A 143,128-nucleotide genomic window follows, 5' to 3' on the forward strand; every position below is an offset into this window, starting at 1 on the left:
GAGCTCCCCAATTCTTGGCTCCCCAATGGCCCCCCCACCCCTGCCCCTGGCCCAGGAGGGCCTGGGAGGCAGGGTGAGGATGTGACTGAGGCTCCCCCAGGTCTCTGGGCTGCATAGCTGTGACCAAGGCAGGTGACACACAGTCTGGGGCAGGTCACCCCTGGGCCAGGTGGTCTCGTTGGACACACTTTCCTCTTCCCCGTATAGTCTGGCTTGTGGTGCTTCCTGTACTGCCATTTCCTGGCTGTGCGACTCTGGGCAAGTCACTTCCCCTCTCTGCGCCTCAATTTCCTCTTCTGAAAGGGTACCCGCCCTGCTGGCTGTTAGGAGGGTTTACTCTGCCCCTGCCATACTGGCCCTTTGGCTGTGCCTCATGGCATTCTTCTACCTCAGGACCTTAGCATTGGCTGTTCCCTCTGCCTGGAACAACTGTCCCAAAGATAACTTGCTCTGACTCCTCCCTCAGGTCTCCGCTGAAAGGTCACAGCTTAGGGCCTCCCCGGTGGTGCAGCGGGTTGAGTGCAGAGCTGTGAAGCTGTCCACAGCCTCTGCAGCACCAGTTCGATTCCCGGCTGGCCAGGGAAAATCCCACATGGCGCGGCAGACCTCTCCTGCCTTGCCCGCTGCTTCCCTCAGCAGTGCTTTCAGTCCGTCTTCCTGTTCTGCTCCCCACTCTGTCTCTGCTGAATCCTCTCACCCTCCCATGACTCTGGCCTGTACCCCAGCTCTTGAATAAATAAAAATAAATCTTAAAAAAAAAAAAAGTCACAGCTTAGCAATGCCTCCCTGAGCCCTGACGCTCCCTTCCCTGCTTAATTTGTCTCTGTAGGTCTTATCGCTACCTGAGGTGTGGTGGTTTTTGCTTGTCTGTCTCCCCTCCCCAGGGTGGCAGTTCCATATTTATCTCTCCTGATCACTGTTCTGCTCTCAGCCCCCAACATAGCACTGGCACCAGAGGTGCACGCCAGGACTTGTCAGATGAATGAATGAATGCATTTCCTGCATGTACACATGCATCTAAAGTGCCTGGCCATGCCCTGCTACCCCCAGCAAGCATGTGACACACTCCTGCTTTCCACGCCTGCACAGTTCCCTGATGCCTGCATGGTCCGGTCCCTGGGTCAGGGTGACCTCTGGGGAGTCTCAGGCCTACAGGGCGGGCTCCCTCAGCTCTGCCTTTGGCTCCACTTCCACCCCCGGGGCAGAGGCTTCTGGGAAGCAGGCAGAGCAGCACTTTGAAGCTCCCCTGGGCCAGACCCACTGAGCTCCTAGGCCTTCCTTCCACTTTGCCTGAGGTGACCCTGTTATTGCAGGAATGAGGACAGTGAGATGAGGGGGGGTAGCCCCTCTGCCTCTAGCCTCTGCGGGCCTCTCAGGCAGCTTCCCAGATGCTGGCCCCTTTGTGGTTCCCTTGACAGTGTGGGGGCTCAGGTGCCTGTTTTCCAGGTGGCCAGACTGAACCCCACACAGCCTTTGGGACCAGATTGGAGTCTTATTCTGGCCTTGGGACCTGAGTGGTCACTCAGCTGCCCCAGGCCCGGTGCTCTGTGCTGCGGAATGGCACCCTGTTCGTGGGGTAGGGGTAAGACCAGCCATCCCACAAGCGACCAGGGTCTCCGCCTCTGCCCTGGGGGCCCTGGTGTCCCCTGGTCTCCCCGACTCCTGAAATCCTGGGCGCTGGCCATTCCTGGGCTTGGATCACTGCCTCACTGTGGGGGTAATTTACGGTCCCAGGCGGGTGTTGCTGCTGCTTTATTTTTTCCTTCCCTGACTTTTCCCCTCCTCATCCTGGCCTCCCTTCTCCAGAACCAGCTTGTTTTTGTTTTCTGTTTTTACGGCTCCATAAATGAGTCACGGCCTGATTTGATTTAATTTCGTTGTAATTGTTATCTTTTCAAGCTTGTTTTTTTCCACTCGGTTACTCACGAGACCACAAAACCTAAACAGGACGGGGCCTTCCCCAGCCCGCTGCCCGGCACCCATGCCCAGTCCTCTGGGGCTCAGGGCCAGGGGCAGCAGCTTCTGGAGGGCTGAGGGGGGCTGGGGGTGCTTCTGGGGGACACAGCGTTGTGTTCCGGGCCAGAGTCCCGTTCTGCATTCTGTGTGACCCTGTGAGAGTTTAAGTGATCTGGGTGCGATCCCAGTGTCCTCCTTGGCAAGGGAGTCAAAAACTCAGATACCTCAAGGCCAGGAGGTGACATGACGAGTGAGGTGGGCTGGGTGGTGACTGTGGCGAACAGGAGAGAACAGGCTCTTCTCAGGGGACGGCTGCCTCAGCTGGCCCACAGCCAGTCTTTCAGTTTATCAAGAGAAGTGAAAAATCTGAGGTTAAGTGTGAAAACTTCAGATTTTAAAATGTTGGTTAACGAATCAAAATCAATAAACAAAACTCAACTCGGGACACCTCTGGTTTAGAAGGTTCTAGAAGAGCAGGTCTGTGGACCCTTCTGGTATAGAAGGTTCTAGAAGAGCAACTTTGTGGATACCTCTGGTTTAGAAGGTTCTAGAAGAGCTGACCCTGCCCATATTCCAGGAGTCTGAAGTTCTTCTTCCCTCACACGTCTAACTGGGCCATCCCCTCTACCTGGAACCCTCAGCACAGTGTGGGGGTTGTTCTTTCAGCCCCACTGACAATGAGCTCAGGGGGGCAACGTCAGTCGGTCTTGTTCACCTTTGTGTCTTGGCATCAGGCGCCTTGTAGGTCCCCAAGTAGGTCTACTTTTGTTTTTCTGTTAGTTCCCTCATGGAGTCCTTGTCTCTTTATTTGAGACCACTTTCACAATGGGACAATTAGCCCCTTACTTGTTAAAAATCTGACAAAATACGTGTCCTGATATGTTATCTGTGTCTAAAAGGAGGGACAAGAATGCTTCAGTCACTTCAAACAGGAAGGTGCTGGGTCAGCCCCACCTCAGTTAGAAGGGGCTGTGAGGGTCAGTGAGAGGCTGAGGAGTGGGCTGGGGGGCGGGGGGAGCAGGGCCCGAGTTATGGGAAGCCGGGAAGCTTGTGCATGGCCGTGTGACCAGATTCCACCAATCTGGCGAATCCGTGCCTGTTTTATGAATCAGAATTTAAAATGATGGGGGAAGGGGCATGCTTAGCACAACCTCTTTACTTTTCCAGAGGCTGCAGTGGGCCAGTTCTGGGGGTGGTGACCAGGGCCCAGTGGTGGTCACAGTGCTCACTGGATACTTAGAAACGCTGAATTGGCCAAATGCAGTGAATAGGCTCTTGCGCTGTGCCTTCGTGCCATGTTGTATAAATATGCTTAAATATGTCAACACTTGCTTCACTTTGTTCGTCCTAAGAATTTGTGTAGTTGTATGATAATTATATCAGGTCAGACCAAATTGAAAACCAATTTATTTTCACTTCTTTTTTTTTGGTTGCTCTTTATCCTGAAGTTTTGGTCCTGGTTCTTGGTGAATTCACTGTGTGGATTTTTTCCTAGACCAGATCATCCACCTTTATTTTCTGAGCTCTAGTTTGAGGTTCACAGAACAGACGCCCCCAGGCACATCTGTTCTGGGGGTGGGGGCAGGGTCTCCAGTACTGGACGGCCCTGGGATCTCTTCTAAGCTAGGGCTTGTCACCTACTACCTGTCAGCCTCCCCAGCCTTCTGGCCCGGCCTCTGCCTTGTACTCTGGGATTTCTCTACGTCAGAACATGGGCAAGCCCCCTGGGTTGTGCTTGGGCCTGGTAGGTCAGTGGAGGCTTAAAATCATGGGGTCTGGGACGGTAGAATTGCTCCCTCCAGGACAAAGAAGGCTCTGGCTCTCTGTAGACTAGGCCCCTAGAGTTCTAAAAGTCTTTCTGGTAGACCTGGGCACATGCTCACTCAGCAACTCTTCATTGAGCATCTAATATGTGCCAAGCACTGGGGAAGCAGCAGCAGACAAAGGGCCAGACAGAAGGGCAAACTCCCTGCCTTCCCAGCAGGTGTGCAGTAGTGGAGGAGACAGACAGGCAAGAAACAGACAAGACAAAGATGGAGCATGCCAGATGGGGAGCTAACAGCCCAGGAGGTGAGGAGTGAGGGCTGCTGTCATAGAAGGGAAAGGAGGCCTCAGGGAAGCAGGGGCTGGTCCTGCAGATGTCTGCGGCAGAGTGTTCCAGATGGTGGGAACAGCAGATGCAAAGGCCCTGAGGTGGGAAAATCTTGCATTGCTGGGGAAAGATAAGGAGAGCAATCTGGAGGATGAGGAGATGAGGGAGAGAGGCCAGTAGGGCCCAGCTCCTGGAGCCCTGGGGGCTGTGGGAGGAGAAGATTGGATTTTATTGAGTAGGAGCCCTGGAGGGCTCTGAGAGTGTGTGTGTGGGTGGATAGGGTCTGACTTGAGTTCGAACACAGGGTTTCTCACCACAGTGGACATTTGGCCTGGACGATGGGGGGAGGGGGTGTCCTGTGCATTTTGGTAGATTGAGCAGTACCTCTGGCCTCTCCCCACTGGATGCCGGCAGCACCCCTTTGCCTAGTTGGGACAACTGGAAATATCTCCTGGACATTACCGAATGTGCCCCAGGGCACAGAACTGTCCCCAGCGAGGGGCTGCTGATCTAACAGGCTCCCTCTGGCTGCAGTGGGGAGAGCGGGTTGCAGGGATTCAATATGGGAGAGGGAGCGGAGCTGGGAGCAGTGGTTGGATTCTGGATCTATTTTGAAGGCAAAGTCAGCAGAATTTGTTGGACCAGATGTGGGGAGAGAATGCAGGGGTAGTGAAGGTGCTTTCTTTTACTGGTGGGGGGGACAGGTTCTGGGGGAGCATGTTAAGAGGTTTCTCCTTCCAAATGCCAATTTGTTAGTCTGGGGCAGAGTCCAGACCTGCAGGGGCCGCAGCTGGGTGAGAGCACCTTGTCCAAAGGGTGGGCACTACTCAGTTTTAGCCTGATGGCAGCCTGTGGAAGGCAGGACTTCCAGTTTTTTATGAGACACTGAAAATCGGGATTGATGTGTTAAATATTGCAGCAGATCAATAAAGACACAGTCAGATTTGGCCTAAGGACATGCACTGGCCCAGGGTCACGAGTCTGCAGCCTCTGTTCCACTCTAGCCCCTTTTGCAGGTGGGAAGCAGAGCTCAGAGAAGGCGGTTCCTGAGGGTGGCTGCAGGGAGGCCAGGGTGGAGCTTGGACGCAGTTCTGCAGAAGGGTCAGATTCGGACAAAAAGAGAAGAGAGGGCATTCCAGGAGGCGAGGGAGTGTGAGCAAGGGTGTGGAGGTGGGAATATGAGGGACGGAGATAAGAGAAGGAACCAGAGAGAGGGGTGCAGGAGAAGGGGTGCTGGGAAGGTCAGTACAGACCAAAAGCTGAACTGGAAAAAGCACGAAAGGATTTTAACGATATTAATAATTTTACTTCCGAAATTGCTTGGCAGCAGGCGCCGAATTTATTTTACACTGACTTTGGGTTCTTGGCAACCCCTGTGTACACTAGGGAGCCTTTACCCAACAAGGAACATTCTCCCTTGCAGATTGTTTTCAAACAACACAAACATTTTTGTAAATGCTAAATTATAATTTAATACTGAACTGTGAACTTTGAGAAGACTAATTAAAGATTTACTAATTTTGATTTAGTAGGTTTCTTAAAGTATTTTGGAGGTTCCCCCTCCCCAATCTCCCTTGTGCAAATTTTCCACCACATAGCAGCCAAATTTTGAGGTGACATGTGCAAAAATAACTGATGTGTAATGGTAGAAAGAGGTAAGTGAGGTTTACGGAATCCAGGGAGAGTTTGCTTTCAGGGGGAAGATCAGGGCAGTCTCCCTGGAGGAGGTGGTTTTGAACCTGTGTGACTAAAGGATGGGTAAAATAGAGACCAGGCAGATGGATTATTGCGAAGTTCCCCGCCCCCCCCTGTGCAAATGTGTGAAAGTGGGGATAATGAGGTGAGAATTTGGATCAAGGGGGCTGGGACAGGGTCAGGGGATGGTGGGGGCACCGCAAAAACTGGAGAGCAAAGAGGAGGTCAGGTCCAAGGGCAAGAGTATGAGGATTGGGGGGTTTACCTCAGTTGAAATTGCTTGTGGGTGCAGAAGAGCAGCAAAGAATGTAGATGCCTCATCTTTCCACCTGCAGCTGAGGGCCCCAGCTGAGGACCCCAGTGGAGCCAGGTGGGAGAACAAGTCCCTGTGTTGAGTTCCTGCAGAATGCCCAGCCCTGCACAGGGGGCTTTTTGGGTATCCCCTCATTTTTCCTTCCCTTCAGTTGTGTGAAGGAGGACATTTTGGAGGCCACTGAGGCCCAGAGAGGTTAAGCAACATGCCTAAGTTCACACAGCCAGGGAATAGCAGTGTAGGATTCGAACCTAGACTTGCCGGAGCTCAAAGTCCACGTCTAACCACTGCTCTGTGATGACACTCATGTGCTCTCACCAGGTCTGGCTCCCTACAACCCGAGGACCACATTGATCCCCACTTATCAGATGGGTAAACTGAGGCTTGAGAGGTGAAGTCACTTTTGTGATGAAGGATGAAGCCAGAAAATTTGAATCCTTGGGTCCATTTGACTTCAGAGCCTGTTCTCTCTTCACTAGATGACAAGCTACTTCCCCTCTCAAACTTCTTTTTCCTCATCTGATCAATGGGGTGAGGACAATGTCTACCTCATGGGGTTCATGATCAGAGGTGGTCATGTCAGACATCTAGCTCAGTGTCTGGCACATAGTAGGTGCTTTAAAAATGATAGCTGTGATTATTTATGTGAAGGTAGCTGCATATTACATGAATTAATGTAAGGCATTGAGAGCAGTGCCCTGCACATAGTAGGTACTCAAGAAAGGCTAGAAGCTGTTATTATTGTAGCACCGACCACAGGGACAGGCTGGTGTCCTTCCAAACCTACTTCCTTCTTTTCCTTGCCTCCCACTCGCTTCTGCTTTCATTCAACAAACTGGCCTTTCAGAATCTAGGTTATTAGGATTTGGGGGTCAGAAAATCTACAGCCTCTCCCCATCTGGCAGAGAGATGCTGAGAGCAACAGACGAGGAGTCCAGAATTCTGGGTTTGAAGCCTGGACCATGGGGTGACCTCTGCCAAGTGCCTCACCCTCTCAGAACCTGTTTCCCCTTCCTCTGCAGAGCCTCTGCCAGTCTGTCCCTGGAGATGCCAGCCCTGCACAGGGCTGAGGGCCGGTTTCTGTGCCCCCTTTGGCCACCCTTCCCCACCTCTTGCCTCCCGAGCTGCAGGTCCGCCCGCCCCGCTCAGCTGTGACGACCAACCAGCCAATCTGTTTACTGAACTGGCTGACCCCTTCCGGGAACTCAGCCCAAGCTTCCCAGAACTCGGGTATTAATGACCCGGAGCCACATGACGGAGCATGACACAGCACTTTTGGGCGCAAGGCAGGTCCCAGAGGGGTGCGTGGGGGCCACGGCCCAGCCCCCCAGTCGGGCTGGCTAGTGAGTCAACCCGGCCTCCTGCAGCTCCCAGCTTCCAGTCACTCCCACCCTCCCCCACCCCAGGACATTGTCACCCTGCCAGGGCCACCCCAGGACCTCTGACCTTTGCCCCAGTGACCTAGCAGAGGTCTTGGGTGTTCAAGGCTGCATTTCAGGGTTAGAGGGGGACTATGAGGCTCAGAAGGCTGGAGTAAATAACAGTGAGCACTTATTAAGCTCTTACTGCATGCGAATCACTGGACTAATATTTCATCCCAGTCTTGTAACAGCCCTAAGAAAAAACATATACCAGATGGGGAGACGGAGGCTCAGAGCGGGGAACCAGATTTCCCAGGGGTGTGCCGCAGCGCGAGACAGCATCGAATCCCAGCAGCATGTTCTACCTCAGATGAGCTTCCCAACAAGGGAGCTGGTTCGCAGCAGGGGAAACTGAGGCAGAGGGGCTGAGGAGCTGCCTAGCATCTCAGGACTAGTCTGCCCCCCGGAACCATGCTCTGGGCCTGGCACAGAGCTGGCACCCACATAGTTTCTCTGGGTGGCCCACACGGGCATTGGGCAGAGCCGGGTCAATGCAGCCGCTGCCTGTGTCTGTTCCTGGGTCGGGGGCACTGGCTGCAGCCTGCAGGGTGCAGTCTCCTCACCTGTGCCCTGCGGCGGCCCTGACCTTGCGGAGCAGCTGTGGGGGCTGTGTGCGGGGTGCTGAGCTGCACATGGACCCGCAGAAGTGCTCACAGCTGTGGACTTTTACCTTCAGCCTTTTCTCCCGGCCCAGGTCTCCTGTGGAGGCCAGTGGGGGTCAGCCTCTGGGCCCCGCCATTGTTTCCTTCAGCCTTTGCTGCTCAAGGGCAAAGTGAGGGCGGTAGTTTTTATGGGGCTGGGAACCAGACAGACTCCGGAGCTCAGAGGGGCACCTGCTGGCGGAGGGAGTGGGGCCTCCTGGTTCTCAGCCCCTGAACTTCGGACGGGGACGTGGGGGAGGCATGGACAGTGCTTTGATGATCTTCCCTTGATTCCACAACCGTTCGTATAGCAGACTCCAGGGGACACGGCAGCAGGCCAGGACGACGTGACTGCCTGAATTCTGCTGGAGGAGACAGATCCGTGTGCAATGCAGGAACAGAGCACTGGAGCTGGGCAGGAGCACTGCAGCAGAAATAAGCGGGGGTGTTAGGGAGCTGTGTGTGAGGGAAGAGGCCACATGGAGTGACATCTGCAGGAGAAGGGATTTCCAGCCCCTGGGGAATAGCAAAGACGAATGTCCTAGGGTGGGTTGGAGCTTGGAATGTTCCAGGAGAGCAAGGCCAGGTGACTGGAGGGGAGAGGAGGAGGGGAGCGTGGCAGGAGGGGGTGCTGGAGAGTTCACTGGGATTTGTGGGCTGCCTGTCGCTGGTGGGCTTTGAGCAGAGAGGGGACTGGTGGGATCTGCCCCACGGATGTGATGGACAGTAAACCTTCACTTGCTCACATTTTTCACCCATCTGACAGATGAGCTCATTGTGGCCCAGGCCAAGTTCACCCAGAAGGTCACTGTCAGGGTGGGGATAGACAGGCAGGCAGTTCAGGAAAACTACACAAGAAGAGGGAAGTGAGAACATGGGTTGAGGAGATGACCCACAGTTCAGCAGAGTGGGGGCCATGTGTCTCTCCCCCACTCCCCCGGCAGCCCCTGGGGCTGCGAGCTTCCTGGCAGTGGAGGTGTCCTCTGAGCTGAGATCTGGGGAGAGGTGCTGGAAGGGTGTCTTTGGTAGAGGGAATAGCATGGTGGGACGTCCTGAGGTGAGAGGGAGAGTAGGGTCTCTTTGGGAAGTTCATCTCTGCCCAGGAGTCAGGAGAGGGGAGAGCTATGGGTGATGCTGTGGGGATCCCCATCAGGGCAGGCCATGGAGCCAAGGGCAGGGGCTGGAATTTCATGGCCTGTGTGCAGGCCCTAACTGGACTGCAGGGTCACCAAGATAAGCATATGTTCTCCATGTTGGGGGCCCATGGTCCAGGGGTGGTGGCAGTCTGGAGTAGGGTCGGGGTGATGAGGGAGCAGCAGGGCAGAGGGACGTGAGCTCTTACCCTGGGTTTCACAAAGGACCCCAGGTTCAAATTCTCACGGTGTGACTCAGGGCAAGTCACCTCACCTCTCTGAGTCTTGGTCTCCATCTGGAAAGATACTGGCAGAACTAAGGGAGATTGTTCATTTACTCATTCATCCTTTAATTATTTTTTGAGGATCCAGTCACTGGTCGGGGTGCTGGGGGACACAGCAGTGCCCACACCTCATTCCTTGTGGGGCTGCTGGAAGAAGAGGTGTGGAGTAGCAAATAGTTAAGAGCATGGCCTCTGGAGCCAGGTGGCCTGGGTTCGTTCCCAGCCCACCACTTATCAACTGTGTGACTTTGAGTGAGTCTCTTTACCTCTCTGGGCCTTATCTATGAAATGGAATAATTATAGTACCCATCTCGTAGGGTACTGGTCATTATAAGGGCATATGAGTTAATACACATAATGTCTTTAACACAGAGCCTTGTATACAATAGGTGCTCAATAAATACTCTGCAGACAATAAGCAGACAATAAGCAATCAGATGACTGGTAAGTGGATGAGATAATGTCCAGAAGTGGGAAGTGACAGTACTAGCTCACAGCACCACGTGGGCATATAGTAGGTGCTCAATAAGTATTTCTCCTTTGTCTCCTTCCAACCCAGCTTGGACTGTTATAGGGCCTGAAGTTTGGGAATCTGTGTGGAAGACGAGAGGCCATCTTTGCTGATCCAGAAGCCCTGGGCTGAACTTTGGGGCCGGGGAGGGAGAGGCATCCCTACTACCCCCTCGACCCCCATACTAGCTGCATCCCATCCCCTGCATCATTTGCAGCCTGGGTGGCTGGGGCGAGCCAGGGCCTGCCCGGTAGGTCCCCAGTAATGACACTCATTACACAGGTGTCTGGCAGCTCAGGGGGGAGGCAAGAGCCTCAGGGGCCTCATTCACATGGCACCCCGCCAGCCTACCCCAGGCCCTTCCTCATCCTTTATGAGTCTGGTGCCCAGGGCAGGCAAACGGGTGGGGGGAGAGGAATTGGCATGGAGCCAGCTGGCACCCTGTGAAAGGAGGGAAAGTTGAGAAGTTTGGGTGCCAAGGACTGGTGTGGAGGACGGGTGGAGGGTGCCGGATGGTGGGGTGTATGTGTACGTGCTTGTGTGTAAGGGGGCGCTATGAATCTGTGTACTAACCTAGGCATCCCTCTGGCCTGTCTGTGGAGGTGAGAGGGTCTATGTGGATGAAGCTCGGACAACCCTCAGAGTGGGCTTAAAGTCGCCCACATCCATTCCATGTGCTCATTTATCTTACGCTACGAGATGGTGTCAGGTGGTGCCTGGCTGGTCCTGTTGATGTCATACCCAGCATCATCAATCCTGGGCCAGTCCAGGGAGAGACAGACACCAAATCAGGGAGCAAGGCATCCGGATGAAGGTGTTGATGGGGGAAAATAAGGCAGGATCATGAGAGAGAGCAACAGGAAGGGGCTGGGGAGGAGGGCCTCTCCAAGAAGGTGACTTTGGATTCTCAGGTCTGAAGGCTGAGTTGTCATGGCAAGATTTGGAGGAAGAGAGTTCTAGACAGGAGGAACAGCAAGTGCAAAGGTCCTGAGGCAGCACCAGCATGGCATATTTGTGGAGCATCAAGGAGGCCCCGTGAAGGGGAGTGAACAGGGGAGGGGTAGGAGGTGAGGTTAGGGAAGTGTAGGACCAGACCTCATGTGCCAGTGTCAGGTGTGTGGATCATACTCTGAGTACGGTGGGGAAACGCACAGATGGGGGCTCCTTTGGGGTGAATGGGTTTGAAAAAAGTGGGGGCCGGGCCCGCCGGGTGTGGGAAACCTCATCTTATAGAACTGCAGACAGGAACGTGGGCTGCTCAATTTGTGTTTGAACCTATTCTCCCGGGTTCAAACCCCCTGGCTCCTGGAGCCTGTTATTAAGCTGGCTGCACCCTGGGGCGCCGGCCTTTATCCCCAGACAGGGCCTGGCCCGCCTGGCCCGCCTGCCCCGAGGTCGACCCTGGCCCCCCAGATGGGAGTGGAAGGGCAGGCCTGGTGAAGCCTGTGCCCGCCCAGCCCCCCAGGCGCCTTGGCAGCCCCAAATCGGTTTCTAAGAGCTGGAAGGAGACTGTGGCTCAGGGGGCAGCTGCTGTGCACAGACAGGAGAACTGAAGCCCCGAGGAGGAAGGGTCTGCCCCCCAGCTGCATGGTTGGGAGCTGGCGGCAGCACCCAGGAAGTTTGTCATAACTCCTACTTCTTCCCACTTCCTGTGCTGTCCTTTGAGCTCCTCCCAGTCTCTGGCCCGGGAGCAGTTGGTGTTTGCACAGGGCTGAGGGAAGAGCTGGGTCCAATATGGGAGGCCTCTTTGAGTCGGCCCTACAGAAGACCTGCCCGGCAGTTGAGGCAGTGAGTTCTCCGTGGCTGGGGGCATGCGAGCTGACCCAGATAACAGTCCTTCATTTGCTTACAGGGTGGCCAGGGGTCTGGATGAATGACCAGCCACTTCCCTTTAAGCTTTGTGATCCCATTGGATGTGGGCCCAATCCTCTGTTGGGGCGTCTGTTTCCCAACAATACATTAAAAAAAAAAAGATTTATTTTTATTTATTTATGCATCACAAATATGCATAAATAAAAATGCAGACCAGAGGTATGGGGAGGGGTGGTGAGAGGATTCACCAGAGACAAAGTGGGGAACAGAACAGGCGGATCTACTGAAATCCACTGCTGAGGGGAGCAGCGGGGAGACAGGAGAGGTCTGCTGCACCATGTGGGTAGCTCCCTGGCTGGGGACTGAACTCAAGCTGCAGTGGCTGCTGATAGCTGAGTGCATAGACTTAACCCCTAGCGCCACCAGGGAGGCCCACATTATTTTTTTAAATATTCTGAGTGACCTTGATGAAAGAATAGACTTCATGATGAAACTCCCCAGCTTCCAGGCCTCCCTTGGTTCCCAGATCCTCAGGAGAGACTTCCAGTCCTCACCAGGGCCCAGCCATCACACAGCTCTGGCCCCGAGGCCTCTCCTCCCTTCCCTCTGCTGCAGCCAAGACTTTTCACCTACTTTCCAGGTCGATCTCACTTCCTGCAAGTCCCCTCAGGACTTTTGCAGTTGCTGTGCGTGACAGATCAGGTGCTTTCCGTAATTTAAACCTCCCGCCAGCTCTGTGAGATAAGTCCTATCATCGCATCCATTTTACAGCTGAGGAAACTGCATCTCCAAGAGGTCAAGTCTTCTGACCAAAGTCACACGCCCAGCCCGTAAACAGAGGCGTCAGGCAGGATTTGAATTCAGGCCACGTGGAACAGCACCGTCTTTTCTTCTTTCTCGATAAACTCATGTGCAACTTCCAAACTGGGCTCAATGGAAGCCTTCCCTGACTACACGCCCAGGCCCCCAGGCACCCCAGCACCCCCCTGCCCCCAGGCCTCCCTGAGTTTCCCCACTGCTCCACTGATCAAGCTGCCTCAGAATTGCCTTTCTTTTTTTGGTAACAGCTTTATTGAGGTATAACAGACGTACAGTAAATGACATGCATTCCAGTGTGCTCTTTGATGAGTTTTGACATATATAGGCAATCACCAACCACCAGCACCATCAAGGTGGTAAACACATCCATCACCTCCAGAGGTTTCCTTTTGTCCTTTTGTCATTCAACCCTCCTGTCTCCACTTCCACCCTCCCATTGCCAGGCAACCACTACCAATGGGCTTTTTGTTGCTGTAGATTAGTCCTTACTCGCTAGAATTTTTCCATAAATAGAATTATAGAGCCTCTTCTTTTTTGTCTGAATTTTTGGCTTTGCTTTAGTGTTGTGCTTTGGAGATTTGTCCATGTTACTGTGACCGTTATCTGTTTAGGTTTCTGCCCCCTTCCCCATCCCACTGCAGGTTCCACAGGGGCAAGGACTTTGTTTATTTATCTCTGTGACCCCAGCATTTAGCACAGGGCTGGGCACACAGGAAGTGCCTAATAAATATTCGCAGACTGACTGGAAGGAGGATGAGGTCGTGCCCAAAGTTGGGGAAGAGCAGGCTGCATGACAGAGAGGAACCCCAGGACCGGTGAAAAAACAGCGCCTGGAATGATCTGGAGGCCTCGTGGCCCCATCAGATAAGCACATCCGCTCATCCCTGTGGCCGTCTCTGTGGAACAAAGATCTGGATTGCACAAGAGCTGGACTGCAGCCGAGGAGGTGCTTAGCGACCCCTTTATCTGGCCTGGGCATCAGCCTTCGTTCTAGACCTGCAAGGCCCACACCTCCCAGCAGGCTGCGTGGTCGTGGTCGTGGCCTGGGCTCTGCAGCGTGGGCAGGTGGGCGGCGGGAAGGGGAAGTGGCTGCCCAGCCCTTCCCAAACCAGTTGGACTCCTTTGCAGAGGTTTCTGGAGGCTCTTGGGGAGCTGAGTAAGGGAGAACGGGAGGCCATGGTAAATGGAGGAGGCGGAGGACGAGGGAGGAATCATTTAATTAGCGAATATTATAGGGAATTTCCAGTTCATGCCCCATCAGGCTGGGCAGGAACGCCATAGGATTGCTCAGACGGTTTCCAGGTACCAGTCTCGGCCATGAAGCCTTGCGTGGCTCCGCGGCCCCCACGTCTCATTGCCAGCGGGGATGAGGAAGTGGCAGGGGTAGACAGAGCTGCCCCCCGAGACAGAGCCTCCAACCCAAGCCAAGTGGCAGCGCAACTTTCTGCATGGGTTCTGCAGGACGGTCTTGTTGCTCATTAGCAGACCGGAAAACTGAGGTCAGGAGCTGTGGCGTTGGCTGAGGTCATCCAGGGGTCATCTGGAAATGGGGAGAGCTTAAAAATGGGGGGTGATTTGCGAGGGAGTCCTTCAGCAGTAACAGCGTTCTTTTGGCAGATACGTCTTGAAGACCTCCTGTGCGCCCCTGCTGTGCTTAGCTCTGGGGATGAAAAAGAGAGTCCTGGGCTTCTATTGTGGGTTGCATCTCACCACCAGACAGAAAAAACATTTGAGCACAGAGGCTGTCTTGTAGAACTTTGTTTTCTTGTTTGGAGAAACAAGGAGTTTGGACTAATTTCTCACCTGGGGTTCTGAAGGACACGTTCTCTGGGATAGTAACAGGTGTGATGTGGAGGAAAGGGCTCCCCGATGCGATGAGTTTGGGGATTACTGGGTTTGCCGATGCTAATATTTGCTGCACGCCTTCTCAGAGACCCAGCGAGCATCAAGGCAATGGGTGCTGTGCGAGTCTCCTGCTGAGGACATGTTCCCTGTTTCTGTGTCTGTCTTTATGAGTCCTGGTTGGGCTGCACCTCCTCCAGGGAGCCTTCTCAGAATCCCCATGTGGACCTGAGTCTCCTCCTGCGCAGGTACCTTCCTGGAGCTTCCTTTGACCTCTTACTATTTTATATCCTGAGTTGTAACTATCTGTTCCCTTCACTAGACTGGGCATTTCCCAAGGGAGGCACCAACTGTGATTCATTTCTTGGTTCTGGTGCAGGGAACAAAATGAGTGGATGGAGAATTTAATGGGTGGAATGATGAGTGATGATTTGATGGAGGGTGGATGATCAAATAGATGATTTAGTGACTGGGTGCATGGGTGGATGGATGAGGGAACCGTTTATAGATGGGTGAAGAAGAGGTAAATGAAAGAATAGATGAATCAGTGAATGAAATGATGGAAAACTGAATGGATGGATAAATGGATAGGTGGATGCATGAAAGAGTAAAGGAATTAATGGATAGATGGATAGATGGATGATGAATGATTAAGTAAAGAAATAGATGATAGATGATAAATTATGATATGGCTAGTGCGGATGATTTCATGGTTGGATAGTGTGAATTATTGATGGATGAATGAATAGATAAACATAATGAAATGAGTAAATAGATCACTAAATGAAATGATGGATTAATTAATAGATGGTTAGATGAATAAACACATCAAGGGGTAAGTGGATAGATGGGTTGGTGATTCAATGAGTGCATGGAGGGACAGATGGATGGACAGGTGGGAGAGTGGATGGATGGATGGATAAGTGGATGAACAGAAGCTATGTGGATGGATGGGTTGATGGACTAATGGAAAGATCATGGATAAATGAATGGATGGGTGGGAGATGCATGGATGAGTCGATGGACGGATGGAAGAATGGATAGCTGGGTAGATGAATACATGCATGAAAGGGAGAATGTTTGGATGGACGAGTGGATGAATGGTTAGGTTAGCGGATGGATACATGAGCGAATACACGTAACATCTTAAGATCTGAACTGAGGTCAGGAGACTTCTCCATCTGTCCTGAGGTAACACTTTATCGAGATCTTAAAGATTGGAAGTTTAATGAAGACAATGAGCCATATCTCCAGAAAACCGCCCAGAGACAATTGTAAGAGGGTGGAAGTCGCTGATCCTAATAGCTACCTACAGACCCTACGTGAGGAGTCCCAGTGGAGCACACTTGAGTCCTGACCTTCCAGAGAAATCCAGGCCCAGAAGAATGAAGGCAGCTGAGTGGGGACAGCAGGGGCCCTCGAGGAAGGGGCACTTGTATATTCACTTGTTCACTGTCTAATATTTTTGTGATTTTTCTGGATGCCTGGGAGAAGATCCCTGTGAGAAGCCAAAGTTGCCATTGCTAGTGGCAAATATTTGCAGGTTGAAATCAGAAAGATTTATTTTTAATCTGGTCTCTAACACTTAGTGATTGGGTGACCTTAGGAAAATTATTTCACCTCTCTGGGCCTTGTTTTCAGGTGAAATAGGGATAGCAGTATTCCCTACCCCATTGGGTTGTAAACATATAAACAAGTGTCTATAGACCCGGGCACAGCTCATAGTAAATGCTCAATAAATGCTGTTGAGCTGGAGGTAGCCAAGGCCTCATCCTATCCCTTAAAGTGGTAGAAAAGACAGATGAATAGCGGACACATTCAGTGCAGGGGGATGGAGGCAGAGGTGGGGACTCTGCGATTGACTGATACTCAGTGTCCACGAGTGTCGCCGTCTAGCTGCAGGTTGCAGAGCTGGAAAGCTACAAGCCACATTTTCCAGCCTCTTTTGCAATTTGGGTTCATCCAATCTCTTTCCTGGGAGATCTGGAAAGTGGAGACCATGTGGAGGGTGGTCATGGGCTGTGTTCCTACAGCCACATGCCACTCCCAACTGCCAGTTTGAGGGATCTAGAAGTGGCGGCGTTATCCCCCTAGTCAACCACCAGGTCATGGCCGCGGTGGTGTGTTCTCAAAGCTAGCAGTTCCCTTGGTGGCCCACTGCTCCCCACCATCCTGGCTGGCAGAGAAGACAGCACCTCCGCTCCCACGGACCAGTTCTGCTGTTTTGGTCTGGAGACCCCCCCCCCCCCACCAAACGCACACCTTCCAGTGGCTTTGTGAGCACCAATTCCATTTTCGGTGCATTCTGCATAATAAATCTGCATTCTGCTCTGGTTCCTGGAGCTGTAATCTGACTTGTGGCTTTAGGGCCCCTTAGGCACCTGAACCAGACTTAGCGCGTTGGGGAAGGTTTATGAAATCCACGACGCCTAAGTCACGGCATATGTGGAATAGTCAGAGGAGAGATGGGAGAGGGTGAGAAGAACATGCAGTTGGAGGAACAGCCTGTGCAAAGGCTCAGAGGTGAAAGAACATAGCATTTTGGAGAAGCAAGCGTAGCTGACGTTGGCTGAAAGGTAATAGGCACAGGGAGAGGTCACTGGGCCAGGCAGGGGAGTTTTAAGGTTGAAGTGTTTGGACTTCCTTCTGAAGGTGACAGCTGCTGGAAATAGTAAATGTCACCCAGCTGCTCTTGGGAACAGGATTTGGGGACAAGGGAGAGCTGATGCGGGGTAAGCAGTGAGGAGGCAAATATAATTCCCTGGGAGGAGGTGATGAGGCTCAACTGGTGTGTCAGCCTTGAAAAAGCTGAGAAGCAGATGGACTTTGAGGATGAGATACCCTGGCTTTGGTGCCCGATTGGGTTGAAAGTATGGAGGGAGTGGCATTAGAGATGCTGCTTGGGCATCTAACTGACCATCAGGCTGGTGGTGAAGCCTTCCTTGAGAAGGGAAACAGAGGCAGAGAGCAGTTGTGGGGGAAGCTGCTGAGTTCACTTTGGGTGCACTGGCTTGGGGGATATCTGGGGGCCGTCTGGGAAGAGGCACCTGGGAAGCATGCAGGCTGGAGACATGAGAAACTAGGGTGGAGACGATGGATTGGATGTGGAGGGGGCCTTGACTTTGAAGAACATGAGATTCCCAGGGAGTGGGTAGAATATCCCTTTGCTAGTAATTTTTGAGTGCCCAGCACTTGGCCGAGGACCTGGCTGTTAAATAATTAGAATCAAGCACTGGGGCTGAGCCTGGGAGGCTCAGGTACTAGCAGAAGAGACGGGTACTGGACAGGGTACTAGCAGGAGAGATGGGGTGAAGGCCCTGAGGTCAAGCATGTGAGGCCTGGGTTTGAGCCCAGCTCCTCTGCATACTTGTTGTAGGGCCCTGGGCCAGTCATTTTCCCTCCCTGCGCCTCAGCTCCTTGTCTGAAAATCGGTCATAAAGAGAGATGGCTCGAAGTGAGGCTGTAGAAGCCTGTGTTGGGGTGGGTGGGGCAGGGGTGTGAACAGGCTGCTGAGGGCAGGGTTTTGGGGAATGGCCTGGGGTGCCGAAAGAGTTGCCTCCTTCCTGGTGCTGCAAGGACATTGGGGAACAGGAGAAATTAGGCTGCATCTGACAAACACATCCGCAGCTGTGTCCATGTGGAAAGGAGAGCTCAGTCCCCACCCAGGCCCCCTGTGACCTCACAGCCAGCTGGAACAGGTGTGTGTGTGTGTGGGGGGGAGTGGGCAATGTGCATCTCTGTGGGGTGGGGGAGGGGACCAGATGACAGGAATCTGCTCTGCAGTCCCTTGGAGCTGCTGGCATTGGGTCCTGGCCACCATCCCAGTCTTCAGAGCCTGACTCAGGGAATGCTCCTTCTCTGGCTGCTCCATTCTCCAGGCAGAGCTTGGAGTGGATGGAACCTGGACCCAGGTGGGCTGTGTTAGGCCCACACAGAATTTTTTAATGAATGGAGCCAACATTTGCAAGTTGGTAGATATTACATGAAAACCTGTGCTGCTGGCTCCCCTAGGAAAAACAGAGGAATGTCTCATCGCAAAGGATCCCCATTCCCAGGGGGCCACATTCAGCTTTAGGTGGGGCACGTGCCTCAGTCCCCACCACTCCCTCGTGTTCTCTCCAAAACGGAGGCCAAGGAATAGTACCACATTATTATCTTTATTACTCTGGCCTGCCTCATCATTGAAAAGCCCTGTCTCCCCCCAGTGCCCCTGATTTTTCAACCCCTGAGCCAGTTTCTTTTCCCTCCAACACCATCAAGGGCTTGGCCCTCCTGCCTGTGCTGAGTCTGCTCCCTGCACCCCCCCCCCCATCTCTGCCCAATGTGAATCCCTCAGGGCCATTGTTTGCCTCTCCCCCCACCCCACAAAGCCTAGCACCACGCCCTGGGGGTTGGGGGGTGGACTGAGACTTGGCTGGGGCCAGCTGGACCCGTGGGAGGCAGCCCCACATCTGCTCTGAGATGTGTCAGCTGGGCCTGGTCACACTCTCCTAGCTCATCCTTGAGGCATGTGGCCCAGCCAGGGTGGTGGGTGAGGCCAGGCCTGGGGACGTGGTATGTCAAGGCCGCAGGGAGCAGACCTGATGTTCTTTTTACCCCCTTCTTTTTCCAGTCCTGATAGTCCAGCTGCAAAGGCATTGGCTAGAGAGAGGAGGGGTGGAGGGGAGGAGAGAGTTGCTTTAGCAGACAGTGCCCAAAACAAGGAGGTAGAAAGACCTGGCTTTAGACCCTTCGTTGCTGTGTGACCTTGGGCAAGTCACTTCACCTCTCTGAAACCTCCAGCTTAAGGGAGAGCCAGGAAGAGGCCCTATCAGTGATAGTGTAGCTAATGTAGGGCCTACACCCCAGAGGGAGGCCTAGAAAGAAGAAAAAGGAATCCTAGGCTTTGGGGCTACTTGTGAGCTGGGTCACTCAGGGCAAGCCACTTCTCTGGATCCTGAGTGATGGTCAAAAGCTTTGTCCTAGCTGAACCCTCAGCAAATTATTCCAAGGGAAAGGAGAATTCATTCATTTAACAAATATTTATTGAACACTTCCTGTGTGTTGGGCGTCGGGGGACACAGCTGGACACAAGACAGTCGAAAGGCTCTGCCCCTATGGAGTTCACACTTTGGGGGTGAGCAGGCAATAAACAAGATCCATAAGTCATCCATTGATCTTGGAGAGAGCGGTGCTGTGGATATAAAGAAAGCTGGAAAGGAGACTGGGCACGATGGGGACTTGATGAGGTGGGCAGGGACAACCCCACGGAGCAGGTGACATCTGAGCAACTATCTGTAGGAAGTGAGGGTGGGAACAATGCGGGGGAAAGTTTTCCAGGATGTGGGAACAGCCAGTGCAAAGGCCCTGAGGTTGGGTGTGACTGGGCCAGTACGATGGAGTGCATGAGAGGGAGAACAGGAGGAGGTGAGGACCGTGGGGGATGGAACACTCAGGGCTCTTTGGGTCATTGTAAGGACTTTAAATGTTTCTCTCCATGAGGTGGGAGCCAGGGAAGGTTCCTGTCTGACTGGGGTTTCCATAGTACCCCTCTGCATGGAGAATGGACTTTAAAGGCCACGATGGACACAGGAAAAGCGGAGATGACTGCAATAGCCTGGCCTTTGTTTAGTGACCTTGGCTCCCATGGCCCTGGACAAAGCCCATCTCCTTACCCTGACATTCAAGGCTCCTGTTACCTGCCCCAGCCTCGCCACACTCCCCACTGAGCCCATCACTCTCCACCCCTAGCCTAACTAGAGAGTTTTCCTTCACCACTCCACGAGCTGTCCTGCCTCTGCTTGTGCTATTCCCAGGAATGCCCATTTGGCCTCACTGTGTGACCTAGCTCTTGTGCAGCTCCGCCCCACGTGAACTAGGGGTTAGTAAAGTGAGAGGGGCAGGAAGGGCCAGGCCTTATCTATTTCTTCCTTCAATACACCCCAGGAACTTTGCCAGCAGAACTGTAGCCAACATATGCCTGCTGTGTGACATTAGGCCCGTCACACACCCTCTCTGGGCCTTGTTTCTCCAGTTTTGTGAAATGGGGAGGATAGTGGACTTCCTGAGCGATGGTTTAGATGATGGTGTCTACAAATTGGGGACTGTGGCAGCCAGGGGAGAGATGGCATCCTGCCGAAGGTGTGACTACACAACTTTCCCCAGAGGTGCCAGGCCTGCATAGGGTGACCCAGCTGATGCCAGGCATACCTTGGGGAAGGGATGCCCTCATCAGCTCCCACTATCTCCAACCTGGTCACCCTTGAGTTACCTGAGCACCTACTGTGTGCCAGCCCCACCTCTGTGCCTCGGTAGTGACAGAGACCAGATGGCCTGAGTTCACATTCCAACTTTGTCACTTAATAGCTGTGCTATCTGCATAAATTACTGAATCCCTCTGGGCCTCAGTTTCCTTATCTGAGAAATAGGGAGAACCACACTATTACTTCCTACGTGATTAGTGAAGCCGATGAGATGCTAGGTGCATAATACTCTGTGTACGCAGGAGAACCTTCTCGGGCCAGCGGTGCTGTTATTACCACAATTTACAGCTGCATGGCCTCGGGTGTCCCTTTCCTTGTATGCCTCAGTTTCCACATCCAGGCAGTTTTCACGAGGATTCAGTCTAACATGTGTACATGGAGCTTGGAACAGTGACGTTTTGAAGATTTTAAATGTGGGATTTAATTCAACAGTCATTGCCGATCTATGAATAGTCCCTGTGAAATCCTTTTGTTGTCCCTCTAGTCAAACAAAAGCCCATTTGGTTTACACCAACTTAACACAATAAATGAGATGAGGAAGAAAATTCCCAGCCCCTGCACTTCCGTCACCCAGAGAGATACGTGTCCTTCTAATGACAGGCTGAGGGGAGCAGCGGACCGGGAACGGTTCGAGTCATTAGATGGTGCCGCTGGGCCACCTCGGGCAAGTCCCTTCCCTGCTAGGACCCTCGGTATCTTCTCTCGAAGCCGCCAATGGCGCGCTGCCTGCTCCGTCTAGCTGGGATTACGGTCTGGTTCAAGCCCATCACGGCTATGGCTTACTCAGGAGCTCCTGGGTGCAAAGTCAGGTTTGCCATCCCCAGCTCTGTCACCCCTCCCTCCTGGGAGGGAAGCTGATGTTGCCTGTTTTTCAGGAGGACAGTGAGGCTGGGAGGTGGTTGAGGATGCGGGTTGAGGGAGGGAAGGAAGTGGGGGGTTGGGCCAGCAGGGCTGACGCAGCTCTGATGTCAGAGCGAGCCTCAGGCGGTGTCCAGCTCAGGCTAAGGCTGTGCTCTCCACCTCCTGGGAGCGCCCCCCAACGCCCCCCTTAACCCCTTCCCGGCCTCTCTTTCCCAGACAGCCATCCCCCGGGCCTGGCCTTGCCCACAAGATTCCCAGATTTCACAACTGGGGCTGGCGCTGAATCATGTACAGTAAGTCAGGGGAGAGAAACTCCTGGCCGCCTGGCGTCCCTGACAGGACAGCGGCCAAGTCCGCCCTCCCTCAAGAAGCCTGCTGGCTGGGCTGAGCAGCTGCCAGGGAACCAGGGCTCGTCCCTCTGGGCCGCTGATGGGCTGGGGGTGGGGGCAGGGCATTGGGCCAGACACACCCTCTTTGGGCTGTGCCAGGAATGGAGGGGCTGGGGTCCTTTCTTGGGGACCTGGAGGCTCTGGAGGGAGGATGGGGGGTGGTCGCCCATGAGGGGGAGCCGGCCCTTCACCTCTTCATGCTCCACTTCCCTTATCTGGAAAAGGGGGCTGGGGATAGCACTGACCTCCTGGGTCCCTGAGAGGAACCGGCCCAGGCCCTGCACAGGAAGTGCCTGATACTTGTGATTGTTGCTGCCACGAGGTCTGCGCGCCCAGAGCTGGAGTTAAGCCCTGAGGAATTCTTCAGCCGTCTGGGTGATGTCTCCCCTGGAACACCCACCCCTCCCCTCGGGAGATGAATTGTTAACTTTTAAAAATGTGTCCACTCCATGGGCAAACACGCGGGGCACCACCGTGTCCTGGGCGCTGTACGGGGCCCTGGAGACGCGGCGGTCACCACAACAGAAACACCCCTCTGTTCTCACGGGTCTGGGTCGGTGGAGGGAACCGGAGATCTGAGCTCTTGTCAGGGAGTCATCAGGCCTCTGAAGGACAAGAAGCAGGGGGCGTGATGGAGGGGCTGGGGGCCCCTCTGAGGAGTGACATTTGAGCAGAGACCGAACAAGGGAGGTCAGGGCATGACCCTGGGTGACCCTGGGTGTACAGGTGCGATAGGTAGGGCATCTGTGGGCACACAGGCCAGGCGGTGGGATTCGGGCCTATGTAGGGAGCAGCTCGTGAGGCTAGACTGGGCCTATTTAGGGAGCGGCCTGTGAGGCTAGACTGGGGGGACTGAGGTGGCCAGGGAGGTGTGGTGAGCTCAGCATGGCGGGAGGGCCCAGTACCAGACCTATACCTGCAGGGCAGCACCGGATGAGGGCTTGAGCCCTGGAGACCCAGGGCCCTGGGCTGAGGCTGCAGCTGGGACTCAGATTTCCTCCCTGAGTTTGGGGTGAAGCGCAGAGGGTCTTGGGGCAGGTTGCCAATGGGGAAGCCGAAGGCCTGGGTCAGACCTGAGCTTAGGGCTTTGGCTTTTACCTCAGAGCCTTAGCGGCCACATCTGTGAAATGGGCACGCCGCTGCCTCATGGAGGGATTGAAAGGAAGAAGAGGGGGTCCCGGCTATAGTATCTGTCCTCACGTCTACCCCCACCGCTCTCCAGGCGTGACCCCAGAAAGACGTGAATCATCCAAGGGTTATCAGAGACCAGGCTGTGTGTTCACTACTGGACCAAGAGCTAGGGGAGTGTGTGTGTGTGTGTGTGTGTGTGTGTGTGTGTGTGGTGTATTTGAGGAGGGGGGTGGATGTGGGTAGATCAAGACCCAGGAGCCATGAGAGAGGGACGAGAAGGGGCGTTTCCAGGGCAGGGAGCAGTGGGAGTCTGGTTCTGGGGCCCAAGTCGGGGACGGAGCAACATAAATCATAATTGTTATCTGCAAGGGTGTTTAAAAAAAAACAAAACATTCAATTACTTGTAGAAAAGTCTTCAGCATTTCCCGCCAGGTGGTGTGACAGTGTGAGCGCCTGTGACTCACCACTTTTGCCCTCAAACGCAGGCAGCAGGTGAGATGAGATGCTCGAATCCCACAGTGTCTGTCCGTGAGAAGTAACCAGTGTCCTGTGGGACAGGCCACGCTCTTCCGCCCTTTGTGCAGATGAAGAAATGGAGGCCGGAGAGGGGCAGAACATTCCCCAGGCCTCCCTGGCAGGGAGCGGCAGAACCGGGACTGGATCCCGGCTATGTGCTTGCACCTGCTCACAGCCCAGCCTGCCTGGTCCTGGGGGGCCTCGGGAGGCCTGGATGATGGTCAAATGTTTATGGCAGATGTTTACGGCATGTTGGGCCCGTACGCATCTGGAAAGGAGCCGGCCAAGGGTTGAATCAGAACCAGGTGCCGACCCCTCTCCTTCCTCCCTGAGGCCGGGAGTAATTACCTGCCCGGTTAATAGCGCCCACTTCCCGCCACCTTTCATCAAGGCTGCCGGAATTGCCAGGCAGTAATTAACCCTCACAGCACCCCTCTGAAGTCGACACTGGAGGCAGACATGTTATTAAACCCATTTTTTTTACAGGTGGGTAAACTGAGGCAGAACCCATTGTGGCCTGGGAGGCTGTTGTACCCCCATGACTCAGCAGCTAAATCGGCCTCCACTTTCTTCCCACAGGAAGCAGAGGCCTTGCCCCCAGATGCCCCGCACCCTGAGGGCGAGCTGCAGGCCGGCTGGACACCCCTTGTTCTTGTGTTCTCACCTCCCAGAGGCACAGGAGCTTGGGCTTTGGGCCAGATGGAAAGCGCTAGGGGCTGGGGTCCAGCTCGGCTGTGTGATCTTGGGCAAATCACTGTGCTCCTTTGGGCCTCTGTTTCCTCCTCAGTGAAGTGGGGATGATTATCGCCACCTCTGGGTTTGTTCTAAGCAAAGTACAGAGCCTACTTCTTGGATCCATGTCCTCTCCCTCCGCTCGCTCCCTCTGTGCTGGCCCCCTCCCTCTGCCTTCAGTGCCCAAGCCACTTACCTCAGGGCCTTTGCACATGCAGTGCCATCTGCTTGGAATGTCCTGCAATCAGATTCCTCAGGGCTGCCTCCTTCTGACCTTTCTCAGCTCAAATGTCACCTCCTCACCTTGAGTGCCCGCCTCTCCCCCAGCCCACAACGCCCCACCCTGTTTTCTTTCCTGAAAGCACTTAAGAAGGCAACTCATTATTTACCTTGTTTGTTTCCTCATCAGCTCCATCAGGCTAAGGACTTTTGCCTGTTTTAGTCACACTTACTTCTACAGCTCAACCCAGTGTCAAGCACATAGTAGGTGCTTAGGAAACCATTGCTTTCTTCACCTTTGCCCTTATTGGCTCCAGGGTCAACAACTAACTGACTGTGCGATCCTGGGAACTTTCTCCCCAAAGGGATGGACTGGCACCATGCCCCTGAGGACTCAGGCCTCCTGTCTCCCCAGGTAGGGGTAATGGGGTTTGGAACAAGAAGGCAGGAGAGGGGAGACCAGCGCCCTCACCCGGTACAGGTACCCTCTTTCCTGCTGCTCTGTTCCCTCCCTGTTGCTTCTGGTTTATGGGCTCACTCTGGGCAGATCCCCATGACCAGCCACCCCCTCTCTTGGCACGTCTGTCAGCGCCCTTGGGGGAAGGAATTTGGAAAGGGGAGGAAGCAAAAGAAAAGAAAGCAGGGTGCGAGGGGACGGTTCCCACACCTGTGTAAATAATTTGTCATCTTAAAACTCGTCAAATATGCTTACCTTTAATGCCCGGCTCTCGGGCTTGTTTTCCTTGGCAAGGCCCCCACAGGAGTGGAATTTCGGCTGAAGGGAGCCCAACTGTCACCTTCTAAGCAAGTTCCCAGGCCAGGGGCTGGGGAGGGCTCTGGCTGAAGCTCCACTTCCGTCCCCAGAAGTACCGGAACGTTCCCGGGATTTAGGGAGCAGTCACCAGTTTTGGAAGTTGTCCCAGAATTCTGGAGAGCTGGAATTCAAACAGCCTTCTGCCCATTTTCTAGAGGGACAGGAGGCCCAGGGAAAGGGGCTGACTTGAGGTCCCACAGCATGCTGGAATGAGTAGAGTTTGCTAGAAGGTGGGAGGTTTATGGACAGGCCAGTATTTAACTCCCATTTTCAGGTAATATGCCCCACTTTCCTGCTGGAGAGTCTACTCATCCCATCTCAGTTCATGAGGTTTGGGTGGGGCGCCCCAGGGTGCTGTCTCCAGGGTTGGACGCATGACAAGGTCTTGTGCAGTGATTGGCCCAGGGATGGAAATGTGCCAAATCCTACCAGTGAAACTCCATCCTGGGACTTGGGATGCTGGGAATTACCTGTGAAAGGGACGCAGGCTTCCCACTGGATTGAGAATGAGCAAGTGAGAGCCTGGTGCGTTGGGGACCTCATAAGCCTGCCTGAGATGATCAGGGCGTTAAGAGATTGCTAAGAAAAAAAGAAGGCAAAAATTGAATCCTGCTCTTCCTGCCTTCTGGCCACTTCTGCCTTTGGAGCTGAGCCTTCACACCTTGGAACCCTCATCCCTGCCATGCCCCACCCCACCATGTTGCCTCAGACACACAAACATTCTCCCTAACTGGGGATGGGCACTAGTGGGGACACACAACGTCATTTTATAGGGCGTGCGGACAGAGCATCAAATCACACATAGTGAAAGTGTTCCCTTTGCAAATGTCTTGCAGTGCTTCTTGTACTTCAATGAGAATCTCCATTAGGTGCTAACCCGTCTCTAACACTGGATACTTGCTAATCTCCTTGTGAACAAGAGACAGCAGGCCTCAGGTGCCACACCTTTCCTAAGAAATTGTGTCTAGCTAGACTTTTTAAGAGTTTGTATTGAGCTATGGCCACAGGAAAGAAGTGTTGAACTTGGTGAATTCTATAGGTGTGTAATCAACACCCACATCAATAGGCAGAACGTTACCAACCCTTCTTTCTCCTCTGATGGCACCACTGGCTGGACTTCTATCTCCATAGGTCACTTTCACTTGTTTTTAAACTTGGCATCTGATCTGGTTTCTGTTTCTATCAATTTGCCTTTTCCAGAATGTCGTGTCAGTGAAATCCTATAGTGGGATGCCTCTTTAGTCTGGCTTTTTCTAACTTAGCATAATGCTTTTGAGATATATTCATTTCCTTGTGTATTATCAGTAGACTGTACCTTGTTATTGCTGAATAGTATTCCATTGAATGGATGTACCATGGCTTGTTTACCTAGTCACCTGCTGAGAGATATTTGGGCTGTTTCCAGTTTTCATTTATTATACATAAACTCTAAACAGGCTTTTCTGGTGTGTGAGTGTACATTTTTTGCTCACAAGCAGGTTTTTGTGAGAGCATAGGATTTTATTTATCTTGGGGAAATTTCTAGAAGTAGAATTTCTAGCTTATATGGTAAGTGAAGTTTTACTTTATGAGAAACTGCCCAATTGTTTTCCAAAGTGTCTGTAGCATTTGGCATTCCCACCACCAGTGTATGGACGCTTCAGTTGCTTCTCATCCTTGCCCTCACTTGCTAATGTTAGTTTTTTTTATTTTTTGTTTTTTTAAATTGTTGATATACTAATGGGTATATACTGGTATGTCATTATAGTGTTAATTTGTGTTTTCCTAGTGACTGATGATATCAAGCATCTTATTTGTTTTTATTTTCTATTGAAGTAACATTGCATTATAACATTATATAAATTTTGGGTTTGCATCATTGCAAATCAACATATGTTGATGTATGTTTTAATAATGAAATTTATATGATACAGCTAAACCTCCAATTCTATCCTTCACCAAACTATTGTTTCCTTTGTCCCGATTTAACCACCCTCACCTCTTCCCTTTCCCCTTCTGGTAACCATAAATTAGTCTTTGAACCCCAAAGTTTTATTTTTTGTTTTATAGTTCTTTTGTTTGTTTTCTCTATATATTGGAAATGAGTGAAATCATACAGTGTTTGTCTTTCTCTGTCTGAGTTATTTCAAAAGCGTACTTCCCTTTTGGTCCATCTATATTGTGTAAATGGCTGGACTTTATATTTTTTATAGCTGTATAGTATTCCATTGTGTGTGTGTATGCGTGTGTATATATATACATCTCACATCATCTTTTTTTATCCATTCATCCATTGATGGGTACTTAGGTTGTTGCCTATTGTAAATAATGCTGCAATAAACATACAGGTACAGATTTCTCTTCAGATTACTGTTTTTGTATTTTGGAGGTAAATATCCAGAAATGAGATATCTGGATCATATGCAATTTCTATTTTCATTTTTTTGAGGCATCTCCATACTGTTTTCCATAGTGACTACACCAATTTACCGTCCCACCAACAATGTACAAGGGTTCCTTTCTCTCCACAGTCTCTCCAACACTTGTTGTTTCTTGTTTTTTGGATAATAGCCATTCTCGCAGGTGTGAGGTGATACCTTGTTGCTGTTTTGATTTGCATTTTTCTACTAGTAAGAGCTGATGAACATCTACCGATGTGCCTGTTGGCCATCTGTGTGTCTTCTTTGGAGAAGTGTCTATTCAGATCCTCTGCCCATTTTTAAATCAGATTGTTTGCTTTTTATTGTTGAGTTTTATTCATTCTTTGTATATTTTGGATATTAACCCCTTGTTGGACTATGATATTGCAAATAACTTTGCCTGTTCAGTAGGATGTCTTTTTATTTTGATGCAAATTTCTTTCTCTGTGCAGAAACGTTTTAGTTGGATGTAGTCCCACTTGTCAATTTTTGCTTTTGTTTCCCTTGCCATTGGCGTTGAGTCCTCAAGCACATCTCCAAGACTGATATCAATGACTGTAAGGTCTATGTTTTCTTTTATGTATTTTATTGTTCCAGACCTTACATTCTAGTCTTTCACCCATTAACTTTGTATATGGTGCTACACTGTGGTTTCTAACTTCATTTTTATTTTTGCATGTGGCTGTCCAGTTTCTCCAATACCATTTATTGAAAAGACTTTCCTTGCTGAGCATCTTTTGATGTGCTTATTTGTCACATTATCTTTTAATTAATTAATTATTTTTATTTTTATTTTTTACATCATTGTTCATTTTTAAACAGTATTTGCTTCCCCCCACCCCCTCAGGTGTAGTCCCCAGAGTTTCCTTCACCAATGCACCCGTGCACCGTCACCTCAGTCCTCTGTGCTCCTCCCTCCCTCCCTCTGATCCCTCTCCCTCCTCCTCCCCTGCAGGATGGCTCTGATTTATAATTGTCTGTTTTTGCTTTGTTGTGTTTTATATTGTTATTATTTTTTTTACACTGATGTGTTATTTGTTTTCCCTATATTCCTGCTATAAGTGTCTTTTAAAACAGATTGTTTTTTATTCATGGGTTTGGAGTGTCCTTTATTAATTCTTTTTTTTTTTTAAGATTTTTTTATTATTTATTTATATAAAAACTGGGGTAAAGGCCAGATGTGCGGGAGGGTGAGAGGATTCACCAGAGATAGAGTGGGGAACAGAACAGGCAGATTGACTGAAATACACTGCTGAGGGGAACAGCGGGCGAGACAGGAGAGGTCTGCCGCACCATGAGTGTTGCTCCACGACTAGCGGGGATCGAACTGGCATTGCAGAGGCTGCGGACAGCCTCACAGCACTGCGCCCAACCACCTGCACCACCAGAGAGGCCCCTGTCTTTATAAATTCTAAGTGCAAGTCAGTCGTTTGTCAGCTATGTGATGTGCAAATATTTTCTCCTAGGAGGTGGTTAACAATTTTTAGCAATAAGGCATGTTTAAATGAAGGTATGTACGTTGCTCTTTTAGACATGATGCTACTGCACTGAATAGACTACAGTCTAGTGTAAACAGAACTTTGATATGCCCCAGGAAACCAAAAGTCCATGTGACTGGCTTTATGGTGATATTTGCTTTTTTGCTGTGCTTTGGAATCCCACCCATGTATCTCGGAGTTTACTAGATGGACAGCGAGTGCTTAAGTTGGATTCCCAGAGGAGCAGATTCCTAAAAGAATCACTGGAAGACAAGTAGTTTGTTTGGGAGGCAACCCTAGAAAACCCTGGTGAGGATGTGGGACTAGGGAGGAAAGGCAGCAAGGGCAGAGGGTGTTGTCCAGCAAGTAACCTAGGACCAAGTGGCCATGGAATCTGGGAAATTTGCAGAAGGTGCCCTGTTATCCATCTGCAGGTGTGAGGGAGCTGAGGTATGTGTATATCCATTCTGCCAGTGGAGGGTTGAGGGTGGCTCCCCAGAGTGTTGATTCTTGGCATTCTAGCCACATCAGGTGGCAGAGTCCACAGGTAAAGAGGGGCAGGTGCTGGTGATGGGAATTGATCTGTATTCTTGAAAAGTCAGCAGGAAGGGAGATGGTGGGGACTCACCCTTGATGCTGGCTTCTCATTTAAACCGGGGATAAAACATTTCCTTTAAAATGAAATTTAAATAAGAAAGTAAAAAATGAGTTCAAGAAAAAGTGCATAAATACAGGGGAAAGGTGAGTGGGTTAAATGTTGCTAGTTTGAGGGCATTCAGATTCTTTAACAGGATGGGTGTGTTGGGTGGTAAATCCATCCCCTTCTTCCAACATACCTGCCTCATATCACTCCCGTACAGTCCCAATTTCTGGGAGTCTTGGAAATAGGCCATGAAGTTCAAAGCCCTTTTTTTCTTGGGAGTCTGTCAATGAACATCTGTAGTTAAAAGGGTATGTTCTGGAGTCACATGAAAGAATAAATGTGCTAAGATAGCCAAGACAATTCTGCAAAAGAAGAATTGAGTGGGAGGGCTTCTTCATCCAGATACTGGAATATATGGGCAAGGTACAGACAATAAAACAGTATGGCATTGGCACACAAGTGTACTAATGTGTCTAGGAAAGAGTCCAGAAATTCACCCACACAATAGCTTCCCTGCCTACATGAATGCATACAAAAGGAAAAGGGAGGGCATCAGTCCGCATGGGATTCTCTGGGTCATGTCAGGGTTGCTGCAGTGGCTTCCCAAGAAACTGCATCTTTGGTCCTTCCTTGTGATCCACTTGCAGAGGCACTGGGGAGATTCACTGACGTGGACCATGTGCATCCTGCATCTATCCTGGACATCACAGGCACTTCAAGGCGAGTAAGTTAGATAACAGTGTTCCTCCCTTTGTAGCCCTCTTTGACTCTTCTGATTAACCCAAGGAGAAACCCCATTGGGTGTTGGCAGGTTTTCCTTTCCAAAGCTTGCTCGTTGCCTTTATGAGGAGAACAGGCCTCTGCCTAGAGCCTAGAGCAGGCCAGTGAATCCACCTAGGATTTAATCTATTGTTTTGTGATCATTATTTTTAAGGTTCCTCCCCATCTGTAGATACTTGTTTTCTCTTTCTGATAATAATACACTTTCCCCTTTAATAATAATTTGTCTGTCACATGCCACAATGACGAACCTCTAAGTGTGACGCTAAATGAAAAAGTCAGACAGAGAGGGTCTTACACTGTATGGTTCTGTGCCATGAAATAGCCATGAGAGGTAAATCCAGAGAGAGAGAGAGAGCCTATTTGTGGCTTTTTAAAGGAATGGCAGAGTCTTTTTAAAAGAATTTGGTATAATGGTGGTGGATATAGTGAAAGTGTACCCCCAAAATATACACAGTGTTGTAAACCATTCCCTTGATAAACATAATTTTTAAAAAGTTAATTATAATGTATCCTAAAAAAAGATAAGAAGAAAGAAACCAGATGGAAGGCTGCTGGGGGCTGGAAGGGGCCTGGGGACTGGGGAGCAAGGGCCTCATGGGTACAGGGTCTCCTTTGGGGGTGATGAAAATGTTTTGCAACTACTTGAGGTGCTGGTTGCACAACATCATGAACGCCACTGAATTGTTCGCTTTAAAATGGTTAATTTGATGTTATGTGAAATTCACCTCAGTTAATTATTTTTAAAGCCAAACAAACAAAATCAATTTACTTAATAAAAAGTATGAATGGCTTTAAAGACAACTTTTAAGTGAGGTTGGGAAGACTGGCTAGGAGGGTCAGCCTCACCTCCAGGCCTTGGCACAGGCCTGGGATGCCCTCTCTGCTCACTGATGGGATCCTGCTCATCCTTGGGAGGCTGGGCCTTGCAGCACCTCTGCAGGAAGTCCCCCCTGATTACATCAGCCCATGGGGTGACCAGCACAGTGAGGGGGGTTAGTCCTGCAGCCCTTCAGCTGGGAATTCCAACCCAGCTTCTAGGCACGGGCAGTATCTTAACTTGGGCCAAGTTGCTTAACCTCCCAAGAGGGCCTTAGTTTCCTCATCTGCAGAATGGGGGTTCATGATGGTCCTGCTCTCACAGAGCGAGTTACTACATAGACAGTCTGAGGGTGAGACCCAGAGCCTTGATTCATTCTTGGCATTGACCACACCATGCTGTGTGCTGTCTCCTGTTTCATGAAGGGATCTGCCTTCATAATCTCTGCTCCCACTCACTACCTACCTGTGGTAGGTGTGGAGAAGCCAAAGTTGACTGAATTCTCAGAATCCCGCCTCTTCTCTCCACCTCCCTTGTCTGGTCCCCTTCATTGCCCACCTGAAGTGTTGCTGTCGCCTCCTCCCTGGCTTCTGTCCTGTACCCCACCCTTCAACTACTCCCCATCAGTAACCAGAGGGCTTACATTTGGACCTAAGTCAGGTCCTTGGCCTCCCCTGCTTGGAACCTTCCTGGGACTGCCACCATGCCCAGAGTAAAAGGTGAAGTCCTCCCGTGGTCCATACATCCCCCACATAACCTGTCTGCCCTCACCTCCCCCCTACTCTTTTCCTCCAGCCTCCTGGCTGTTGGTCTAAAACTCTAGACGTCTACCTCAGGGCCTTTGCACCTGCTATTTGCCCAGGCCACCCCCCAGATGTCACCCACTGCTCTCTTCCTTACCACAGGCCTGTGTTGAAATATCCCCCGTTTAAGGAGCTTTTCCAGATTTCCTGGACTCCAAACCTCCTTTCTTCCCCTAGGACAGGCCCGTGGTTGGCGTCCTGGACCCCGCCCAACACCACAGGCAGAGGAGAGGCTCCCAGGCAGTATCTGGGGCCCGCTCCCTCACCTTGGCAGGCAGCTCGCTCTGCTCACACAGGCATCAGGCGTGCAGATGGGAAAACCCCAGCCATTTCCACGTACCTGACTGGACTGACTCAGACCCTCACCCCTGGCTAGAGGGAGCCACTGCCGCCCCACCCTGCCCCTGATGGGAAACAGCGCTGGGCCTGGCGGGGCCAAACTGTGACTCACCTGGCCCTGCCTGCCGACACCACCATCGGGAGTCCCACCTCCCTCTGGCCCCAGAGCTCCAGCCCTTCATTCCCAGAGAGCCTTCCTCTGTGCCTTGCCAAGCCGTGCGGTGGCTGGTGCCCTTCTGCCAGAGCCTTCTGCTCCTTCAAGGCCCAGCATGAGGGTCTTCTTGGGAAAGGCCAGTGCTTCCTCTGGTCATCTGGGTGCAGCGCTAGTGGGAGAAGGCCTCCGCTCCTTCTTCCCCCTCCTTTCTCTCTCCCCCTCCTGCTTTTGCAGGAGTAGCAGCAGGTAGCCTTGCTTCCTGTGTGCCACGCACCACCCTACACCCCTTAGAGTATTAACTCTTCAACCAAGGACCTTCCAGCAGCCCCGTGCAGTGGGGACAGTTACACAGCCATTCTGCAGAAGAGGAGACTAAGGATTTGCTCACGGGCACAGAGCTAGGATGTGTCAGAGGTCGAATTCAAACCCAGGATTGTTCTGACACTGCCAGGCTGGGATCCCTTCCACTGGTGTGAAATAGCATCTCTATGAAGAAGAGGGCAGGACTCAGTCAGAAGAGCCTGGAATTTCACATCACCTTCTCCCCCTGGCATTTTACTAACCTCCACCCACCCACCTGTCCATCCATCCTTCCAACTACCCACCTGCTCATCCACGCTCTTTCCCCTTCTATCTATCCATCCTTTCATTCATCCACCTCTCTATCATTTTAAACCCCATCCATCCATCTACCCACCCTCCCACCCATCGGCTCTCTGTCCGTCCCTCTATGTATCCCCGCATCCATACATCCCGCAAATGTTTATTTAACTGATGGCTGCTGTGCCCCGGCCTTCAGATCGCTGTGCCTTGAGCCAGGAGAAACACGCCTAATTAGGTTTCTGTTTATTTGTTGTTCCAGGAAGGCTAATTGTGGGGTTTGTAAACAGCCCTTTGATGGCTGGGGAGTTACTTAAGAGGACAGTTAAATAAACAACCGCTGGGTGGAAACAGCCAGGGCTGATGCACAGCGGGTCCCAGCGGTGACCTGCCCGGCACAGCAGGAGAAGGCTGAGTTCCAGACAGTGTGGAGGCTTCAGGGTCAGAGAGGAAGTCAGATTCATGGGGAGGGTAGCTGTAACAGATCACATCTGTTGAGCACCTACTGTATGCCAGAGACTGTGCTATAGCAACTCCAGGTAGGATAAACCTTAGGATCCCATTTATGGATGGGGAGGCTGAGGTTCGGGAGGGAAGCCATAAGCTCAAGGCCAAGTAGCGGAGAAGTAGCACCAAACTCTGTAGAGCAAGGATGATAAAATAGCAAATCATTACTTCTCACCCACTGTGTGCCAGGTACCGTTTTAAAGGTCTTTACCATGTTTACTTACCTCATCCTCTTTACCATGTAACCCTAGGAAGTGGGTACTATCCTCAACCCCATTTTACAGATGAGAAAGTTGCGGTTAAGAGGCTTGAAGTCACTTGCTAAGATAACTCAGCAGCGGGCTGTCTACTTGACTCAGTGTCTGGACCCAAAGTCCTACTCTTCACCACGCACCTCACCTACCCTGAGTGTAGAAGGATTCAGCCACACGTGCTTGGCCAAACATTAAAAAATACATATTTACTATATCTTGGTGTGAAGAAGATGAATTCCCAGGGCCCTATATCTAAAATTTATTATTTACTAGATCTAAAAATAGCATAATGATTGTCACTTTTTTATTATTTAGTGCAGGGATCTGTAATCTTTTTGTGCAAAGAACCAGATAATAAATGCTTTTGGCTTTGCAGGTTATACGGTCCTTCTTGCGACTACTCAGCTTAGCTGTGGTAGATGGAAAGTGACCCAGACCAGAAACCAACGGGTCTGGCTGTGTGACAATAAAACTTTATTTACAAACAGTTGGTGGGCCGGATTTGGCCCCAAGGGTGCATTAAACATGTATTGGCGGACCCCTGACTTTGTGCATTAAACATGTATCTGTATTCACTTAACTATCTTCTTTTGCCCTTTTATGGGCACAGAAGGGACATTTAAGGATAATTTCAACCACTGCTGAGTTTTATCTCCAGGCCATTTGCTCACTACACATCACTCACCCACTATTGGCAGCTTCTGAAGGAATTTGCAAAATCCTATAATTAATCTAATTCCTTTATTCACAAGGGCAATAAATGAATGATACACAAGGAGGGCTCAGCCTGGCTTCCTCACCACCATGGATCCTGAGAGGGCTCAGGCCCTGGGAATTCTTCACACCAAGTTCTATATCTGTCTTACTTGACGACAAAGTGTAACATGAAAATTAAAAAGTCCCATGGCTGGGCCCCTTGTCTTTTCTACTGGTGACAAGAACAAGGAAATGAAAGGATGACTGGTAGAGAGATTGCAAAATGTATTGCGGGCTGGTGGGAACAAAATGGGGTGAGGTCGGAAGGTCCCCTTTCCCCTTTGTCCCCACCCCTTCCCCTCAATGTCTATTTCCCAGCTTTAAAAATGTGAGCTTGGGGGAACAGCATGTGGTCACTCCAAAGTTAAAAGGCAAATGACAACCTGAGTAAAAAATATCTGCAACATAAATGTAGACAAATGACTTATTTCCATAATATATAAAGAGTTCTGCAGAACAATGACAAAAAAACCCAACCCAACCCATTAGAAAAAGGGGGGTAGTAGACGGGAGCCATCAACTCAGAATGTGAAGCAGCTGACGGCAAATAAACATGCAAGGTGTTCAGCCTTGCTGGTAATCAGGCAAATGCAAATGCAAAAAAAAAAAAAAAGCGATTAGATAACATTTCCATCCCTCAGATTGACAAGGAAACTGTGGGGAAAGATCACACTCACACTGCTGGTGCCTCTCCGGAGGACAATTTTACAGTACCCAGTAAAACTGCTGAGTCACATTTTCTAGGACTTTACAATTCCATTGTTTGGCTTCTCTCTTAGAGAAACATCCACACCAGGTGTAAGGAGTACGTGCCAAGGTGATAATTGGAAGCGACTTAAATATCCATTGGTTGGGGGAGGGCTCAATACCTGTCCTGGTCTAGGGATTCCACATCTTTTGCAGCAGAGACTGGCTGCTTCCACTCCTGATGATGAACCCCTTGGAAGCTTACTCTTTCCAGCCTCCTTTGCAGCTAGAGCCTGGTCAGGCTGCACCAATCAGATGTGCCTGCCCAGACTTGGAAATAAGGATCAGTCAGTGGTTGGAGAGATGTCTTACCTGACCCAGTCACCTGGTGCATCTTGGGTACTGTCCTTGCTGACCTTGAAACCCTCTTAGGTCGCCCCTCTCTGCTATTTTAATATGACATTTACATTTCTTACACTTAAACACATGGTACAGAAAAACACACAGGTCATAAGTGAAAACTTGATGTATCTTTCTAAGTGAGCACAGGTGTGAGTCAGCCTCACATCAAGAAAAAGAACGTGCCTGTCCTTGTGCCCTCCTCTGGCCCTAGTCTTGAGGTGGTAGCCCTTTTTCTCCAAGAAACCTCAGTTTTTGCTTTCAAGACCTTCAACTGATTGGATCAGGCACACCCACATCATGGGTGTGATAATTTCCTTTACTTATCACCAACGGGTTGGAGATGTCAATCACATCACAGTGACATCTAGATGGCTGCTTGATCAAGTGACTGGGCAGGTTGACACATAAAACACAACCATCCCAACAATTCAGTTGTTTATGTTGCTTGTAACTGAGTCCAATCTGATCCACCATTTATAAGCATGCACACACACACACACACACACACAAAATCAACCACACTGTAATATATTTATATGTGTATAAGTTTACAGAAATAAGTCTGGAAGGATGCAAACCCAGCTTGTTACACGCCACCCTGGGGAGTATCCATTTTAACTATAAGCTGTCCCAGTGACACACAAAAAATGCAAGAGCATAATGTGTTCATTCTGCCATTTTTTAAGAAAACCTTTTGAAAGAAAAGAATTCATTCATCAAATGTTTACTGAGCACCTGCTGTGTACTAGTTGCTAAAGAGGCAGAGGATATGGCAGATCCTCTCCCTATGTGAAGCTGACAGTCTAATGGAAGAGTCAGGCAGTAAATAAGTAAACAAAGAAAGGAGCAGATAATTTTAGAGTGTTAGGGAGCATTTGAAGATAAGTGAACCAGGTGTATAGGCAAAGAGTGAATGGGACAAGGAGTTATGTTGGGTTGTATTGTCAGGGAAAGCCTCTCTGAGGTGACATTTGAACTGAGTCGTGAAGGAGAAGAAAGAACATACCAGGTGACTGACTTTGCAAGTGCAAAGGCCCTGAGGCCCAGATGGATCATGTGAACTTCACTGAGAACCCTGAGAAGATTTCTGCCTTGGGAACTGAGGCCTAGAAAGGGAAAATAATAACTCTGGGCCTTAGCAATGGACATGATAGAGCCAGCAGGGGACCTTTGAGACCTGCTCCAAGCTGAGCCTTATGCTGGTGTTGAACTGCCGGCCTAGGGTGGAGGGCTTGGAGCTGACTGAGGGATTTAGCCATACTCTTCTCCAGTTATCCCCTTGTGATTAGAACTGAGCACTGGACCCAAGTCTGCAGGCTTGTGCCAGCCTCACCCTGCCAGCCAAGGCCATACGTACTGCAGAAAGGCATCTGAGAGGTTCTTACTCTCCCCTCTCTGAGTTGGAGGGTCAGTAAAATTGACCATCACTGTCTTACCTAATTATAATATAACACCGGCTCAGGAAGGTGCCTGGAGTAGATACTTTCCCTGCTGCAACCGTTGACTCCTTCCTGGCCTTTGAAGGGTGTTATTATCCCCATTTTATGGCTGGGAAAATTGAAGCTCAGAGAGATTAAATGCCTTGACTCCAGAGCCTGTGTTCTTCACATTGGCACTCTAGACCATCCCCTCTAGATCCCAAGGCAAGAACAAGCCCATCTTTTTGAAATGACAGAGCCCTGATGATGGGAATGATGGGAAAGGATAAACCTACTACAGATGGGAACTCCAAGGTCTGGAGAGGAAAAGGAACCATTTCCTGATGATTGAGATGGAGTTGGAACCAGGTCTCCCTGCAACCAGAGCCCTTCCAGCTCTGCCCCCCTATTCACCACCTCCATCCCCCTACTTCCCTTGCTTCATGATGGCTTGACTGGCATCTAAGCTGCTGCTCCAATCTATCAATCTCAATTCTGCCTCAGGGCCTTTGCACTTGCTGTTCCCCCCACCAGATTTGGTCCATCACTTCCTTGACCACTCCACTGACAGTAGCCTACCCCTGTATTCATTTTTCCCATCTTGATTTATTTTTTTGCCTAACATTTCTCACCCTTGGTCATTACTTTAAATATTTATATGGTTGTTCATTATCTACCCTCCTGTTCAGAGCATCAACCCATGAGAGCAGGGGCTTTATTCACAGCTATTCCCCTAATGCCTGACCCACGACTTGGCCTTCTATAATGTTGAATATGCGCTGTGGGACAGATAGATGGGTGATAGATGAAGGAAAGGCTGGGTGATGGGTGAATGAATGGATGGGTGGACGGATGGATGAGTGGACGGATGGATGGATGGATGGGTGGATGGATGGATGGATGGGTGGACGGATGGATGGATGAGTGGACGGATGGATGGGTGGACGGATGGATGGATGGGTGGATGGATGGATGGATGGACATTTCTTCCAGTATCCCTTCCCAACCCTGGTCTCTGGGTCTCCTCCTTGGCTGTTCTGACTTGTCTTCTCTGGCTCCAAACCTGAGCAGGCAGCTCTGGGGGGCACCCACAGGATAAGGCAGGAGTTACTGTTGCTCGTCCTCAGAGGAGGTTAGGCAAACAAAGACCTTTGCTCTCCATTCCTTGCCTGGCCCCTAACAGCCCAGGCAAGTCAGCCACCTAACTTTGCTACAACTTAACTTTGAGGCTTAACATGTCAAGCTGGGCCTGGGGGCTTCTGTGGTCCACAGTGGAGCTGGGCATGGTGGGGTGTGGCGGGGGCATGTGGCGAAGGCACAGGCCAAGGTTTCCTACCTGGAGTAGGCCCCAGCGTCTCCCAGAGAGATTGGGTTTTTGAAAGGTGAGGAAAGAAGTGCGAGATAAGTTGGCTCTGGACTCTGTGACAGTAGGGGACAGTGTTTCTTCTTGTGCCACCGTCATCCCCACAGGGCGAGGGTGCTTATGGCAGCCCTATGAGGGCAGAGCCATCATGATCCCCATCCCACAAAGGAGGAAACTGGGGCCAGTGGGACTAGTTGGCACACTCAGCATCACCCAGCTGGGGCAGAAAGGCAGGCTTTGTCCAGGTAGCTTGGCTTATGGGTAAAGCTTCCATGTCCCCTGTGTCCCTAACCACACGCAGCATGAAATCACTAGTTCTTCCCTGGCACTTCCTTGATGCATGAACTTGGATAAGCCTCTTTCCCCTTCTGTGAAACGGAAGGCTTAGCTGGGCTCTGAGTTAGATATTGCAGGATCTCACCCCCTGGCCTGTGGCCCGACCCCAGGTCCCCTCAGCCCATTAGACAGAGCAGCACACTGAGGCCTGCACAAGCACACTCATTTCCCCCAGCCTCCCGAGTGCTGATGCTTCACCAGAGCCCAGCCTTGAGCTCCCAGTGTGCAGCAGGGCATGGCTTGGGGGAGGAGGGATGAGAAAGAGCGAAACTTTGGGCCGATGCTACTGACCATTCAATGGGGGTGGGGAGGGTGCCCAGGGATGGAGACTGCGGGACTGGGACGCCTCTCTTTTCGGGGGTGGGAGCCTCCTTGCCAGACTGGATGGGCAGCCACTTCCCGACTGGACTGTTTTTGCCAATCAAAGACAGTGGCCTCTTGCCAATTTCCTTCTGGCCCTTGTCCAGGTCAGAATTGGAGCTTATTCAAATAAACTCCAAGGCTGGCTGATCACTGAAGCAACGATTGGAGAGTTTGGCCTCCTCAACCCTGCCAACCTCCCCAGAACATCCTTGAGGAATCTGAATAATCAGCTCATTTCTTGGGCAGAGAATGTGGGAGGAGCAAGGCCGGTGGCCACTCCCTGCCGTGTCTCTGGACTCTTGAGCCTTCGCTCCACTTTTCACTCTGCTCTGAGTTCTTAACAATTTTCTGCAGATGTGTGTGGTTTCCTGCATCTGCTTTTGCCCAGGCTGCTTTTGCTCTTCCACCAAAGATGCTGTCTTGGCCCAAGTTCTCCCAGAAACAGACCCTGAGACTAGGATTCAAGAGCAGGGAGACTACTTAGAAGTGACTCCAGGAGGCCCCCACAGCGGGGTGGGTGAGACAGAGAGGGAAGCCGACGAAACACATGTTATCAAATCAGTCACCACTGTGTGCAACCGGACCCCAGTCTCCCTGGGAAAGTCTGGGAGCCAGTGCAGAACACGCGCCTCAGAGTTATACAACCAAGGGGTGTGAGGAAACCGGCTCCAACTCCCCATCAGTTGTCAGCAGGGGACTAATTCCAGGGGCATCAACTCTTTGGAAATTCTGGCTATGTGCATACCCACAGATGGACCAAAGTTCCCAAGCAGAGGGCGGCGAGCATTTGTTGTGAGCTGGCAAGGGGTGTTTGGGGATATGGGTGGGCACCTACAACATGTGCTACAAATGTTTACTGGTTCCTCGCTCTAGCAGACTCCTCTTCATCCCTCAAAACCCATCCTTTACCACCTCCCTCCTCCCCCGGCTGAGAACCATGGAACACAGGATTATGATGACCTCAGTTCTTATCCTGAAGGGGTGATTGACCCAGTGATGTTAAAATGGCAAACAAGAGTTGAGGGCCTACTATGTGCCAGGCAGTGTGCTAAGACCTGCATTGCTTCATTTTGGTCTCACCTAGCCCTAGGTGGTATGGTAGTTGCTTTTATTACCCTCATTTTCATAGATGGGGAAACTGAGGCCATAGAGTGCTAAAGCCAATCATTGAAGATTTGTGGCTGTTCAGTGGCTTAACAGGCCTGTATGGGGTCTGTGTGTCTGACACCAGAGCCTTGGCCTCCCCTCTCCTGCCTCCTCAAAGTTGCTTTTTCTGATGTCCTTTGACCCACTCAATTCAGCAACCACAAGGAATTGACCCAGTCAGTTCTGCAAGGATTTATTGTTGTTGATGTTTTTTTCCCATAAATCCCTCGTGGTATTATTTTCCCTTTAACCTCAACACACAGACAAACCCCACATCATAAAGGCTGAGCGGCTTCTGGAGGCGAGAACTCATTCCAGGGGTCACAGCTGCATGAGCCATGTTTATTAAGCTTATTTTAAAGTTAGCTCCCCCACCACCCATGAAAGGCGGGAAGTCTTAAAATTATTTCTGCCCCAAACCAGCATTCAGTGGCGCCACCCTGCCCCGGAAGCTCTCTGACCTGCCTCATAAGGAATTATGATGATTTGTTTTTATAATCGTCCACTTGAAGTCTTGGATGACACATGCTCAGACCTGTCTATCCTTCAAAAGAAGAAATCAAAGCCTCGTGGAAATCAGTTATACTTAACTAGTGGAATCACTTGGACTCAGCCCTGGATTTGCTGTGTGACCTTGAGCAGATTCCTTCCTCTCTGGGCCTCTGTCTCTCTAGTTGTAAAAAGAGTATTGATGAACATATAACACTGGGTTTAAAATATACTTTTTCCTGGGCCTCCCTGGTGGCGTAAATGGTGAGGACACAACCTATGAAGCAATCCGCAGCCACTGCAGCACAAGTTCGATTCCCCGGCTGGCCAGGGAGCAACCCGCATGGTGCAGCAGACCTTCCTGACTTGCCCACTGCTCCCCTCAGCAGTGTATTTCAGTCAATCTGCCTGTTCTGTTCCCCACTCTGTCTCTGGTGAATCCTCTCACCCCTCACACCTCTGGCCTGTACTCCAGTTCTTGTATGCATAAATAAATCTTTAAAATATATATATATTTATCCAAACTGTGACTACCCCAGGGGTGTGGAAAATGGTTTTAAGTTGTACATGGATTGATATTTATAAATTGCCTGTTAAATTTTAGCTGTTAAAATAAAACAGAGCTAGATCATTTCATGTACAGATGTAGATTTTTTTTTTTGTCTTGTCATTGGGACGGTCACAGGAGAAGACGCTTTGCCTTACTGGACACTCAGTGACCAGCGGGGCTCATTGATCTTCAATAGGCAGCTTTTAAGATCTCCTGGGACCAACATTCAGCCAGAGAAAAGGGGAGATGTAGGGAAGACTCCCATCAGCCCAGAGGGACACACATACATGAATTTCACCTCATATTCCACTGGCCAGAATGAGTCACATGGTTCCACCCAGGTGCAAAGGCACTTGGGAAGTTGAGTCCCCTGGCTGGGCAGCACCTTACCTGCAGCGCCACACTTCATAGGAGGAGCACGAATCTTCGGGAGACCCTTGGCCATAGCCGCCGTCATCGAGACGGTGTGGTGCTGGCAAAGAGGCAGATACCCCGATATACGGAGCAGAATAGAGAACCCAGAAATAGACTCATAAAAATATACCCAGCTGATTTTTGACAAAGGTGTAAAAGCAATTCAATGGAAGAAATACAACCTTATCAATAAATAGCGCTGGAGCAGTTAGACATCCACAGGCAAAACAAAACAAAACAAAAAACACAAACAAAAGCAACCTTGACCCAAGCCACAACTTACACAAATATTAACTTGACATGGGTCAGGGATTTAAATGTAAAACATAAAATTATAAAACATTTATTTAAAAAAAAATAGGAGGAAATCAGTCTTCAGGACCTAAGCTGGGCAAAGAGTCTTTAGATTGGAACACTCACCCGGAGCATGATTCACAGAAGGAAACCAATGGATAACAGTAAAACCTTGTGTGCTGTTAAGAGCGTGAAAAGACAAGCTGCAGACTGGGAGAAATCACACACATTTATATGACAAAGGAGTAGTTTCTAGAATGCATCTAGTATCCTGAATTCTCAAAACTCAGCAGTGGAAAAAAAAAAAAAACCACTTAAAAAATGAGCAAGTGACAGGAACAGACATTTCACTGAAGAGGATACACAGATGCAAATAAACACATCAAAAGATGTTCGATGTCTTTAGTCATTGAGGAAACGCATATTAAGACCTCAGCGAGATAGGACTGCACGGCTCTCAGGATGAGTAAGATGAAAATGAGAACACCTCATGTTGGCGAGGATGGGAGAGACTGGATCATTCGCGGAATGTAACATGGAACATTCCAGAAAACAGTTTGCCAATTTCTTAAAAACTACCGTAGGATCTAAAAGCTGCACCCCTAAAACTGCATTTATGCTCAAGGAAAAACCTGTCCACAGGTGTTCAGAGCAGTTTTACTTATAAAACTGGAAGCACCAGATGCCCTTGATGGTTCAGGGTTCAAGAAATCGTGGCACATGCAGGTCACAGAGTGCTATCGGCCAGAAAAAGCGGGATCACACCAACACACACCATAGTTTGGACAAATCTTTAGGGAATTATGCTGAGTCAAAAAAAAAATCAATACCAAATGATTCCATTGACATCACATCTTGAAATCACAGTTATGGAAGTAGATTGCCAGGGGTCGGGGCAGGGGTGGGGGTGGGGAACGGGTTCGGCTCTAAAAGGGCAGCGAGAGGGACCCGGGTGCTGATGGCAATGCCCCTCATCTCGACCGTGTAGTGGCAACACCCCGTGGTGATATTACACTCGTTTTGCAAGACCCATCACAGGGGAGGCCTGGGAGGGGTGCATGGGGTCTCTTGGTTTGTGTCGTACAAATGCACCTGAACCTGTAACAATCTCAAAAAAAAAAAAAAAAAGGAAAAGAATGTAAATTCCGGGCACGCTGAGTATGCCCTATCCAGCTTGGAGCCACCCTCAGAATCCCAAGCATCTGAGGTAGTGCCTGGCTAAGGGGTGCCTGGAAAGTGCCCTGGTCTGGATCCCCCAGCTCAGTCTACCAGACCTCTCACCTCCCTGAGTCTCAGTTTCCACACCTGTGAGTGGCTGAGCAGCGAGCGGTCTCGCCTTGAGGGGCGGCTGCGGAGCCACAGCCTCATGGCCCAGGAAACAGTGAACGTGGCCCTCACCCACAGGTGTTTCTGCCGGGGCTGTGGCAGCGGAAGGCTGGACCTCAAGTACCTCTGACACGTTCGCTGGGATCGTGAGCAGCCCTGCTGTGGTTTGTTTTGACTCCTTTCTCACAGGGGCAGATGCACAGAGCGGACTACGTGGATGCTGGTCGGGTTGGTTCGCTTCTGACATCTGCTTTCTGGAGCAGACCTTTATGCACATTTCTCAGCAAAGGAAGAACACAGCAGCGCCTGTGGACTGGTCTAAAGCAGCAGTCCAGTGGCTGGCCTCTCTGAGGCAATGAAGAGAAGGGAACCAATACTTACTGCCTACCTGCTGTGCACTTGACCATTTATATGCTCCAACTCACAGATTCTCCCAGCACTCTAGCGCAGCAGGTATTATTGTTATCTCTACTTTCTACAGGAGAAAACTGAGGCTCAGAAAGGTAAATGGACTTGGTCAAGGTCATGCAACTAGCAGGTGGTGGAGCTGAGACCTGAGCCCTGGTCTGTCTGAGTCCACTCTGGTGTCATTTTCACTAGTAGCATAACTTACCATTTATTAACCATCTACTCCAGCCAATTACTAGATGTAGCTCTCTCTCTCTTTTTTTTTTTTAAGATTGATTTGTTTATACAAGAGCTAGGGTACAGGCCAGAGGCGCAGGAGGGTGAGAGGGTTCACCAGAGACAGAGTGGGGAGCAGAACAGGCAGAAGGACCGAAATACACTGCTGAGGGGAGCAGCGGGTGAGACAGGAGAGGTCTGCTGCGCCATGTGGGTAGCTCCCTGGCCGGCCGGGAATCGAACCGGCCACGCAGAGGCTGTAGACAGCCTCACAGTGCTGCGCTCAACACGCTGCGCCACCGGGGAGGCCCTAGACTTAGCTTTTAACATGGAAGTGCCATCAGCCCATTTTGGAGAAAAGGAAATGGATTAATAGGAGTTGCCAAGATGGACCATAAATAATTTTCAAAAAACCCCAGACAACCAGCATGTCTGCTTTATGGGACTCCCTCCCCCTCATCCCATGCCCTACTTCCTACCCGCCCCCTCCACCCCCAGCTCCAACTTGACTCAGCCAAGACCATTCAAGTTCGGAGACTTCGGTGCTGAGTCAGCAAACAGTTGGCACCTTGACACAGGATGCCTGGCAGGCTGTGGGCATTGGAATTGCAGCTTCAGCTGGCCAGGTCAGCTGAGCCAGCCAACGCTTCCTCAGGGGGCTTGGTGGGGTCCTTGAGAGCCATGGAAACACCCCCCTCCCCGCAAGGCATTAATTTGGAAGAGGCTCGAGGTGACAGTGGTGACAACTTCCTTTTGAGTAATAACATTTACTGAAAAGCAATTCTGCTTTTAGCACCAGAAGTTCACCACCCTCCCAGCAGGCGCCTAAGAATACCTTCATTCAACCACAGCTCGGATTCACACAGAGAGCCTCCTGCCTTACCGCTAGGCGAGTTTCACATTTGGTGTTGAAGGGAAACCAAATACCGCAATTATTGGAGAAGGCCAGAGGGGTGTGGACAGTGGGGATGCAAGGGGGGCCAGGTGGCATCAACCACAGCCCCCAAGGCTTCCGCAGGCCACCTCCGGGCAGTGGCCCAGCCCCCTTGTCTTTCAGTTACTGGAAAGACATCGGCAATCTCAGAGTGAAACTGAAGGGTTGACAATTTCTCTTCCTTTTACAAGAAAAAGAAAGTGATTGTCTTTGAAACAAGCATAACTTTGGAGACCAGAAATTTACCCTCTAACTTGCTCTGCAAGTTAGACAGCACAGCAGCCCCAGGGGCCCCAGGCCCTCGTCCGCCACCCCTCCATTACTGCTGGGGTCCTTCCCAGCGTGCACATGGAGACATGGTCTTAGATGCTCAGAGCTTGCCCCAGGCCCGCGGCAGCTGCGATGGCTGAGGGTGAGGGAGGAGGCGTGGAGTGGGGAAGCAATGTGGCCTGTTGGGCAGACTCAGCCGCAGTGAGCCAGTGGAAAGATCTTGGCAGTCACACAGATATGGGTTCAAGTCCCACCTTTGCTGTTGCTGTGTGACCTTGGGCCAGTGATTTCATTCTCTGAGCTCGGTTTCCTCATCTCTAAGATAGGGATAATAATAGGAAGTCAGATCATGATTCTCCTCTGCTCAAAATCCTGCCATGGCTCCCTCCTCACTTGGCAGAAGGGGTCACAGGTGACCTACCAGGCTCTGCACGATCTGCCATCTGCTCCCCAGACAGCTTCATCTTCCTCTGATCTCACTCTCAGGCCTTTCCCTCCAGTCACACCGAGCTCCTTGTTGACCCATCAACACACTAAATACACTCTGCCTCAGGGCCTTTGCACTTGCTCTTTCCTCTGACTACAACATCCTTTCCTCCTTCCCCCCATCTGGGTCTCTATTTAAATGGCCTCAAGAGATTCTGTTCTATCTCCTCCTTTATCCCTTTATCCTGAATTAATTTTCCCCATTATATGTTGGGGAGTTTATTACCCCACCCTCCAGACTACAAACCCCAAGGGGACAGAGTCCAGTTTATGTTACTCTCCATTAAATCTTTAGAGCCTGCACATAGTAGGTGCTTACCAGATGTTTGTTAACTGGACAAGTGCTGGGCTTTGTGTGGGGATGAAGGCCCTCTGTGTAGGTTGGTACCAGCATAGAGTGCTTGCTCACTACACATTCCTTCCTTCCGCCCACCTTCCAGCGCCACTCATACGTGTGTGTGCTCCTTAGGTTACTGCAATGTGAACGTGTCCTTTTCAGGCAAAGAACCAAGGCCAGGGCCCCAGTGACCTGCTTCTGCAGGCACAGTGTTGGAGGGTAGCTATGGGACTCGGCTTCCTGGATGATGGAGGGTCATGTCTAACATGACCTGGGCCTGCTGGTTTGGAGTCTGGCTGAGAATGGTTGGAGTAGAGGAGGGGGCTTCAGGCCCTCAAGAAGGCTGTGGGCAGGGTGGACTTAGGCTCTGCCTTCGTGGGTCTCCAGCCAACATCAGGCCTTGGAACTGGGCTTCAGGCCTCTGCCTATTGTCCCCCAGTTCCCATCAAGGGGACCCAGGGTTCCCAGAGAGGGACTTTTTAAATGTTCTGTTTCTGGAATGTTCTGTCCTAGGAAGGGTAGATGCTCCAGGAGCTGCTGGATGCTGCAGTGACCTCAGAGACTAGGAGTCCCCGGGTATCCTCTCTCTCTGGCGCCCAGCCAGTTCCTGGGGAAGAGGGACTTTCCAGAGGAGCCTGCCTCCTGGCTCCCTCTGAGCCTACAAGCTAAGAGACTACAGGCCAAGATCCCTGTGAGGCCAGCTCTGCCTTGGTTTCCCTGTGCTTATTTCTTAGGCCAAGGAGTCAGGGGTGCCTCGGCCTGGCATGTGGGGATTTTGGAGCCACAAAATGACCTCCAAGGTATCTGATAAGACCCCCGTCCTTGCTCTGTGCTGAGAGAGGCCCGTGGGTCTTGCTGTGAGCTGGGCGTGTTGCTGTCTGTGGGTCTGCCTCAGCCCTCACCCTGACAATTGTAGCAAAGGGGCTCTAGTGAGACCCCAGGAAGGACTGTGCCCTGACACTTCACCCAACTCGAAGGTGACCCACCCCATGAACCCCTCAAGGGCAAGCCCAGCTGACAGGCCGCCCAGAGGCCAGTTCCAGTCGCGGGATCTGTTTGGTTTGGCCCTGAAAGTGTTCTTAAAAAATGTGAACTAGTGGCCAAACCTGATTCCACATACAATCCATTTCTCTGGCTTCTCTCAAAAAATGGAAAGATCTGGCCACAGGGGCTCCTGTTCCTGCAGGGGCAGGAGGGCTGGCGGTCGTGTGTGCCCCTTCAGAGGGACACTTAGTGGGCACTTTCCTCTCCAGTTCCTCTCAGACCTTCTTGCCTCATCTGCATTGCCTACGCGGGCCCTGTGTGTGATTAGGAGCTCGCCAGACAAAACGCATTCCAGGAAAGGGCAGGAGCACGTGCTGATGGGACTCATCTGGCCAGGTCACTCAGCCAGATGTGTTGAATGTTGCTGCGGCACTGGGGCATGCAGCCGGAAACCTACCAGAAAAATCCCGGCCCCCTGGAGCTCATTATCTCAGCCAGCAGCTCTCAGCTGGGTAGTGTTTGGTCCCCCAGGGACACTTGGCAGCATTTGGAGGCATTTGTGGTATCACAGCCTGGTGGGGGAGGGGTACTACTGGCATCTACTGTGCAGAGGCCAGGGTGCCGCTAACGGAGTCCTGCGGTGCCCAGAACAGTGCTTCACCCCAAAGGACGATCTGGCCCCAAATGTCAGAAGTGCTGAGATGGGGAACCTGGGTTTAGGGGGAGCCATAACCATATGGACAAGCCAAGAAATGTATGATCTGATGGTGGTGCTGGGGATCTTTCGGGAGAAACTAAACAGAGTGTGGCAATGGGAATGAGGAGGTGGGTGCAGCTGCCTGGGAGATTTCATTTGAGCAGAGACCTAAGGATGACAAGAAGGGAGTCCTGAAAAGATTGGGGTGTCCCTGGCAAGGTGGCCCCGGAGTTGTAGGTGTTTCTGAGTGGCACTGTCCTCAGCACACCCTTGCTTGTGGAGCCAGTATCAGCAGACCTGCCCTTCTTGCAGACAAAGGGCCCTTTAGAAGCCCGGCCCCTCGGAGGCTGAGCCAGCCACCTGACCATTTTGAGCTGGTATCTCTGGGCTGCCTGGAGGGGGTGATCACTGAGTTGCCTATGCTCATTCAGTGCATGAACAAACACCAACCTGGGGCCTACTGTGACTGAGTGGAATGGAGCAGGTTTAGGGTGAGATGCTCAGAGGCTGCTATGGCACAGAGTAGGCACACAGAAAATACTGGTCAAACATGTGAAGCAAAGGACTGGATGAAGAAGCCAGGCCTAGGCCTTGTGAGATAATGACGGCCAATGTAGAGTGCCTGGTATGTGCCAGACCCATCCTAAACTGTGCATGAGGAGGAGGCAGCTGTGATCATCCCCACTTCTATGGGAGAAGACGAGGTGCAGTGAGGGCACATCATTGCCTGTGGCTTTGTGGCAAGGAGGAAGCAGGGGCCCACTGCTTCGTCATCTGTGTGCTCCCACTGAGTGTATCATCTCCCCAATCCCCTGAGGTAGCTGGCAGCATTTCCCCACTTTACAGACGAGGAAACTGAGACTCAGAGAGGCAAAGTGACTTGCCCAAGGTCACACAGGCTGCGTTTGCATCTACATTCCCTGCTTGTGACCACAAGTCCTGCCCCTTGTCATCCCTGGCTGCCCCTTGAGGAAAGTTAATTAGCCCTGAAGGGTCGAGAAGGAAGGTGGGCCAGGGGTTTAAGTGCCCCCCTTCACCCCTGGGGTTTACAGGACCAGGCAGGAGGCTCCGGAGGAGATAGGGTCCCCAGGTGGGCCTGGGGAGCCGCCAAGCTTCCGCCCCCGCATGCAGGTCGGGCGCCAGGAGTGCCTGTTGTGGTGTTCCAGGATGACAACAGCCCTTGTGTCTTGTGGTGGAGGGGAGGGAGGCCCCGTTCTTCTGTGCAGATGCTCCGGGTGCCGGGATGCTTGGCAGGGGGCTGCTCTTGGCACCGAGGGAGGGGTGTGTGTGAAGGTGAGGTGTGTGTATGTGTTCAGGATGCCGGGGTGCGTGTGCACATGTGTCTGAGGGTGCTGTGTCTTGCACCTGGTGCTGCATCTGAACAGGCCTGCAGCTCTTGGCAGTTCTGTCCTCCTCAGTGTGTCTGTGGGTGTGTCTGTAGCTGCTTGTGCATCCGCCCCTGCGTGTCTCCATCCCCCATCCCTCGGTGGCGCGCCCGCGTGTGTCAGAGCCTGCCCAAGTCTGTGTCTGTCTGAGGAGCATCTTGACAGAGAGGGGATCCCTGGCCTTTTGGGGTGCGGATGAGTTCCACTCGCTGCCGATATGTGAGGAAAGGGTTCTGGCAGCGGGGATGGTAAGAGCAAAAGCAGAGAGGCAGGATGGAGCTAGGGACAAGGAGAGGACCTCAGGCCACAGACCCTGCGGCTGGACTTTGTCTGAGGAAGACAGACTTCACTGTTGGTGCTGGTCTTGCAGCGGAGCGAAGTCCCGGCTTTCTGGAGATGCCTCTGGCTGTGGTGGAGAGTGGCCAGCGGGGCAAGCGTGCTTGCTGTTTGGGGGGTTACCATGGCTGTTGCACAAAGCAGCTTCAATTCCATGACCTTGGGGCTCCTCCACTCCAGCAGAAATTGCACCCCCCCCATTTTGAGAGGTGGAAACTGAGGTCCACCTCAGAGGAGAAATGCCCTCCAAGGCCAAGGAGAAATGCCCTCCAAGGCCAGATGCTTTGGAGCTGGCCAGCTTTCATCCTCTCCACCACCCTGGCTGCCTGCTCGTCCCCAGGCCTCTCTGCCCCCCCCTCTCGAGTACACCACAGAGAGGCCTCCCCGTGACAGCGCTGTCTGCATTGTCTTCCCACACATCACTGGAGGGTCACTTGCATGAAAACGGGAAGTTTGGGGTGTGCTGTCCACTGCTAGTGTCTAAAACAGTGTCTTGCATGCAGTCAAGGCTCAATCAATTTTTACTGAATGAATGAAACTAGGCAATCCACGTCAGTATTGGAACAGGGCTGACGCGGAGCACGTAGCGCGGAAGCGTGAGCCGTATTATTAATAGGCTTCGAGTTGGAGCGGGCTGTCAGGGCACCAAGGCCCTGTTGGTGGGCAGGGGAATTGGGTCTCCCTCCCTTTTCTGCGTTTCCTTCATCCCTTCCGGTTCCACTTAATTCCCACTGGGCTGGGAGTCTCCTGTCTTTATCCCCAAAGCTTGAAGACAGGCTGGCTCTGGCAGGTGCTACACGCTCACGGTTTCCTGCTCTTCTGAGGGTTAGGGTTAGGGTTAGGGTTAGGGTTAGGGTTAGGGTTAGTTAGGGTTAGTGGTGACTTGGTTTCCCCACCTGGCCATGGCTTCTCTAGAGGCTTTTGTGGTCTCTGCTCTCTGAGGACATAGTCCAATATTGCGACTGACCCTCCCAATGTCCAGGATCCCTGTCCCCCTGTTGGCAACAGCAAGCAGAACCTTCTGGGTAAGGTCAAATGCAGTTGGCATCTCTGGCACCTGTCCTGCCCCGGCACACAGACCCCTGGACACAGAGCTGTCGGCGTGGCTGGCGTGCCAGGAGGAGCTTCCCATCTCTCACTCTTTCTAAGAAAGAATCAGTGGAGAGGGCCAGGCCTCAGAGACCAGTTGGGAGGCCTGGTGACCTCCTGAGGTCATTGCTTCCAGCTCCCTTCCACCCGGCCTTCACTCTGAGCTCCATTCGCACCGTGTCCCAGGCTTCTTGGGGAGGGCCAGAGCTGAGAGGGGCTGGCCCCGGTGAAGAACAAGCCTCCTCTGTCCTCTGGCTTCCTCCCTCCGTTGCTTCTGACTCCCTGGCTGGCCGGCACGTGCTGCGTGCGTGGGGGCCCTCGCAGCTCAGCGCAGGTGGGGGTGGCTTGGTCTTCGGGGACCCGCTGGGGCTCGCGGGCCTCTTGCAGCACAATTGGGTCACCCTGGTATCAGCTCAAATGCCCCTCTCCTCCTGCTGCTGTGAGCGTGCAGGGCTCTACCTCCCAGTCCACCAGTCACCCTGTATTTACGAGTACCTACTATGTGCTGGAATGTGAGGGACACTGAAAAGGCCGTAAGTAGGGAAAGGCTTGTTTGCAGACTGATGAGGCCAGAGTGGTAGGAGCTAGGTTAGGGGAGAGGAGTGTGTGTGTGTGTGTGTGTGTGTGTGTGTGTGTGTGTGGAGGGGGTTGAGGTCAAAGGGGTCCTGACCTGATGGGGGGGCCTCCAGGTCAGGGAAGTTGGGGTTTCCTTCTACAGGGAAGAAGAGCCCCTGGGGGCTCTGAGCAGGACACCGCAGGAACTGCTTTTTTAATTCCTGTCACAAAGGAGACATTGTCCTAGGAGAGGATCCCTCTGGTTGCCTGGGGACAATCACAGCTGGGGGAGTGAGGTTGAGGAGGGGGTCCAGGGAGGAGCCACTTGGCTCAGAGGGGGACCCCGAGTGGTGGCAAGTGGCATTCAGGGTGCGTTTGGAAACTTGAAGCTGACAGGGGTGCCTGCTTGGGGGCTGTGGGGACCGTGGAGGAAAGAACAGTGTCCAGGAAACTATGGGGTTTCTGCTCTGAGTACCAGGAGGATTGGGGGGCTTTCTAAACGGGGATGTGGAGAAGGAGCAGATCTGGGGGAGCAGATGCTACGCTCAGGTCAAGGTGTGCTGAAGGCAGGTGGAGCAGGGAAGCCACCGCTGCCACCTCCCACTGCCTGTGTCCTGGTTCCCATCCTGGCCTCGGTGCAGCCTGAGAGCTGTCCAACTGTCCTCACACCTCTCCCGTCCCAGCCTCTTCCACACCTATCGAGTTAGTCTTAAGAAGCAAAACTCGAGATCCTGCCTCTAATCTGCTCTAGAACCATCGATGGCTCCCTACTGGCACCTGGGTAAAGTCCAAGTGCCTCAGCTGGGTTAGCTCAGCCCTGCACGGTCCACCCCAGGTGCCCTCTGCAGGCTCGGCCCCCAGGTGTCCAACCGAGCAGATGGCCTTTGCTTCCTCAAACATGCCCTGTCCCTTCCCGCCTCTTCAGCCTCACACCTGCCACTCCTGCCAGCTGAATGCCCTTTCTCACCCCACCTCAGGGATGTATTTAAAGGCCTTGTCTCTAATGTCTGTAGCCTTTTGTTTGTTTCTTTCTCCCAGGACATAACACACGGCGCTTTGAATTACACTTATTTATATCTTTCCCTCCTCCCAGAGGGCAGAAAGGTGCCAGCTTCATTTCTGGGCTCATTGCCAGGCTAAAGCAGGTCCTCGTTAGAGTCAGTGAGTGAACTGTTGAAGACGTTGTATTTGCGATGGTCTGGGCCCACCCATCAACCTTCCCCTTTTCTGGAGAATATACTGTGATTTTCCCCTGGGATGTCACCACTCCCTCAGTCCACATGGATCCAGTGTGACCCCATCATCAGGGGCAGACTATGGCCCAGGCCTGGTCAATCAGAACAATCCAGGCCCCTGGATAAATAGATTGGTTCAGGGATGGGGACATGATCCAATCTAAGCCAAAAGAACTCAATTCTTTGGCGCAAAAGAGAAGATAGTATTGTCTCGAAGTGGCTGAGCTAGTTGGGTGCCACCCTGGAGCAGCTGTGGCCATTGTGTCTGAACATGTAGCCAACACAGGGCAAAAGGGGTGGAGACAGCTGAATCCTTAAAAACACCATGGATGCGCCTGGATCAAGCCATGTCTGAAGCAGGAAGAGGCCTGAACTTTTCAGTTATAGAAGCCAATACATTTCTCTCTCTCATTCACCCCGGGCTTTCCAACCTGAGCACAAAGAGCACCTTTTCTGTGAGGTGCCCTAGCCAGGAGTCCTTCCTCCAGAATTACTTAGGAGAGGGTTTCTCAGCCTCGGTACTCCAGGCACCAGGGAGATGGTTCTTTGCTGTGGGGACTAATCTGTGTGCTGCAGATAGTTTACCATCATCCCTGCTTCTCATCTCATGAGATGCAAACAGCACACCCTGTCCTGAGTTGTGACAACCCCAGACATCTCCAGACATTGCCAAGTGTCCCCTGCAGGACAAAATCACCCAAATGTGGGCGAAGTGCTTTGCATGGAGCCTTCCACATAGCAAGTGCTCAGTGCATCCCAACCACAACAACGTGACAATACCGGTGAGAGGATTATGGTTTAGGAAAGCCAAGTGTCTCAGCGATAGTCAGATCTGGCTCACTTAAGCCCGCAGGGAATTTATTGGAGGACTAGGGTGAACTTACAGAGGCAAGGGAATAATCAGGTCAAAAAAGCACAGAAATGGAGGCATTTCAGGGTTCCCAAGAGCAGGAGGTATATATGTGGATAGCAGTAATGAATTCTTCCTGTTTCAGCTGCATCTCCCACTTTCCTCCCTAATGAACCCCCTTTTACTCAGGCACACCCCACTCCATCCCAGGGACTCAGGGAAATTGGACTTCAGCCAAGTCCCAAGGGATGGGTTATAATTGCTCTAGGCCAATCACTGTGGCTTCTTTCCCTTCCCCGGCCAGTGACTGGCTTAGTCTATGGACAGACAACAATTCTAGCCAATGACGCATTTTGGGAAATATGCTGGGGGCTTCTGGGAAGTGTTTCCTTGCTCTTCAAAAGAGAGTGGGGCTTATTTCACTTAGCATAATTCAGTATTTCTTTCCCTTTTAAGGTTGAGTAATGCTCTGCTGTCTGTCCACACCATGCTCTATACCCATCCATCCGTACGCGGACATTTAGGTTGCTTCCACGTCTTGGCTGTTGTGACTAATGCTGCAGTGAGCAGGGAGGACAGATGCTCCTTTCAGGTCCTGAAGTCAGCATTCTTTGGGGTGAATACTCAGAAGTGGGGTTACTGGGTCATCATACTAAGTCAAATAAGCAGTCACAGGAGGACAAATGTCATCTGAGTCCACTTACATGAAATCTCTGCAGTGAAGCTCAGAATCTGAGAACAAAATGCTAGTCGCCTGGGCATGTGGCCAGGAAAGGGGGCACTGCTGTTCAAGGGGTACAGTGTTTGAGTTACTCAAGGTGAATCAAGTCCTAGAGAGCTGCCATACAAAATCATGTCCACAGTTAGCAATAGTGTTTCGTACGCCTGAAATTTGGTAAAAGGATAGTGCTTATATTAAATTCTCTCAGTATAATAAAAAAGGAGCATTATAAAGTAACATTGTGTAGAAATTACACATAAAAGTTCTTAGATAATGATGAAAAAAGGAGTAAATTTTTCTTCCCCTAGCATTGTGAGAGAGAGATTGTGATGTTTGGAGCGGTGGCAACCAATTAGAGTGAATGAGGAGAGCCAGTTGGAGGGCAAAGCCCCAGTCCCAGGACCTGGATGCTTGCTGATGTCACTGAGCCGTTGAATTAATCAATACCTCATTCTCCATCACTTCCACACTTATGGTATATGAGATGATAAATTTCTTTATTTAAAAAGTCTCTTCGGGTTGGGTTGTTATTCTTTGCAACTGAGAACAGTGGACCAATATACCAAATCCCATGGATACGTTTTTGCTGCTAAATTGCCCTTGGCTTTCCCACTGCCTTCAAAGTGCTGCAGAGGGACTCCTGCTCACTGCCGGGGAGGTTGTCCGTCTGGGACTGGTTCTGTGGTCTGGAGACGGTCTCGTGTCTTCGGCTGGAGGACCCCCAGGAGACTACATCCCAGATCCTCGATGGAGCTCAGATCTTACTTCTCTGGGCCTTGGTTTCCCCATCTGAGAACTAGGGATGGCAAGGGGCCCACCTAGTCACAGGTGATGTGAAAATGATACGAATTACTTCCGTCAAGATACGGGTCCAGCGCCAGGCGCAGGCTCGGCAAAGTGAGCTGGACCTTGTTCTCACTGATTGGAGAGACGGATGAAGGAACTTGGGCTGGTCCAGAGTGTGTGGCAGGTGCAAAATAAGGCTGGCAGCCTGGAGAGAAGAGACTGGGAGTGTCGGGAAGGATGGGGAAGGGAGTAAAGGATTCAACCAGAGCGGGCCACGAAGCTGAAGGAGAAGCAAGTGGCCCTGAGAATCTCCCAAGGCATGGGGGAGGTGCCAGAGCCCCCATCTTGAGAGGAAAGTGCCTTTCTCCTCCAAAAGAATCAGGTCTCAGGAAGGCGGGAGTTCTGTGGGATCCACAGTTAAGCCAGAAACACCCAGGTCCAGTTCACACCGCCTCTTTCTGAGGTTGGGGATCCTCCCCGTTTGCCAGTGCTCCCAGCATTCAGGCCTGGGCCTTCCTGCCTCACCTGGCTGGGCTCTTCAGTATCTTCCCAGTGAGCCCGTCTGGCCCCGGCCCGTGCCTGACACCCTGGCCTATCGGAGGGGCTCGCCGTGCCGGAAGAATTGAGCAACTCCAGCTCGTGCAAACCTCTGTTCCTTCACTTCCCCTCACGCTCATCGACTGGTTGATTCCTTGTCATTTCTCAGGGGACGCTGTGACCCTTCCTGTGAACCCTCCTGGTGCAGCCTGGAACCTGAGTCACCCTGAGGTAGCACCTCTTGTCCTGGGAGCCCTGGTTCCCGAGCAGACAGGAAGGACGACGGTGGTGCTGGTGGTGGCCCTTCGTCATACAACCCCCGCATGGCTCTCTGGGACACTACCAGGCTCATCCCCAGAGAAGGTGAGTCACGAGCTACTCAGTGAAGGAGCCACAGTGTGAGCCTAACGTGTAGTTTGAAACCCGGTCGAGAAATTCAATCATGTTTAGTTAGACGTTTACCAAACCCCTTTGCAGGGACAAAGAAGGTGGAATAAATTTTTGGACAGATGTGCCCCTTCTCTGAAAGGCTGTTTCCTCATCTGGAAATGGGAGCAGCGAGTCCTCCCAGGGTCAGGCATCTGTGTGGGGACTGAGGGAGGGCAACTGTGCTGTTCACCTCCACAGCCACAGGCCCTTAAGGATGTTTCGGTTGAGACCAGGCCACCTGTGTGACGCCGGCCCTGTGTCCAGCCGGGTGGGCAGCAGACCGCACCATTTAGGTGTGTAATTCCACTCCGTGATGTTTGCACAACGAGGAAGTCACCTAACAGGCGTTTCTCAGAACGTATCCCCGTCATTAAGCCCCGTGACTTGAGGGAAGATGATTCTAGAAAGGCCAAATGATGAAAGTTTGTCATCTTTACAAACCACATCTGGGCTCAAGCAAGCGTCACATACCTCACTGGCAAAGAAGCCCCTAGTCCTTTCAACCAGAGAGGCAGTGGGGTGAAGACTTGCTGACCGGGGGCAGGCCATGACTCTGCTTCCTTGGGCAATGCACCCCTCTCCTGCCAGAAAGCCATTGTCCCCAAGAGAAGCCAGAAATGCAGCTTTTAAAATGCTTGTGGCTGATGAAGAGAAAGCTCTGACCGGCTCCCTCACACCTTGGGACAGTTACTGTCACAAAGATAGACGGTTGCAAGTGTTGACAAGGATGTGGGGCAGCTGGGGCCCTCATCCCCGCTGGCAAGTTGTAAATGGCAGCCACTTTGGAAAACAGTCTGCAGCTGCCTGAAAGGTTGAACAGAGTCACCCTGGGACCCAGCAATTCTGCTCTTCGGTGCTGACCGAGAGAATGGGGAACCTGTGCCCCACGGCAGCCGGCAGCCAATGTTCACGTAGCATTGTTCATAACAACACAGATGTCCAGCAGCTGAAGGATGGATAAAGAAAACGCAGGGTACGGTGGGGTCCTGATTAGCAATGACGGAGTGAAGGGTGGATTTGTGCTAGCATGGCTGGACCTCGAAGACCTGCTGGGTGGGAGAGTCAGACACCAAAGGGTGGATGATCCCATCAACGCTAAAAATCCAGAATAGACACATCTGTACAAACAGAAAGGAGCTTAACACGTGCCAGGGGTTGGGGTGAGGGACATGGGCTGTGGCTGCTGGTGGGCACAGGGCAAAACAGGTGGTGACGGTTGCACCTCTCTACAAAGGCACTTTGTGTTGTACACTTTGAAGGCAGAGGTGTGACTGGCCCAGCAAAGCTGTTAAAATAAAAAAGCACCTGACAGAACTCAGCTGGTCGGAGGCCCCTGCAGGCCAAGCTTTCCTCAGATGAATGTGGCCATGCTCGTATCTGGGGTGTGTGGGGTTGTCCGAGGCTGAGTTTCCCCCAAGGGGAAATGCCCTGGGGTTGGGGAGTTAATCCCCACACTTCCCTTTTTGCTGCTTTTAAAAACAAACAATTCAGTGCAAGCAGAGGAACGTTCTGCTCATTCTGCTCACAGAGGAACGTTCTGCTCTTTCTGCTTGTAGCTTCCAGCTCCCCAGGAGAAGGAAATGGTGCAGGGAGGGCCTGTGGTTTGGGTCAGCTCCAGGGTCCCCAACTCAGGCCTGGCATCCTCTCTGGTGCCCTGTGTGAAGGTTCTGGAGTCTTGTGCATGTGTGTGGTGGAGTAGAAGCTGTTGTCCTGCCCTTCCTTCTCCCTGCCTCACCTGTGGGTGAAATGAAGACAGAGAAACCTTGTGAGGCCTTCCTGCCTCCCTGGCTGGGCTGTGGGGGTGCAGAGAGAGGAGGCTGGACTGTGGGGGTGCAGAGAGAGGAGGCTGGGCCAGCGGCACACTGAGCTCCTCTCTCTGACCCTCTGGGCCCTCCATGGTCAGGTCAGGACTGTGGTGTTAGGGAAGGCACCAAGAGCCCCAGGAGGAAGTTTGGGCCTTTTGTGGGGGCAAGACAGGGAGCCTTAAAGTCAGGGTGGTGGAGAGAAGACGGGTTGGGGGAGACCAGGAGCAGCTGTAAAAATTCTTGTGTCTCCTGACAGGAGATGTGACAGGGCAGAGGCTGACCTGCATTCTGAGCTGGATTTATGACTGGCCTATATTCCTTCATTCATTGACCACCTACTGTGTGCTAGGCTGGGGGGAGACTGGTCTCCATGCCGGTGGAGTTGAAGTTCTAGCGGGAGAGACGGTGGGTCAGGAAGTAAATTGACCAGCACGGTGGGCCAGGGGAGAGCATCTTGAGGACGGCAGAGCAGGGCCGGAGCTGAGTGACCTGGGGACGGTGTTTTAGACAGGGTGGTCAGGGACAGCCTCTCTGGGGGCGACATTTCAGATGAGACTTGAGTGAAGTCATCTCCCATCAGAGGAAGCCCAAGTGGCAGCTGCTGTGAGAAAATTGACTTTTCTCTGAGTTGGTGGGAGCTGTGGAGGGTTCTGAGCAGCAGAGGCCCTGATCCCCTCCAGGTTTTAATGAGATTCCTCTGGCCCCAGAGTCTATGGGGTGGGGTAGGGGCAGAAGCAGGGGAACCTGGCAGGAGGCCGCTGCAGTGGTCCAGACAGGAGAGGGAGTGGCTGGCTGAGAGCAGGGCCCAGAAGGTGGGAAGAAGATGTTGCTGTTTTTTCTCCTTTTACCATGCACCTTCTGTCCAGAGAGACAGGGCCATGAAACAAAGCAGATTGTACTCACACACGAGGTGAACACACACGCACGCACACGCAAGCACACACACGCACACTGTACATGCGCATAGGCGATTCTATATATACACACACTTTACAGACACATAGATTCCACACATATATAGACTTGAACAGGTGACCCTTGAATAATATAGGGGGGGAAACTCCCTTGAAGTGGAAAATCCAGGTGTAACTTTGACCCTACTTTCCTCCCAGCCTGCTGTTGACCAGAAACCTTACTGATAACATCAACGGTTGGGGAATACATATGTGTGTTGGATGCATCATCCACTGCGCTCTTACAACGAAGTAAGTTAGAGAGAAGACAATGGTAGGATCCTCATAAAGGTCTTCATCCTTGTCTTATGTTGTGTGGACTGAGGAAGCAGCACAAGAGAAGGGATTGACAAAAATCCCTGCATAAGTGGACCCACATGCTGTTCAAACTCGTGTTGTTCAAGGATCAGCTGTCTTCTGCATACACACAGGTCCTGTACATGCACATACATGTGCTGCCTTCACACAGTTCTGTGTGCTCTGACACCCGCATGCCATAGTCACACAGTTCTACACACACAGCACGCACAGATAGCTCATACCTGCATTACGCACACAAATAGAGCTTTCACACCTGTATTATTAACCAAGTTGACTTTGCATGCTCACATCCAGGGTCAGCGTGTCTTGCATCCCAAAGGGGCTCAGCACTGGTGCTAGGGAGTGCCGACCCTGCCGTGTGACTCAGGTCTCGCTTCTCTGACCCTCCTTTTCCTCAGCTTTAAAATGTGGATGACAATCCTGCCTTGCAGGATTGTCAGGAGGACTGGATGAGATCACCATGTATGCAAAGCAGCTGGCCTGGCATAGGAGCCAGGGCTATTTATTAATAGTCACCACACTAATAATGAAGTCTGTTTTGGGGCCAAGCAAACCCCACAGAGCACCTTCCTGGAACAAGGGTGTGCATACACACCCGCACGCCCACTCTCCCGCTTGGGTACGTGGGAAAGGGGCAGACTCGGGGCTCTGTGTGGACTGGCTGGACCAAGATCTACAGTGGAAACCTGTGAGTCAGCGACAGGCATAAAACAGTTAATGGGCGTGCCGCCGCAGCTACGGTAATGATGGAGAGATAGAAGCTTAGATAATGTCCAGGAGGCAGGTGGATTAGTCAGGGCTCCTCAGTTGCAAGGGACAGAAACCCTACTCAAACCGGTTTAAGCAAAAGAGAATTTATTGGGTCATGTAAAAACACACACACACACACACACACAAAACAAAAATCCAGGGGTGGGCTTGCTTCAGGCATAGCTGAATCCAGGTGCTTGAATGATATCATCAGTTTTCCATTTCTCTCTAGAAGATTAATTGAGTTAATTAGTATATGTGAAGCACTAAGCAGCACGCAACACACCTAATATTCTATAAGTATTAGTTATTTTGTTACTACTACTGCTGCTACTACTACAATACAGCTGCTGCTATTGTTACCCATCTAGCCCCACAACCCATAGGACTGACTCTCATTGGCTTAGTTTGGGTTGTGTGACCCAAATCTTGAGGCCTGTGGCCAGGTTTTCTGACCATCAGACTCTTGACAGGTTGATGTGACCATCCTGGGGGCTGGTGAAGAGGAGTTGGAAATGGGGGGCTGGGCAGGCATATGAAGGCCCTGGTCTTTGCCGGTGCCAGCCTCCTCTTGCAGAAGGCCCTTGAGTTCAGTTGCTGTATGCCTTCCGTCACTGTAGATTCCTCCAGGGTAACCTTCTTTGCACAAGGGTGGCAACTAGAATTGGATAGACATGGATTTGATGCGCAGTTTCTTTGCTTAGTCAGCTCTACCTCCCTGCCACAGTGAAATGGGGCAATCATCAAACCTCCTTCATTTGACATGTTTCTTATAAAACATTGTCTGACATTTAATGGGTATTAACCGATTTGACCCCCACCATCCTGGGAATTGAAGTATGATCATCTCATTTTTACAGACAGCCACAGAGACACCAGCTTCTGGACAGGAGTGGCAGAGGGAGATCTGAACCTGGCAGCTGCCTTTGGAGCCCCAGAACCGTGGACTCGGAGCTACAGCTACACGGCAGAGACTTTGTATGTGGAGGCTGACCCTGGCAAGGTAGGTCCCCCTTCACTTGCTTCCATGTTTCTCATGTGTGAAATGCGATAAAGAGAATGGCAGCTAAAAGGAAGCAAAGTGACAGAGACCTTGGTTTATTTAACAAATACTTCTTGAGTGTGTACCATGTGCTGGCACCGAGCAAGGTGTTGGGGGGCAGTAGGGAATGCGACAAACTCCCTGTCTCTGGGAGTTGACTTTCCAGTGCTGATCAGGCAAAAGATGAGTCAACAAGGAATCTAGAAGATTTTGCATGGTGAGTGCAATGGAGAAAATAAAATGGTGACGGCATAGTGACAGGATGGTAGAGAGGCCTCGGGGAAGAAGCTGTGTCTTGGGGAGGAGAAGGGACCTGCCTGGGAAGATCTGGCAGGAGAAGCACCTTCCAGACAGGGAAAACATCAAGTGCAAAGGCCCTGAGGTCGAAGCTTGTGGGACATATTTGGGTCAGATCCTGTTCTTGCAGAGGGCTGGGAAATCAGTGCAAAATGAGGGAGGGACAGAGCCATGGAGCCAGGGCCACGAAGCCGAAGCAAACAGATGTAGAGCTGGGATGTGTGAGAACACCCCGGGGCCGACTCTCTGCAGGCTCTGTGTCCCCACACCCTGGCTGGCTCTTCCAGGCCGCTCAAGGGGCAGCCTGCCCGTCCCAAACCGTCCCAGCTCTTGTGGGGGCTACTGCTGTCCTTGTTCCCTTGTTTAATTACAAACAGCATTTTTTGCCCTCACTTAATTATGCAACAGATGCCCATGGATCTGCCACCATCTGGTCCCACTTCCTGGCTTGGGATGATGGGGCCCAGGGACTGTCTTTAGGGGCTAAGGGGAGTCTCTTGGTTGGGTGGGTGTCAGGCCAGGCATGCCTTGGCATGTGGCTGTACCTGGCCCTGTCTCCGGGAGAGCAGTTAAGGGTGGGTGGCGCTATTGAGACAACAGTGGCAAATACTTTGCACCCAGTAGCCCTCAGCTCTCAAGGGGGTTGGGAAGTCACCTCCAGGGTGTCAAAAGCGGAACAGAGAGGGTGCAGTTCCACCCCCCAGCCACTGTACGGGAGGTTGGAGAGCTCCCATTTGGTAGAGGGGAGAGGGAGGCCCTGAGAGGCTGGGGAGTTTGCCCCGGGCCCCACAGCTTCCATTGTGGGAGCCGGTTGGGCACTGGCTTCAGGAGCTCCAAAGCACCTACCCCCACTCCTTCCATGCAGCGCCCGGCAAGTGGCGATTTTTCATGAGCTATTAATTATGAGGGCAAGATTCTCATGGTTCACCCCCCAGGCCCCCAGAAGATTCACATGAGGCTGTCTCTGTGGGGCATCTCTAATGTCCTGAGGATTGAAGCCAAATCTGGCCCTCCTAGCTGGGGATTTATTTTCTGTGCCTGAAAAAAAAAAAAAAAGAAAGAAAGAATGATGCTCTCTGCCAATTATTGAACCCTGGAGTTATGTGCCAGGGACTTTCCACACTTCTTATTTCAACTTCACACCAGCCTTCTGGGGGAGATCGTGTCCCCTCAGCAGATGAGGAGCCCAAGGCGCTAAGCGGGAAAGACCCCCCGCCCCCCGAGGCCGCACGGCCGGGTGGCGTGGAGGAAGCTTGAACCCAAACCCGGGTCTGGTGGCAACCTTCCCTCTGAGCGCTCTGCCACGTGGCACTCTCCTGCAACATCCTTATCTGACCTTCATTTGGGGAGCCAGGAGTGGCTGCGAGTCCTCTTCCCAGGCGGTATGACCCGGGGTGGAGCGAGGTCTGGGGCCAGCCCCCTCAGGAGCCTGGGGCGTGCCCACACTCGGGGAGGTGGGATGGCCCAGGAAGGGTGGGAGGGATGGAGACCTGTATCCTGACCCCTGAGCAACCTGGTAGCTGCAGACAGCTCTGTGTCACTGCGCTTTCACCCCATCAGACCTCCTAAATAATGACCCGTCTCCCTGCCTCCACCCCGACCCGGGCCCGTCTCTGTTTCCCCAGACAGTTGCTGTAGCCCCCCCCCCGGCCCCCCCCTCTCCTCACTTTTGTCCTCACTGCTACAATCTGTTCTCCATGCACTGGAATCATGTTTCTGGCCAGACCGTCTTTCTCCCCTGGGACCCTCCCAGGGCCCCCCCTTTGCTCCCAGGTAGCCCCCAGTCCCTGTCACAGCCTCCCAGGTCCCGCGCGGGTCTCCTGGAGTCTCCACATTTCAGCCACACAGGTCTCGTCTCCATTTCCAGAACCTAATCAGCTGGCTCCCCTTCGGGGCCTTTAGATGTGCTGTGCCTTTGCCTGGATTGCTGAGACCCCAGGTCACACAACTGCCTCATTCTTGGCTCAGATGCCACCTCCTCGGGGAGACCCTCCCTGCCTCCCCAGAGCTGATGCGCAACCCACGTTTCCCACATCCGGCCCACAGTCCAGTCCACACTGTGACCAAGCGAGCTTCCCAACCCGAACCTCAGCAGGTCCTCCGCCTCGTAGCTCTTCACTTCTTTGCCTGGATACCCCACAATTCCCAAATCCAAAGCCTGAATGAGGCTGCTGCTGCTCAAACCTCTTCCTCCTTCCCTCTTGCTGAGCTCTCCTTGCATCTTCAGCCCAGCCAGGCTCAACTCCTGCCGTTCCTCTCAGGGCCAGCCTGTGGGCCAGGGTGCAGCCTCGGGCAGGCTCCTTCTCTGTGGGCGCCATCCTGAGCCCTGTGGGGTGTTTAGCTGCACCCCTGGCCTCTAGCCACTAGTTGCCAGCAGCAACCCCCTCCCCAGTTGTAGCAACCAAAAATGTCTCCAGACATGGCCTCGTCCCTGGGGAAAGCCAAGTTGCCCTGGTTGGGAACCTCGGGTTCAGCTTTCGGGTTCAGCTTTCATCTGCACTGTTCCCTCTTTAGGGAGCGCTCCCTACCAGCCCTCCGTCCTCATCCTGTTCAGTCCTCTCTGTACTCAGGTCCCTTTTGATGCCACCCACAAGCTGCCTGCCCAGCCCCGGAAGGGTCAGGAGCCTTGTAAATGCTTCTACAATCTGTCATTGGACTCGATGATGCTGACCTGTCACTATCAGGTTGCCTGTTTGTCCCCTCAACTCTACCCTCCCCCTCGCCGGTCCCTCAGGACATCACCTCCACGAGGACAGGCTGTGTCTGCTTTCTCCCCAGTACCAAGCACAAGGCCTGACAGTCAGGGAGTCATTTGACAAATGTGCCCAAAGTCCACATAACATACATGTGCCAGGCACACTGAAGAGAATCAGCCACAGCTCCTCGGAGGGACACAGACACATCAGGAGGCAAATACATGTGGGGGACAAAGCTGCCGTGGGGGAAACAGAAGCATCTACCCCAAAACCTGGGACAGTGTTGTCAGGGTGGGCTTCCTGGGGGAGGTGATGTCTGAAAGGTGACATCTAGAGGTGAGAAGGATGAAAAGTAGTGTAGAACGATGGTTGTACAACGTTGCGAATGACCTGAATCTTGCTTGGGCCTTCACTTTGAAGCGTTTAATATGCTATGTGAATTTTACCTCCATTTTTTAAAAAAAGGAAAGGACAAAGAGTGCAGCCGGGGTTCTGGGTAGGGGAGGTTCTGTGGCGTGTGGGGCCTTTAGAAATTGCAAGTCGCAATCTGGTGCAGCCGCGGCCGGGAGAGGCTGGTGGGATATGGATGGTGGTGGCGAGACAGGAGGGCAGGGTGTGGGGGGGCTGTGACCAGGGTGAGTTGAGAGTCATGGAAAGTTGTAGGCAGAGGAGGGGCAGGAATGGCCTGGCTCTGTAGGATCCCTCTGGCACACGTGGAGAACAGGTGGTTGGCAGGTGAGGGTGGAAGCCAGGAGCACAGAGACCGAGGGAGAGGATGGTGGCCTGGCCCAGGCTGGCCATGGGGGTGAGGAAGGTGTGGTCCAACATGAAAGGTATTCGGGGTGTAGGACTGAGATGGTTTGTCTGCTGGGGTGAGAGAGGACCGTCAAGGACAATGACCCAGTGGCCTTGGCCAGTAACCCACTGAAGAGCATCCTCTTCGGGGGCAGATGCAGGGGCTCATCTCTGCCCCCAGGGGCTCTGCTTCCCCTCCAGCCCCGCCCCCCCAAATTTGGCTCTGGCTCTCCTACTTCTCCCGGTGTGACTCCTGGCCAGTTTCTCTCCAGGCCCTTTCCGGAGCATAGGTGAGGCCTCCTGTCTGGGAAGAGCAGATGGGAAACCACCAGCACAGGGAGAACCTTGAAGAACCTGTCCTGCCGGCTTCCCCACCCCTCCTGGGTGCTCAGCAGGTAGAGAGGACACCTGGGCCAGGCCTGAGCAAGAGGAGCCAGCCCAGCCAGCACGCCCTATGCCAGCCAGCCCTTTGCCCACCCAAGGGCCCCTTGGGGTCCAAACCTCCAACCCCAGAGACTGCAGCCCCAGGCCCAGCCTCCGTCTGAGCTCTGCACTCTGGCCAAGGTTCCCAGCCCTTGAAGATGAACAACCTTCCTTAGGAGAATAGCACAGGCTGGAGCCAGGGCGTGAGAGCAAATCCCAGCTCTGCCCTTTCTACTGTGTAGTGTTGGGCAAATGACTCAACCTCTCTGATGCCCAGAGAAAGAGGCCTGGTGAGGAGGTCACATGCCGTACATCTGGGGCTTTGCACATGCGGTGGGGCGAGGCCCACTACGCGAAGTGTAGCTGTTTCGTTTTTCTATTTGTTTGCTTGAATTAAGCAAACATTTCAATTTGTGCCCTCATTCTGCCAGCTTGGTGGAAACTTCATCGGGTGGCCCCACTTCTCCAGCCTTTCTCCTCTTCTCCTGGGCTCCCAGGCGTCTGTGAGGCCCGGGTGCTAGGACAGTAGTGAGAGCAGAATGGGGTGGGCTGGTTTCCACCAGGAGGCCCGTATGACCCGTGGCTGCTCCTCCCCACTGTCTGTGGCCTGGGGTCCTCTAGCTGTTCCCTGGCAGCCCCAGGGACTGACTGCAGGCCGCCTTTCCAGAACCCCAAGAAACTGTTTCTACCTGCAGTGTGGGCCATTTTGGGGTTCAGTCCAGGCCCAGGGCCTGCCACTCCCTGATCTGGAACCCAGTCTCTGGTTCTGGATGGGGTTCTACCTTGCTCTCTGCAAGACGCCAAATAGGGCCTCCCCGGTGGTGGAGGGGCTGAAGTCTCAGCGCTATCAAGCTAGCAGCAGTCACTGCGGTCTGAGTTCCATCTCCAGCCAGGGAGCTACCCACATGGCGCAGCAGACCTCTCCGGTCTCGCCTGCTGCTCCCCTCAGCAGTGTATTTCAGTAGATCCGCCTGTTTTGCTCTCTACTCTGTTGAGAGTGGGGAGCACCTCTAGCCTACACCCTCCACCGCAGCTCTAGCCTACACCCCAGTTCTTGTATACATAAATAAATAAAATAAATCTTTAAAAAATAGAGATGCCAAATAGCCTCCAAAGTCAGAAGCCTCCTGGGGTCCCTGCCCTTCCCAGAGGGAGGCCCTGGGTATAGACCAGCGTGAGGCTCCCTTTCTCAGGGAAGGGGCTCCGGGCGGGAAGGAAGAAAGCAGGGGTTGGCGTGGCAGGGGCGTGGAGCAGAGGGAGGCAGCTTCGGGCAGCTCCGCATTCCCAACCATCTGGGCTTCAGAATCCCTTTACATTTCCCGAAAAAAGCATTGACGTGCTTCTCTTTGTGTGAAATCCATCAACTGATACTCTGCTCAGAAGTTTACAAAAGATCTACTTTATTCACTTCATCATCACAAGTCCAGTACCAGTTCTAGAATTATTTTAATAATAAATAACTATATATTTCAAACCACTGGAAAAAAAAAAAAAAGGCAGTGAGAAAATTGGCCCGCGCAGCACGGCTTACATATTTGCAAGGCTCCCTAGCGACTGGCCTAATGGAAGACGAATGCGTGGATGCGCCTATCTGCTCCTGCATTCCATCTGTGCTGCTATTTGTTTGGTTGAAGTATCTGAAGAAAACTTGGCTTGGGATGGCGCATGTGGGGAGGGGGCTGCGATGATACCGTGCCTGTTTTGAACGCTACCCCAGGCCCCTCCAGTGCTGGATTCTTAGAGTTTACTTGCAACGTGGAATCCAAACACCTATCGATGAACTCTGCAGGCGCTTTAGACTCACGAGCCCCTGCTTCAAAGCTGCAGGAGGCCCAACCTTAGCTGGCGCCCCTTCAGGCCTGACGACCTCTGGTGTCATGCACCCCCTTCTTCTCATCACTTTTTCAGGTGGTCCCCTGCCCCCCAACCCCCACCCTGTCATCTTGCAAATGTCGGGGTTGGAACTCTGCTCCCTTTGTCCACACCTCCTGCTCCCTCTTGAGACTGACTCAGCTGGGATTTCCTCTCCCCACCCCATGCCTGGCCGTGTCCCCATGTCCCTGTCATCACCGCACAAGTCGCGTTGTCTCCATCCCCCCCACCAGGCAGCGTGTCCATCAGGGAAGGCTCTGTCATCATTGTCCCTTGGGTTTGTACCCAGCAAGTGTCCAATATGTATTTGCCAAGGTTGAGGAGTGATTCCTGTCATCAGAGAGGGTTGAAACAGTAAGTTTGAGGCTGTAAGTAGTAGAAATTCAGCTCAAAATGGCTTAACTAGACAGAAGAGTTACCGACTTGCAAAAGCAAAAAGCCCCCTTGCAGCCTGGAGCTCGGGGCTGGCTGGATCAGGGTGTCAGCTCTTCCTGGGCTTGGCTCTGTGGTTTCACGTGTCCAGTTGTGCCTCTGGCTGATCTTCACGGTGTGATGTGGGCACAGCACCTCTGGTCTCACTGTTCCGGGGCAGAGGTTTCTTTTCGTGACTTCAAGCAGTACTTGGAATGCGTCCTTTCCAGAAATCCAACACTGAGACTTTTCTAGACGCAATGGACCAGAATGCTTATGTGCGTCCTTGAGCCAGTGGCCAGAGCCGGAGGGAGAGATTTAGAAAATGAACTTTCTTTAAGAGCCTGGACAGTCAGCTCCCTTCAGGAAAAGAGAGGTGGCTTCTCCCCAAACTGGAGCTGTCACCGAGAGAACAGAGGGGGGCAAGAGAGTCTAAATACCCACGCCAGGAATTCCCTCCTGTTAGACTCTGGAGGGGAAAAAAAGTTGTTTCTTTGAGCAAAGACCAATCTAGAGAAAACTTTGCAAAAGCTGAGATAGTTCCCCAGAACCTCGTATCAAAGGCAAGCAGATAACGGATTTCTCTGCTCTCTGAATTCCATCGACTGAACCCACAGCCAATTCACAAAGCCACAAATGACTGGACTGAATATTTTTTAAATGTGTTTGTTTTTCTGATTATGATAACAATACATGCTTGTTGTTAAAATATTTAAATAATGCAGGAAAGTATTTAAGGCAGTGGTTCTCAACTGAACGCGGTTTTGTCCCCTGGAGACATGTGGCTCCGTCTGGGTACATTTTTGGTTGTTATGACTTGGGGGAGGGGTGCTACGGGATCTAGTGGGTCGAGGCTAGGGATCTGCTAAACATCCTATAAAGCCTGGGACAGCTCCCCCTAACAAAAAACTATCTGGCCCAAAAAAGTTGATAGTGCCAAAGTGAGAAACTGAGAGGAAAATAGAAAATCCTACCGCCTAGAATTAAACACTGCTGACGCTTTGGTAAACATCCTTTAAAATATTCTCTTTAACATACAGGCACATGTACACAGAACTTAGTAAACTTCAGATCACGTAGATGAAAAATTGTTTTCTCTACACTATGTAGTGGCTATCTTTTTCTCTGGCCATTTTTAATTAGTATTTTAATACAATTCTTAATATTTATTTAACCTAATTTAATATTTAAGCCAGTATTTGATTATGTAAGCTCACCGTTGTTTGCTTATTGTATCCTCTATACTTTGGCGCTTCTGTTTTTTCTCCCATTTTTCACTATTTTAAACGGTGCTGCAATGAATGAACACCCATGTCCATAGAGAATCCTTGGCTTATTATATTGTCAGGATAAATGCCCCAAAGTTAAACTTCTGAGTTGCTTTAAAATTTCTGCCCATCGAACATCATGGTTGCACTGCCACTCTTTGCCAATCTGATAGGTGGAAAATGACATACGATTGTGGCTTTTATTTGCATTTCCTTGATTACTGGCAGGGCGGATCTTGTCTTCATACGTTTGCTTGCCTTTTGTACTTTCATTGATGAAGTTAATTTTATAATAAGGTGTTTACGTCTTCCTATTGTTTTGCAAGAACTCTTTGTATATTAAGGCTGTGCACCCTTTTAAAGAGCTCCATAATTGATTTTAGAAGCCTCTTTTTCTTTCTTTTTTTTTAAGTTCCCTTGTGCTTTCGAAGGATGTGCCTAATGTTCTGGCAAGCATTTCATGAATTACATTAGGAAATAACTTTTGTAACAACCCCATTTAACAACCATTCTTTGTTCCCGCCTCCTGATAATGCTCAGAGCCACAGCGGCAGCCTTTGCCCAACTCTGTGTCATTAACCCTTGATCTTTTCCTGCTGAATAGCAGATTGCTTTCCGGAGCTGGAACACAGTTTCATTTTCACCTTCCCGCTGATGGAACTGCCACTGACTCTGTGCCAGACGGCTGTTTACATAAGAAATGATTTGATTATATTGTACAACCAATAGCAGCCTTTCTCAGAATGTAGAAGCCAGAAACATATAATCAAAGTCATTAACTGTGTACAAAGCAATGCAGCCCACTCTAAATTTCCCACCAACCATAATAACAGTTTTCCAGGGAAAAATAAGAACAGGGTTATGGTTTCCTACTAAAAACGTGTTAAGGGAAAGACATTCAAAGGGAGCTTATGACTTTAGCCCAGTTGTATCCTCGAATCAGACAGGCCTTGACTTAAATCACAGCTCTGTAACTTAATATCTTTATGACCTTGGGAAAGTCATTTATCTGACATGAGACTTGGTTTCTTTACTTGTAAATGGCTGTAACAGTAATACCAACCCCAGAGGGTCACTGAGAGGATTAAATGATTAATGCCTATAAAGCACTTTCTTAGTCAGAATGTATCAGCCTCAAGGAATAGAACACTTGATTAAAGGTGACCCAAAAAGGGGGGTGGGGGGGGAGGTAGGGAATTCATAATTTCATCTAATAAGGTTATTTAATTTGAAGACATGGCGATATAAATGAAAACTCACATTCTTTTCATTTCCTACTCTGCCATTCTCAGCAATTTATGGCTGCCTCTCCTCTTGGCTTCAAGATGGCTGCTGCAGCTCCAGGCATCACACACAGACATGACAACATCAAAAAAAGAAGTCATTTCTTGTCATGTGTCTCTCCCATGTGTTTCCTTTCACAAGGAAGAAAATTGATCCCAGGAGTTCTCCTGCAGACTTCTGACTGACCAAGGTTACATTATGTGCCTAATAGCAAACCAATCAATGGCAAGGGAAAGGAGAAGGTCTACAGTTGGCTAAACCCACAATTACTCACTCTGAGGCTGGGGAGGGCCTGACCCTGGGTACCTGGGTAGATGCGTATCCAACAAAACTGAACCCTGTTAGCTATGAAGCCATGAGTGGGTGTAGGGTAAATGAATTAATTGGGCTTTTTTCTCTACTGGCTATCACCTGTGGCCTTGATCATGTTCATGCAGAAGGCACTTGGGAGCATGGGACTGGGGCATGCATATCTGATGGTGGACACCTGGAGTATAGGGGTGTGTGTGTGTGTGTGTGTGTGTGTGTGTGTGTGTGTGCGTGCACGCATGCGCATGCATGCACACGTATAAGGTGCACACCTGAGCATAGAGGGGGGGATAAAAGCAGCAGCCACAGGTGGCAGTGAGAGGACAGGACAAGCAGCATGACTACAGAGATGATTCGAGAGAGAACATTAGAGAGAGCCCAGGGAAAGAGTGTCATGATTCGTGGGGGGCTGGGAGGCTCGGTTGCCTGCCTGCCTCCTGACTCCCCTGCCAGGCCTGAGCCTGCCATCTTGCACACCAGCCTCCCTACCTGGTGTGTCTCTGTACCTGGGTCCCTGAGAGCACAAAAGTCTGAAAAACCCTCTGAGGGCTTCTGGACTCTCTTTATCTGTCTGCCTGAATCAATAGTGAACTTGCCCTGTGTTTGCTGGCACAACAGTGGGCAACCACCCTATCTACCACAAGCATAGTTCTAGGCATACATTAGGTACCCCAAGGTCAGCATTTGGCTAGCTCTGGCAAGGGAGTCCATGCATGGGAGGACCACGGTTATGTTGGCCAGTGAGACCCCTATACCCCTGACCACCCCCTCACCATCTTCACTTGGCTCATTCAAAGGGACTTCAAATCCAACACACCATACTTGAACCAGGGTTTTCTCTTTAAATTACCTCCCTATCTTTATCCCTTTCTGTGGTCACCCACCTTGCTCAAGCCAGAAGCGACTGACTCTGGGGATCCCCTGCTTCCCTTACCATGTAAGCCTGTGTTTCTCCATCCTGCCATCATCTCCTGCCCAACCTCTTTGCTCTTTCTCCCTGCTGCTGTCTGGGCTCCTACAACTGTGCTGTTCCCTCTGCCTGGAACCCTTCCTGCTGTAGTTCCCCCATTATTGCTCAGGGAAGCTCTTCTGACTCCCTGAGCTAGCTGGAGGTTCCCCTCCCCTAGTTGCCCCCCCAGCAGACCCCCAGATAGCTTTGCATTTTTCCCCACAGGTGATAGTACTGTCCTGATCACACTTCATGATTATTTGACTCAAACTGTCTCCACCAGCCGTGAGCTCCATGAGGGCAGGAACCAAGTCTGTTTTGTTCACTGATAATCCTCAGTGCCTGGCATGTAGCAAGGCCTCTGTTTTTTTTTTTTTTCCTCCCAAATAAGTAAACAAATCCACTTCCCACCCGATAGCAGAAAGATCTTTCTGCAAAACAAGTCTAATCACCCACTCTCCTCTCACACACATCCCCTGACTCCCCTTTGCCTTTAGGGCAAAATCTGAAGTCCCAACATAGCTTTTCCAGGCCCATCGAGGTGGCTCTTACCCCCACCCAGCACTGTATTCACCTGCCCCTGTCACCCTCTGTGCTCCAGCCACTCCCAGCTCCTCAGGTGTCTTAAAAGCCCCATGATCTCACTTGCTCGTATGGCTTTGCCTATGTACTTCACCTCTGCCTGGAAACTTTGTCTAGCCTACGTTTGAAAGTTGCCTCCTTGGAGAAAGCCTTCCACACCTTACCCCACCAGGCAAGATGAACTGCCTCTGAGGCTCGCCCAATGACAGGTGCTGACCCCCATGCGTAAGTCAGTTTAGCATCTGAACTACTGTGACAGAGACCCACAGTGATCCGGTGGGATAGAATTTTATTTCCAGCATGGGGGTAGAAGGTCCAAGGTCAGTGTATTGGTTTAGTTCTTCAATTTAATTTTAGAAACCCTGGTTCCTTCTATTGAGTTGTTCTTCCACCTTCATTACATTTTCCAATGAGCCTAAAATGGCTGCTCAAGCTCCTTCATCACTTCTGCATTCCAGTTAGCAGGAAGATGGACGGGTCCATCCTTTTAAGGGAATGAGCCAGAAATATTTTCACGTTACTTCTACTTACAACCCATATGAGCACCCCTAACTGCAAAGGAGGCTGGGAAATATAGTCCTTATCTGGGCACCATGTGTCCTGCTAGCACACCAAGATTCTCTCATCATGAGGAGAAGATGATGGAGGTTGGTGCACACTGGGCATCCCTGCCAGCTTGTCCTCAGCACTGGGCACAGTTACCTGATTACTCACCACCCAGCCTGGCCAAACTGCCATGTCCATGAGCACAGAGGTCTTGCAGGGGTTATTGTTGCTGCCCCAGCAACTAGCATCCTGTGAATGAGAATGACCAGCAGAGGCCAGAAGTGCGGGGAGCACAGTTCCACAACATTTGCCGGGTGCCCCATCCATGTAAGATCCTAGGGCTCACAGCCCGGTCGAGGTGACAGTGAGGGACAGTGAGCATGGCCAGGCCCATCAGAATCCCAACAAACACTGGGCCTGGGGTTGCCAGACCCACCTGGTGAGGGAGCCGAGGAGTCCCAGGGACTATTCAAGAAGTAGGGCAGAGTTCACAGTAGTGGGGAGGAGGCCCCAGGAGTGCCTACAGGTGGGGCAGGTCCCCAGTCCTGATCCCACCTGGCCCCAGGCCCACCTTGCTTCCTGCCCCACCCCTGCTTTATCTGGCCTTGGGCCCGGCCCTGAGCACTTGCCCTTTCCTGGTCTCTTGAGGAGGGTGGGGTGGGGGTGGGGCTCCCCTCCCTGCGGGCTGCCCGGGAGTCTCCCCGTAGGAAAGCCTGATAGGAGCTCTGCAGTCTGGAGTCTCAGGGAGGAAGTGACTGGGCCCCCTCACCTCCACCTAGAGGCTGGGACTCAGCACCAAGATGAGCAGCTGCGGCCAAAAGAAGCTGAGCTCCAGGCCCAGGCACGTGCCTTTCCCCAGTCCCCTGTCTGTGAGAGGCCCCCCGCGGCTGACTCCCAGGCTTGGTGTGAGGCACAAATGGGGCAATGGATGTGAAGGGGCTTTGATGACTGCGGGGTGGCAGAGAAAAGTTGGTGATTAGCGTGATGAAGAGTGTACGGCCAGGCAGAGGCCCTGAGAACTGGGCGAACTGCAACCCCCAACGTGCCTCCTCAGGGTAAGGCGCAGAGGGAGGCCTCGATGTTGGGTGAATGAAGGGACCGTGTCTTTTCCCAGCTGAAAACTGTCCAGTGTCTTCTCCCTGCACTACGGAGCAGAACAGAGCTCCCGGCCACCGCGACCCGCCTCTTCCTCTTACCTCCAGACCTTCTGTCCCTCCTCAGATTCTTCTGTCACCTTTGCTCCCTGTTGTTCCTCCAAGGCGCCAGCTGGCTCCAGCTTCGTGCTTGTTATTCCCCGTCTGGATCTCCCTTCCGTGTTGCCCCAGCTTCTCCTGCTCTCTGCGTAGCTGTCGCCTCCTCACCCTCCTCAAAGAGCCGCCCCCACCCAGGTGTCTGTCACATCGCAACTTCTGTTGCCTCCCCAGGCAGGTCGAGCAGCGATCACTCCAAGAACGCATCTCTTGTTCATTTTGCCTCTGTCCATGAGCACATGGATGTGTCTGTCTTATTCTCCACTGTAAGCAGAGCCCAGCATAGGGCTTGGCACCTAGTAGGTACCTGGTAGGTATTTATTGACTCGATGAATACATACACTGTGAGGACGGAGGGGTCGGGCAGTTTATTGAGCACCTACTACAGGTCAGTCATCATCGCTCTCCCAGGTGCACACCACTGCCTGGCCAGTGGTGTTATCCCCAATCTACAGCAGGGGAAACTGAGGTTCAGAGCAATGAAGCGACTCGACTGAGGTTACACCAATAAGAAGGGGCAGGTCGTGGGCTTGAAGTCAAGCCTCAGATGGGGGGAAATATTTGCAACCTAAATACAGAGATCTTGCAGGCAGCAGTAGGTTTTCGGGTGTGTACAGCTATCGAAACTCGGTCACTGCACACTTTATAAATTAGAATCTCAGTGGTGATGATTTTGCTCCCAGGAAACACTGTGGGTGTTATAACGGCCTGTAGGGGCATCGCTGCTGGCACCGAGAGCTACAGGATGCCGATGCCGCCAGACCCCCTAGGATGCCCAGGACGCTCCAAATGAAGGGTTACCTGACCCGGAATGTCAGAAGCGCCAAGACTGAAGTGAACGCAGATTCTTGGAGGTAAATTATGCAAACAAATCAATAAAGCGATTTATTTAAAAGAAAGGTTTTATGCCCCCAAAATGAAATGGACTCAAACCAATCAGGGGAAAAAAAAAAAGCAATTCAGTAAAAGACAGTGGCCAGATAATTTGCAAAGGCACATTAACACATCCGAAATACAAGGAGCCAGGACAGAAATGGTGAGGAGCCTTACTTCCTTACTCACGAGGGAAATGTAGATGTACCAGAAACAATGATTCTCCCCACCCCACAACCCCATCACCCCCGCCGCATCACAGTGGGAAAAAAAATCCCTGATAATATCCCGATGGGTGAATGTGAGGGGAGCAGGTCCTTTCAGACACTGCTGGAAAGAGCGTCCACTGGCAGAGGGCTGCTGTTGACTCGGGACCATGTCCCAGTGTTGAAATGGACACGCCCATCCACCGGCGGCTCCAGGCCTGCAGAAACGCACATGGGGTGGAGAGTGCATGGGGACGTGGGGGTGCAGGGACACTCACGGGCGTGGGGTGGGGAGGGAGTCTGGAAGCTCCAGGAACATGGGATCAGCTAAATAAACCATGGTCCAGCCACTCCGTGGAATACTATGCAACCAATCAAAATAATGATCAGGCAAATCTCTAAATACATATTTTTCTATTAAAAAAAAGCAAACTGTAAAATCCCATTTCCAGGCTGCTTCTACTCAGGGAACACAAAACAAATCTGAGGTAGGCACCACTGGCGCTTGTCCATCATCTGGCACCCCTTCTGGTTAATGGGACCCTGATGATGAATAGGATGGCAATGGGACCAAACTAAAGAATCCCCTCCCCAGGTTCCCTTGCAGACACATGGCTAGAACAGGGTGACCTGACCACGTGACCGATTCTGGTCAATGAGATGTAGCTACAACTCTCCCAGGTGGGCCCTGGGGAGGTACCGAGTCCTTGATGGAAGCAGGCAAGGGGATTCAGCGGGCGCACACCTTGCCTCCTCTCTGCCCTCCTGCCTGGGCTGAACACACAGTGGTCGGCAGTGAGCAGCCCTCTTGAGCCAGGAGTTTGAAAGTCTTGTGCTCAAGTGGGAGACCAGGAAGTTGGTCGTGGGTGACATCCCTGGGCAAGGCCACCAGCCTGGACTTACCCACTTCTGGGCTGCTTCTTACCCAAGAAAAATGGAATCTTCAGCCCGTAAAGCCGCTGGTGTCTGTTACTTGTTCCTTGCAGCCAAATGCAATCCTGGGAATGCAGTGCACATGGTGGGTCACCGAGCTGGGGTCTGGTGGCTGGAGTCTTGCAACAGAACTGTATTCAAGTGTTAGAGTTAGCACTTGTTACAAACTTAAAATATAAATCAAATACAACTTGTCTGACTGGAAGGTCTGAGGTCCCTTTTTTCTTTTCAAAAAGAGTTTGCTGATTGGTTCTGTTTTCTTCTGACTCACACAAAAAAGCTGAGAGCCCCCACCCTTACCCCAGAGGTTTTTCCCTGACAGCCCGGGGGAGAGTCTGGGCTGGTGATTTCACGGGGATTCACAGGTATCTCAGCCTGCTTGAGTCCCCAGAAGGGAGGCTCAGGGGTCACCCCGCTAGTCCTGTCAGCCTGACCTGGGCTGCCCCACTTCACGGTTGGACTCTAAGGCCCTCCAGCCCAGACATGCAACACCCCCAGGCAGTGGCCTGGCCACCTCTCCCACCTGTTTGTCCTCCTCTTCCCAGAAGCCTGGTGCTCCCTTTATCTCAGGCCAAAGTCCCCCGGGGAAGGGGATAGAATGTCACCTGTCATCACAGGCTCGTGAGTCACCTCCTACTGGCTGGAGGCCACAGCCAGCCTGACCTCTCCCTTTTGCCCCCAACCCTCCTGTGCAGATGGGGAAGGAGGGGCGCAGCACCCTAAAAAATTGTGACAGCACAGCCACCCCCTCTGGGTGCTCGCCTGGAGCAGAACCCTGGGAGGTTCTGGATGCACTCGAGACTCAGTCCCTTGGTTCAAATAAGGACTCCATCCTGGCCTACCCTGGTGGCCTGGGAAAGTCACCAAACCCCTTCCTGATCCCCACTGTGTGCATTTGACAAACATTTATTGAACTAGATGTGCGGGTGGTGCTAAGGATTCTTCAGTGGCCACCCCGGAAATAGTTCTGCCCTTATGGGGAAGAGTGGGTGGAGACGTCCAAAACCACTACGGCTAACATTAATATAATTTAAAACCACATGTCAGTGCGTGATGGATGCTAGGGAGAGGGAGGTCAGGAGTGCTGAGACAGGGTCTTGCTCACTCAAATAGGATGGTCAAGGAGGTCCCTGGATGCGTTCGCGTGTTGTGAGCAAAACCTAAAGGAGTGAGGGAGGAGTCCTGTGGTTATCGTTCTAGGCAGAGGGAGCAGCAAGTGCAAAGGCCCTGGGGCTATGGCATGCCTGATGTGTTCCTGGAGTAGGGAGCAGGTCAGTGTGGCTGGAGGGGAGTAGAGAGGCAAGGAGGTGTTTGACCACGAGTAACCTGTGCAGCTCGGCCAGGACCTTGTCTTGTGCTCTGTGTAGCCTGGAAGCCACGGAAGGCGTGGAGCAGCTATGTGATATGCCTTCCCTTGGGTAGGGACAAATGGCAGCATGAGGGGGAGAGTTTGGAGGCCACCACGATGATCCAAATAAGCGCTTGGTGACTCATACCCGGGTGGGGCTGGGAGGCCAGGGGAAGCGATCAGATCCAGATGTCTCCAGAGGGCTGATGGATGGGGTTGAGGGGTTGGGGGGGGCCTGGGAGCTAGAGAAGGAGATGAGCCAATGAAGACACTGAGGTTTTGGCTCAAGTCCTTGGAAGGACAGAGGTGGCATTTCCAAAGAGAGAAAGCCTGAGGGGAGTGCAGTATCAAGCAGGGAGAAGATAAAATTCATATTCTCACCTGAAAATTTGTATTTCCCATTCAGCTCTTTGAGTCATGCCTGTATAGTCCAGCCTGAGTTCAGGTGAGATGTCCTGGCAGGAGATTTTTAGCATGGAAATGGTATTTAGAGACTCAATTTCTTTGTTTGCAAAAGGGGGGTCAAACAGCATCTGTTTTGCAAGGTTGCTGTGAAGCATGGAGAGACCCTAAACAGGTCGCAAAATGCAGGTAAATGTCAGCTCTAGGAATTCTATGCCCAACTCCCTGACTCCTCATGAGTCACTATTATCATCATCAACTTTGATTTCACGTATAAGGACATGGAAGCTCAGAGAAGCCAAGGGTCTGATCCAAGGTCACACAGCCAGCAGATGGCACAGCCGGGAGTCAAAGGCTAAATTTAGAGTCCTGCCCTTGACCTTCACCCTGCTGCCTGCTCTTCTGGCATTAGGCCCTTGGATCCTGAACTGACCGCACTGGGGGAGCTCCCAGTTGGGCAGGGAGAGGACTATGAGTGAAAAAGTCTCCAGGGCAAGACAGGGCCTGTGCCTTCCCCCTCTAGGGGGACACCTACTAAATAGGAGGGCTAATGAGACACAGTATCCTCGTGGTTAAGAGACACACTGAGTGCTAGACCACCTGAGTGCAAAGTCAGCTCTGTCCTTCCTTAGGTATGTGAGCCTGAATATGACTCATTTGCCTCGTGCCTCAGTTTCCCCTATTATGAGAGAGGATAAAAGAGGTGGTGGGAGGACTGAATGGGTTGATTCGTGCAAAGGACAGGAACTTGGGAGGTGCCTTGCAAATGCAGGATGCTGCTATCATTCTTGTTGCTCCAGTTTGATTTTCATTAAATGTGTCCCTAGGGCCAGGGGCCACCTGCCACCCTCTGTGTCTCCATCTGCCCCTTGCTGCTGTTTCTAGCCTGTCTTAGTCTCTGAGATTGGTATGTCTTTAGGTTTCCCATTTAGCTTCCCTGAGCCTATATTTCCTCCTGTCCCAAGGTGGGGATGGTGACATGTACCTGGGGTGAAGTTTAACGGGCAAGGGACCAGAAAGGGCACTGGGTTGTGTGCAAAGTCAGAGCTCAGTGTGCAAGGATGTTTGCAGGGACAAGGAACTCATAGCCCATCGCTGCAGGCTAGATAAACCGGTCATGAAGTGGAATATTGCTCACCACTGAAAAGGAACCAACTGCTGATACTTAATAGTATGTTGACTTTTGTAGGTGTTTGGATGAGTAAAAGAAGCAAAAGAGCAATACTGTGTGATTCCCTCCATTTGAAACTCTAGGCAGAAGCAAACTAACTTCTGATGACAGATAGCATGCAGAATTGGGCCTGAGCAAGTGGGAGGGCGTTGTTTAGAAAGGGGCATAAAGGAACTTGATGGCAGAAATGTTTGTATATTGGTTGGAGTGGTTGAGTCTCAAGTGCATCTGTTAGGTCTCATCAAACTTGAACCATAAATGTCTGCTCATTTTACTGTGAGTTCATTATGTCCCACTTGTTTCAAAAAATAAACACAGTGGCTTATTGTGATGAACTTATTCTTTCCCCAACTGTTCTGTGGCCACCAAGGAGTCATCAGTTCCCTTTCCTCAACCTCTGGTCCTGCCAAAGGCTCTGGCATCTTAGGGGACCCTCAGACCCAGGCAGTCTGGCTCTGCCCCTTCCTTGCTGTCTGCCTCAGGCAGGCCATTTAAACCTGTTTCCTCATCTGTGAAATGGGACTAATGTGGTGCCCTGCTCATTAGACTGTTGCCAGGATTTGGAGAAATAAGAGGTTTAGGTGGCTATGGACATGAGAAGCTCATGAAAACAAACAAAACTAGGGACACAGACAAGCCAGGCTAGGGTGGGGGGTAGCTGAGAGTTGGGGTCTGGCCACACCCCTGGGGATGAGACCCTGTCCCCTCACTTCTCTGTGCCTCAGTTTCTTTATTTGCAAAGCAAGCTGATGACTGCACCCACCAATAGGGTTGCTTTGAGGATTTGGTGAGCTCATCTGTGACAAGTTAGAATGGTGTGTGGCACAGAGGAAGTGCTCAGAGATCAGCCTTTTCAGTTGTTACTCTGGGGGATTGAAGTGGGGGGTGCTGTCAGCCTGGGGGGCTAATTCAAAGCCCTATCCCCTGAATTGCTCCCCTAGCCTGGGTCCGGGTACCACAGGGGGCCAGAGTCATGGAACCACCTGGCACATCCTGGCCTCCTCTGGGTTGCCAGGCAGGCCCAGAAACACCTGATGTCAGCAGGCCAGCCTGCCCTCTGATGGGAGGAAGTGGGCGGGTGTCCCCGGCACAGATGAGCCGTGCAGACGTGCCCCGAGGCAGCACAGTCAGGGTTGATGTGGGCACCAAGCTCCCGCTGCTTATGGAAGTGGCCCTGCCCAATCTGGAAGCTTCTGCCGGGGTCAGAGTGGAGAGGGCCGAGGTGGATCAGGGTCAGGCCTCTTGCTGTGCCCTCTGCCTGGAATGTATTCTGTCCTCACTCCTCAAAACACAACCAAGGACCAGCTCCAGGGCATGGGGAGCTGCGCAGCCTGCAGGAAGGGTCGGTGGTGTGTGTGTCCTGGAGGCATTGTTGGGGCATCTGAGGGGCCAACTGTGTATCTGAGAATGTGTGAGTGGCATTGAACATGTGGCATTGAAAAGGTGTGTGTGTGTGTGTGTATGTGTGTGCACTCATGTGACTGTGCATCCTGTGTGCTGCGTGTGTGAGGGTGTAAGTATCTGTTGCTGAGTGTGCAAACATGTTCGAGCATGTGAGCGTAAGTCTGGGTGTGTGAGTGACCAGATGAGTGTGTATACAGTCATCTCCCCATCCAAGGTCTAGCTTTGTGGGTTTCAGTTCCTCGCCATCAGCTGAGGTCAGACTATTTTGTACAATAGGGCATTTTGAGAGAGAGAAAGAGAACACGAACACATTTATTTATTGTATTATTACTATTGTTCTATTTTATTAGTAGTTATTGCCCATCGCTGACTGTGCCTAATTTATAAATTCAACTTCAAGGTAGGTATATAGGTCTAGGCAGAAACAGTACGCATCGGGGTGCAGTACTTTTCATGGTTTCTGGCATCCACTGGGAATCTTAGTACGTATTCTTTTCAGAAAAGGGAGTGTGGGGGATCTTGTATTCATTCATTCATTTATTTATTTATTTATTTATTTATTTATTTATTTATTAAAGATTTATTTATTTACACAAGAACCGGGGTATGGCCAGATGCGTGGGAGGGTGAGAGGATTCACCAGAGGCAGAGTGGGGAGCAGAACAGGCAGACTGACCGAAATACACTGCTGAGGGGAGCAGCGGGGGAGACAGGAGAGGTCTGCCGTGCCATGTGGGTTTCTCCCCAGCTGGCCGGAATCGAACCGGCACTGCAGAGGCTGTGGACAGCTTCACAGTGCGGCGCTCAACTGCCTGTGCCACCAGGGAGGCCCGGGGTCTTGTATTTAATCATCCAGTGTGTGAGCGTGCATACAAAACTTTGCCGCCTGGTATGAGAAGTTTCTGTGGGGTGGGTGGGTTGATGCATTAAAAAGTGGCCAAGGAGCTCCCGGGGAGGAGCAGGAGGGACTCTTTAGACTGAGCACTGCCCCATCAGAACAGGTTCTGGCCGCAGGTACTGAACCAGCCTCCATTCTACCAACTTCTGATCCCACCGGTGGCATCAGAGAAGGTCGTGACTGGGGGCATTCTGGGCAGGCCGCAAACCAATCCAGCAAATCCACAGCCTCTTTATCACAAACAACAATAACAGATGTTCCTTCTTTCACCAACGTTGAGCTGAGCTGTTGGAGTGAGTGTCCCAGGTGCAGTTCCCGGCATAGGAGCTGCAGTCAAGAACGACTTTGACAGTGGTGCTAACATACTGAGGGGGCCAGGCAGACAGTGGAGTAAATGAACAGCCAAAGAGAGGGTTAATTGGTGGTAAGTGCTGTAGAGAAAAGTAAAGCAGGACAGGTAGGTAGAGGACACCAGATGGGTTTGCTGTTTTCAAAATGTGGTTCAGCTAAGACTTCAATGGGGAGATGCCATTTGGGAGAAGACCTGAAGGAGGTGAGGGGCGAACCATGTGGCTGTCTAGGGGCAGAACATTCCAGGCAGAAGGCACAGCAAGTGCAAAGGCCCTGGGGTGAACTCATGTCTGGCTTATTCCAGGAAACAAAAAGGTGCTGATGTAGATTTAAGGTTTTGTACACGTTTTTCAGCTGGTAATGAAAGCAGAGTGCTCGTAGAAAAATCTAGCAATAGAGAATGAGTAAAAGAGAAACTGAAAATCCATGGTACCTGGGATGGGGGAGGGGAGCTGGTGTAGGAATCAGGGTCATCTCATGTACAATTCACGCGATAATCAAAGCAATTTTCCGTTCTGACAAGGCAACATTAAAATGATGCAGCTGCCTCCAAATCTCCCATCTGCAGCAAAATGCAACTTTAAGGCTCTCCCCCCAGCCCAACCCAGCCCGCACATAGTAGGTGCTCGCCAAAGGGAGCCTCTGCCTTACAGTTCCTCCCAGTTCCCTGAGGCCGGAGGGGAGAGGAAAGATGCCTGCAATGCCCCCCACCTTAATGTAGAGACAGCCCCCAATTCCCTGGGGCTGCCTGCCTGCCCCCCTGGGCCCCAGAATGACAGCGTCGCCTCTTCCTCCTCCTGCTTTTATGAGCTGTGAAGGAGGCTTGTCTGCATTGCACAATTGCCCTTTAATTGCTATTTCCTCTCAGTTATGAATTATGTCATGGATACGGCCGCTCACGTTATTAAACTTCCACAGAGGCCTTATCGTCTGGACCCCAGCCAGCAGCCCAGCCTGACCTACTTTCCCACCGGATTTCAAAACCGCCTCCCTCATCCTCTTGTTGGACTTTTCCTAAGGAGAGTTTGCTGTGCCCAAAAACTCGCCGCTAAAAATAAAAACTAGAACGGGGTGGGGGGGGGGCACAGCTGGCCCCACCGAGGGCCCAAGGCTGAGAGCAGCCCCCATGATGGTGGCCAAGCTCCTCCCCACCTAGAAGTTTCCTCAGGCAGCCTGTCCTTGGAACACAGGGTTCCCGTCAGGTCAGACTCCAACACAAGCCACAGCTCAGGGTCCCCTGGCTCAGGGGTCTAGACCCCTCGCTTCTGTCATGCCTGGAAGCACTGACTTTGGAGTCAGACAAACCTGGATTCCAATCCTGTCTCTGCTGCTGACCAGCTCGCTCACTCATTCATTCACTCACTCACTGGTGTCTCCCAGAGACTGTCCTGAGCTGGTGCTGGGGAAATATTTGAGAATGAGGCCAACACAGCCCTGCATTGGCAGACTTCATAGTCTAGTGGGAAGAGCTGGACACAAAACAGATAATTTTGTAATAAGAGCAACAAACAACATAAGACATTGGCGGGGGGGGGGGGTTAGACAGTGATGGAAACCTCATTAGCTAAGATAGTTGGGGTGTCTCTCCAAAGAGGGGGTCATTTAAGCCAAGACCCAAATGAAGAGAAGAGCCAGGACTGGGAGCAGCACTGGATGAGGGGAAGCAAACACGCTCCCCAGGGTACAAAATGTGAGCAGGCCCTTGCTTCAGGCCTGTTCAGGTGCAGGCTGGTCTTTGAGAGCAAATCCCTCTTTAAAGTTTTTACCCCAGACAGCTCACTTACTGGGAAGGAAAAAAAAAAAATGTACATAGACAAACATAGTATGTGCAAAGGTCCTGTGGTTGGGGATGAGGTGGGTGTGATGAGGCAGAGAGACCTGGGGAGGATTTGGGGGGCAGGGATGAAGAGGGAGAAGTAGATGGTGGGGAAGAGGGCAGCTTATGAAAAGCCTTGAGGGCGCAGTGAGGATTTGGTGAAAGGCAGGGACATATTTTGAAGGCAGAGATTTTGGTGCTGGTGGGTAAACTGCTATTTATAGGGAAGAATCAGGACCAACGCCCGGGCTGGATGGTGGCAGTTGCTGGGTTGGTCGAGACTGGCCAGGGCTCAACCTCGCTGAGTCTTCCTCGCTTCATCTGGGGATCGGGGGTAACTCCTCCCAGACATTGTGTGCCGCTTAGCCAGAGCCCAGTTTCTCATCAAAGCCCTTCTGATGGCCCAGCCAGCCTTAGAGGTGTACCTGGAGTCACAGCCCCAACCAGAGCCCGGACCCCACACTCTGGGACACGTCGTAGCAGGCAGGGCTGGGCCCTGGCCCATGGCTCTCCAGAAATGCGGCCTCCCAGCCAAAAAGGCCTCAGCAGCTGAGGGTGTTTTGTTCTTTCTTTCTGAATTGTGCTTATGTGTGGGGTTGTTTATCTAACTTGGCTGACGTTTGAGGCCTGGGCGTGTAAACATATCCTTTTAATTATTACACAAATGGGACATGTTCATGGAATAAAAATCTGAAAATGCAAATAAGCAAAAAAAAAAAAAAAAAAAGTCTAAAAGCCGAGGGCAGGAGGGGGAGACCAACTGGCATGTGAGCCCTCAGTTGCAGATAGAGGGGCTAAGTCCTTGACTTAGCAAAGGACCGGAGGCAGCGTGCATAGCCAAGAAGAGGGACCCTTCTAGCAGAGGAAATGCAATCTGCTCCTAGTGCCCTGCGGCCACTGCAGCGAATGCAGCCGACCTCTGATGCTGATTTGGAAAAATCCAACGAGCTGTGATCTTAACGGAGACGCACAAGGCGCAAAGCGTGATTACAGAGTGGGACAGTTTGTGTGTGTGCTTCAAGGAAAGAGAGGGTGTTGTCTGTACCTGTTTGCTGAGAGATGCACAGACGTCTCTGGGCAGCTGCGAGGCCCTGGTGGTAGCTGTGGCTTTGGGGGCACAGGAACAAGTCAGGGGTGGGAGGAGGGGACTTCACTCCTCGTCTTCCTGCTCTCTTGACGAGCTTCTGGACAGGGATTTTTTGCTCTGTGCCTGCCTATGTTCTACATTTCAGCAAGGTCTGGAAGATTGGGGTGTCCCTGCTTGGATTTAGAGATTTTTCCAGAGGTCTAAGTATAACGTAGGCTGGTGTTTCCTAAGAGCCTCCCTGCAGCCCAGGTTCGCTTGGCCCTCAGGGGAGGTGCTGATCCTCTGTCCCGTATTCCACACACCGCCTGATGGCAGCCCAGCCCTGTGCCCGCGCTTAGACCCATGACCTCTCTCAGAGCTGAGCTAACCGGCCCAGTCAAGCCTCGGTGATTCTCAGCATCCTGGAGCACTGAGCTAAATGTTCACACCTGAAGTAGTGGGCCCTGAATTCTTGCATTTACTCATACACCGAGGAAATGATTGAGCTTGTTCAATGTACCAGGCAGTTTCCAGGTATCAGAGAAACACAGCAGACCCTAGAACTCAAGTCCAATGACAATAAACAAGAGAACAAGTATCAAATATGCCATGCAGAAAAAGAAAGCAGGGTCTGAGGTTATTTGGGAAAGAGTCACCATTTGGGTGGCGTCGGGATGGCCTCTCTGATAAGAAGGTTCTGCAGTGAAGAAAGGGAGCAGCACGTGCAAAGGCCCTGAGATCAACGGAGCTGGGCAGGCCTGTGAAAAGAGTGGGAGAGGCGAAGGGAGCGGGGCAGAGAGAGGAAGATGGGCAGGTGGGTGAGTGTAGGTCTCAAAAGGAACTTGGCTTTGACACCAAGTGAAGTGGGAACTGCAGGAGGGTTTTGAGCAGAGGGCGGACGTGACCTCACTTAGGTTTTCGCAGGATCTACTGTCTGCGTGGATATCGGTCTGCCTGGGGGCCAGGGCGGGAGCCGGAAGAGGTGCTTTTGCAGCATCATGACACTTAGGTCAGAGAGGGGACTTGGGTGTTTCTCAAAAAGCACAGGAAAACCAAACAGGATCTTCAGGTTAACTCAGAATCTACCAGAAGATGGCAGGTAGCAGCAAGCCCTCACCCCAGACACCCTGGGGGCACCGGCCTTTCTGCGGCATCCTCCGGAGATGCTGTGCAGCGGTGTGGGCGTCGCCACTGGGTTTCCCCTGTGGACAACACCAGGGCAGGTGTGAGAGCCCCGCACGCCCGCGTGGCCCAGGCCATGGTGAGCGCCCCCCAGCAAAGCTGCTGACGACTCCGAGTGGAGAACCAACCCGATCTTCTTAGCTCTGCAAAAACAAGCCTGCGTCTCACCCACCATACCCCCAGCACCAGGCTCCCTTATCTCACCACACAATCCTTCAAAGAATAACACGGCGTATTTGTGTCTGCGGTTTGGGTTCCCAAAACCTGTGACATCAGATAAGTGCAATGTTCACAAAAATGAACATCGCAGAGAGGGGAATAAACAACCCCAGAGAAGCCCCTGGTTTCAGCCTCCACTTCCTCTCCCGGGAGGAGGAAGCGCGTTTGTGGGGAGGCCTGTCGGGGCAGCAGGAACCCTGTCCTGCCCTCTCCGGAGCCGGCTCTCCGCTCTGCCTCCTGTGTTTGACTTTCAGAGCCTGCAAGTGTCCCCTGAGACCTGGAAACAATCCTCTCCTCCTCGCCGGCCGCCATCAAAAGGGATGTTTAGAAAATATCAATAATGGCTAATTTGGGGATCGGTCACATTCCGGAGCCCCGGGTCATCCTCACACCGCCTGTGTCACCCTCCTGTAGGGCGGCAACTAAGCTGGTCCCCCGTTTGCGTGGGGAAACTGAGACTTGGAGTAGAAAGGAAGGTGTTTGCGAAACACATGGCCACTTGGTTTTTTAGAACATGCAAATTGGTGAAAGATGGATTCAATACATTTAAAAAAACCACAAATATTAAAATAGAATGAGGCAAAAAAGTCTGGTGGGACATGGTCCCGCCTGTCACTGTCACTGTCGCTGCCCTGGTGTCAGCATTGCGGCGAGGTGCTGGCCCACGGCGGCCTCGCTTCCTTCACTGTGGTCTCAGCACAACGTCACGCTCCCCGCCACGCCAAGGACTCGCCAACCTTGCTGACTGAGGCTAGTCTTCCGGCCCCTCTCTCCCTCCTCACCTTGTTTCAGCTCTCCATGCTCTGATCATCACCAGAATAGCTCTCTATTTTTCTGGGTTTATCAGCGGGTTCCCCATGAGAGCAGGAGAGGCACGAAGCTGGGAGCAACTTGTACGGGGCCCAGAGGTCCTGGGGCCACGCGGAGATCCTTGAACCAGTGGACTGTGCTTTCTTATTTTTTAAAATTTGCTTTTTCAAAAGCACCCTGCATGGATTGTTTTTAATGATCAAAAACGAGCTGCTTGGAACGGCTGCAGAAGGCATTGTCTCTGTGGGCTTATCTGTGTGATGGCGAAGGAAGTGGGACCTGCCTTTCCCCAGAGCAGGTCAGGCGGCCAACATCCCCGAGCTCCCCAGCCCGGCCTGCGCCGAGGTCTTGCCCTGGAGATCTGCCTGCCTGGGACAGGGTTATCTTTGAATGACAGCGTGTTCCATCTCCCCCACGGGTGAGGCCTTCCTGAATCTCCGGGGGCACCAAGGAACCCCCCGGGCCAAACGCAGCCCACGGGAGGTGTTACTTGGCGCATGCAGTTGCAGCAGCTTGGAGTTTCTCCATCTTTAAAAGTCAAGAGACTTTGGAAGAAAATGAAAATATCTCCCAAAAGGGAACGAATAAGGAGAGAATAAATAGATGGGAGGACCTCACATCTGTAAAACGACACTTCTGCTCATATATATAATTGCCCACATATATAACTGATGTCATTTCGAGTACTGACCTGCAGGATTTTCAAATTGGATTAAATGATTTTGGAGTTTGCAAAGTAGGAACAGAAGAGCAGTGAGAAGAACTATGGCAGTGGTGGTATTTCAGCTCACTGGGAAAATGGAATCTTTAATCTAAGATGTCAGCATAGTACACTATCAATTTGTCCTTTTTTATTTATTACTGAAATAAAAATAGACTCCTGTCTTCCACTATATAAAAATAATCCAAAGACGTCACATCAAATATCTGGAATTCTGCCTTGCCTGAAATTTGGTAGCTCTGGGCTGGTGCTGAGTTGAAACTTGAAGAATTTCCAGTTCACCACAGCCCCCACCACTCTCTACTGCCTCCCACCTGACTGATTTCAATAATTTGTAAGTCTTGCCTGGGCACTGAAGTCTGCAGTACTGGACTCACTATCGCCCAGTGCAGGACTGGGCACAATGGGGACACTTGGGGACTGCCTGAAGGTGGATTTCTGCTGCGAGCCTGCTTCGCACTCACTCATTTCATTTTTCTTGGAGGAAATACAAATTTGGAGCAGGTAGGTGGCTCAAGGAATGCATGGATCTGGGAGTCAGACGGTCTCGCGCAATCTCTCAAGAGTGATTTCCTGATCAGTGCCTCAGTTTCTCCCTCTGCCCATGTGCTCATGATTTGCACGAATCGGTGCCATTGCTTCTGAGAAAGGCTCAGGCTGGGGCCAGTGTCAAGTCATCCCAGGAAACAGCATGGTGGTGACAAAACCCTCCTTCTCAAATTTAGAGGGTTTCATAGTTTAGAGAGTTTTAGTTCAGGGCCTTCGAAGGAAAGGGAGAGAATGAGGGAGGAGATGGGCCAAGCAGAGGATTTGCTTTTACCTTTGATCTTTTGCAAAAAGGAGAGGAAAAAAGTAAATAAACAGCCCTGGCCTTCCTTTGATTCCACTGCACGCATGAAGAGCTGTGGAGCTGATAAGAACCAGCCAAATTCAACTGGGCTACTCCACCCTCCTGGGCAGCCTTTCCCCGGGTATCTGGGATCTGGCACCCCCAAAACTCACTCCTGCACCCTGCTCACAGCATCCACCTTCTCACCTTTCCAAAATGGAGACTTTGTGGGGGTGAGATGGAGAAACTTCCCCACCATGGAATCCCACACAGAGACAAGAGTGGGTGGGGCTTTCCAGGGGCCTCTGAACTCATCCGAAACCCAGCCCTGGATCCCAACAGGGAGCCCTCAAACTGAGGACTGTGGGAAAAGGAAACTCTCCGCCATCAGCCCTGGCAGTGATCTGGGTGAGGAGAAGGGACCTTAGGCAGCTGACTTCATCCCATCTAGCCTTGGTTTCCTCCTCTGCCCGAGCACCCTCCTCACAGGATTGTTAAAGGTTAAGCGGACTTGTGTCTATCAAGTGCCTGGCACATAGTAGGTCCACTATTTAGACACTACTATTGTAAAATGGTTAAAGGAGTCACAGGATAGCCTGAGACAGAGAGACCAACAAATGCCCAGGCCGTAAGTCCAGCAAGATGAAAGAGGATCAGTTGTTTGAAATATCTAAAGGGACCAAGGGTCATGAACCAGCAAGATGAGGACCCAGGGCCTGCTTGAAACTGGAAAGAGGTAAATCCAGGACAGAGTTTAGCACAAAAAGATCACATTTCCTCTATGTTACTCTTGAGGATGACCTAGCAGGCCTCTAAGAGTTTCGGTGAAGGCTGATTAATAGCTCCAAGCTACGGCAGAAGAACTGAGAATAGTGTCTGGGGTCAAAGGTGCCCTCCAGACACTGCCCCTTCCTCGCTGTGTGACCTGTGTGTCCTGGTCTGTTTATCTACCTGTTAAATGGGGGCTGTAGGTTTTGAGGACGGAATATATGGCGTTTAGTTGAGTCTCAATAAGTGAGTGAAAGTCAAGCCATACCCACATTAAGGGGCCAGAGCAAAGGCTGATGGAGGAGGAGCTGACCAGTCTCACCTGACTCAAATCCACATCAGCCTCCTACCCACAGCTGCTGGAGGCAGAAGCTTCCTCTGCTTTGTTCCGTGCTGAGTCCCCAGGGCCAGAATAGTGCCTGGCACATACCAGAATTTGATGACTGTGTGACTCCTTGTGGAGGACTGTGTGGAGTCAACCTCCGTGAGAGAAAAGGAAGACACAGAGAGGCCAGGTAAGCATCCAAGGTCACACAGCCTGCCTATGTGAGTCACACCTGGAACTGGGGTTGAACTGAGTGTGACCTTGTGACCCCCGCCTGCCCTCACTCTGCCCCTTGACCCCCTTGAAGCCACTGTCCCCTTCTGGACCGCATCCTCCCCAGGCCTCCCCCACGTGGAAGAGCCACAGAGTGAGCCCTTTCAGGCTCCTCGAGTGGCCGCTGCCCAGAGCAAGGACATGCCTTTCCCCCTTTCGCTGCTGGTCTCATCTGGCCTCAGCCATCCTTGTGACCTTACACACACCTGTGTGTGGGTTTTCCCTCGGAGGTTTGAATCATTCACCAACATTTAAAAGTTGGTGATTTCTTAATGCCCCCAAAGAGACAAATGGATCAAAAAGTTGTAGCATATATACACGATGGAATGCTACTCAGCCATCAAAAAGATAAACTCATGCCATTAGCGGCAACATGGATGCAGCTGGAAAGGATGAGGCTAAACAAAATAAGTCAGAAGGAAAAAGATAACTATCGCCTGGTTTTGCTTACGTGTGGAATATAGAGAGACCGAACAAAAGGTTGAGAAAAAGACAAAACTTGCAAGCAGATCGGAGGTACCCGGCAGGGGACGGGGAGTGAGAGGGGTCGGTATAGGGGCGGGAAGAGCACAAGGGATAGGGCGATGGGTCCCGGGTGCTGTGGCAGTGGGGGAACTGCGGGGACCACACCTGAGGGGGGACATCAAATACTGTCCAAAAATGAACAACAAAGTGAGAAAGTAAATTAATTTAAAACAACATAAAAGCAAAGCTGGCACCACTGATCTCCTGGCCCACTTCTCCTGGACACCAGCCAGCCCCCAGGGCCCTGCCTGGGCCTCTGCCCAGGGCCCTCCTGACACACAAGCCCCAGGCGTGTCTCAGAAACACCAGGTACCGGCCGCCGTCTCTCCTGGCCACCACACTGGGCTCTTCTGCTCATTCTTGGGCTGCAGTTCGGTGTGCTCAGGGGAAACCAGGGAGGCTGGGTTGGCCCTCTTGAGGCCTCTTTCAGGTTCTCCCAAAGATGTCCACATCCTACTCCCTGGAGTTGGGAATGTGTCACCTCACTTGGCTGAGGATATTTGCAGTTGTCACGAAGTTAAGTGTCTTGAGGTGGATTCTTGTAGGCTCAGGGTCCTTCTACTTGGGGTCCAGAGGTTTCAGAGGAGGAGCTGTGGTACAGAGATTGGGGTGATGTGGGCCAACGAATGTAGGGGGCACCTTGAGTTGAAAAAGGCAAGGCCTGGGGCCTCCTGAGGAAGCTGGCCCTCCAGCTTCCACCTTGGGGCGCATGGTGGGCTGCTACCTCCAGAACTGTACGATGCTCTATCTGTGTTGTTTTAGGTCACAAAATTGGACGCTGTTTGTTATGGTAGCGATGGGAAACTTACACTTGGATCTGGCTTGGCCATAGCCCTGGCCACGTGCTTTTGGGCGGGGGACTTAGGGTTGCTGAGCCAGGGTTTCCTCATCTGGAAAGGGGTGATGAGGGCACTCCCTCTGGGGTGTCCATGAGCATGAGGTCAACAGGTAGTGAAGTGCGGTGCCCACCTGGCAGCCCTGGAGGCCAGATCTTACAAGCACCATCTCGTTGCTCTCAATGTCATTGAAACCAGCCCAGAAGGGGTTCCATTCCTCCTGGATACAGTCCAAACTCCTCATGGCTCCACTGGCCTAAAGTAATAATAATCTTACTGGCATGTCTAAAGCATTTGTTACTGGCCAGACACTCTTTTAAGCCCTAGCGGAATGGTAAATGCATCGTTTCCCTTATTTTCCAGATAGGAAGGCCGAGGACCAGGGGATGGCACTACTTGCCACCTTGGAAAGGTGGTAGCTAAGTCCGGCTTTGAACCCATGAAGTTAGGCTCCAGAGCCGGGCACTCACCGCTGGGCATTGCTGCCTCTGAATCTGAACAGACCAGGGAGGTGCGCTGAGAGTCCCAGAGTATGGCCAGACGCCCTGGGCGATCATGGCCTCATCTCCACCCAGTGCCTATGCCCAGTGAGATCCTGGACTCACAGCTCTGAGGGTCAGGGTTCTGGGTCCACAGCTGTACTCTGTGTGTTTGCTCCACCACTGCTGGCAGTGGCCACTCTGCTGACCACCGGGTTCTGGAGAAAATGCAGACCCCTCCCCTGCCCCCAGGATCTGGAGGCTCAAGGAGCACAACCATTAGCCCAGGGAGGGACAGGGGCGCTGGGGGTGGGGGCAGCTGGAGGAGCCTGTGAGGAGCCACATGAGGAGGGCTGGGAGAGGCCGTGATGCTGGGCAGCACCAAGTCTGGACAGAGGGCTCTGTGAACACTGCCCAGGAAGGCCGATCAAGAGGAGCTGTGGCTTGGGAAGCTGCACGGGGCCACTGGTACCCCTTCGCTGGAGGGGCCTGACCACTCACTGCCAGGGTGACCTTGAGCAGCCCCCCCCCACCTCTCCGGGCCTAGGTGCCCTCATCTTTAAAGTGGGACTAGTAATAATAGCCGTGTCCTGCGCTTGTGAACATGTGCGCTCACCCTTGCAAGGAGACATGCTGGCACCGGGAGGCTGAACTGGCATTGCAAGGAGCTCTGTGAATATGCAGCCCTGATCCACTCCCCACCTCTTCCCTTTCAATCAGCTCCCAAGTGGCGAAGGCCCCGGGACCCACACTCTGCACCACCCAGGAAGAAGCGGGCGAGGAGTGACGCCCTCCAGCCCAGTGCCCGCTACCCTTGGGCCCCTGTCTGGCTTTGCCCCCTCCTGATGCCCTCTGTCCTTCTGCATATGACGTTTGTCCTTCCTGTGACTCATTCAACTTTTCCTCATCTTGTTCCATCCTATTTGTGAGTCACCTTTGATCCCAAGTTTCTCTTTTTCAAATGCAAGTTAAGGCAAGGAGGCGTGCTGGGAGTTTTTGAGCACTTGCTATGTGCTGGCATATTCATTCATGCAGTCATTCATTCATTCAACAAATAGCCTTTGAGCACCTCCTGTGTGCCTTGGAGTTCATCGGTAAACTACAGACAGGTCCCTGCTCCAGTGGGGCTCAGATTTCAGGGCTGAGGAGGGGAGAGAAGCAGATAATAAAAGCCTTGTGATGTCTACAGATAGTTCTCCACATGCACAAGCTCACAGAATCCCAAAAACCCTATGAAATGCTTATCCCATTTCGCAGATGAGAAAATCAAGGCTCAGAGAGGGGAAATGACTTGCTCAAAGTCACACAGCTAGGAAATGGCTGGGGGAATTCAAACCCCACCTGTCAGACTCCAGCACCCAAGCTCTTGACCTCCCCGGGAGGCTGTCTGCTGAGATAAAAGGCGTTGGCCCAGTTCCTCGCCAGCTGCACATGGAAGCTCCACGGTATCCGAGGTCAGAGGTGTTGGTGCCCGGGGGCCCAGCTCATTCTCATGAGTCCTCAGGCCGGATGAGCTCTGCCTTCCCTTCCAGCAACCTCCAACGGGGAAGGCCAAGTACACGGTCACTCTCTGGCCAGTGCCGGTGGGAACAGGACGTCCTGGTCCTCTTGCCTGGCTGGGTTCAGTGAGCTATTTTTGGGCACGTTTATTGATGGGACACGGGTGCCCGACTGGACTCCTGATTCAAGAGGAAGGCCCCAGGCTGGCCTGGGATGGCTCGCTTCTGTGCCCTGGGGCAGCCATCACCCATGTCCTGTCTATAGCTCAGGCCAAGGGTATAGACTGAGCTGGCTAGTTCTGAAACAAGCAGGGGTCTCTGCTGGTGTGGACGGGTGCCAGGGGTCACATGGATTACTGTTTCCCAAAATTCTGGAGCCTGATTTGATTCCTACAAGGCCAAACCCAGAATGAACACAAAAACAGGTTTTGAGGTCAGATGCAAGTTCAAATCCCAGCTGTGTCCCCTACTACAATATGACCATAGGCGAGCCAGGTCAACTGTCAGCAGCTCAGTTTTCCTGTCTGTGAAATGGAATTGCTAATAATCCTCACGGGGAGGGGACAGAGCTTAGATAGTCAGTGCACACTGTGCTCAATAATCCACAATAACTTTGCCGGTAATGACTGACAGCTGCTGTTGCTTGGCGTTTAGCATGGACAGGCCCCAGACTATTACTGATCTGTCCTATCTCATTTCAGTCTCCAACAATTCTGGGGGGCGGGGAGGGGCGCTGACTGACACTCTTGTAGGTGTCAATAGTATCCTTTTGTCCGGAGAAAAAAATTAAGGCTCAGAAAGATACCAACCTGCCCAAGATCACACAGCAGGCACGTGACAGAAAAAGCTGCCTTTGAACTCAGACGGAAAGGGGACAAGCTGGTCCCAAATCCCAGGGCCAGACCCCCGGCCCCCACGCCGTTTCCTAAGGGGATGGCTACACAGGTCCTGTAAACACGCGCGTCCCCCATGCCATGTTCACCTCGGTCACACCTCAATCCCAGGAAGTGACCTCCTGCCCTCTGCATGATGGGAGTCCAGAAAGCAAAGGTTTCAGAATATTCCCTTGACCGTCCTTTCTCCCCTCAGGGTTGTTTTCTTTTCCTGGTTCCTTGGCAAAAAAATCTTTAAGAAATTGGCTGGGGTGGCAGAGACTCCGGCTGACTTGGAGTTAGTTGGGCGTGGGTGTTGGGAGCCTGGCGGGCGGGCAGGCAGGGCACCTGGATGGACGCTGTGTTTCCTCGGTGCACTTCTGTGGACAGTACCTGCTCACATTCACCCAGTGCCCAAGGGTAGATGGCAACCTCCTTAGCTGGATGAAGTAGACCTTTAACGAGCTACCCGCTGTGGTCCTAGCCTTCTCTCCCACACAGCCCCCTCCCGCGCCATCTTCCAAAGAGGCCGTGCTTTTCCTGCCTCTGAGTTTTTCTCCCTGCTGGTCCCTCTCCCTGGATGCCCACTCTCCCTGCTCCACCTTCCAGATGCTTCTCCTTACACTTCATGACGCCTTCACTGGGAGGCCCACCCAGGAACCACCCCCACAATACCCCAGAACCCCAAGAGCATTGTCCCCTGGCTTGTGGCTTCCATAGAAACAGAGACACGACTTTTGGAACAACCTCATGCTCCTAGTTCTAATACCCCACTGGTTGGTTGACCCCTCCACATGGGTGTCACGCAATCCCTCCAACGCCCCAAAATGGAGCTTCCTGTTTCCCTGCCTCAGATTCCAGCCCTGCGCAGAAGTCTTCTTTCAGGAAACGGTGCACCCCTCACGTGGGCGGAGGCCCAAACGTAGGGGGCATATTTGATTCCCTGTTCTCTTGCCCCACACATCTCGTTCCCCAGCAGTCCTGCATATTCAACTGCCAAATACATTCCAATTCTGTCTTAGTGAACACCTTTCTAGCCAACATCTTGGTGTGGGCTGCCACCATTCTCACCTGCCTGGACTGTGACAGTCTGTCCTCCCTAGTCTCCTGGCTCCCAGATTTGCTTTACTCACTACAGTCAGAGGAAACTTTCAAGAGGTAAGTTAAGTCACGTCACTTTCCTGCTCAAAACCTTCTAGAATTCCCACCACTTTTAAAATAAAAACCCTCCTCACCATGGTCTAAAAGACCTTTTATGATCTGACCTTTTCCTGCCTCCCCAATCTCATCCCTAGCCCCTACGCTCATTCATTCTGCTTCTGTCACGCTTGCTTTCTCCCTGTTTCCAAACTGGCAAGTTTGTTCCCAGGCAGGAGCTTGCTGTTCCCTTCACCTGAAACTTTTACAGCTATCTGGCTCACTCACTTTGTTCACATCTCTGCCCAAATATCATCTCAGGGAGGATTTTCATGACCTGCCTGTCTAAAATACTCCTCTCTAGCACCACCTATCCCTCTACCTATGTTGTTTTCCTTCGCTGTAGTTATTACTATCTGACATATTACATAGTATCAGTACAGTTGAGCCTTAAACAATGCAGAGGCTGGGGCCCCAACCCCCTCCGTGTAGTTGAAAATCCATGTATCACCTTCCACTATCCCATTAACTACTACTAACCAACTGTTGACTGGAAGCCTTCCTGATAACATACAGTCGATGCATGCCTGTTTCTTATGATCTGTGTATTAGATGCTGCATTCTGACAATGAAGTGAGCTTAGAGAAAAGGGAATATAAAGAAGATCATAGGAAAGAGGCATTTACAGTGATGGACTGTTGGTGCTGAGCCTGTTTGGGCTGCATCTGTGTTTATAGGCAAATTGTGTGCAAGTAGCCCATGCGGCTCAAACTGTGTTGTTCAAGGGTCAACCACATATTTGCTTGAAGCTGGTTTGCTGCTGAATGTTTAACGACTGGCTCTTGGCAAGGGGATGCTCTGCCTTGTACACTTGCCAATTTCTGGCTGTCGCTACTCCCAACCACCACTGATTTCAAGCCCCCAGCATGACTTCGTTGAATGTGAAGTTGAGAAGGTTGCTCCGTGAAAGGCCTTGACCCACTCTGTCCACCCTCGAATATGGTGTTTAAGGCAATATGAGACACTAGAAATCAATATCCTCCAGAACATAGAAAACTGCAGAATAATTAGAAAAGGATGCATTTTGAGTAGTTGCTGCTTTTGTGTTTATTATACTTTATTTAAGTTCTTCTAATTTGATTTTTAATAACGATTGAGTCTAACAATCAGCTTGCAGGTAGGAGCTGGTAGGAGCCAGCTCCAGCATACCACTAGATAGAAGCAGCATGGGGACAGGGGTTTTCTTCTCTGCTGGGACCTACGGTAGTAGAAGAAGACTTACCACATAGGTGTTTGCCTGTATTTGTTGAACATTTAAAAATGTATCTGTTTATATCAGAAAGCACAAACTGTTTGCCTCCATCAACTTGACTCTGTGGGCTGAGTCCAGCCCACAAACCAGTTTCATTTGGCTCCCAGGATGTTTTTAGCATGTTTTCAATTTGTTGCCAACATTTAAAAGTCATTTTTGCATGAAATTCCACATAAACCTAGATTTGCAGCTTCTCATGAAAGGTCAGAAGCCCTGGGCATATTGGGCCTGATTCCGTCATGACAGAGGTAAAAGCTGAGGAGTGGCCACCCCCTTCAGAGAGGGCACGAGCCTGCCAGTTTGCCTCAGTCCCTACCCTGCCCTATTGCCTCACACCCCTCCTGCTGGCCCCTTAGATGTTTGCATTGTGATTGCCCTTTCACCCTTCACTTTAGTTTTGTCTCTGTGTCCCCAATACCTTGAGACAGACTCTGTAAGTTAGGGCCCCTGGGATTTCCATTCTGTTTACAGGGCCCAGCACATAGTAGGCTCACGGGTCTTGGAATTTGATGAAATGTTTGTTGTCAAACAAATCCCAAACAACCAGCTCCCCTAACTGGGGCAAGCACTAAATCCCAGCCCCGACCGGAATGTGACAAAGAGGTTGGCCGAGGCCAGGGTTTAAAAATACCCCAGGCTGGTCAGTGGCAAAACGCTCAGAGGTGTTGAAATTAGTGGGCCAAGTCTGGCCAGAGGCCAGCTGCCCAAACGTGCTCTGCGTGAGTGTGGGCTGGTGGGAGGGGCTGCAGCAGTTCCTGGCGGAGGTTGCGGGGGGCACTGGGCAACCCCCTCCCTCGCTGCCCTGCTTGGGAAAGGTCAGCATTAAGTTTATAAACAGCTTTGGGTGACATGACACAGTTTCGCATAAAGGAACACCGGGCAGAGCAGGGACAGTGCGCAGTCTCCACTGCTGTTTCCACACAGCGGCTCCTGGCTTCTAGAGAGCCTGGATGTTGCTCACCCTGTGGTCTCCCCGTGGCCTTCAGAGCCGCTGGCCAGCCTGCCAGAGCCAGGGTTAAAAATAATGCTCACGGCACCGTCCCCTGGGGGACAGCCAGCGTGGGAGGCAGGAGCTCTGACAGCGCCCACTGGGTGCCAGGCGCTTCAAAGGCACTAGCGCATTGAGCCTCACAGTGGCCTTGGGAGGGAGGAAGGGATGTCATCTCATTTACAGAATGGGAAACTGAGGCCAGGGAGGGCGGCTGTTCACTGGTCCAGAGTCGGTTTGTGGTGAGATGAAAGTGCCAAGGGCTTGGAGTCCGCTCTGCCGGGTCTGAGGCCCAGGAACTGTGTCTGGGCCTTAGCAATCGCAGGCGGCGCCTCTCCACATGCCCAGCGTGACTGCACCTGCTCCTCCTGCCGGTCCCCCCAGGGCAGCGCCATCCTCCAGATGTGCAGGCCCGATACCAGGACTTCTTCCTCCACTCGTCTTTTGTTTTTTTCTCACCCCACGTCCCATCCCACTGCTCCATCCAGAACCAAGCGAGCGCAACTCCTGCCCTGTGGGGCCCCAGCTGCTCCCCCTTCCTGCGCGCCTCCTCCCCCTCACCGCAGTGCTCTCCTCTCGGTGCCCAAGGGAACACCTTCACTCACCTTTATCCCCACCTGTGTGTTAGGCTACCAGGGGCATAAAACACAGAAACCAAGCCCTGCCCTTGCGCGGCTGACATTTCGGAATTGGGGGCCTGGCGGGGGATAAACGGGAATAGTTGAATTAAATACATTGTGTTCCAGCTGGCACTAAATGCTAAGGAGAAACCTAAGCCGGGGAGGGGGATGGAGACTCACGGAGTCTCACTCTAAACACAGGCGCGGAGCTGGCCAGGGCGAAGGGGTGGGCACTGAGCAAATATTTGAGGACAGACTTGAAAGAGATGAGGGATTGAGCAATGGGGCTGTCTGGAGGAAAAGCATTCTTGGCAGAGGGAACAGCAAGTACAAAGGCCCTGGGGTCAGCTGGTGCCTGGCATGTGTGAGTGAGAAGGGGAGCGTGTGCAGCGTGAGTCAGGGAGGCAGTGAGGAAGGAGAGGCCCGGGGGGCGGCTGGCGCAGGGAGGACTCATGCTTGTCTCTGGGGGGACATGGGAGTCATGGAGGGTCCTGAGCAGAGGGGGGCATGGTTCTGGAAGAACCCCTATGGCTGTGTGTGCAGAATGGCCTGTTGGGGGTGAGGTGGGAAGGGAGACAACCGGGAGGAAGTGATTGCCATAGTTCAGGCACAATATGGTGGTGGCCAGGCCCGGGGGTGGCAGAGGAGGTGGGGAGGCCTCAGGGCTCAGGTCTGAAGGGGGCACAGACAGGGCATGCTGCTGGGCAGATGTAGCAGGCATCAAGAAATGGGGAGCGACTCCGAGGTTCTCAACTAAACCATGAGGAGGATGGGGTTCCCACCTTAGGGAGACCCCTGAGGACTCACTGGCTCCAATGGACCAGTCCTCCAGGGTGGGTCCCGAGGGACCCACTCGACGCCCTTCCTCCCTGCAGTGGGCCTCGCTTTCTGGTTCCACTTGGGGTCCCCCCCGCCATGTTCCTGTTCCATTCCCGGCCCCGAGTCTCTTGTGGATTGTGGAGAAGCCTCCAGGTGCCTTTTCCCTTCCACGCCTGGAGAGCAGCAAACACGTCTAGAGCTCTCTCCCTGCCCCTGGCGGGCCCCTGGCCTTTACCTGTGATCATCCCAACTCAAGGAGACGGGGACTGCTGCTCATCTACTCCGCGGGTGGGGAAACCAAGTTTCAGAAAGGTTAAGTCACTTGGCCAGGGGCGCACAGCTGGCACGTGACTTGATCCCCGGCAGGTGGGTTCGGGGTTCCTGTTCACAATCATTATACTGTCCAAGCTCACCCTGCACCATGAGGAGCCAAACGGCCTGAGGGGTTGGGTGGGGGAGGCCTGGAGCAGCAAGGGCTGCAGCCTCTCCCGCCGCCATGCCTACTTGGGACCTGAGTTTCCATGTCTGTGAGATGAACTGAAAATACCTGATCTTAAGGCTGTGGTCGGGACTAAAGTGGGGAGCGAAGGGGGGGACCCCTCCATCTCCAGCTGCTCATGGCTGTCTCCTGGAGCAGGAGGAGCACAGGACTTGGAGTACTGGGCTGTCCCGGGGCCTGCAGCACCGAGAGGCCCGGGGCCTGCTGGACCAGTGAGAAAACAAGAACCAAGGAACCTCCTTTGGGCTTTCCTCGCCTGTCGACCGAATGCTTCCCAGCCGCCTTACATGCCACCTGGCCAGGTGAGCTCTCAGCTCGACCTTCTCCAGCAGGTCAGACAAGCAGCCCCCGGAGAGGCCGTGGGATGTAACCAAGGTCGCAGGCAAGGGCGGGATGAAGCAGGGACTTGAACTTGACTGCTTCTGCCTCGTTTGCATTAGCTCTTAATCACGAGGCTGCACGCGTTCCCAGTTTGGATGTCATTGAGCACGAATTTTGTCGAGCATTGTTCTCAGCACTTTCCGTGTCTGTGTGATGTTTACCGATATTAACCTGGACCCCCAAATGTAGATGACAGGTATGATTTTCTCTCCATTCTACTTATGAAGAAAGAGTTGAAGAAACTCACACAAAGGCTCAGAGCTAGTCCTCTGCAGAGCCAGGCCGCGTGGCTCCAGAGTCCAGGGGCTCCAGAGCCAGGGCTCGGCTTGGGAGGGTTAACAGTGACGTGTCTGGCACCGAGCCTGGCACACGAGAGCTTTGTAAATTGTTAAACTTTTGAAGAGCAGTCGAGAGACACAGGGCTTTCCTGGTCTAAACCGTGCTCGGTTCTGCTGGAGAATTCGCTGTTGCCTATTTCCACTTGCCGGAGGAGAAACCGACCCCGGCCATTCTTTCTTCCTGCCCCGCCCTCTGGGGACTTCTGTCCAGAGGGCTGGCTGGGGCCGAGCTTGGCTAGGTTATCAGGTTTCGTGGTCAGCCACCTTCGCCCCTGCGCGGAGCTCTCTTTCCAAAACAGAACATTCAGTCACTGCCTGTCCCTCTGCTCGGCTGTCCTTGTGCCCCTGACCTCGCTTCCTGCCCACCCGCCCTGGGGTTTTTCCCAGTGCCCTTGTCTCTCCCTGACACGGCGTAAAGATGACAGAGCAGGAGAGAGACTGAGAGGCAGTGAGATTATCTGGGAGACCATCAGATACTGACAGAAAAAGACACAGACAGACCAGGAGAGAGACAGAGAGAGGAGGCGGAGACAGAGGCGGAGAGAGATGAAGAGAGGGGGCTGGCAGAGCTGGCAGAGGCCCCAAGGCCAAGGTCCGTAGCCTCGGGGTTCCCTCCAACGGGTCTCGACCTTCTCCCAAGGCTACAGCATCCTCTCCTGTCCAGCAATCCCACCTTGAGCCCGGCAGGTCGCCAGAGACACCCTCCCGCACCTCTCTCATTTCCATGCACAATCCCTCACCTAACTAACTCCTGCTCTACGTGCTTCCTCCAGGAAGCCCTCCCTGCTTCCATAACCCTCTCCACACCCCAGCTGTGTATCTGACTGTGCGGTGGGGGTTCATCTATATTTGTGTCTCCTCCACTGCACTGTCTGGTCCTTGAGGGCCGGGTCCATCATGCCCACCCTGCATTCTTGCACCCTGAATAATGTCTGACCCATAGTAGGTGCTCAAGAAATACTGACTGAAGGAAGTTGCCCATGTGTCACCTTGATAGTGCTTATCACATCTGTGTGATCTCTGACTTAGGGTCCGTGTCCCCTTGGGTCCCAGAAAGGCAGGGTCTGTGTCTGTTAGGTTCACCCTGGCTTCCCAGTGCCTGGAACAGTGCCTGGAACAGAGCAGGTGCTCAACTCTTAGTTGAATGAGTGAATGAGCAAATGAATTAATCACTCACCATCTGGAGATGATGAAGCTTAAGTTTGACTCCATTACGTTGACCCTCACTCCAATGCTCCCCATTACCGTTTGAATCACACCGCAGTCCTTCCAAGGCCTGTGAGGGCAATCTCACCTCTGCCCTGGGCGCCCCTCCCGCCAGCACCACACTCTCCATTCCCCAGGGCACCGCGCTGGGTAGATTTGCTCAGCCACCTCCTCCACACCCCACCGTAAGTCATGTCAGCAAAGTCTGTTGTTTCTGTGAACCAGACTGCCTAAAAAAATGGAGCGTATTTGCACAAACAACTTCAATGTCACCGATGGACCTTGGTCACTGTGGGACCATCTCCAAGGCTCGGCCGGCCGGCTGCCCAGGGCCTTGTCCTGAGATAGGGTTTGAGTCCCAGCCTCAAACAGGCTGGCCGGGTGGGAGGGAGGGGATGTTCTGACCTTCGTGTTCTGTGGGAAAGGAGGTAAGAAGGCCGAGGGGCGTTCAGGGAGGGTCTAGCTGAGCAGATCCCACCTCATTCTTTCGGCTCAAACCAGTCCCCTCTGAAAGACCCTCTGGCCACCTGCCATGCTTCTGGGGGCCCCTGTTATTACCCTAATCACAGCTCACATACACCCTCCGGAGAGTCTCTTTTGGGCTGTCTCCTCCACCGGACTGTGCCCCATGTGGGTAAGGCCAAGTCTCATATCTGGCTGTCCTCAGAGCCCAGGGCCAGCCGGTGGGAGGCGTCCACGCACACATACGTGCAGAAAGTGATCATGGAGGAGCACTTCCTGCCTCGTTCATGTTTGCTTCCATCTCTCACAAGGACGGGGCCCCAAGGACCTCCTCTCCTGTGTTCTTGCTTCCCAGGGTCTCGCACTGCTTGACACTGAGGAGGCAGCAGGGAACATGTATACAATAAATGAAGGCTCGAGCCCTCCCACCATCCATCATGTCTGTCTTGCCCGCTGTATGGGGAGCTCTGAGGTCAAGGACCAAGTCTTATTTGCCTCTCGTGCCTCTGAGTCCAGCATTGGACTTGGCATGAAGGAGATGCTTGGTGTTTACTGGATGAATGTGGGGGTGGTGGGGGGTGGGCGGAAGGAAGGCAGGAAGAAAGGAAGATATTTGCCTTTGTGGATCCATGGAGGAACACGTGGAAGTGGCAGGGAGTGAGCAGGACAGGTGTGGGTGAGTGGATTGATAACAGAGAGGTAGATGGTTGGGCGGAAGGCTTGACAGTTCATACTATAGTCCAGTTTGGGAATGGAAAACACAGCTCTACTCCCAGAGACACCCCCACATGAAGCCACCATTTTAGAAGTGCTCAAATGAGGCCGAAGAATGCGTCACCTAGAGTTTTCATGTAAGAGACATCTAGGAGAAAAAAACATGTGAGTAGGAAGGCCTTGGAGCCTCTGAAATTCTCAAGCAAAACCCCGTCAGGGCCACGCCTCCAGCAGAGGTGGTATGGTATTTATGGATGGCTGCCGGGTGGCGCCCCGGGCTTGGACTAGAACTAGAAAGAAGTGTCAGATGTAGACCCTGACCCCAGGTGACTCAGAGGGTGGTCAGACAGGCCCATATGACTTCGATGGTCTTCTTGTTGGGGTGTACACCAAGAGCCGAAGTGGGGGTCACCAGTGGATTCGTGTCCCAACTCCTTTCCTATGTGACCTCAAGCCCAAACCTGGGTTATTGCAGGTAATTGGTAAACACGAACTTTTCATGCCTTTGTTCCAACTCAACACAGCTCTCCAGTAGCGAGGCCACCAGTGTGGGAAGGGCTCAAGTTGGGTCATCCAGCACAATGGGGTGCAAGCGCTGCCACCTCTGCTCCCCAGGCGCAGTTTGGACAAGCACCTGGCCCGTCTGAACCTCCGTTGCTGCATCTGCTTCTCAGCCTCTTGCTGGGCCTTAAATATGGGTGTCACTCCTGTCCTGCACCCAAGCAGATCTGTCCCGAGACACAGCAGGGTGGAGAAGGGATCTGGGGGGGATCAACAGAAGACATTTGGCTTCTTACTGCTCCTCGAGGGGGAGATCTATCCCACACCACCCCATTATCCTACCAATTATGTTTCCAACAATTTATACCACATGACTTTATATAATACACTTATTTATTTTCCAGCCTATTGTTCCAATGCTGATACTGTGAGTCCCTTGAAGGGTGGGTCTTTGTCTTGATTACTTCTGGGCCTAAAACCCAGGCAGACACAGATACTTTGTGAAATAAATGTGTTGAGTAAATGGATGAATGGATGGATGGGTAGATGTGTGATGGTTTGCTGGATGATGGATGGATGGACGGATGGATGGACGGATGACTAGCCAGACACATCAGGATCAATTTAGGAGCTTAAACACACACACACACACACACACACACACACACACACACACACACACACACACACACACACACCCCTGAGCCCTGCTCCAGAAATAAAATATAAATACCAACCCAGAATGAGTGCTTGCTATACACCAGGTGCCAGGCTCTGCCCGAGATGTAGGGCATTTCGTGGCCACCCTCTGGGGTAGCAGCCAATGCTGTCCTCTTCTCAGAAGACAAAGGCGCAAATCAGAGTCCCACCAGTGAATGCAAGGAAATGTGCAAGTGCTGCTTACAGCATCCTCATCCCTGGATTGGAGGCCAGTGGCCATCCGGCGCCTCTCACAGCTCCCCTGGGTACAGACGAGGGGCCTGGATCAGTGCTGGAGATGAGCTGAAGGGGCCTTGCCAGGGCGTTAGGAGGGCTAAGTCTAGGAGTCCAGAATAATGGTGCTGCAGCCACCCTGTGCCCAGAACAGGTCCTGCAGAAGCATCCATGTGCCCAGACGGGCAACCCAGCTGACCTCTACCTTGCACTTCATGGCAGAAGCAGCCAGGAAACAAGCCCGCTGTGCTACCAGCTGCTGCGTGTTTACAGCAGAGTTTCCCAACTCAGCGCTATTGACATTTGGGGCCAGATCATTCTCTGTGGTGGGGCTATCTGGTATACTGTGGGATGTAGGATGCACCCCCAGCCTCTGCCCATTAGATACCAATAGCAACGCCCACCCCAGCTGAGACAACCCAAAATGTCTCCAGTCATTGCCAGATGTCCCTGGGGAACAATTTCACCCCCACCTGAGAACCTCTGGTTTAGCCCTAGCTCAGTGCAGGGGATGCTTCCTCTTAGTCTTCGTCACACCTGGGAGGGGTGCCGCCGTCACCCCCCTGTTCAGAGGGGGGTGGTGCTTTGTCCAAGATCACATAGCTGGATTTTCGTTTCTGTTGTGACTCGAAGCTGTGATAAGTCCTGAGGCCATTTTTCCTAGTCGCTATGTGTATGTGTGTGTGTGTATGTATGTGTGTGTGGCGGGGGTGGGGGTGGTCCTTGGACTTCCCTCCATTACAATCCTGTTGACTATAACCATAGAAAATTCTATTTCTACTTTTTCCATGCGGTTGCCTTGGCAAGTTGGAGGACAGAATTTGCACAGCACAAATTAGAACTCAGGTAGATTCTGTAGTCTGCACAGGGATTAATTGCTTTTGGGAAATTAAATTTGCTTGATTATTGACAATTTGAAATATATAGAATAAAAAAAAAGGAAGAGGAAATTCTTATTGGGATAATAACAAAGGCTAATTTTCTACCAGTCCTGTCCTCTGTGTAACTTTCTCTGTTTTGAAATTTGTTACCAACTTGCAATCACCTTCTAGATGCCATTTCAAATCCTAATTTTCCCAAACTGTACAAACTGTCTTCTTGGACGTTATCTTTACTGGTTACCTATGAAACCACCCCAGCAGACCTGGGCTGGCCACCTTCGTTCTTCTTTTATAGAAGAGAGAACAACTTTTATTTAATTTAAGCCCCTGTTATTTTGTTTTTGGGGGACCACATGATGATGAACCTAATCCCAAGTATGGCACTAATATTTTGTTGGAGGGATCATCTCTATCAGTCTCCTAGGAACTATTATCTAAGTAACTTAACATTCATCTGGTCGCTGGGCACTTAAGTGGTGTCTAACTTCTCACTACTGTAAACAATTCTGCTATGAATATCTGCATTTTTAACTATTTGCCATTCTTCCAGGGAAGCGTGTTCCAGGCAGAGGGAACAGCCAGTGCAAAGGCCCTGGGGTGGGAATGAGCTTGGTGTGTGCTATTTGTGATGAGGCAACCGGGAGGCAAGGGTTATGCCAAGTTTCCCAACTCCAGCAAATCTTACAGAACCCTTAACGGGCGGAAACAGTGGGGTGGGGGGATAAGTTCTTCACTCTTAAGCTTTTCTGGAAAAACATGATGTCAGGGACAGACAGTAAATCTTGACTTGTCCCAGAGAACAATGGGCCCATGAAACCAGTGAAGAAGTGTCGGCTGAAAGTAAACGGCCAAAGGGCTGGGGCATGGGCGGATCATATGGAATCTGTTAACAGAGAAAGAATTCCCAGTTAGGGGCAGAAGCTTCTGGCCAGCATCAAAAAGATGTTTATTGTGGTGATTCCGTGCAGACATGAGAAATGGAGATTTGCTGCAGTGCTGCAGAGCTTGAGATGTGGAAAGAAATACCCAAGATATTCAGTGAAAAAAAAAAAAAAATGGGTCCCAGGAGAGTGAATGTTCTGCATAATCCCTTTTGAAAATTCACTCATTCATTCATTCATTCATTTGGAAAATAGTTGCTACAGGACCACTGTGTGCTGGCCTTCCATGAGTGTGGGCACACAGGCGTGGCTGTCCCTGTCTCCCAGGAGAGATAGAAGCCAGATAAATATCGGATCAGTACACAAATACATCATTTCAACCTTTGGTCAGTGCTTAGAAAAGTCACCGAGACTACAAGAAGGTGGCCAGACATCCAGTGATGGGAAAAGTCTGTAAGGATATACTCCAAAATGTAAAAGGGTGATTTTACTTTCTTTCTGTTCCCCTTTCTTTTGATGATACGTTTGAATTTTTTTAAAATGCTACGCTTTATAATTGAGTGAATAAAAAAGCAAACCAAATGATAGAGGGGTTGGAAATCATGTGTCTAAAGATGAGTTAGCACCAGAAAAGGAAGGAAGGACACACAAGAAATTGCTAACTGTGTTTGCTTCCGGAAGGGGAGCCAGAGGCTGGGGGTGGGATGGGGCGGGGTTTGGGGTGGGGGAGGTGGTAGAGAACCTTGCTCTAAACTGGAGACCCATTGAAACTCTTGAATGTGCTTGTATTCAAAAACAAGCATGATAAAACAGGCCAAGATGTTTTTAAATGAAACTTCAAGTAAGGTTTTATTCCCATGAAAAACGAATAAACACACAACAGCAGAATCTCAATATAAATATGTTAAGCTGAACCTCCACCAAATTCTTAGAATGGTTCTCTCGGAGTCACCTCCATGTTTTCTGCTCTGCCTTTTTCTCTATCTCCTACGTTGAAAATCAGGAGATTAAAAAATATAAGTAAAAAAGGACACTGTGCTTTACAAACGTTGTTTTGCTTCAACTGCCCATGAACCCCATCCCCATTTGACAGCAGAGAAAACTGAGGCTCAGAGGGTGAAGTCACTGACCCGGGGTCAGCTGCATTTGACCCAGTTTCATTCTCCCCCAAAGTCTGCTTTTAAACCCAAAGCTCAGGTGCCCTTCAAAACGTCCTTCAAGGAAACTACATTGCTTTGAAAATTGGGGGGAGAGAAAACCAAACAAACCAAACAAGAAATATTACATTTTTTTAACCACTTATTCCAGCTCACATGGGGCCAGAGACCAACTGGGCTTGGGAGGGTTTCTCGGCAGGAACTCTGTTTGCATTTTGGGTGGGTGCTCCTTCGTGGTGCCCGCCCCCCATGGCACGTCCCTGATCTCTGAACATCAGCTGTGCCCCCTAGTCACCTGCCCTTTTAGTCCCACATCCTCCTGGGGTACACTGAGCCCCGGCTGGGCGGAGCGACCCTATGCAGGCTCCAGGGCCAGCTGCCCCATGACCTCCTTCTGCAGAACGTGGGGCTCAGCTTAATCATTAAATGGCCCAGCGGGACCGAGGGTCTGAGCCGGCTGCCCTGCAGGTGTGGGCAGTTGTGCCTGTGTGACTCTGTTCGTGCAGGGGGGCCCGTGTGTCCCCCACTCACGCATCACACACACCCTGGAGACACCTGTGAGGACTCTGGCCGGCTGGAGCCCCCCCGCTGTGCCCTCTCTCCCTGGGGACAGCCTGGGGCCGGTGCTGGTGGGGGCAGGGCAGAGGTGAGCAACCTGCAGCCCTAGGCTCCCAGGCCAGCGGCCACCCAGGGCCATCTGCTCTCAGGCCAGCTCAGGCCAGGCCCAGGGAACTGCAGCCCTGAGCTGCGAGCTGGGCAGGCGGCCACTCCAGTGGGGACCAGGAAGGCCTGCACTCCCTCCGCCTGCCCGGCAGCGGCCCATGGCCTCCCGCCAGGCTCCGCCTGACGTCAGGGTCTGACCAGGGACATAATGTGCTGGCGTCGGGACAGGGAGACAGGGCCGCGAGGCGGGGTGGTCAGAGGGAGACAGGCGGTGCAGGAAAGGAGAAGAGAAGAGGGAGGAGAAGAAAGAGAGGAGGGAGGGCAGAGAGGAGAGGAGAGACTGAGGGGACAGAAGAGCAGGCAGTGGCTGGGCCTGGGGTTAAACGTGCACTTGGGCGCCCCCACACCTGGGCTGTTTGGCCCATTCTCCCACCCACACCCCCTTGGGCTGTTCACTTGCTGTTCAGAACCCGATTCCTTCCCTGGGCAGTGGGAGTCTAGGAAACAGGCTCCACTCATGGGGGGCGGGGGCGGGGAACAACAGAGCGCCCCTTTGTGATGGAGAAGGTGAAGTCGGGGTGATTTGGCCGGGCCCTGCATGTAATAAGTGCTCAATAAAGTGGAGATGACACCTCGAGAGGCGCGGGTAGGGAAGAGAGGAGAGACCCTGCGGTGCCCAGAGCCAGGGTGGAGGTGGGAGCGGACCTGTGATAAGGAGCCCCCCCTCCAAACAGCGCCCCTCCCCCACAGCCGCTGCGCACCCCCTCCCCACCCTGCATGACTCGGCATCAGGCTTCCAGCACAGACCTTGGCCTGGCCTTGCCTATCTCGGGGCCCAACCCCCTATTTATGGGCTCAAGAAGGCCATGATCCCAGGGCCGTCACGTCACCAAAGCCAAACAAGGCCAGGCCCTGGTCACTGCTGGTCTTCCAGCCTCATCACCCTTTGTCCAGCTTAATTATTAAATGGCCCAGTGGGGCCGAGGGTCTGAGTCAGCTGCCCTCTGAGTGCGGGCCATTGTGCCTGTGTGACCCTGTTCATGCTGGGGTATCCCGTGTGTCCCCCACTCATGCATGACACACACCCTGGAGACCCCAGGTGGCACCTGCACAGTGTCCTTTCTCTTACTCTCACTTTTCCCAAGAAGCTTCACCATCCTCATTGTCAGAGTCCTGTATATTGAGTGCTGTCCATGTGCCTGCCAGGTCCTCAGTCCTCCTGGAGCCCCAGGAGATTAGGCACTATTGTTATCCCATTTCACAGATGAAGAAGCCGAGACTCAGGGAGCCAGCGTTGCTCACCCAGGCTGCCTGCTAACAAGGGGCAGAGCCAGGATCCAGACCCAGTGAGCTAGATGCTTGGGTTCACCGTCCTCAATCCCAGGGTGACCTTATGAGCAGCCCAGGGCGACTATGCCCACCCCCACCCCAGGAGCCATTAGGCTTTATCTGGGGGTATTTTAGGTTGTCACAGCTGGGGAGATCCTACCAGCATTAGGTGTTGCTGCTCAGTCTCCTACAAAGCACAGGACACCCCCAGCAGGGTGTGATCCGGCCCCGATGTCAGTCACATTGAAGTCGAGGGCCCTGCAATGAGGAAAGTTCTGTTCTGATGCCCGTTTTGCAGACTTGGAAACTAAGGCACAGAGCAAGCATGCCAGTGGCCCGAGTGCCCACTCCCTGCCCCTGCTTTTGACCAAAAACCTCATTTCCACTTCCAGAGGCCCTTGTCCTTAGGAGATCCCTGCCTCCGCCGGGGCCTTCTAAGACCCTGCTGGCCTAGCATGAGTGGTGGCCTCGCCACTTTTCTACATGTGAATACAGTGTTTTGATCACTCACTGATCACTCACTGAGAAAGATGATCAGGTCCAAAAGTCACTGGGAAGGTCAGGATGCCTTCAAGCGAATTTGTATTTTCTTCTCAGCAGCATCAAGGGATATTGGCGACACGTGGCTGCACGGCTGCTCTATTTTCTGGGCACCTATTAAGTCCCGTCATTGGTGTGGGAGATAAAGATACAGCAGAGAGTCACACAGCTCCAGCTCTGGCTGGATCTTTAGGAGCAGACAGTCTAGTGAGGAAAAGACAATAAACAAGAACATAAATCGCTGACGTAATTTCGGACTGTTCAATGTGGTGGGGGAGGGCAGCAGGGAGGGAAGGGCCATGATAGAGGGTGGTGTCCAAGGGGGGCTTTCTGAGGAGGTGAGCCCTGAGTGATGACAAGGAACCAGTCTGGGGAAACAGCAGGGTAAAGTGTTCCCGGCAGAGGGCACGGCATGTGCAAAGGCCCTGAGGCAGGAGTATGCATGGAGCACAGCAAGGAAGACCGGGCCCAGCGCAAGAAAAAGGAGAGGTGATGGAGATGGAGCTGGACAAGTGACAGGCACGCAAATGTGCAGAGCTGTGTTCTGAGCACTGGCAAGGGCCTTGCAGCTACTTGGAAGTACGTGGGAGCCTCGGGAGGACTCTGAGCAGAAGCAGCACAGGACCTGATTTAGGTTCTAGCAGCCTCAGCTGAGCAAAGGCTCCCACAAAGTGAGTATGTCTTAATCTCTCAAACCTGTGCATGTTAATTTTCCATGGCCAAAGGGACACTGCAACTATCATTTTGCTTAGGATCTTGAGATGGGGGCGCTGAGGCTGGATTCATCAAGTGTGATCACAGCTGTCCCTTGTCAGCTGGAGACAGAGGGAAGTTTGACGACAGCAGAGGAGACGGCAGAGTGGGAACGACACAGACAGGAGTGATTTGCTTTGAGGGTAGAGAAAAGGACCCCCAGGTGATGACCCCGAGGAGCTGGAAAAGGCAACAGCTTCTTAGCCAGCCCTGCTAACACCTGGATTGAGCCCCATGAGGCTGATGGCAAACTTCTGACCTTCGGAAGGTGAAGAGGAGACACGTGTATTGTTTTAAGCCGCTAAGTTTGTAGGGCCTTCTCGCCTCAGCCCTATGGAACTAAGGCAGGTGCCGTCGGAAGGCAGAGTGTGGGTCAATGAGGGTGGACCTCACTGGCCGGGAGAGGCTGCCGCCATGGTCCGGGCAGGAGATGGGGGAGGACGGAGAGAAGCGGACGGGTTGCAGGTAGCTTTGTGATGGGCTCACGTGTGGGGGAAGGGCAGGGGACAGCGGGGTCTCTGGTCACTCACCATCCCTGGGCTGGTGCCAGGGACACAGCACTGGCCACATGGTCTCATTGCAAGGAATGGACTCATTGCAAGGAATGGGCAGGACCAGGCTCAGCTGCCCTGACATCACTGCCTCGGGGAGGGCTTCCTCACCCCCAGTCTCAGTGACCCGGCCCCCCTTTATTCCCCCAGCCCCGCCCCCCTGGACTTTACTTTTCTTTAGTGTGTCCTACTGTCATCCAACATGCCACGTGCGTGTCCGCTGCCTTGCAGTCTGCCTCCCCCACCCGATCATCAGACCCACAAGGACTTTGTCCAATTTTGTCACCTGCCCAATCTCCGGCACCTAGACGTGGTCAGGCGGGAGAGGTCCTAGGCGTGTGTGTGGTGAATGAATGAACGAGTCGATGAATCCCCCTTTTCTGACATGGACACTAAGTTGGTAAGTTTGGGGCTAGAATTTGAACCCAGAGCTGACTCTGAAGTTTGCACTCAGTAGCTCACCTCTTCTTAATGTCAATGACACCACCTGTGCTCCAGAAATTTCCACCTGTGGGTCTAGCTCTGTGTCCTCTTTGAGGCAGCAGACACTGTAAGTAGAGTCCCTCAGGGAAAATGCAGGGCACCGGAGGTGTCAGGGGTCAAGTTCACTACAAAGGGAAACTGAGGCTCAGAGAGGCTGGGGTCTTCCTCAAGCATGCAGCCTGTAGAGCTGGGGTTCAACCCCTCTGGGTCCCACCATCAGGGCCTTCTCTCATTTTTCCAGTGTTCTCAGGCCCCTGAGAAAGAAGAAAGCACTTCTAAACCTAGAAGTCAGAGTAGGTGTAGATCATACGCCCACTTTCCTGACCAAGCCTGAAGGAAGTTCCAAGCTGGACCCTCTGAGAAATGAATATTGGAGGTTAGGATGCGGGGCCCTAGGGCCAAACTCCCCTGCTATGTGACTTTAGGTAACCAGCTTCCCCTCTCTGGCCCAGGGCTTTTCCAGCAATTCTGGCAAAAATTCTGGACAGAGGAGATAAAAGTCTATTGAGGACATTTTAAAACAAAAAGACTCAGCCTGTATTCTAGCTGACATTTTTACATTGGATCATACTGCTTAGGGCATGCAAATGTAGTCATAATAAAATAAACTTAATTGAAAAAAATCAACAATAAACAAAAGAGGAGTTTATTTTTCTCTTGTGTGAATGAAGTCCAGATGTAAGCAGTTTGGGCTGGTTGGGAGACTCCAGAAGCCCTCAGTGTCCCAGGCGCCTTCCTGCTCACTGCTCTCCCATCTCTAGGACACGGCCCTCAGCTCATGATCCCAGATGGAGGCAACAGTGCCAGCGTTCTCGTCTGCCTTCCAGGTGGCAGGACGGAGATGGAGATGTGATGGGTAAAGGACAGGCAACAGCTGAGTCTCTAGGAAGAGTCCAGAGACTGTGACACACTCACTTCCAGTTACAACCACTGGCCAGAACTCCCTCAGACTCCTGTACCTAGCTGCAAGGGAAGCTAGGAAAAGCCGCCTTTATTGTGTGCCGCTAAAAGTCAATCAAATTTTGCAAATAAATGAGTAGCTTCAGATTTTGATGCATGCTGTGAAGCAATAAAACAGAGGGACCTGAGGGGGAGAGGGTGTGGGGAAGGCCTCCCCAGGTGACACAGCTGAGACATACCGGATGAGAAGGCCCGGGAATGAGCCTTCCAGGCAGGGAACAGAAAATGTGTACCCTGAGGCTGCAACAAACCTGGAGAAACAGCAAAGAGACCTGCTTGGCTGGAGTTGGTGGGGACCAGGGGCCAAATGGCAGGAAACCAAGGCAGAGAAGTCAGTGGGGTTAAATCCTGATGACATTATACGACCCAGGGTGGCGTTTGGGATACTTTCCATAGGTGCATGGGGCGGTGCTGGAGGGTGGAGTCTCAGGAATAACTCTGCTGGCTGTGATATCCCTTTGAGAGGATGATAAGCTCCCTAGTCTGGGAGATTTACCTGGAACCCTAGAGAGCTTCATTCTTCATTCATTCTTTTATTCATTCACTATTCATTCAGGGAATGGGCTATAGTAGCAGAAGGTCCCCACGCAGGAGAAGGGCAGGCAGGCTGAGCAAACACACACGCATCGGTCTGGCTGGCAGGTGGTTGTAAGTGCATGGAGGGGAAGCTGAAGGGGTTGCAAGAGGGCCTGAGTTCAAGGGGAAACACGGGAACCTTCCTGCCGGAGGTGAGATTGGAGTTGACATTTGAACCATAAGGAAGCCCGGTCTTGGTGAGGCCTAAAGAAGAGGGAGAGAACATTCCAGGTAGAGGGAACAGCTTGTGCAAAGCCCTGGAGGCAGGAAGAGAATTGCATGTTCAAGAAACTCACCAGACTCCAGCCTGGCAGGAGGGGGTGGGGGTGAGAGGGAGGTGAGCAGAGGTCAATCCCAGAAAGTCTGGGCGGGGTGTGGGGCGGGGAGGTGTAGTGGGGACTCAGGGTTTCCATGTTCCCGGCAGGATGATTTATGAAGAGCCCTGACCCCAAATCCCTGGGCTGGGCCCGTGGCTGGACCCGAGACAAGCAGGGACCTGGCTCTTCTGGGAGGGTGTTTACAGCTTGCTGATGACACGGCTGCTGCCTTCCTGTGGTTTGCTAGTCACTGGGCACCGTGTGCTGGTATGTTCTCTTGCTCCTCAGCCCTGAAAGCACCCTCTGACTCAGCCTTCTGCCCTAGCCACCACTCCCATCACTACCAAGGCTGCTGGCCCGCCCCCCACCCCGCCCCCTGCCAGGCTCCCCACAATCGCATGACCCGGGCACCCCAGCCAGGAGGGCGTCTATACGGCTCCCATCATCCATGCCCTCCCATCAGACATGCCCGTTTCACAGAGGGGGCCACTGAGGCTCACAAGGAAGAAACCCCTCCCCCCAGAGTCTCCCTCCAAGGCTGGAATAGAGCCAAGACCTGGCCCCGGGGCGCCTGATTCCTGCCCCCAAATATCTGTAATAATTAAAGCAGAAAGGCCGTGGAAGAGGAAACAGGTTGAGGAGGAAGAGGAGCAGGGAGAGGAGGGGCAGGAAGGGTGGGAAGGAAGGTGGGAGACGGAGAGTGAAGGAGGGAGGAGGGGAGAAGGGGAAAGAGCTGGGGAAAGTAACATCCAAGCGGAACTTCTAAGCGGAGCCTTTTGCAGGGAGAAGGAGCCGCTCGCCCTCCCCAGGCCACGCGCCGCGCCTGGCCCGCGTCTCCCGTGGAATCCTCTCGGTTACAAGGTGAGATGGATTCCATGACATCCTCTAAGTGGTCTGGGAAACAGGCTGTGGAAGCCAGCCTCGGTCACGTGGCCGTTACCTGGTAGCGAGAACTGAGCCCAGGCCAGGCCTCAGTCCCCGGCCCCGAGCTCCCCCCAGCAGCAGCAGCTGCCTCCCGCCAGCCTCCGTCTCCCTCCTGCAGCCCTGCGGCCCCCTCTCCAGAGCTAAACAACAGAGGTTTTCCCCCAGCTACTCATAAGCCTGCAGATATGTTTCATTTGGCCCACATGGCATTTTAACAAAATTTGAGCCAATGTTCACAAATCAAGAGATTTTACAGAAAATTCCAGATTTCTGCCTCCCTTTTCAAGCATTGGAAGATTTGACTGTGCGGGGCCCACGTTCTGCCTGGCAGTGATCAACTGGGGGTGGGAGTGTGTGAAGGGGGTGCTCTGGTTCCCCACACTCCCCACCTCTCCTGCTGCCTCCTTAGCCTTGAGGCCAATGCCAGCTGCCACTTATCACAATACATATGCTGTTGTTTTTCTGAGAGTGGAGAAAGTTGCTGTGTACCCCTATTTCTCTCAAAAAGAGAAAAATAACCCAAGAGGGTGAAGTGTCAGGAAAGACGGGGGGATGCATATTTCTCCGTGGACCTGGGATATTCCTTGGTGTTTTTTGTGCAAGCAGTGGCTGAGCATAGGACCCTAAGAGGGTTGTCAAATTTAGCAAATGAAAATCTGGGATGCTCACTTAAATTTGACTTCAGATCAACAACAGATATGTTTTCTTGTGTAAATATGACTTGGACAATGTTTTCAGCCTACTAAAATATTTTCTCTTCATCTGCAATTGCCATTTAATGCTGTCTTTTATCCGGTAACCCTCCTGAGAGGGCTGAAGGACCTGTGTGAATCCAGGTTCTTCCTCTCCTGTCCAGGTGATTGGGGGCAGGGGGCAAGTCAATTTAAGTTCTCTGGGCCTCAAATTAGGGATAATAAGTGTGAAGATTTGATGAGAAATACATGTGAAAAGCCGAAGACAGCTCTCACTGGACTTTTCAGTCAATGTCAGCTTCTGGGTTGACATCATTGGCTGTCCGCCTCACAGCCAGGCCCCCTTCTTTGCTAACTGAATCCTGATTTGTGCCAACTACACTGTGCCTAGCTCTAGGGTGAAGGTGATTGGTCTAGCCACTGGCACGCAGTCTGCCAGTGGTTGGCCCAAGGAGAGCATGTGAACTGGTTCTGACCAATGAGACATAGCAGGAGGTCTAGGGGCTGGGAGCCCCTCCTTCCTGGCCTTGGACACAGCCATGGGAGAAGGCTGACCCCAGCCTCCATCTTGACTGCAGCCTCCATCTTGTACCAATGAGGTGGCAAGAAGCCACTGTGCTGAGAATGGCAAAGGCAAGGTCAAAGAGCTCCAGGGCTGACCATGCCAATGATACATGACCTTGGGGCCGAAGCTGGTGCTCACTGGCTCCGTAGAGTGGCACTAAGGGCGTGAACTCTGGAGGCAGGTTCCTGGCATCCCGTCCTCGTTGTGTTATTTACAAGCTCAGTTTCCCTGTCTGGAGAATGGAGGGAAGATAGTATCTCCTCGTGCGGTTGTTGTAAAGACTCAATGGGCTCATGAAGAGCTTATTAAAGTACCTGGCAAGTGATACTCAGCATCTAGCTGTTAGTCATTATGATTCTGTTATCTGCATCCAAGCATTTCTAAGCCATACAGTCAAAAATCCCCCAAATGCTGTACAACTCTGAGAGTTGATAATACATCAAAGAATCCAAGCCCCAAAATATAAGCAAATGGACCCTTTTAAGTTGAGTAACTGTCAAAGGCTCTCCCAAGGCTCACAGCGTGTGTTTCTTTATGTGCCATCAGCGAGGACCCAAGAAGATTCAACAGTTTCCAAGGAGAAGGAGCAAGAGAAGGGGTGTCAGCCACTTGTGGAAAAGAAGGGGGGTCCAGCCATTGAGGATTTGGGCAGAAATTTCAGAGCCAACATATGAAAGACTGAGCAGTTAGGAGCCAGTTAGGAACACTTTCAGCTGCACATTTCAGCATATTCCCACTAACAGTGGTTTAAACAGTAAAGGCTTTTAATTATCTCGGAGGAGAAAATGTCCCGAGGTAGATATTTTCAGGGTCAATCATATTGTTCAGTATTCAATTACCTTCAACCTTTCTACTCAGCCATCTGTGTGTTGGCTTTTTGTTATTAGCCTTCTCACCTCATGGTTGCAAGATAGTTGCCACAGCCCCAAGCATCACATCCTCCGTAAAGTTGAGGACAGGAAGAGAGAGTTGAGCTGGGGTGGCTGTGTGTCTCTTTCTTCCTTGAACACTTTTCTGGGAAGAAAAGTCTCCCACCTGCCATGTCGCAGAGGGATTCCCCTCACATCTAGTGGCCAGAGATAGTCCTATGTCTGCTCCACGCTGCAAGGGAGGCTGGGAGAGTGAGTCAGAGTGAAGGGCAGTGGGATGGTGTGGCTGGGTTAGCCCAATCATAATCCCTCTCCTGGGGCTGAGGCTGTAACCTCTCACCTCCAAACAAAATCGAGGTTCTCAGTCTCCATAGCACGGACCTCAGCTTCTTGCAGAAATGTCACTAGCACAGTGATCAAGGGAGTAAAGCAGGAAAGGCCGTAAGCACCGAGCACAGGCGACAAGTAGGCAGAGGAGCTGGAGTATCGCTGGGCCCCTCCTCTGGGGTCCTGACCGTGGTTCTGCCGAGAGCCGGCCATGTGGCCTTGGAGACTTCCCTCCCCTTTCTGGGTCTCCGTTTTCTCACAGTTTAGGGGAATCTTTCCATCTGGAAAGTTGCTTCAGCACATCCTTCATCTGGGCATGGAAGGAAGCAGGACCATGAGTCCTTTGCTGCACTTGAGAAGTGACCTGGGTTATTTTGAGGTCATACCTACATGGCTGCAGGCCATGGGCTTCAGGGGTGTAGGAAACTCAGCTGAGGAGATGTGGAAAAGCTCCCGGTCTCCGCGAGAGGAAACCCTCGGCGTGAGTAAATGGCAACAGACAATGCTCAAGGGAGAAAGCCGGCCTTGAGCCCCTGTAGGGCACCGGGTACTTTATGTCATTTTCCTATTTTATTTCCTCATTCTCTGTGTGACCTTGAAGAAGCCACTTAACTGCTCTACCTTAGTGTCTGCATCTGTGAAATACGATGTGGTGAAGACTGCTAGTTGTCCTGAAGAAGCCTTCCCGACCCCCCTAGTAATGGGCTTGTAGCTGAGCGTGGGGCTGGCTGTAGACTGTTTCCCAGCCTCCCTTGCCGTTAGACGTGACCATGTGACCAGCCTCTGACCAGTGGAATCCTTAGCTCTGTGGCCTTGGGCTATGCGGCCAACTTTCAGGTTATATTTTAAGGAGAAGGCATATGCCTTTCCCTGTTGCCTTTTCTCATTGACTGAAATGTGGATATGAGGGGGCGGCATCTTGTACTATGAGAGAGAGAGAGTGACACCCTAAGGAGAGGAGAACAAGTTAGCAGCCTGGGCACGACAATATGGCTGCCATATTGGTCTCAACCTGGTATGTTTGTTGTAAGACGCAAATCACTTAACACAGGACTTGGAACAGCCAGTTCTTGTGCTTCTAATGCAGTGGTTCTCAACCAGGGGTGATTTTGTACTCTAGATTTTTTACCCTAGATTTTGTCACATCTGTGGGAGGGGTGCCACAGGCATCTAGTGGATAAAGGTCAGGGATGCTGCTAAACACCCTACTATGCACAAGCGCCCGCCAGAGAGAACTGTTCAGCCCCCAGATGGCAGCCGTGCTGTGGGTGGGGACCCCCGTGGAGATGATATCATCCACAGGGTTAGTGCCCAGAGGAGGTGGGAGGCCTCCGGGTTCCTGGTTGACTTCCTCTCCTGGAAGGGTGCTCTATGCCCACTGCATCTTCATACCACCCACCCTCCCTTGTCCACACAGGTCCATTCACGGAACCGTGCATCGGGGAAACTATAACCTCACCCCATCTACGCAGCTCACCCCGCTGTCTCCCACCTCTCCGGAGGCAGTGGAGGACGTGTTCAAACAGCTCTGCCTTCCTCCCCACCCGCCCTGATGCCAGTCAGGCCAGTTTCCGGGTGGTGGGTGGAGGGCAGGGTGCCATCCTAATGCTATCCAGTTTTCCCAGGCGGGGGAAGGAGAGCAAGGTTTTGCGCCTGGAATTCAGGGCAGGCTACAGGCCTAGCTAAGAGAGGGCTGAATGCTGATAAAATTGAGGATGGTTGAGAAAATGTCTTCCTAGAGAAAAATCCCAGTTTCTCCTCCCCAAATTCCCAGGATGTGGTGAGCACTGGCCTCCTGGGAGGTGGCAGGGCAGACTTCCAGAAACTTCCATGCTTGCCACACAAAAACCAAGAAATGGGAACAAAATCTAACCCCCTGAGGAACTCTGGAAATTCTCTGAAAATTTAAGCACAAGTGGTGCCCACATTGAGTTGAGAGGCGTTTCTCTCTCAGCTGTTCTATCAGTAAACAATCACTCATTTACTTACGTATAGACCTAATGCCACTGCTCACTCTCTCAATGGCTTCCAATTGCCAGGGCCTGCATCTCTTTGCTGAGGACTCTCTGACCACCAGAGTCCCATGAGCCCATGCATTGTAGGATAAACCATGTAGGACACCCCTGCAGTGTGACTGAGGGGATTGGCAATAGACTGAATCCAGCACCCCCTGGGTGGGGATACCTTGGAGGCATGCTCTGTGCTGACCCCTGTCTCCAATGGGATTGAGCCCTAGTTGGCCACTACAGTGACCTGCTCAAAAAGAAATCCTATTTGGCTGCTGTCCCTTCCTTGTCTTATGTCCCAACTTCCTTACTTCCCGGGATCACCTCCCAAAGAAACACCCTGAATGCCTGTCTTAGTGTCTGCATCCTGGGATACAGTCTGAGACCTTTGTGTACTACAAGTCAGACACGCGGATATTTGGGGATAAGAATGGTTGTGGCTGCCCCTCTGGAACTCACAACTGGAAAGCCAGACACCAACCACTCCAAAAGTCATGCCAAAGTAGAATGACAAGTGATGACGAAGGCTGGGCCATGAGAGGTGCAAGACCTTGTTAAGACCTTCTGACTACTGCAAATGCAGAGTCTTCATTGTGACCTCAAGTGCCACCATGTGACGACTCTGAGCTCACCTTTTCCCTCTGTGCACCAGCCTCAATGGCCTCCTTGCTGTTTCTCTGCACTGTGCATGTGCCTGCCTCAGGGAATTTGCACTCACTGTTCCCTCTCCCTGATTGCTTTTCCCCACTCTTCTCGAGTTTTGTTTACTTCATAGCACATACCAGTCTGACGTTGTCTTGTCTTAAGTTTACTTGTTTGTTGAATGATTACCAAGTGTGAGCTCCATGAGAGCAGGGCTGTGTCCCCAGGGCCTGAAACAAATCCTTGAACAGAGCAGGTACTCGTTGGGTGTTTTTTGGATAAGTGGTTGCATGTTTAAGTGATGGAGAAAAAAATGAATGAATGATGAAAAAGGGATGTTTGCCAGGAGGAGGAGGACCAAGCCTTGTCTAGAAAATCAGGGAAGGCTTCCTTGAGAAGGTGACCCTGGAGCTGAGATGTGGCATTAGCTGCCACATCTAAGGGAGCAAAAAGGGTGACCCAAGCAAGCAACACAGCATGTGCAAATGTCCAGAGGCAGACCCCAGAGGTCATACTAAAACTGTGCACGGGAACAAGCCACCTATAACTGAAGCTTTTCTTAAAACTTACAAAACTGCTATGTGTTGGGCTCAGGAGTACATGGGGAGCAAAGTGGCCATGATGCTATTCCCCTAGAGCTCCCAATCTGATTGGAAGGGCAGATGCCGACCAAGGGGCTGGGCAGACGTTTAATCCCCCTGCACCACCTCATGTTACATCACATTGCAGACACTTGTTTTCTGAAATCCTCCAGCTGGATGAGCATAGAAACACATGCCACACACATATACATGCACACACATGGCAAATGAAAAACCCTGAATTGTCCATCCAAAGCAGATGAAAAGGACAGCTCAGTTCTGTTTTTAATAATTTAATCACCCACCAGTGTGGTTGCCATGGCACAGGATTGCAAGTTCCTAAGTTCAAGGAAGACCTCCCGGCCTCCCTGTTCGAGGCCCATGGTTTGCTCCTTCCAAGCAGTTAGAGACTCCAGTTGGACATTCAAGCCCCTCACCCCACCATATAACAGTATTGATGCCAACCCACTGCCCCATCTCATTCAAATGTCCATCATCAGGAACTCCAGAAGGACCTTTCCTCCTGCCACACTGGTGCCTCCAGTAGAGTCCGCCAACTGATGTCATGGAGAGAGAAGGGTGCTCTCCTTTCCCGGGGAGCTCAGCAACTGGCAGTTGACCAGAGGAATCTGAGTTCAAGAACCCAATGTCCTTTGTGCCCCAGAGAAGCGAAACCACTTGTTTCCAGGCACACATGCAGGCCCTTCAACAGAGAGGGTTTAATATGGGGATTGATTACAAGGTGGAGGAGCTGAGTGGCCACAGGAGGGCAGGGCAATCCAGCTGCAGGAAGCTGCCACATGAGTAGTTAAGGTCATGTCCCTCGAGCAGGAGGGACAGAGGAGGAGGAGGGGTCCTTGAAGTGGAGGCTAGGACCAGGGTGGGTCTGGCAGGTGGGAGCTGCAGCCTCAGGGAGCATGTCTAATGCCTGGAGCACAGAGGAGGAGAAGGGATTGGCCTTCTCTCTTCTATTGGCCAGATCCAGGAGGGAGCCAGAGAGCAGGAAGCAGGAAATAGAGAGTAAGGGAAAGGCGGGATGTGTGTCTAACCAACAGACTCTCAGTGCTACAAACATTCTCCCCCAGGTCTCTAACTGTCATCACACCCTAGAGATCAAAAACGCAAAAGCCTTTAGGAGCCTGGGAATAGTGAAGGGGGAATAGTGATTCAGAAATTACTGAATAACAACCAACTCTTGTTTCAGGGTCAGGCAGACGTGGAGGAACCGTGGAGACTGGGGTAGAATGGTGAGCATATATCCTGTCTGAAGGGACACTGCTGCTCAGAAATCAGAAATTTCTGATTTCTGCCAATGAGGAATACAGGCCCAAGCTACCAGGTTAGTAATCCTTTTAGTTCCAGAAAAGGCAGTTCAGATTTTTATATGAAATCTCCCAGTTTCTAAAGGTTGACCATCAAGTTAATTTGTGTGTGTTATTTTTTTTTAAATAGAGTTAATTACTCAGAGGTTCCAGGGAACAGATGGAAACAAAATCTTATCCATATAAGATTTTGTTTACTATTTTTTCCCACATTTTATTTAAATTTTATTTTTTATATTCCCCATACAATTACAACCCCCTTATTTTGACCCCAAGTCCTCCTTTCCCCATCCCCCACCCCCCCATAGAGTGTCTCTGGTTCATAGTTGTTTGTTGATTTTGATATTTTCTTTCTTATAGTTATTCATTTTCCTGGTCCCTTATTTAAGTTTTCTAGATTCCTGCTATGAGTGAGACCATCCGGTATTTTTCTTTTTCTTTCTGGCTTATTTCGCTGAGCATGATCCCTTCCAGCGCCATCCATGTTGCTGCAAATTGCATGTGTTTATCTTTTTTGAATGCTGAGTAATATTCCATGGTATATATGTACCACATCTTCTTGATCCAGTCATCTATTTTGGGGCATTTGGGTTGTTTCCAAAGCTTAGCTATTATAAACAGTGCTGCTGTAAACATAGGGGTGCAGGTGCTCTTTGGAATTGATGCTTCTGTGTCCTTTGGGTAAATACCTAGGAATGGAATTGCTGGATCATGTGGACACTCTATGTTTAGTAGGTCAAGAAATCTCCACTGTGTGTGTTATTTTTTAATACTGTGAAGAACAATAGAAATACACATCCATAGTTGGGACCAGCAGTTTGTGACAGCTATATTTTATAGAGTCTAGGGAAGGATGGTGCCTATCCGTGACTTACTGGTGCAGATTTACAATAAATAAGTGTTTGTCGATTGACTGAGTGACTGTGGGCACACGCAATCTCCAAATCGCAACCATCAGTCTAACAATCCCGAGCTCTGCTCCAATGCAATTTTATTTTTCCCAGTCATCCATTTCTCTGGTGCTTTACATAACTACTCATGTTAGCAAGTTGTTGGGTTCATGAAGCACCTACTGTGTGCCAGTTCGGGGCACCATTTCTTATGTGAAGTTGAATTTACCAGGTCCCTGCCTCCAAGCTCCTCAGAGTCAGGTGAGAGCAATCTGGTGAACCAATGAGATGCAGAGGCTGTATCTGCTGCTTTCACCATATGTCCCCAAGACAGGGTCGGGCCCATGGTAAGTGCTCAGGAATTCTGTTTAACTGAATTAATGAAGGTAACAAGCGTCCTGTCAGCGCGCATTCTCAACAGGGACAAAATACTCTTGAACATTACAGTGGTCGTCACCCTCCAAAAGGTTGTAGTTCATCAACATCACACAATCTGTGTATTAAGATTTCAGGGGTGGATGGTAGCGGGTGGGAGTTGGCAATTAGAAAAAAAGTAAAAAGGGTTCTGGAGTCTGGAAAGTTTTCCAAACACTGTTTTAGAGAGAGCGTGGGCCTGTGGCAGCATTTCACAGGGGCCTGTAGCCCAGCCTAGGAGATCACAAAATACTTTCTGAAGGAGGCATTTCAGCTCATGCTCAAAGGCTATGGAAAACCCAGCTAGATCAGGGGTCGGCAGACTTTTCTGTAGAAGGCCAGATAGTGGGTATTTAGGCTTCTTAGATCCGTTGCAGCTGCTCAGCTCTGCTACTCTAGATCAAAACCAGCCATAGATAATCCGTAAGCAAATATGGACTATACTGGCCATGTTCCCATAAGCTTTATTTGTAATCAGGTGATGGGCCAGACTTGGGCTATGGTTTACTAGTCCCTGATCTAAATTAAGGGAAAGGAAGGCCCCCAGAAGGAACAGCTTGAGCCAAGGCATGGAGATGTGAGAGTGTGAGGGATTCAGAGGCCGCCAAATTGGTTCTTCTTCCTCCCTGGGCACAGGAAGAGGCTTGTGCTTTCACGCAGGCTGAGTCCATTCAATCCACAAGTATTTATTGAGCACCTACTATGTGCCAGGCACTGTTTTAGCCACTGGAGACACATCAGTGAACAAAATTACTTCTATGTCCTTAGGACCTAAAGCCCTGAGTGTTTACTAAATAAATAGATAAATGGGTGAATGGACAGATGTGTGGATGGAAGAATATATGAATGAGTGGATGATGGATGAGTGGACGAGACAAATACTAAACACACAAACATATAAGCAATTAAATACAACTTCCTCACTAGCTGTGTGACCTCAGAGAAATTACTTAACCTTTCTGGGCCTGAGGAGTTAATGTAAGCAATGTACAGGACCAGCACCTAGTGGCTGCTCTATCTACGTAGCTGCTGTTTTTAAGTCAATATGCTACCATATAAATACATAGTTAAAAAGACAACTGTTTAAGAATGACGCAGGAACAGAGCAGACGCATGGGGGAGAGAAGGGCACTGCTCTGGGTCAGGTAGTCTGGGAGGGCCTCTGAGGAGGCGGCATCAAGGCTGTCCTGCCCACATCCTGTGAGGATGTCCTAAAATTAGTAGTGTTTGCAGCCCCTATGCCCTGAGGCCTCGCTAGAGACAGTTAATTACTAATACCTGCTTCTCCGGAGTCCAGGAAGGTGTCTTCTCTAATTAGTGCATGAGTGTAAAATGCTTTGAAATCTGAGGATAAAAGGGGAGGAAGAGGTGAGGCGCTGGTCACAGGGCCCGGGCGCCCTCTGGGAACCCACCCATGATCCCCAAGGACTGCGTTCTCACTCTGGCAGGCCTGCCTGGAGCTGACCTTCTCTCAGGTGCTAAGTGGAGTTTAAGGGCAGTGGAAAATACTTGGGTGTCTAGGGGCAGGGGTGGGGGAAGAGGGAGGCAAGGGTGTTGTGCCCAGATCCAAGATGATAGTGGGCTGAGAGCCTCGGGCATAGCATGTGGCAACGCTGTGGCCCTAAATTGGTACTAAGTGTTTCCAATCTTGTTACATTAGTGCTATTATTGTTGTTACCTGCCACTTACTAACTGGGTGACCCGGATGAGTTACAGACCCTCTTGGAGCCTCAGTTTTGTCTTCTTTAAAATGGGGTGATTACAGGAGAGCAACGCTAGGTGCTGGCAGAACACACAGCAACGATAGCAGCACTGCCGGGGGAGGGGGTCCAGATGAGAACCTCAGGGCCACCAGAGACGACCAGGCACTGCCTGGCTTGAGGCACTAATCATAGATCATGGCAGCAGCAGCCCCCTGCAGTGCTGGTGTACAGAGAGGTTGAGTTATTCACTCGAGGTCACCCAGCTGGGCCTCAGCAGAACGGGGATTAGACCAGATCGCCTGGCTCCCAACCTGGAGCAGGGTCAGCCCTGGTCAAATTGGTTGTTGTTATGGAGAGTTTCTGGGAGGCAGAGAAAATCCCTTTGCCCGGCAAGGCAAGTGTCGTCAAGTCTCAATCCGCTGGCCCTTTATATCGCTCTCCCCTGAAACTGTATATTTCTAGGAATTTTGGAAGTTTTTATTGTCTTCTAATTTTACAAGTGTAATACCTTGATCTGGGGGGACAGTGTGCAGTGCGCGTACCGCAAACTGAGCTCTGTGAGTGTGCCGGGACATCGAGCCCAAGAGATGGGCATGGGGGGCTCCCTGGGCCCCTCCCCACAGGGTCACCTGTGGGGGCCTTCGCTCGACACCTGGGCTGGGAGGCAGAGGGAACAGCCTGAGGTCACGCGGAGCGGAAGGGGCAGAGCAGGCCTTCCTCCAGCCTCACTCCTCTTGTTAATCCCCATAGCTGACATCCCAACCGGTGGTCCATGAGCCAGAGGCCGCTGCAGCCTATTTGATTTGGCCTGAATGCTGTTTTCATAAAATTAGAACTTATCATGATCATTTAAAGAAAGGGATTGTTCCAGGAATAATATTCAAAATATCTCAGCAGACTGGCCTGGGCACTGACCGCTCAGAGCGGCCGCTCCAGCCTGTCAGGGCCTTGACTATTGCGAGAAAAAAATGATAAAAAATATAATAAAAGGGGCTTGAAAAAGCAAAACTATGAAAGCACTAAACACATCAGGGGTTGGGGGAAAGAGAAAGGAAAGGGGTTGTACAGAGATGTTTGGAGCAGTGACTCTTTGGTGCGATACAGTAAATATGCCTCCATGTCATGATGTATTTGTCTGAACCCACAGAACGTACAGGCCCAGGGCAAACCCTAATGCAGACCAGGGACTTTGGGTGATGATGTGTCCATGTAGGTCACTGACTGCAGCCGAGGTACCACCGCAGTGGGGGTGCCGGTAGCGGAGGAGGCAGCGTGGCAGGGGGAGCGCAGGTATATGGGAATTCTCTGTACTCGCCACTCAATTTGCTGTGATTATAAAACTCCATTAAAAAATTAATTTTTAATGAAAAATTTTAATTTTTAAATATTTAAAGCTATAGAATATAATGATATTTTTATAAAATCTATTTTTTTGAAAATCAGAAGGCCCGGTGACACGGCTTCCACATTTTCACGGGGCCACTGCTGAGCCCCGGGTGCGCCCCTAGCCTGAATGGGTGTGCCCACATCTGCCAGGCCCTGAGGCCGCCTCCCTCCGGACATCAGCTGCCCAGTTCCTGTGCGTGACTCAGGAGTGAAGAGGAGTCCTCGGAAGGTCTTGATGGGAAAGAGAATTAGGTGAAAGTGTGGCCTGTTGGAGCCAGCCGAGGAGAAGGAAGGGGCCGTGGTGAGTCCATCTGTATCAGACCGGGCTCATCTGCTGGCTGGAGCCTCCAGTGCTTTCTCCGCAGGACAGAGTGAGCCACTCCTGACTCACCAGCCTCTGCCCGGGCCTGCGATGGGCGGGGCCTCTGCGGGATGTGGTCCTGCGGGGCCAATGTCTGCACGAGACAGGAGGAACAAAGGCTGTGATGTTTGAGGGGGCAGGATGTGAAACATCAGAATCTGCCTTGCTCCCCCTAAGAAGCTGTCCCTAAAACCATGCCCTCCCTGAGAAATCAGATGGATTCTTTTGAAGTTTACTTATACAATCACTCATTCATTCAACAAACATTAATTGAGCACCAAGATATCCAAAGGAGGACGGGGAGCCAAGGTAGCAGGACCATTGAGGGGTTGGCTCCAAGGCCAACTGACACTGTTTGCCCCCCATCTTCTGGTAATAGCACCTCAGTTTTACTTAGGTAACCCTGCTCCCCCAGTGTCGCTCCATGCGGTTCAAGAGGGAGTGGGTTGTTTTCCCAACGACATGGATCAGGTTTGGGCAATGGGCATATTCTATCCCCCAGTCCCAGGGGTTGGCTCTGGGATGGACGTGTGACCCCAGTCAGGCTAAGAAGAGTCAACCCCAGCCTTGTGCTGGACGACACAGAGAAGTCTGCTCCCCTCCTCCTGCTTGCTGCCCTGGCAGAATGGAAGCTGGGGGGTGTTCTGCCACCATGTGAGGTGATCCTGACACAGAAGACAACCGCTGAGGGGTGGGGAGAGTGTGATTTCTAAACAAGAGGTGTAGCATCTGGATTCAGCCATTCCTGAAGCTGAACCCATTTCAAGATTTTTCATTTACATAAAACAGCACACACTTTTTTTTACGCTTAAGCCACTTTGAGTTGGGTTTGTTTCTGTCCCTTTCAACTGAAAGACCCTGGCCATGGGGGTGCTAGTGGGTAAATAGCTACTTGATGGTCCGAAACAAATAGCTCTGGCAAAAGTAGAGCCTGAGAGATCTATGAAAAGTGTCCTGGGAATTGAGAGGCAAGACATTCAGAACTGGCTCCAGAGAAGAGACAATTGTTTGTTTTCATTCCAATAATGAATAATAAATATTCATTATTCATTCAGAATTTTGCTCTTCTAATAACAGTGACCATTTGCTAGATGATTATCAGGTGCCAGGCCCTGTGCTGAGTCTTTTCAACTTATCCATCCTCACAACAGCACCATGAAATAAACGACATTATCCTTGCTTTCCATAAAACAAAACCAAGGCTCAGAGAGGTGAAGTGACTTGCTCAAGGCCACACAGCAATTAGATGATGAAGCTCTGGCCCCAGAGCCTAAACTTTCACTCCGGTTGCACTGCTTTATTTCTGCATTACCAACATTTTAAAGTTTGGTTCCAAAGAGAGAGCAAACAGATATTTGAAGACAAAGATCAAGTGGTGGCCATGGAGAACTCCTTCCAAGAAGCCCTTGATGCCCAGCATGAAGAGGATGGCTGGTGCATGGCTTCTGGCTCCTTCAGGAGCTGTCTCAGTTGCAGAGGCTCTTTATCCCAGGTCATACCCTTCTAGGAAACCTCCCCCAATGACAGAGCAAGGGATGAGGGTTCAGACAGGTCCCCATCACAATGACTTTGGCTTTGTGGAGTCTCCATTGCAGTTCAAGGCCAGCCTCTGACCAATCCTACTTCCCCTCTCTTTCTTTCAAGGGTGCTGATTCCTAGTAAATGTCTTGCACCCCAAACTCGAGCTCAGCATCTGCTTCCAAGGAGCTCATCCTCTGATGAGCACTGCTGCTTCTCCACCAGCCCCCCAAAGGGGTGGCAGCTCTATTGCTAGCAAACTCCCTTGATGATTCTGATGGCCCAACAGATTTAAGAACTGTCAGAGATCTTAGGACATGATTCTGGGGGGTTGGAGTTAGAAAGGCAAGGTAACATGTCATAGAGACCACTCAGCTGGATCCTGCACCCTGCCCTGTTGTCAAAGCCTGAAGTGTAGCTGATTTTGGAAAGATATTTTCCCCAAAACTGGAGAAAGAAGGGTCCTTCTGCCCTGCTGGTGGGATGTAAACTGCAGCAGCCATTTTGGAAAGTGGTTTGGACCCTCCTTAAAAACCTACAAAGAGAGGAGCCTCCCTGGTGGCCTAAGGGTTAAGTGTCAGCAGTATCACCACTTTGGCCTGAGTTCGATCCCCAGCCAGGGAGCTGACCCACATGGCACAGCAGACCTCTCCTGTCTCGCCTACTGCTCCCCTCAGCAGTGTATTTTGGTCTGCCTGTTCTGTTCCCCACTCTGTCTCCGGTGAATCCTCTCGCTCTCCCTTATATCTGGCCTATACCCCGGTTCTTGTATAAATAAGTAAATCTTAAAAAAAAAAAAAAAGACGTGGCCGAGATGCACAGTGGAATACCATTCAGCTACAAGGAAAGAGGAAATTTTGCCACTTGTAGCAAAATGGAGGAAACACGAGGGAATTACACAAAGTGAAATCAGTCAAAAAGTTAAAGACAAAGATTGGATAATGTAACCTATGTCTGGTGTTAGATTTTTTTTTTCTCTTCTATTTTTCTTCAAAATAGTGCCCCCCCCGCCCCCGCCAATGCTATTTTCACATAAAGCAGCAACCACAGCTGGGTTGACCTGATCGTTGTCAGTTTTATGTTAAGAGCAGAGGTTGGTGGATACAGGAGCTGGCGGAACAGAGCTGGGTGATTGGGACCTTCATGGTGTGTCCTTCATAGGCCAGTGATGGGACCCCCCACACCCAGGAGCCATCTCTCCTGTCAGAAACAGGACAAACCTCCAACTGAGGGGTCCCCCGACCCCTGTGTAGATAGGGATCTTGGGAAGCCATTTGCCCAGCACCCTATTCCCAGCTAAAGCAGGAAAAACTGGGCTCCAAGAGCAAGAGTCCCCTTGAAGACCATGCTCTACAATGTACCCTGGGAGGCCCAACACCCCTACTTTTGTCTCCCTGAACCTCAACATGCTCCACAGCAGACCCTGTTAGTTGCCCACCAAAATCCCACTCCTTTCCCCATTCCTGCTAGATGCTGGGATTCCATGCAAATTCTCACCCCCTTCCCAGGAGCTTTGTGCACGGAGGTGGTGGGGGTAGGGGTGGGGTAGGCCCAGCCCCAGTCCCAGAAAATGGTCTAAGTCATTAGACCAGTGATTGGTCTAAGTCAGCTGCGCCCCCTTGCCAGTGAGCGTGTGAGCTGGTCTGACCAATGGAGTGACAGGAAGTCTGCCAGGGGCTCTTGGGAAAGAGTCTTTGTTCTCGACATCAGAAAGGAGTTTCTGGACATTGCCTAGGTAAGATGCCTGGGGGTCCTTCTAGGACCATGGGGGGAGTTGGCCTGGAGACATGCCGAGGACAGTTGACTGAAGAGATGCATCAAACCTGGGCCCTGAATAACACCGTTGATTCACTCATGGATTTACCCAGTTGCCAGCCACCCATCTTCGGGACGCCTTACAATCAATATGTTCATACTAGTAGATTCTTTTTTAATATAAATTCAAGTAGTCGGGCTGGAGTTCTCTGTTACTGTAGCCCAAAGCATCCCAACTAATTTAGTTCTGATGCCCTCGGAGTTTTCGTTACTGAATCTCCGCGTGTCTCAGCCAAACGGTCCCCACGAGGTCATTCCTCCAATGATGTTTTCAAACTATTAATCAGAAGCCCATTCTTCAAAGGAAATTTATCCCAAGTATGCATCTCATTACACAGATCAGGAGAGATGTGACTCAGGAGAGAGAGGAAGCTGGGAGAAGAGGCAGGACGCCTCCCACGCAGCCTGCTTTGCATGTACTCATGGAGCAAGTATTTCTTGGGCAGCTACTGTGTGCAGGGGCTGGGGTCACAGCATGAACAGGGAGATCCTCCCTGCCTACCCGGAATTGACAATCAGTTTCAGCCAGGTTCAATCACATGGTTACAATTGTGCCAAGAGTGAGGGTGGAAGAATTCAAGGAGCTCTGAGGCGATGAAGAGGCTGATCCAGATGTGAGGTGGAACAGGAAGGATGTCCTCAAGAAAGTAACTTTGGAAAGGCCTAGAAGATTCCCCTAGACACCTGCACAGCTCCCTCTCACCTTCTTCAGGCCTCTCTTTAGGTATCATCTCCAGAAGAGACCCTCACTGGTCACCTCAGCTAACCCTGCTCTCCATTGTGCTCTGATCCCCCCAGCCAACCTGCCATTTTTCTTCAAAGTACTTACCACTCCTGGTGCCATATCATTGCAGGGTGACTTGATAATCTGCTCGTCATCTGTCATTGCCCTTAGAATACAGTGAGAGGAGAGGTTTATTTATCGACTGCATCTCTACCCCTGAAGCATCTGCAACGGTGCCTGGCACATTCGATATGTCACAGGAAAGTCACATCATGTGTCTTCAATGAAATGGGGGTCATAACCGAATCTACTTAACCTAATGAATAACTGGACCTACTCGACTTAACGAAGTAAAGTAGAACAGGTCTGCACGCAGTAGGTGCTTTGTGTGTGGTTGTTATCAAAGAATGACAGAACCAGTTCCTGAAGGATAAATGTAGATGGATTCAGTGTCTGGGGGTGAAAGAAGGAGTGTTTCAAACAGAGGGCGGAGCAAGAGCAGGAGGTAAGATTGGGCTTGGAGCATTTGAGAGGAGAAAGGTGTCCAGTAGGGAGAAGAGGATGGCAGGAAACGAGGTCAGAGAGGAGCAGGGAGGTGGTTCACACAGGTTTGGCAACCCACACAGAACCCACTGAAGAGTGAGCAAGACCAGTGTGAGGTGGCAACGCAGGGCCCCTGACTCTGGAGTTACTGAACATTTCAAGCCACCATAGCAGAGCATTCAGCCAAGTACAGGGCCCCTCAGAGCACAAGGAGCTCATGCATGAGGCTGGCCCTGAAGTCACAGTAGCAGTGGAATCTCATATTCCATACAGGTGAGATGTGAAGTCTCACACCCTGAGCGATTTGCCCACAGTCCACAGGAAGCAGATGTCAGAGTCAGGACTCGAACTCAGGTGTCATTCTCCCACATTCCAGGATAGCTGGGAGGTCCACAGACAGGCTATAGAGACTCTGGATGCCTGAGGTCTCAGGGGCTAGGACTCAGGCCTGCAGCTGGTCAACCCAATACCCATTCCCTTCTCCTTGTCACCATTCACAATGGCACCCAGAGCCTCACTTTCCCAGTGTCCCTTGCAGCTGTGGCAGGAAATTTAACCTAAGTATGGCTGACCAGTCACATGATCAGCTCTGCTTGATTAGATGCAGGAGGAGTTCAGGAAAGCTTTATCTTTAGGATAAAGAGGGCAGAGGGCTGCTGCCTTCTTTCTTTGCTCTTCAACCTTGAGAAGGACTGAATATTCTTCACTAGTAAAACCATAAGGGAGAAGCCAAGAGGTGTCAGCAAAGGCCCTGGTTTTCTTGAGCCATTAACTCAAGATCAACAACTGCCTCCCTCTGAACTTCCTATGACATGGGGGAAGAAAAGCCCGTGCTTGTTTGAGCCACGGCCCAGTGGGTTTCTAGTTATTTGCAGCCAAAAGCATTCTCTCTGTTGTCCCCTCTCGGATCCATCATTTTGCTCTGGATCCTCACGATCCACATGGAGATACTAAGGGCTAGACTGCAGGGGCCTTCCCAGGGTCACATGCAGAGTCACGGGTTTCCTGACTCACCATCCAGTGCTCATGCCACACGCCCTAGTCTGTTTCTCTGGAAGATTCAGGCTGCTGTAGACAAGGCCAACAGCTGCTTCATAAATTAAACATAAGGCAGCAGCGACCTTGCCCCAGTCGCTTACGTAAATAGCCCCCAGTCTCCATGCCTTTGGACCCACGACAGCTTCCCACATCCTTTAGCCAGCTGAGAAGTGGAGCCCGTGCCCCTGGAAAGGTGTGAGTCATGACCAGGGACCAGGACGTTCATAGCCAGGAGGCTGCCACTGCATGGCGGTCCAGCCCCCAGGCTGACACCGAGCCTGCTCAGGATGCCTGAGTCACTGCGGCCGTGGTCAGTTCTGACACTCGGATCATTTTCTGTTCCTGTGCCCCTTCATTAGGTGCTGTCAACTTTCTGTCTATGTTGCCTTTCCCCTATTTTTAGAGGATTATGTAAATATTAATGATTGCATTTACTGTGTTCTGTGTGCTTTAAATAAATTTTAAGTTTTTCCCCTCAAAATCACCACCTGAGACAAGTAATAGCACTGTTGGTATGTCATGGACAGGACAACTAAGGCTTAGAAAAGTTGTCAGTTGCCCAGGGTAACAGACGAGGCGTATTTGGTGGAGCTGGGACGTAATCATGGGTGTGTTAGACTCTGGTGTCGAGCTCTAAAAGGCAAAACCAGTTGAATCCATTATGAGAGTTTTCAGACTCCACCCCCGCGGTTTAGATGACAATGACTTTTATTGTTTATTTAAATGGCAGCTGGAGATAGGGTGCATTTGGCATCTGGAGGTGACCAGAAAGGAGCAAGGCTGTTTGCACCCTCCCTCTTGTTCTTAGGCTGGCCACCTAATGTCACAAGATCACTGCCACAACTCACTCATCACCTCTCCACATGACAATGTCCAAACAGGAAGGGAAGAAAAATGATAAATAGGTCTCTTCTCATGTGGCCCTTTCTTATCGAAGAAGAACCTCTTTCCCAGAAGCCCCCAGCAGAGTTTCCCTTTGGCCAGAACCGGGTCAGATGGCCATCCCGAGACCAATCACAGGTCCAGGAGGACAGGATGGCCATGGCTGGCTGAAACCAAACGTGGCTTATTTCCCAGGCCAGCTGAACACACGTGGCCAGCTGGACAAAGTCAAGGTGCTGTCATCAGGAAGGAAGAGGAAAATGGCAATTGGCAAGGCTGCTCCCGTGTCTGACACGCCAGCGTTTAGAATTAGCATAGGCACCGTTGTTAATTGCAAGATTATTGGAGGCGACAATCGGGTGACGTTGTGTTTCCTTCAATTTCATCTCAGTATTTATGAAGTTTTTATGCACATTTGAAAAGAAATATATATATAGCTAACTCATCAGAGTTATGAATTCATGGATAGGACTTCTTCAGATGAAACAATTGTTTGTTTTTAAAAAATATATGTAAGTTAAAGAAAGTCATTAAGTAAATAATAGTTCTTGTATTTCAAGTTTAGCACTTGGAAGGGTAGCAAATGCTGCTCTATATTCTCCTAGTTGGCACATTTTATCCAATTTTTCAGAGGCATCCTGCCTCCAACTTCCCCCTTTCTCCCTCTTCCCTCCCTCTTGAGGAAAATAAACACCCACAAAGATTTTTGCATCATCTGCAAATATGATTCAAATAAAGCCTCCAGCTCAAATATAATCCAGGCTGCCTCAGCCGGGAAAGGCAGGCATCTGACTCCAGTCCTTTCCTGGGATTTCACCTCTGCCTTAGTGGTTTTACAGTTTTATTAGTTCTGCCTCTCCTGCTGTAAGCTGCTGCAAATCCTGTTTCTGAAAGAACAAGATACAAACAATAAACAGAGTGACCACTTGAGATTTCTTGTCCTTGTCAGGAATTTTCAAACTTTCCTAAGACACGAACTCTTCTTTATTTAAACAAGAATTCAGAGTCCATCGAAAGGACCAGATAAAGAGAGTTTGACCCAGCCCTGCAATGAGACATGCGGAGCCTTAGTTGAAAGGAAAGAAACAGATCAATTTGTGTGGAGTCCACACAGACCAGTGACAGGTCTGTGGTGTGTGGAAGCCTCTTGAAAGGCGATCACCAACCAGTATCAGAGATCCCGATCCGGAATCTATGGCAACATGAAGAAAAGCAGAGCAACATGGACAGAATAGCCCAGGGCTCAGCAAATTTCTGCTCTAAAGGGCCACGTAACACACACACTTTGGGCTGTGTGGGTGACTTGGTAGCATTACCAGCACATGGACAGATCGAGAGGACTGTGTCCCCATAAAACGTTATTTATGGACACTGAGACTTTAGTTTATTTTCCTATAATTCTCATGTCATAAAGTAGCATCTTTCTGATTTTTAACACCCATTAAAAAATAAAAGAAAATGCAAAAACCCGTCTTAGCTTGCAGGCTGGGCACAGAGGTGGGATGGGTATGACCTGAGGACTGTGGTTTGCCAGTTCCTGGCAGAAACTGTTAGTGCAGGGAAAAGGATAGGAAACATAGGGAACAAATCTATATTACATTACAAATGCGTGTGTTTGTGTGTGCATGCACTTTTGGAGACAGAGAGAGATTTGTTTGGCAACAGTAAGTACATCCAAACAGAGGACCTAGGAATGATCAGATGAAGGTAGAAGGGGGATATTTTTCCCCACGACCCTCTTACACTGTCAGCTTTTCGCCACGTGTTTGTGTTACTTTTAGAAAGCAGGAAATGTTGGGCCTCCCGGGTGGCGCAAGTGGTTAAGACGCAACCTGTGAAGCTGTCCGCAGCCACTGCAGCAAGAGTTCAATGCCCGGCCAGGGAGCTACCCACATGGCGCAGCAGACCTCTCCTGTCTCACCCACTGCTCCCCTCAGCAGTGTATTTCAGTCAATCCGCCTGTTCTGTTCCCCGCTCTGTCTCTGGTGAATCCTCTCACCTCCCCGCATCTCTGGCCTGTACCCCAGCTCTTGTTTGCATAAATAAATAAATCTTTAAAAAAAAGAAAGCAGGAATTGTTGGCCAAAGCAAAACAGCCATCGTCCCTGGGTGGTCTAAATTAGCACACATCTACAACCACTGCACAACTCCAGGGGGCGCCCTTCATAGGGTCATTTATAGAACAGAGCCCTGGAGTTTCACTCCCTGTGGCATCCCTGTTGGCAACAAATCAACACCCAAACTTTGTATGAAGTGAGATTATAAGTAAATACTGAAAGAAGGGGGTGAGGGGTGGAAGTTGGAGGAGGAGCAACAAAATCTCCCTGTTTCCGCTTTTTGCAGTTTCTTATCTGGGTCATGGTAAAACCAAGGTTCTGCCAATATTTGCTTTTGATCTTTGTTCCAGAGTGGAGAAAAGATGCCCAGGCTCAGTCTCAGCGAGAGGGCGGATTTGAGAGGTAGGAGAAGAAAAGAAAGGAACTCAAATCTAAAATCATCTCAAGAACCTAAATATGAAAATGTCTGTTCATTTCACAGAAACACTTAAAGGCCAAGTCACCATCCTCTTAATTTCCCCAGAAGTCCGTTTGTAAATGTTTTGCTGTAGGTTAGATCCCAAATGGTGACCTCTTGTCTAGGTAAGCAGCAGAGCAGGATTTTTGATCAGCAATGGTTTCAAAATCAAGACATTTCACACAAATATAGAAGTTTCTGATTTCCCTGGAAACACCTGGAACATGACCACGTGTGGCCCACAATTCCACATGGACGCCTGAGATGCTATTGCTTTTTACAATTGGAGCAGGGGTACCAGTTTGCTACAGTCCCCACCCCCACCACTCCCTGTAGCCCTGCATCAGGGCTGCTTCACTCACTTATTTCATTTATGCTTCATTCACACTTTCTGTATGTTGGGCACCAGGGTGATAGCTGAGAAGACAATAGACAAAAATTCCTTATTTCATGGAACTTAAGTTCCAGTTGGGAAGAGAGATGATGAAGCAAAAAAAAAAAAAAAAAAAAAAGAGGAAATACACAAAAGAGAGTGGTACTTTCTGTGGGAGAAAATAACACAGCAAAAGTAGAGTAGGCATGGTCGCAGAAGGCCTTCCCGGGGAGGTGACATTTGAGCAAAGACCTGAAGCAGGTGAGAAAGCAAGCCTGGAGGGTATCTGCAAGAAGAATGTTCCCGCCAGAGAGATAGCAAGTGCAAAGGCCCTGAGGCAGGACTGTTCCTGTGTGTCTGAGCAATGGTGTATTTGGAAAGGAGCTGGGGAGAGAATGGAGATGAGGTCAGAGAGCTGGCAGGGGTACAAATCTCATAGGACCTTATAGGATCTTTGTCTTTTAATCTGAGCCAGGGCACAAGAGGAAGCAGGGAAACCAATGAGCATCTCTTGAAGCCAAACAGACACAAGATGGTGGTCCAGGCCACAGCAGGGCGGTGGCTGTGTAGGTGGGGGGAGGCTGCCTTCGGAACATCCTTGTCGCCCTTCCCACCTGGCTCTTTTGGTGCTTATGAGACGCTCCCCTCACTCTTGCTGCTGCAGTCTCGGGTCTTTGTGTGATTCAGCCTCAGGGCCTTTGTACTTGCTGCCCGCTCTATCTGGAACTACCTGCCTCCAGCTATCCCCAGGGCTTCCTCCTTGACTTCCGCAGCTCTAACCACACTGCTGAAAGACCCCACCTTCCCAACACCCACCCTGCTCGGCTTTTCATTCGAGTTCACCTCCTGACATAGGTACATACTTTGTTGTTGTTTTGCCTGTCTTCTCCTTAGAGCGCCAGCTTCTGGAGCGAAGCAACGATGTTTGTCCTATTTGCCCTGGAGTACAGAACTGTGCCTGAGGCGTAGTACATCCTCAGTAGAAAAGAAAGAATGAAAGAGAGAGATAGAGAGAGAGAGAGAGAGAGAGAGAGAGCGCTCCATCTTGGTTCTTCCGCTTGTAACCACATGCCCAGTGCAAATGGCTCTCCTCCTGACATTGTTCCCTTCTAATAAGATGGGCCCAGCCACTAGCCTTGTGGAGCTGTGTCGAGAATGGGGTACTGGGTGGAGGGCCCTTGGCAGCATGCAGGGCCCTTAAAATTTGCCCATAAGTGGTTGCTAAGAACCCTCAGAGAACGAGAGAGCGTTGCTGGAAGAAGCTGCCTGCACTGACGCCAAGAAGGAAGAGAGAAGCACATTTGTCTTAGGAAGGCACAAGGCTGTTTTTTTCAGGATTTTCCATAAGAAAACACAAGGGAATCCAAGAATCCCAGGCACCGTCCAGGCGGCAAGGCCCTGCCACCTGGCCCCTGCCTGCTCTCCTCAGCTCTCTCCTGTCGCCCCTGCAGCCCCACGCACCTCTCACCTGGCCTTGAACTTTCCGCACAGCTGGCAATGCTGTTCTCTCTGGCTGCACATCCCTGCCTTCCCCTTGAGTCTGCCTCTCCTCCTTCAATAGCCAGCTCGCCTCCTGGTTGTATTGCCCATGGATCTGGTGCCTGCTGTATACACAGTGGTTGTCCTAAGTTCAGGTGGAGGGGGTGCTGGCATAGGAAGAGCAGATAAATACTAAATAATATGCTTATCATTCCCTAAGTCCTTTCAACAGGTCCACCCACCTGAGCAGCAGCGGGAAGCCAAAGAAAGCACCAGGACTCACAACAGCCAGCACCTACCCAGCACCAACTGTATACTAGGTACTGTTTCAAGCCCTTTGCTCTGCTGACTCACTTGGTTGACACATCAGCTGATGGGCTGGGTGCTCAGTTACCCCCACTTGACAGAATGAAACTGAGATCCAGAGTGGCTTACCAATGGGAAAGGCAGGATTCAAGTGGGAAAAGTTGGGCTCTAGAACCCATTCCTCTAGCACGACGCTCTGTCGCCCTGTGGCATTCGTGGAGCCAGCATGTGCCAACCATGAGGCTCGGCTTTCCTTGATGACACCTCCTTCGTTCCACAAAGACCCGATGAGTTCATTTGATGATTAAATAACCCCATTTACAGGTGAGGAAACTGAGGCATAGGAAGATGATGGGCTCCTGTTCACACAAGCTGTTTTCTAAGCTGTTCACAGCAGTATCTCCCACCCTTTGCGAGTTTTCTGTTCTTTTTTTTTTTAAGTTAACAGCTTTGGGCCTCCCCGGTGGCTCAGTGGTTGAGCGCTGGGTTGTGAAGCTGCCCGCAGCCTCTGCAGCGCCGGTTCCATCCCCGGCTGCTCCCCGGCCACCGGAGGAGGGTCCCACATGGCGCGCAGACCTCTCCTGCCGCCCGCTGCTCCCCTCAGCAGTGTACTTCGGTCCTTCTGCCTGCTCTGCTCCCCGCTCTGGCTCTGGTGGATTCTCTCACCCTCCCGCGCTTCTGACTGTACCCAGTGCTTGCATAAATAAATAAATAAATAAATAAATAAATAAATAAATAAATAAATCTTTAAAAAAAAAAATGAAGTTAACAGCTTTATTGAGATATAACTCATGTCATGTATCACAAAATTCACCTCTTTAAAGTATACAATCCAGCAGGTTTGGGTACCTTTGCAGCGTTAGACAAGCGTCACCGTGACCAAATTTTGCAGTGTTGTGATTGTTCCTAAAAGAAACCCCCTCCTCATTAGTAGTTACTCCCTGTTCCCCTCCCAGCCCCTGGCGACCACTCATCTTCATTATTCTCTCTGAATTTGCCTCTTCTGGTTGTTTCCTGTAAGTGGAATCATACAATACATGGTGCTTTATGGGTGGCTTCTGTCACTTGGCATGTTTTCAAGGTTCATCCATGTAGTGTATATCAGAACCACATCCCTTTTAATGGCTGTATAATATTCCACCGTGTGATTATGTCTTGCTTTCATCCGTTGATGGACATTTGCTTTTGTATATCTAGGGGTGGAATTGCTGGATCGTATGGTGAGGCCATGTTTAACCTTTCGAGAAACTGCCGGACTGTTTTCCCAAAGTGGTTGTTCTTCAAGCTGTTCTTATAAAGTGGCCTTGACACTCTTCCCATTTCTTCCCATAAGGTCTCTCCCTTTCCCCTGGTCCCCCTCCTCTTGAAGCTCAGATGACCTTTATGATGAGTGTGGTAGAAACGGTCCAACCTGACTTCCAAGGTCAGATCATAAAAATGCCGATTTCCATTGTGTTCTTTGGGAATGCTTGCTCTGGGAAATCAGCTGCCATGATAAGAGGAAGCCCAAGCTAGCCCAGCGGACAAGGCCACATGGAGAGTCACACGGAGGGGGCCTGCCACTAGCCCAACCAAGAAATCAGCAGCCACTGCACAAGGAAAGATTCTCCAGATGATACCAGCTTCCAGCCACTGAGTCACCCCAGCCTTTAAGTCTCCCCAGCTGAGACCCCAGACATCGTGGGGCAGAGACAAACCAGCTTGCGGTAACTTGTCTGAATTCCTGACCCACAGAGTCAGAAAGATATAAATCCAAGAGATTGGGGTGACTGTTTCATGCCCCTACATGTTGGGGTGGCTTGTTATGCAGCAGGAGTAACCAAAACACAGCTAGCAAGGGACACAGCCAGAATGCCCCCCCTAGTCTGCTGGCCTCCGGGTCACCACTGCAACCACACATGCGTCAGATGACCCCGCGGTGGATTTCCACACACACCTCAGGGCGTCATGAGGGGGGGTCAGTGCCCCCTTTCCTTTGACTCAGTGTGTCTGGGGACATCCCCTTCTTGCCTGACCAGGAGCAAAAAACCCATTGATGGAAACACTTTCCACCGTCAGCTCCTTGCTGCCGCCATTGTTGCACAAAACGCAAGAATTCTTATTCTTTGTAGAAAAGTTAGAGTGAACAAATGGTGAAAATAAAGCCCACCTGTTACCCCCACCAGGCAAGGAAATGTCTAGAAACACAATTTCACCCCATTTAGAGATACTGCTGGGTTCCTGCCTTTCTCACGCCATGACAGACTGCAACCCACTTCCCATGTCAGTGCTTTCTCCTTGGCCTTGTTTTTTAGGCGGGAAGCTTTTGTGTGGTTTGGGAGATCTTGGTCTGGGCTGAAACACAGTAAAATCTTCTGAAACACCATGAATCTTCCCGACCTAACGTTCAGTGAGAGAAGCCAGGCGGGAAGGCACACATACAGTGTGACTCCATCTACATGAAGTTCAAAAGCAGTAAAATTAATCTTTGGGATTAGAACTTGGGACAGTGGTTAATGTAGAGGGAGATTTACTGGGAGGGAACGTGAACAGAACTTCTGGAATGTTCTGTTTGTTCATCTGGGTGCTGATTACAGACATGGCTCGTCTTATTACATTTTGCAGATATTGTGTGTGTGTGTGTGTGTGTGTGTGTGTTTACAGACGAGCTCTGTGGCAACTCTGCACGAAGCAAGTCTGTTGGTGCCATTTTCCCCAAAGCATGTGCTCATTTTGTGTGTCTGTAACATTTAATTCAGGTGGGCATGCTGTTTATTTAGACATGATACTACTGCACACTTAATAGGCTACAGTGTAGTGTAAACATAGCTTTGGTATACACTGGGAAACCAAGAAATTCATGTGATTTAACTGTGATCTTTGCCTACTGCTGGGCCCCAGAACTGAGCCTGGACTATCTCTACCTCTACACGAGCTCATCCTTTTGTTAAGAACTCATTATATGATATATGCATGTTTCTGTGCTGTTAAAGAAAGACCACAGTGTTCTGAGAACATGGCTGTGCTGTATAGAAGTACATGTTTCATGATTTTGTCACATGTGGACATACGTAGATATTTAGAGGACTGGAGATGGAACTGAAAAACACAGGTCTGAATCCTGACTGACCACTGTAACTATGTGATGTTGGGCAAACTACTCAACCTCTCTGAGCCTCAGTTTCTTCATCTGGACTGTGTACCAAGGCCATCAGGCCTTCAGGATCAGCTGCTGTCCACCTCTCTAAGTGGAACTTACAAGCCTCCTTGTCTCTCTCTCTAAGCTCCAACCACACTGGCTGTCATTCTGCTATGTAGCCCCAGGGCCTTTGCACTGGCTTGTCCTGCCACTGGCACTCTCCTCTCTTTGATTTTCTGGTGATTGGTTCTTTTTCCTCATTCAAGTCTCAGTTTAAATGTCCCCTGCACCACCTGAAGTCTCAGCACTATCAAGCTATCAGCAGCCACTACAACATGAGTTCCATCCCCAGCCAGGGAGCTGATCCACATGGTGCAGCAGACCTCACCTGTCTCGCCCTCTGCTCCCCTCAGCAGTGTATTTCAGTACATCTGACTGTTCTGCTCTCTACTCTGTCTGTGGTGAATCCTCTCACCCCCTACACTGCAGGCCTACACCCCAGTTCTTCGATGCATAAATAAAATAAATCTTTAAAAAAAATAACTGTCCCCTTCTCAGAGAGCCCTTCACAGACCATTCCCCGTCATCAGTCACATTCCCTGGTCTCATTTCTTCCCTAAAGAGCACCACTAACTTTTTGAACATTCGTATCTAGCTTTTGTGTTGCCGCTGTTGTTTACATATTTGTCCAGTACTACCTCTAGATCCACAGACTCCTTGAGATCAGAGATCTTGATGATTTTGCTCATTATATGACCCTCATCACCTAAAACAAAAAATATTTGTTGAACTAATTAATTAATCTACACAGTGATCTGATTCTACTTATAGAATCCTCAAGAGGTTCAATGATGTGATGTTTTAAAAGTACATTTTAAGCATCCAGGTTTATAAAACACTAGAAAACTTTAAAGCCTTGTATTTACGGGCCTCCCCGGTAGGTAGTGCAGAGGTTGAGCGCTGGGTTGCGAAGCTTCCCACAGCCTCTGCAGTGCCAGTTCGATACCCGGCGGCTGGACGAGGGGCCCATATGGTGTGCAGACCTCTCCTGCCGCCTGCTGCTCCCCTCAGCAGTGTACTTCGTCAGTCTGCCTGCTCTGCTCCCTGCTCTGGCTCTGGTGAATTCTCTCACCCTCCCGCGCTTCTGACTGTACCCAGTGCTTGTATGTATAAACAAACAAACAAACAAATAAATAAATAAAGCCTTGTATTTAAAACCACTTTAAAGTGGTTAACTCTACTCAGAGGAATATAAATAGGTTTGGGTTTCCCCTTGAGCTAGACCTTCAATAATTTGATCTGTGCTAAAAGTCACTACACCTTCTGCAGCCATTTCCCCTCATCTTTCATGCTATTGGCCATTTTCTGGGGATGAAATCACTAATATCCTTATTTATTTCCTTCTATAACATTACATTATCATGGTTTCATGACACATGGTTTCAAAAGGTACCAAGAGTGTATGATGAGAAGTCTAATTCCCTCTGACTTCTGCCTCAGAGGCAGTTGACATTTCCAGATACCCAGTAAATGCTTCCAGAAATTTCCTATACATAAACAGGCACAGAGAGGATCTATATCCCCATCTTTCCTGTTTACACAGTGGATCTGATTAAATACACTACGTTATAGTTTGGCTTTTTCTTTTTTCCACTTTACTATCAATTTCTGTATCACCTCACATTAAGTGGTCTCAGTCTCTTGAGAGACAGGGTAAAACTTCACATTTTATGTGTCTCTCCCAGTAGTTGGACGTGCAGGCGGCTCCAGTCCTTTGCAGCAACTCCTTCGCACACGTCTTTGGGCTCGGGAGTTGCTAGCATACCTTTGAGTAGCTTAAAGGAACCCAGAGCTCGCCCTTCCCCCTCCATGCCCATCTCTACCCTCCTCCAAACTCCCTCGCTGGTGTTTGTGTTTTGGCCTTTTAAAGACTTTTTCAAAATTGACTTTGGCTTCTTGGCCTGAACTCTGAAGTGTTTGAGCTGATAAGATAGTGGGCTTGGCTGAGGGGGCCAGGAGTAAATAGTTACCTTGGAGGCTCTCAGCCCACGCGGAGGAGGGGGCCATGGCCCCTGAAGTCTTTGCCCACCTCCAGCAATGAGTGATGTGGCAAAGGTTGGCCTATTTACCGAGGCTTCTCCTAAACCAAACAAGACACTATGGGCAAGTTAGAGCAAAGTCCTGGCAAACCTCAAGACCTGGGCACATCCCAACGAGGTTTTGCACCCAGAGGGGATTGTGGGGACCACAGAAGGGCCCTATCTCCATGGCTGCAGGGGACAACATTGGCACCATTTGGACACGATATCTCACACACTGTCCACCATTATCTCATCCGGGGATTTTACCTGCACACATTGATCTAGGTCCTGAGCCATAGAAGTAAACAAATCAGTCCAGGTTCCCACCTTCCAGAACTTTCTTCAGTTTAGAATGACAGAGATGACAAACAGGCAAGAAGTGTCCAGGTTCTAGGGACTGCTACAGGGACAGATAGGTTGTGAGGGCCACTGCAGGGCTCTGCCTGGCCTAGGGTAAGGGAAGATCTTTGCAATCATGCCACATCCCATTTTAGATCCCAAGGGGTTCTCCAGGGATTCCGGGGGCCCACATCTCCTGCATGAGCAGGCCCTGTCCACCTCTCCAACCAGGATCAGCATCTATTTGTCAGCATTCCATGCCTGCTGCTACCTTGGGTCCTCATATCTCTGCTCATTTTGCCTATACCACCCTCACCTCTCAATTTCTTAGCTGAGATATCTCTTCCTCTTCCAGGAAGCCTTCCCTGATGCTCCTAGATGGGTCTGGAGCCTCATCTTGTATATTCTCTGTCCTCGTTCCAATCACTCTGAATCAGGGTTAGCTGTTTGTGGGTAACCCTGCATGACCAGACTCCAGAATCTGAGCCAGCCCACTTAATATCAAATGCTGGCTCCTTCTCTTAGCCATGCTACCTTGGGCCCCAGTTTTCTCATCTGAAAAGTGGGCATAATGATGGGCTCTACCTCACTCTATGACTGTGAGGAAGAAGTGATTTAATGCAAGTACTTAGAACAGCATCTGACACAGAGTCTGTGTGATTATGCATTCTCTCTCACACACAGAGACCATAGTAGGTGCTCACTTAACTTTGCTGGATAAATAAATGCAATCCTTCAAATATATTTGTGGAGATGAGCAATGGAGAGAAATCTCATGATATAATGGAAATTTTTTCAAAAATAACACTAAATATTGAGCAGTATGATTTACAACTATGGATGCATGCGCGCACACACACACACACACACCAATACCCTGGCTTAGGAGAAAGGAAAAAACAGAATTCTTAGTGCGGTTGCATTAGAAGGATGAGACAAAGAACAATTTTTCTTCTTTCTTGTTTGATGTGTTTTTTTCTAATCTTCTTTAATAAGCATGTTTTCAATTTAAATGGGAAAAAATAACAACACATCTAGAGAAGAGGGAGCCCGCAAGCCCTTTCTGTTCCATACAGTTTTCCCACAAACTGGGGCAAGGCGGGCTGGGTAGAGCAGTCAGGGGAAGAACTGCCCTTGAGGAGTGAAGCAAGATTGGGTAAACCAGCCCATTCCAGTGGGCAGACGCTGGAATTATTCCAGGGGGAATTATTCCAGGGGGAATAATGAAAAAGCAACCCCTCTCCCCAGGCATGGTAGGAAATTCTGGAAGGTGCTGCCCCCACCAAGAATCCTAAGACTAGCCACCCTGCCTGATGTCACAACCCCCTGTTTCCCTACAGCCTACCACCTAGCACGT

At 51.2% G+C, this 143,128-nt stretch overlaps 1 long non-coding RNA gene across 1 annotated transcript; it reads left to right on the forward strand.

Annotated features, from left to right (window-relative positions):
* Positions 1 to 55,743: 55,743 nt before the first annotated feature.
* Positions 55,744 to 120,329, forward strand: LOC129146333 (uncharacterized). Its single transcript, XR_008552901.1, has 3 exons — positions 55,744 to 55,933; positions 60,689 to 60,831; positions 120,170 to 120,329. It is a non-coding gene; the product is annotated as an uncharacterized LOC129146333 (long non-coding RNA).
* Positions 120,330 to 143,128: the final 22,799 nt, after the last annotated feature.

This window comes from Talpa occidentalis, unplaced genomic scaffold (assembly GCF_014898055.3).
Source record: "Talpa occidentalis isolate TD23 unplaced genomic scaffold, MPIMG_talOcc4v2.1 talOcc4.10, whole genome shotgun sequence".
NCBI lineage: Eukaryota > Metazoa > Chordata > Mammalia > Eulipotyphla > Talpidae > Talpa > Talpa occidentalis.